Here is a 144179-nt window from a genome sequence, read left to right on the forward strand (position 1 = left end):
GAAAGAAAAGAACCATGATTCAAAAACTGGGATTTAGAATTATCATTATCATGTGGAGTTCTCAATGATCCTATTGCCAATTTCAAGCTGTCGATTCTTCCATCATTAAATGTTAACACCAGTAATGGAATTATTTCTGATCTTGTTTGAAATAACATGAATGACCTGCTTAACATTAAATATAAAAATATACACAGTGCCATGTACATGTATGCACGATGGTGCGTGTCTTTAATGTCAGCACTCAGGGCAGTGGCAGGTGGATCTCTATGAATTTGAGGGGATTCACAGTCTGTGTAGTGAATTCCAGGCCAGTGTTACACGGTGAGACCCTGCTTAACTTAAAAAACAAAACAACACAATGAGATATTAGGAGGAATTGTTACTCTCAAAATAACAGACATATAGAATATATTTCCCCCTCCTTCTTTTGAGACAGGTCTCACGAAGTAGCTCTGGGTGTTCTGGAACTCACTATATAGATCAAGTTGGCCTCTTGTGTGCATTGACTACTGTGATTATTTTATTCTTATTTATTTATCATTTATTGCTCATTTTATTCCTAACACCTAAGGACACAGATAGGTGAGTTGATAAAGGGAAAGAATTGATTCTACAAGGGCCTATTTGTTTCCTTATTTGTGAGGCTGGGGCTCCAACATTGGCCTTGCCCGTGCTAGGCATCATTCTCACGATAGCGATTAGATTTAAGTAAGCCAACAATTTGAGTATTGAGGAATACTGCGCCCATATTTACGTGTCACATCTGTCCTAACACAAATGATAAAGTGTGGGTTACATATTAACATAATTCTGACAGCTAATATGAATGAAATGGATTCTGTCCAAGTTCAATGAAATATTATATAAACAATCAATCGCTCACCCCGTCAAAATTTTAAACGGCGGCTAGTAATTCAGGATTAGTTTAATTCTCTTTGGGATCTGTAAAAAAGCATTTATTTTATTTATTTTGTGGGTACGCGTGTTGGTTAGAAAACAACTTGCTGGCTGCAGTCAGTTCTCTCCTTCCTCCATGTGGGTGTGGGGCCTCGGGCTCCCTTGTTGTCAAGCTTTTTTACCTCCTGAGCTATCTCGCGGTCCCTGAAATCAGATTTGAGAGTCTATATTTCCGCAACATTTTGCAACTATAGAAATACAAGATATCATTTGGGCCTGTAATCTAGGATCAGGAGGGTGAGTCAGAAGGAAACTGAGTTGGAGGCTCGCCTGGGAGACACACCAAGGCCCGTCGCAAAACATAGCGGCTCCCTTCCCACCCCCACCCTTTCTTTCTTCAGGGCCTTTCGGCGGTGCAGAGGCTCAGCTAAGCACGTTTGGATGGCTAAGCCTGGCGGCTGGACTTGGAGCAGACTTCCCACCCCACCCCACCCCACCCCCACTCCCACCCCCACCCCCACATTTAGGCCTGCGCATTCTCTCCCGGGTCCTAAAGTGACTTTTGATCCGCAAGAGCACGCTTTCAGATGTGGATTTAGGATGGGACTAAGCGCGCCTAATCTCCAGGCTCTAAACACAGGCCCGAGTGGCGGCGGGCTCCCAGGGAGACCTGTTGTTGAGCAAAACCGCAAGGTAGTTTCTCTGCGGAAGAGCGACGTCCCCCATCCCCGGCCTCCCCCCGCGCCTGCAGAGGCGGGGGCTGCGGGTTTCAGCCACCAACCATTCCAGCCCGCGCGCGTCCCCGCCGCAGCCCTGCCACGCGCAGGCGCGCGCGCCGGCCGAGCTCCTTGTGTCTGGAGTCCCGCCACGCCTGCTCCAACCCAGCCCCCCGCGCCCGAGCCCAGCCACGCGCGCAGCCGCGGAGGGCGCCCCGCCCCTTCCCGCCGCGCGCCCCTGCACCCCCGCGCGTTCTCGGGGTGGGCCTCAGCCGCAAGGCCGCCTCCTGCCCTTCCTCTCCCGCCGCTGCAGCCTGGGAGGGGCGGTGCGTCCAGCGTGAGCTCGGACATGGCAGCCGAAGAGGCGGAGGCGCCGGGGCTCCCGGAGGACGAGGTGCGGGGCGGCTGCGGGCCGCTCGGGGGTCCCCCATCGAGGCGTGGGAGGCCGGTGATCCGGGCCCGGGCTCGACCGCGCGCTCTGGAGCGGGACACGCGGGGAGGGAGAGGTGGGGAGAGGCGCGCACGAGGCGGCTGCGGGGAGCAGGTCCCCGCTGATCAGGGCCGTCGCCCTCCCTGGCGGCCTCCGGGGGCCCTGGCTGCGGCCTGGGCGCGCGCAGCCTTTCGGGGAGGGCGAGGGCTTGGGTGGGGCGACATCCCGGGGCCCAGCATCCCGCTCCAGCCGCAGCGGGAGCCGACGGAATTTAGCGACTTTCCTACCATGGCTTCCCAGAGGCCCGGGTGGGAACGCGGGGAGGTGGGATTCCTTCGACTCCGCGGCAAGTGTCAGATGTGGGGAGTTCACACTTTGTTTCAGGCCTTTGTTAGGGTTTTTTCAAAAAATGAAGGCAAAAGAAGTAGAAATACTTGAAAGAACCCCCCACAGCTGTTGGCTTTGAAAAGCGCAGCCCCAGGATTTGAAGCAGGCAAAGCAGTCTGTTACAGTCGAACGACTTCATCGCGACTTTGCCTCGCGCTTACTAAAAGTGAGGCCCTCTTGGGGAGTGCTTCGATGGAGCTGGCGGTTGTCTCAAATGGGTGGGGCATTAAAGGCTTCGTGTGTTTAACAGTGACCCTTTCAGATTGTACGTGCGTGCGTGTGTATATGTGTGTGTGTGTGTGGCGTATGTGAATCAAATCTGCGAATTCCTGTTACTTAATCTAGCGATCACATGTAGCTTTTATCAAGATTGAACCCAATTAGCTGGAAACCCCCAACCCCCTAATTTCTGTTCCTTTCTCAGGTACCTCCAAACACTATTGTAATGGTCGGCGCCCTCCAATTCCCCCACTTCCCCGAAAGCTTTTTGTTTATAAACAGAGAGCACTTTATTAATGTCTAATAATTATTGCAGGGTATTTTGAGAACCGTTTTTTGTGCTGCAGTTAGAATTTGATTTCTTAGACGATGATTGTATTTTTTTTTAAACATGGGTGGGATGGAAGCCATATTAAGTGAAATAAGCCATCTTAGAGAGATGGATACTTAAGATTTTACTCCCGTGAAATCTAAAAAGTTTCTGTCGTAGAGATTGTGAGTGGAGGGGCTGGAGACATGGCTCAGTGGTTAAGAGCGCTTACAAAGGACCAGAGTTCAGTACTCAGCACTTTCATGGGGCGACTCAGTAATGCCAGCCCCAGAGATCTGATACCTTCTTCCAGTCTCTGTGGCACCTGTGCAAGAGCGCGGACACACACACACACACACACACACACACAAGAATAGTTCTCTATTTTAAACGTGGAGAGTAGATTGGTGATTACCAGAGACCCAGAAGAGCAGTGGGGGAGAGAGGCAGGCAAAGGCAAAATAGTGGGTATTGAGTCATAGTTGGGAACAGTTAGTTCTGCTGGACTGTTAAATGCATGCTGGGTTGAATGTCTGTATTCTTCAGAATGTTCCAGGAAGGGCTGTAGAGATGGCTCAGTGGTTAGGAGCAGTTGCTACTCTTGCAGAGGACCTGGGTTTGGTTCCCAGCACCCACATGGTGGTTTCCAGCCATCTGACCTCTGTGGAAGTCAGGCATGGACACGATGCATGTGGATACACTCAAATAAGTAAACCTTTAGAAGAAAGTTCAATTCTCAGGCGATGGCGGGCGGACGGATGGCTCTAGTTCCACAGTCCCCGAAGCAGTGCTCAGCCTGCTCTCTAGCTAGGTGTGACAGTCTGACTAGTCCCTGTTGTTGTGTCGAAGGAGTTAGAAGGAGATCATGCATTGCTGCCTAACCATCCAGTGTGGAGGACCTCAAGCTGGCATCCCACCCTATCCTTGGGCTTTCTGCTGCTTCCTGGAGGCTGGCTCTCCCAGATTGCTTTTCTCACCTCCTTCCAGCAGAGCCAGCTGATCATAGACTAAATACTGCTTAAGTTATCTTCCGCCATCTCTTTTCTCCCTCTTGGCCCAGTATCTGTATTCCTCATTATCACTTTCATCTGCCCAGCTGAACTAAAGATCGGGGCGGCAGATATAGTTGCTTAGCAGCAACTGGGGCTGGGAACTCCACTTTGCCAGTAAGGACTCTGATAGCCCCACGATGAAGGTCTACATGTGCATCCCATGACTCAGATTTCCTTCCATCTTTTTGTGTCTACTTTGTGCACATTAAGGAAGAGAGTGAGGCAGGAGGATAGAGACGGACACGGTGGTGAGCATCCTCCTTTGCGGTGGTAATTGGGTTATTAATATTTACTCAGCAGACGTTCATTAAGTGTTCTGTGTGCATTGTGCCAAGCACCAGGGAGTCTGAGGGAATAAAAGACTACCAGCCTCCAAGGAGTTTACTGTCTGGTGGAGAAGACAGAAGACGACTTGCTTTCTGGTTGTAATTGGCAGCTCATTGATGTCATTTGGCAGTGATTTTCTGGTTTATCACAAAACTAAATGGGGGCTTGGAACACATACCATACCCCCCTCCCCACCACCACTTTATTTGAGGATGGAAACATGGCAGCTGTGTTACCTTTTGAACTCATAGACAAGTCTGGGAGTAGGCAGCCCTCTGCTGTTGAATAAAAGTGGTTGGGCTGAGGGTGTGGCTTAGTTGGTGGAATGTTTGCTTAGTGTGCCTGAAGCCATGGATATACTGCATATACTAGATGTGGTAGCCCATGCTTTTAATCTCAGGACCAGGGAGACAGAGGCACGAGGAGTTCTGTGAATTTTGAAACCAGTATGGTCTATATAGCAAGGCCCAGGACAGCCTGGGCTTCATAGAGCGACCTTGTCTCGGGGGTGGGGGGGAGTCTAAGGTCATCTAGTGGCCATCATAGCTCACATCTGTAATTGCAGCACTTGGGAAGCTGAGAGCCAATCACCTTACTGTAAGACCAACCAGAGCTATACTGTGAGCCATCTCCAGATGGCTCAGAGTTAAGAGCACGGCTGCTCTTCTAGAAGTCCTGAGTTCAATTCCCAGCAACCACATGGTGGCTCACAAACATCTGTGATAACCTCTTCTGGCCCACATGCATACATGCAATCAGGACATTGTATGCATAATAAATGAATAAATCTTTAAAAAAAAAGGAAATGAATTTGAACCAAGGAGAAAAATGAATAGAAATGGCATGGAATGTAGAGAATTGTAGTTTAATCTTCCACAGCGATTAGGCACTGACTCATGGCCAGTGATTATTAAAGCATACTGAAGTTGGATCCAATTCCTCTTCCACTTTAAGATGAGTTTTAGGTCTTCCATGTATGTCCTGTGGAAAGAGGTCCTATTTGCAGACATTTTACCATTGGAGCATTAGCCTACATGAAGCAGTGTAATGTAATTTGCACGGCTTGCTCGGATGGTCACTTGGAATTAACAGCAGTGGAAAACAACTCCCATCACCCTTTTCGTTTTTGAACAGAGTCTCACTATGTAACCTGGAACTCTTTGTAGACCAGGCTGGCCTTGAATTTAGAGAGCTGCCTGTCCCTGCTTCCCATGAGAATGCTGGGATTAAAGATGCCAGGCAGTTCTCACCAGTCTTTGGTAGGAGAGAAAGGAAGAGGGCTTAGGGATTGTTACCTGATGTCCTTCCAGCCTTCTTCCAGAGGGGCACTGCCAGGTCTTTTGAAGTTGGTAACTGTTTCCTCATTAGTTAGTGTTTGTGAGAAGTAGGTTGTAGGGAAGTTTCTGTACCCCAGCAGCTCCAAGTAACCACTCAGAGACTTATTATTAATTAAAAATGTTCAGCCAATAGCTCAGGCTTGTTTCTAGCTAACTCTTACATTTTTAATTAACCCATATTTCTTATCTATGCTTTGCCATATGGCTTGGTACCTTTTTTCAATATGGCATGTCCATCTTCTCTCTGTGATGGCTGGTGATTCCTCTAACTCCACCCTTCTTCCTCCCAGCATTCCCTCTGTCCCAAAAAATCGTATCGGCCAATCAGCTTTTTATTAAATTTGAGTGACAAATCTTTACAGTGTATAAAAGGATTATTCCACAGCAGTAAGATTTTTAGATGTATTTACTGCAGATATGGATGGAGATGGAGTCAAAAAGGTCACCACTTTGTTTCTTGGCTTTTTCTGCTGACAGGCATCCATGTGTGAGTATTGAATTTTCCTACAAAAGAATTACAGTGTTGAGGGCTGGGGAGAAGGCTCAGCAGTAAGATCCTTGCTGCTCTTGTAGAAGATCTGAGTTTAGTTCCCAGCACTCTCATAGGGCAGCTCACAGTTACCTGTAACTTGAGCTCCAGAGGACCCCCATACCACCCTCTTTTGGCCCTCACAGGGACCCACACACAGACACACACATATAATTAAAAATAATAAAAGTAGACTATAGCAAAAAAGAATGCCAGTGTCTGAGGCTGGAGATAGAGGTTTATTGGCCATGTGCCTGCCTGGTTTATGGGGGTGATGGTGCACGCATGTAGTCTGGGAGTAGCGGCAGGGAGATTAAAGCTCAGGATGTATCGAGCTGTATTCTGCATGTCCGCATGCACTCTACCAGCGTAGCTGTGTCTCCAGCCCTGCTTTTTTCCCACTCAACTTCATAGAAATATTATAAAACTCCCGTAATTTTTTCTGACATTTTAGAAATTAAACTTAACGTGTGTGTGTGTGTGTGTGTGTGTGTGTGTGTGTTCATGTGTCATGGTGCACGCATGGAAGTTAGAAGACAACTTATGGGAGCCAGTTCTCTTCTCCCACAATGTGGGTCCCACCCAGGATGTGAACTCAAGTCAAGAGGCTTGGCAGCAGTACCATGGAGCCATTTTGCCAGCTCTTGTGAACTTTAACGTTTTTTTTTTTCACTTTTAGTCTTAACTGAAATTTTGTTTATTTTCTTTTTTGATTTTTTGAGACAGGGTTTTTCTGTGTAGCCCTGGCTGTCTTGAAATTCACTCTGTAGATCCTGCTCGCATTGAATTCAGAGATCCTCCTGCCTCTGCTTCCTGAGTGCTGGGATCAAAGGTGTGCCACCACTAACCAGTGAATTTTGTTTTTTCCCCTTCCTTCCTTCCTTCCTTCCTTCCTTCCTTCCTTCCTTCCTTCCTTCCTTCCTTCCTTCCTTCCTTCCTTCCTTCCTCCCTCCCTCCCTCCCTCCCTCCCTCCCTCCCTCCCTCCCTCCCTCCCTCCCTCCCCCCCTCCCCCTCCCTCCCTTCTTCCCTCCTACCCTCTCTCTTCCTCTTTCTCTTTTTTTTTTCTTTTCAAGACAGGGTTTCTCAGTGTAACAGTCCTGACTGTCTTGGCACACACTCTGTAGACCAGGCTGACTTTGAACTCAGAACTCAGAGATCTGCCTGTCTCTGCCTCTTTGTTGGGATTAAAAGAATGTTCCACCACTGACCAGCGAATTTTGTTTCTTATGCATGTTGTGTGAGGTAGTGAACAGGTGCCATCTTTAACTTCTTGTTTTCTCTCAAATCATTTGTTAAGACCACAAAAAATTCAAGGTGTTGGGGATTGAAATTGTGTTGGGTTTCTATATTATTTTGGAGAAAATAGACAACTTATTATTAAATACTTGAACCCACAAGCAGAGAGAATATCTCCATTTATTATATCCCTTGTGTCCTTCAACAGTATGTGTAACCTTATTAAAGTCTGTGCATTTTTATTAATTTTATTTCTGTTTCTTTTACAATTTTAATACTTTTGGGGGTGGTGGGGCTAGATTTTACTGGGTAGCCCCAGCTGGCCTTGAACAGAGTTCTGCCTGCTTCTACCTTTTGAGTGCTGGTATTAAAGCCACACTAACACGGGGGAGGCTCTTCATGAGGAATGACCTAGATCAGGTTGGCCTGTGGTCAGGTCTGTAGGGGTTGTCTTGACTGTTAGTTATTGTAAGAAGACCCGGTCCATTGTTGGTGGCTCACATCTCTAATAACTTACTCTCAAACAGCTTATTGTCTTAGTTACTGTCTTATTGCTGTGAAGAGACACTATGACCAAAAGCAAGCTGGGGAGGAAAAGTGTTTATTTGGCTTACGATTCCACATCACAGTCCATCAATGAAGGACGTAGGGCAGGAACATAAACAGGGTAGGGACCTGGAGGCAGGAGCTGTAGAGGTCACTTACTGCCTTTGTTCTTCATGGCTTGCTCAGCCTGCCTTCTTACAGCACCCAGGACCACCTTGTTATAGCAGCCGAGGGTTGGCCCCACGCTCAGTGGGCTGGATCCTCCCACATCAATCACTAATTAAGAAAATGTCTTAAAGGCTTCTCTACAGCCCGATTACCCCCCCCCCCCCCAAGACAGGGTTTCTGTGTTACAGCTCTGGCTGTCCTGTAACTAACTCACTTTGTAGACCAGGCTGGCCTCAAACTCACAGAGACTCACCTGCCTCTGCCTCCCAAGTGCTGGGATTAAAGGTGTGAGCCACCACTGCCTGGCCCTACAGTTCAATCTTAAGGAGGCATTTTCTCTATTGAGGTTCCCTCTCAGATGACTGTATTTTGTGTCAAGTTGACATAAAACTAGCCAGCATACATAGCAAATAAAAAGTTAGATGTGGATGTCTGTGTGTATATAAATAAAAGAGAATGAACACAGTGTTACCAGGCTGTGCACCGAGTTTATGGAAGTATTTCTTATACCAAACTGTCCTGCAGATTCCTTTGGCAGGGGTCCCAAACAGTGTGACAGTGGGAAAGGTGGCTCAGGGCATGCAAGGCCGTGCTTACTCAGACTCTGATCTTGACTGTAGATGTGATGTGTTGAGTAGCTGCTTGAATTCTGCCTTGATTTCCCCTCCACAATGGACTGAGGAATTTGTAAGCCAAGTAAATTCCCTAAGTTGCTTTTGGTTGGGGTATTTTTCCCCAGTAGCCAAAGTGAATCCATATCTACCCTCTTTAATATTTACTTATTTATTTATTCATTCATTCATTCATTTATTTATTTATTATGTATACAATATTCTTTCTGTGTGTATGCCTGAAGGCCAGAAGAGGGCACCAGACCTCATTACAGATGGTTGTGAGCCACCATGTGGTTGCTGGGAATTGAACTCAGGACCTTTGGAAGAGCAGGCAGTGCTCTTAACCGCTGAGCCATCTCTCCAGCCCCTCTACCCTCTTTAGATTTGAACTATTTCTAACCTGTAGGACAGTTACAAGGGGTGTGACACATGCTACTATAGCCATGAACTCAGGCCACAGCATGGTAACATTGTGTTTATTCCTTTTTATTTACACATGGACAGATAGACTCACATCCAACTTTTTATTTGATAAGCCATTTGAGAGTAAGTTACAGAATTTGTGTTGTTTTCTTCCTAAATATTTTGATATGTATCTCTTTAGAAAGTATAATGTTTTTATTGATTGAGAATTTCATGCAATCTTTTTTTTTTTTTTTTTATGGGTATGGGAGTTTTGCCTGGATAAGACAGAAGAGGGTGTCGGATCTCCTGGAAGTGAAGTTACAGACGGTTGTGAGCCACCATGTGGGTGCTGGGAGTTGAATCCAGGTTCTTTGGAAGAGGATCACTTGCTCCTATCCGACGAGCCATATCTCCAGCCCCACAATGTATGTTTTTAAATTTTTATTTATGTGTATGGGTGTTTTGTGTGTATGTATGTCTGTATACTGTCTGTGTTCCTAGTGTTCATAGAGACCAGAAGAGGACTTCATATTCTGGAACTGAAGTTATAGATGGTTGTGAGCCACCATGAAGGTGCTGGGAATTGAATTCAGGTCCTCTGGAAGAGCAGTTAATGCTATTAATTTCTGAGCTTAACTGCTCAGTCATTTCTGCAGCCCCATAGTTTTCTTTTTCTTTCTTCCCTTATTTATAATTTTCGGGATATGATCTCACTGTATAATCCTGGCTAGCCTGATTAGCTGGTCTCAGATTTCAAAGAGATCTGCCTAGTGCTCCCTCCCAGGGCTTAAAGTGGTATACCACCACACCCAGCTATATATTTGTATTATATTTGGATCACATTTACCCCACCAACTTCTCCCCCTAGTTTCCCTCAGATGATATGTCCTTCTTAAGTTGAAGACATTCTCCTATAAGATCTCATTCCACTATGATATACAAAGTAATTGGTATTTGACATATTACAGTGTGTTTACTATGCTATTATTTATACCTATTTGATGAGACTTTAAGAATAATTACCTTTCCTTGGTAGTTATTACAAATGACTGAGCTTTTGATTTTATGTTATGAACACAGCAACAGTGGTAACTTCATTAGTTATTGTTTGTCATTAGATTTTCTTGTAAAAATGTCAAATTCTTACTGAATGTAATAACTAGCTCTTTTGTATGTGATCAACTATAGCTAAAAATAGCAATTTCTATTTTTATTTTCTTTTATGTAGCTTTTAATCAGGTTATCGTTAAAGATTTCTCTAATTTTAATATTATTATTGTATTAGATTATTTTGTATTTGATAACTCATAATTATCTAAAACTAAAACAGAACGTTGTGTATTTTAGGATAACACGCGAGTTGTAAGAGTGAAGGTTATAGCTGGCATAGGCCTGGCCAAGAAGGACATCCTGGGGGCCAGGTAAGTATAGTATATGAGTTGAGATTTTAATTTGACATTTCTTAGTTTTTTTTCTTGAACTTCAATTAAATGAAAATTTGAATGATAATATTAGCACATTTTGATGCACAGTGAAGTTATATTTCTTGGTATCTGAATTACTGAATTTGTCAAATTAAAGAGTGTGATAAATATGGATTTATTATTGAGTTCTGCTTCCAGAAATTTATAAGATTCTGTTTCTCCAAATACTTTAGCCGATAACAACCATAATCTCTGGATACAATATAAAAAGTAGTTCTCTGAGCATAGACTGAACAGAGCAGGGCAATGCTAGTGGGGATCCACACCTGCAGAAAAGAAGTGGAGAGTCCTTCCCCATTGTGGAAATTAGTCTGAGCCGGGCGGTGGTAGCGAACGCCTTTAATTCCAGCACTTGGGAGGCAGAGGCAGGCGGATCTCTGTGAGTTTGAGGCCAGCCTGGTCTACAGAGGGAGTTCCAGGACAGCCCCAGAGCTACACAGAGAAACCCTGTCTGGCAAAAAAAAAAAAAAAAAAAATGACTCTGAAGCTGCATAGAATCACAAACTGGAGCAGTGGTTGTCGTCTTCATAGCCTGGAGATCTGGAGCAGTGGGGCCTGTGGTGGAGAAACGGCAATTTGAAGTAAGCGTGGCAGTGGTGAGGATTCTGCAAGAAAAGAAGCTGGACTCTTAGCTCATGTCAAAAGATCTGAGCAGAGAGGCATTGCCCAACAGAGTTTGTGACCCTTGTCCAAATAAGATAGATAAACAGAGGAAAATCACAGAACCCAGAGTCTCTGTAGCTTCGTTTACAGTGTCCATGGTACAGCGCGTAATCACCTGACTGTAAAGAGCCAGGGAAGTGGAACACACAGAGTCGATAAAGAACATATGAACAGGAGGTGGTGGCGCACGCTTTTGTTCCCAGCAGTTGGGAGACAGAGGCAGGAGATCTCTGAATTTGAGACCTGCCTAGTCTACAGAATGAGTTCCAGGACAGCCAGGGCTACATAGAGAGACACTGTCTCAGGAAAAAAAAAGGAAAAGAAAGAATATATGCTCATTGTTAGTCAAAACATTACAAGTCTCAGGAATAAAATAGAGGCCTAAATAAATAAAATAAAAGGAAAATTCTGAAGCTAAAGTACAGTATTTGAAATTAAAATGCTCGGGGGGTTGTGGTAGCAGAATGTGGAGCAAAGATGAACTGGACTTACATCAAGAGGAGTCTTGCCAATTAGAAGATGATAGATATTAAGGAACAATCTGTCATACTAAAATTCAGAAAGGATGGAGAGCTAAATAATGAAGTAAACATTTTTGAAGAGTAAGTGTTCAAGCCATACAGTGGTGGTGCATGCCTTTAACCCAGCACTTGGGAGGCAGAGGCAGGTGGGTCTCTGAGTTCTAGTCTACAGAGTGAGTTCCAGGATAGCCAGGGCTACTCAGTGAAACACTGTCTGGAAAAACAAACAAAAAGAATAAGTGAAATCAGTGATACACATAATCTTTTATTATCGAAAATATCAGCTGGAGAGATGGCTCAGCAGTTAGGAGCCTGTACTGCTCCTACAGAAGACCATTTCCAGTGTACTGCCTGTGACTAACTCCAGGAGATCTGACGCCCTCATCTGGCCTCCACAGGCACTGCACCCACATGCACATGCACAACTTAATTCTTTCTAAGGAAGAAATGTTAAAACAACTTGTTCCTGGTAAAGAGAATTGATGCCAGATGGAAACTCAGATTCTCAGAAAGGAAAAGAGCATCAAAAACAATAAATATCTAGAACCACACTTTTTAAAAATTTTGATTTATGTGTGTGGATGTTTTGTCTTTGTGTATGTACATGTATGTGCCTGATGTCCACAGAGGTCACCAAGGGTGTTGAATCTCCTGTAACTGCAGTTACAGATGGTTTTGAGCTACCATGTTTGTGCTGGAATCAAATCTGGGTTCCTTGTAAGACCTTATACTGGGCCCATTGGAATCATGGTTCACAATCTTGTCTTACGGATTTGTATTATAGATTAAAGGAATGCTCATGGCAATTACAGCTTATACTACTGGGATGTACACTGGACGTGTGTCTGCTGTGAACCTGTATGGAAGAATGTTGTGATAGAATGCATAGGTAAAGGGAGTCATTAAGGACATATAATAGAAGACATAAACCATCCACAGTAATGCAAAGAATTAAAGGTTTTTCAAAAGCAGAAATTTTGTTTGGTTTTTTATTTTATTTTATTTTTGGTTTCGAGACAGGGCCTCTCTTTGTAGTCCTGGCTGTCCTGGAACTTGCTCTGTAGACCAGGCTGTCCTTAAACTCAGAGATCTGCCTGCCTCTGCTTCCTGAGTGTTGGAGTTAAAGGTGTGCTCTATTGTGCCTGGCTGTAAAAGCAAAAATTTAAAAATAAAATTCTTTTTTTTTAAAATAAAATTCTTGAAAAAATTAAAAAGCCAGTACAAAACAAATCATTTTTTTTTTATAAATATAAAGGAGGCAGGACAAGGAAAGGAAGACATAAGGAGTTGCAGACGTGTATCCAGTCATGCCAATAATTACATGAAACATTAGTGGAAAGAAATAAACTCAAAGTAGAGGTTATTACAATAAATTAGAAAGTAAGACTCATTAGACACCGTGTCCCATTCCTATAATTCCAGCATCAGTGTGATTGTGAGGTCTAAGCAACTTCAAAAATCCAGGGCTGGCATGGTCTGTGTTGGATCCCTGGTAGTGAGGGATGTATGGGGGCAGGGAGTGCAGAAGGGTCCTGCCATAAAGTAGAGGGTGTGTTGGAGAACTTGAGGGGCTGACGAGACGGCTCAGGGTAAGAGTTCTAGAGACTGGAGTTTGGTTCCCAGCGCCTACATCAGCTAACTCAACTATCTATAACTCCAGCTCCAGGAGATGGATCCATTGCCCTCCCTGGCTTCTGCAGGCACTGCATACGCGTACATATAAATAATGAAACAACTCTAAAGAAAGATATACAAACAGTGACACACCTAAGTTGGGGAAAATGGATTCAAAACTGGGATGATAAAGATTAAAGTGAATACATTGAAATCTGATGAAATAAGGCTTCAACATGAAACTGTTTCCAAATATTTCACAATAATAATAAAATTATCAGAAATTTGTAATAGTTAGAAATGGCTATATGCCTTTCAATGGAACTTGGAGATGTAGAGGTCAAAATTTGACAGAATAAAAGGGAAAATAGAAAGTTTATAATAATGGATAACAACACTCGTGCCTTTCAAAATTGTTAAACCAGATACATTAAAAACCAAAATCACAGAAACAGTTTATAGCTTAATAGATCTCAGAGGGAAGAATGAAGTGGACCTCACCTGGGAAGTGATAACAGGGGAGGCCCTCGGAGTATAGAAATGTGTTAGTGTATATAGGTGAGGGCATTGCAGGCTGAAGACTTTGGGACTCAGGGCATATATAACCCACGTTAATTCCTATCATGGAGATTCTACCTGCTGGAGTTTAGAGCAAGCTGCCGTGAGTATCGTGGTGTTGTTCTATCCCTGAGCTGTGTGACGTGTCTGCACATTCCATACTGTGTGTGCGTTCAGTGGGAGCTCATGTATTGACCAACTGCGGGGTGTGGTCCTCAGGAAGTAAATATGTAAATCAGCCACACTGAGGAAAAGGAAGGAAATAGAAGTCCATCTTACTGTATTATTTCTTCTGTGTATATGTAAACATGCACATGCCATGCAATGGCATGTAGATGGAGGCCAGAGGACAGTTCATATGAATCAGTTCTGGGGGAATTGAACTCAAGTTGTCAACCTTGGCAAGGGCTTTTACCCACTGAGCCCTCTCGCTGATCCCAGACTATTACCAGTGTATTATATAAAGACCTAAGAGGTAGGTCAGATGAAATGTTCATACCAGTCACACATCTGACAAGACCTTTAATTTTAACTATCTTTTATGTCATATAACTCAATAGTAATAAAAATTAAAAATTGAATTAAGAATGAGCAGAATCACTGAATGTAACAGACAGTATAAAATATCTAAATGACAGTCTCTGTCGGGGTAGGTTAGAGTTAGATTTCTTTTCTTTTTCTCTTTTGAGATGGTTTCACTATGTAGCCCTGGCTGACCTAGAGCTCCTATGTAGATCAGGCTGGCCTTGAACTCACAGAGATGTGCCTCCTAAGTGCTGGGATTAAAGGTCACCATGCCCGGCAATTTTTATAGTTTTTATTTGACATTATATAGTTAGTTGTAAAAGCTATAGATAAGATTAGAAGGGAAATGTAGAAAACAGGAGGCCGGGGGATATCACCATGAATCTAGCAGATGATAGAAAAGACAGAGGGACTGAGGACGTAGGTCAGCTTGCCGAGAATGCACCAAGTTCTGGGTTTGGTCCCATCAGCACCAAGTGAACTGGATGAGGTGATGCCCGCCTGTAATCCCAGCACTTGAGATGGAGGCAGGAGAGTCGGGTCCTTCTCACTTACATAGAGAGGTTAAGGCCATCTGGGCTACAAATAACCCATCAGGAAGAGAAGAAGAAAAAAGGAATTCATAATGGTGTAAGAACCGAGAGATGAGTGTTTCAGAGCATTTTCAGAACAGATCTGAGGACAGAGACAGAATCTAGACCTTGTGGTTCTAGAGAGCCATGGGCATGAAGGGAGGAAGCGGGAGGTCACTGTTGGTTGAGACTTCTTTTCTGTGGAGCAGGTGCTGTAGTCTCAGCTCCCGGCCATCCCCCTGCCGTGTAGTCTGCACAACTTGGAGAGAAGAATAATAGCTGACTGTGATCCACAAAAGCTGTTTTGAACAGTGTTTGATGCGGAGTAACTGCTGTCTAAGTGTTATTACCAAACATTCTCTTGTAAAGTTTAGCTGAAAAAGGAAGAAAAAACATGTTCCACTTTGTTAGAGGAAGGAGGGGGAGTCAGGAACGGAGGAGTGTCAAAACACATTGATATACCTCGAAAAACTAGGTCAAAGGGAAAACTGGAGGATAAAGGAGTTGGTGGGGGGCGCTGGACAAGTGAATCCGCCCCACACAGGAGGAGGACCGGAAGGAGGTGGGTTCTAATTAGTGCCAGTGTTGGGAGTGGGCTTTGTAAATCAAGATGAGAAGGTTTATGAGGAAGGGGGAGGGGTGGAGAGTAAGTGGTGAGAAGGGCCAGCACTCGCTCTGAGATATTCAGAGAGAAAGGGAGATTTGAGTGTGGCTGCCCAAGATGTCCTCGCTCGGTCTCTGCTCTTCAAAGCCCGTGTGTCACAAGATGTCCTCTTCCCTGTCTTCCTTTAGTTGGGTTCCCGGGACTGGAGAGATGGCTCAGCAGTAAAGAGCATTGCTTCTCTTGCAGAGAACCTGAGTTTGGTTCCCAGTACCTTGTCAGGGAGCTTTGTAACTCTAGCTCCAGGGGACCTACATACATGACACACACACACACACACACACACACACACACACACACACAAAGGTGTATCCCACCATGCTTGGAAAGGTGTAATCATTTTTAATTGCAGTTCATCTTATTTTAATGTAATTAAAGATTTAACTTAGTTTGAAGACTTAAAATTTTAAGATCTATTTATTTTCAGTTATGTGTATTTGTGCATGTTTGTGTGAGCTGATGTGTACCGCGTGTGTGCAGGTCTTTCCTATGTAACAAGGCTTATACTGTGAGAAGGTTTGGAAACAGCTGTGGTCTTGAAAAGCTAGTTTTACAACCCCTCAATTAGCCTAAACCTGCATTCAAAAGGGACAGTAAGGATCAAAGACATTTTTAAAATATCTAAAAAGTTTGTAAGACACCAGAATTGTGGGGAAGAGATCTGCCTTCTAAATTCCTGCCTTGGTATGTAAACTTTTTAACAAAATGTAAGTTTCTGCAAATACTTCGCCTGTGTACAGATCCCTGAATTTTAAGGATACGAAGTGATAGAAGTAATAAAATAGTAGCAACTGTTAACAAGGAGAACTCTGGAAATCTGATCACGCGAACAGTTGGGCCGAGCCGCCGCTAAACGCCTTTGTTTTTAACAGTGACCCTTACGTGAGAGTGACACTGTACGACCCAATGAGTGGAGTCCTCACCAGCGTTCAGACGAAAACCATCAAAAAGGTTAGATTTAGCCAGCTTCCACAAGTTTTTAATAAACTTTGTTTTTTATATTACAAATTATTAAAAAATAAATTACACTATGTTTATTGTCTTTTAGTCTTTGAATCCAAAATGGAATGAAGAAATACTATTCAGAGTAAGTATGCATTTTATTTTATTATAAAAGAAAAATATTTTTTCTCCATATGCTATATTAAATACTCGTTTACAACATTCTAAAATACATCTTGGAATTTGCCTAGACTTTTGAATTTTGTTTTTTATTCATGTGTGTGTGTAATGTATGTGTGAGTGAGGACATGCACTTGACATAGTACACGTGTGGAGGTCAGAAAACAATCCTGAACTTGGCTCTCCTTCCCCCATTTTGTGGGTCCCCAGGATCAAACTCAAGTTCCATGCTTGCATAAAAATTTTTTTTAACCTGCCAAGACATTTCATTGGGCCCAAAATTTTTAAAAGAAAATTTTAAGTTTTTTTTTTTTTTTTTCTGAGACAGGGTCTCCCTCTGAACTGTGGCTGGCCTGAGACTAGCTATATAGACCAGACTGGCTTTGAACTCACAGAGATCTATCTACCTCTGCTCCCTGAGTGCTGGGATTAAAGGTGTGTGTGGCCATGCCCAGATACCCAGCAAAAAAATTTTTTTTTTTTTGATTTTTCGAGACAGGGTTTCTCAGTGTAGGTTTTAGAGCCTGTCTTGGCACTAGACAGGCTGGCCTCGAACTCACAGAAATCTGCCTGCATCTGCCTCCCGAGTGCTGGGATTAAAGGTGTGTGCCACCACCACCCGACCCCAGCAAAAATTTTAAGGAGAGTTAAAATTAGGGGTTGGAGAGATGTCTCAGGGGTCAAGAGCACTTGTTGGTCTTGCAGAAGACCTGGGTTAAATTTCGAGCACCCGTATGGTGGCTCAGAACCAGCTGTCACTCCAGTTCCAGGGGATCCAGTACCCTGTTCTCAGCTCCGAGTATGCCAGGCACCATGTACTTAGACACCTAAAGTAAAACTGAACAGATCTTTTAAAAGAGAGTTAAAATTAGGAACTCTGAAGACATGGTAGGACCACTAATCTTACTTTGAGAAATAAGTGGAGGCGATAGTGATGAGAGATGATCATGAGGCTGGACCGCCCGGTTCTCATCAACTCAAGTGAAGCAGACACGATGCTCTTCCTCCACTCCACAGAGCCGTGGGTGTGGAGACTGCTGTGGGGCCCGTGGCTCAGTAGACGCTGCTCTTGCAGGCCTTTCTTGACCTGCCAGCGTTCCCATTCCACCTCAGATTCCAGCCCCTTTCCCCAGCTCTCAGGAGACTCTGAGGGACCTGTTTCTCAAGTCCTTACCATTCCACGCAAGGTGGAGGTGCATTCCTGTAATCTCTTGCCGGAATCCTTCCTGCTTGTATTTTAATTAAAATAATTTTTCTGCCTCAGTTTCCCCATTGCTTGTGAACTCACATGTGGCCAGTGTTCTTTTATTTATTTATTTGTTTTTTTAAATGGCTTTTCAAGACAGTCTCTCTTGTGTAACATCCCTGGCTCTCCTGGAACTCACTCTGTAGACCAGGCTGGCCTTAAACTCTGCCTCCCAAATGCTGGGATTAAAGCCATGTGCCACTACCGCCCGGCCAGTGTTCTTAAAAAAACCATTTTCCCATTTTATTTCTGCTTCTCCAATGTGCTCTTCACCTGTCTGACCTAGCTCACACCCAGGGTCACCGTGACTCTCATCTGCCAGGCTCCTCTAATCTCTTCCCCTCGGTGCAGTGTTCTTCTGGGTAAATATTTGTTTTGTTTTATTAAAACAAGAAAAAAAGTATGTGGCTGCAGCTGTGGAACACACGGTTCCAGTCAGGGACAAGAAGCCTCCTGTCTGCATCGGACAGGCTGAGGTTTGTGCGGTTTCTTCAGTTCTCATGAAGGGAGACGGAAGGGAAGAACTTGCTGAGGATGGACACAGGACACAAAGTGCTTCTGGTGTCCATGGTGAGAGACAGCTCTCCTTCCCCCACTCAGCATTGCAGGACCAGCATTTGAAACTGGTCTCAGATTTTGGATTCTTGAAGAAGTGGCACAGACTTGGTTAGAGCCATTTGGAGAAAAGTGAAACTAACTTTTGGTTTTCCTCTTTCAGCCAGAAGCTGCCTTGGACAGGTTCCTTGGCATGTGTATGGCTCAGGAATGTTCAAAGTCCTCCCAAGTGGCTCAGTTACTTATTTAAAATTTATTATTACTTTCCTTACTGTATTTTGCTCAGAAGTTTGTGCATTTTTTAATGTACAAAAATTTTCTTTGTACGTTGCTTTTCTCCTTCTTTTTTTGACAGAGGATGTCACTCCGGCTCCGCCCCTAGAGAGCCACCTGCCTCTACCTCCTGAGTGCTGGGATTAGGGGTGTGTGTCACCATGCCTTGCTCTGCCTGTCTGTAGTATTAACTTCTCATTGGCGTCATAATGGCAGTCATTGTTTTGATGAATGCTGATTTGTCTTTTTTGTAGTTTTATTTATTTATTTATTTTGATTTTTAGATACAGTGCTTCTCTGTGTAGATTAAAAGCAATTTCTTTATTTTTGATTCATTTACTTCCATGAAAGCGCTAACATAAAGATGTTACAGAAAGGAATGAACTAAAAACTAAAATTCTTCTGTTCATCTTTATCTCTACTTGTCTTGTGATTATTTGTTATTCTTGCTTTTAAACCATAAGAAAATGTGAAAATTGACTATAAAAATATCCTTGATGATTTCAGAATATAGGACAATCTTTTTTTAAATTAATGTTTTAGGTTAGCATACAAAATAAATCACTCTATAGTGGTATGTTCAAACATGTGTCATCGGCCTTCCGTGGCACCCCCTGCCCACTGCCCGGCTGGCACTCTTTTCCCAGTTACTCTCCCTTTTCCCTTTCTGCTTTCTGAATGCAGGGTTTCTAGTGCCTTTTCCGTTTCCCATTCCCCTTAAGATCTCTTCCTACTTCCTGGCTGGACGAGTTGATTCTTTTGGAGTTTAATTTTCTGGGGCTCCATGTGTGAGTTATTGGTGTCATCTGACATGTGGCTGACACACATTTTACCCACTCCGCAGGATCTCTTCACTCTGGCAATGGTGTTCTTTGCTGTGCAGAAGCTTTTTAACATCATAGAATCCCATTTGTCATTTTTTTTATTATTATTATTTCTTACATACTTAGCATCTTTATCAGCACCAGAAGATCCTGGCCTGTACCTTGAAGTATGTTCCCTGGGCAGTTTTAACACTTCAGGATTTGCATTAGGTCTGAAATGGATTTCTGACTTGATGTTTGCACAAGACAAGAGATAAGGGCCTGTTTCATTGCTCTGCTTTGGAGTCCACCCAGGATTAAAGCAGCTGTTCTCTCCAGAGGATGTTTTCAACTCTAGTCAAACATTGGGTGGCTCTTTGTGTGGGCTTAGTTGTCTGATCCATTCCCTTGGCCTGCATACCTGCTTAGGTGCTGGTACCATGGCGATTTTTTATATGACATTATTCCTTCGGTGTAGGATTGATTTAGCTGTTTGAAGTCTTTTTATTTCCACATGGATTTTAGGATTTTTTTTCTAGTTCTGTGAAGAATTTTATTTGGTGGGCTGGGATTGATTTTTGAAGATTGCTTTTAGTAACAGCCATTTTCACAACATTACGTCTCTTGTCTTTGAATATGGGTGATTTTTTTCCATTTTCTAGTGTCTTCAGTGTCTTGAACGTATCATTGTAGAGGCCTTTTACCTCACAGGTATTTAAATTTTTTTGGTTAGATCTATTTATTTCAATTTATGTGTTCGAGTGTTTTCCTTGCATGTATGCATATAAAGCACACGTGTGCCTGGTGCCCCTAGGTCCAAAGAAGGCACTGGAATCCTCTGGAACTCATTTTGACCCACCATGGAGGTACTGGGAACTGGACCCGGGTTCTGCAAGAGCAACACATGCTCTTAACTGCTGAGTCGGCTCTCTCTAGCTCCACAGGTTTTTTTGGTTTTTTTTTTTCTTTTTATTCATTTAAAAAAAAAATTCTGTTGGTATCTAGAAAATCTACTGGTTTTTGCATGTTGATTTTTGTAGCTGCTGCTTTGCTGAAGTGTTAATCAGGTTTAAGAATTTTCTGATGCACTCTTCAGGGCCTTTTAGATAATGGTTGGTCACCTGCAAGGAGCCACAGTTTGACTTCTTCACTGTTCACCTTTTCTTTCTTCCTCTTACTGATGGGGCTGAGACTTCTAGCTCTAAATAGAGTAAGAGTGCAAAGTGGGCACCCGTGTCTGGCTCGGGATTTTAGAGTCTACGCTATCAGTTTGGCATAATGTCAGCTGCAGTTTTGTTGTGACAGCGTTATTATGTTAGGTTAACTTCTTTCTCCTCGCAGTTTCTTCAGGGAACCTTGCTAAAGGCCTTTCTGCATTGGTTGAAAGGATCACATGATTTCTGCCATTATCTCTGTGTATGTTCGTTGATTGAGATGATTATATGATCTCTACCCTTAGGTCTGCGTGTGTGTTCTGATGAAGCGCATTGATTTGCAAGGTTTGAACTAAGCATGTATCCCCAGAATGAAATCAGCCTGGCCATGCTACACCTTTTTGTCGTATTCTTGAATTTGGTTTATAGAAATTTTAGGGGTGTGTGTGTGTATGTGTGCTGTGTGTCTGCCTGTCTGTCTAAATTCACTGCAGAATTGATCTATAACTTTCTTTGTTTTATCCTTTTCTGGATTTGGTGTTGGGATAGCACTGGCCCTGCAGAATGAGTTTGGTGGTGTTCCCTCCCTGACTACTTTATAGAGCAGGCTGAGGAACACTAATGTTGACTTTCCTTAAAGGTTTGTCTGAATCCATCAGTGGGTCTGTCTTGTTCTGGACTGTCTTGGTGGGTGACTGTTTATTGCCCTTCACTCTTAAGATTACATGGCTTTGAGTATTATTAAATCTTCATGTCTTCATGATTTAATAATAGCAGATCAGATATGCTAGAAATTTATCCATTTTGTACCAAATTTTTGTTGAATTATGAGTTTATTTCAGATCTTTCTGATTTAAAAAATGCTTATCTACTTATTTGTGTGTGTGTGCGCGCGCGTATGCCTTCCACACTGTCGGTGTGCTGTGGCAGTCAGAGGACAACTCGGGAGTCAGTGCTCTCCTGCCATCTGAGATCAAAGCCAGATTGTCAGACCTACATGCAAGCCCTTCTATCTGCTGAGCTGCCCCTCTCACCAGCCTCTTTCTGAGTTTCAAGAAAAGATTTATTTTTATTATTTTAAATTGAGTAGGAAATATGGGAAATTGAATGGTCCAGAGGATTCCCTGGAGCTGGAGTTCCAACCACATGTGAGTCACCTGATGTGGGTGCTAGGAACTGAGCTCGGGTCCTAGAAGAGCAGCAAGTGCTCTTAGTCACTGAGCCAAATGAGACCCCCCCTCGCCCCACTCTTTAATGTAAGCACTCATACCTGTAAACTTTCCTCTTAGACCTGCCCTAGTTGCCCTAGTCCTCTTAGACTTGCCCCAAAGGTTCTAATAAAGTGTGCTTTCAATTTCACTTGACTCCAGAAGCTTTCCGATTTCTTCAATGATACAGTGGTTATTCAAGAGTCTCTCCGAGTGTTTGTGTAATCGCTGTGTGTTTTTGCTGCTGATTTCTAGTTTAATTGCACTATGACTGATAAGATGCAAGAGGTTATATTGATTCTTTTGTATTTGGTAAGTCTGGATTCATGGCCTAGAATGTGATCTGTTTTAGAAATGGCTCTATGGGCTGCTGAGAAGAATGTGTGTCCTGTATCTTTTGGACGGAATATCTGGTAGATATCAGCTAAGTCAATTTGATCAGTGGTAGGGTTTAACTCTGAGCTATCTGTGTTGATTTTTAGTCTGGACAGTGTTTCCAGAGGTGAGGGTTCGGTACTGACCAAATCACCCACTATTACTGTCTGACAGTTTATATCCTTTGTGTTTGTTTTGTAGAATTGGGAACCTTGGTCTTTGCTGTAAATATATTTACAAGTGTTATATCTCCTTGATGAATTGTTCCCTTTTTTAGTATGTAGTCATCTTTGAAAAAAGCTGACTAATTTTTTTTAAAGATTGATTGATTGATTGATTGATTGATTTAGTGGGTATTCTGTTTGCAGCACCAGAAGAGGGCCCCAGATCTTTTTTTGGATTTTTCAAGACAGGGTTTCTCCATAGCTTTTTGGTTTCTGTCCTGGAACTAGCTCTTGTAGACCAGGTTGGCCTCGAACTTGGGAGCCACCGTGTGGTCACTGGGAATTGAACTCAGGCCCTCTTGGAAGACCAGTCAATGCTCTTAACCTCTGAGCCATCTTTCCAGCCCTAGATCTAGTTTTTAAAACCGCTCAGCCAGTCTGTGTCTCATTATTGTTGAATTGAAGCCAGTTACATTTAAGGTCATAATAGAGTGACCTGTACTGAGTCCTGTAATTTTAAGGTTGCTTTTGTGGTTGGTTGGATTTCTGTTTGTTCTTTTCTTTTCCTGTTCGTATCAGATCTCCCTGGTTACCGTGTTAGACATGATGGATTCCTTCCTAGCTTTCCTTTGTTCATCTAGTTCTCTCTTGACAATATTCTTTCCTGTGCTCTTGAGACAGGGTTTCTCTGTCTAGTAGCCCTAACTGCCCTGGAACTAGCTCTGTAGACCAGGCTGGCCTCGAACTTACAGAGATCTATCTGCCTCGGACTCCCAAGTGCTGGGATTATAGGCATGTACCACCACTGCCCAGCTTTTCCTTGTGAGTGACTCTCTTTCCACCTCTTATGGAAGGTGTTCCTTGAAGCATCTTCTGTAACACTGGCTTGATGATTGTGAATTGCTTGTACGGAAATGTCCTTATTTCTTCACCAGTGTAAAAATGGATGATGTGGGATGCGAGCTGGCGGTTCTCTGCCCTACATTTGTTAATTTAGATGAAGTGGGCCAGTTACTTTAAGATACAAACTATCAAAACTTACAGAGAGGTAAGTTGTCCAGATAGTCCTGTATCTCTTAAAGAAACTGAACTTTAGGGGCTGGGGAGATGGCTCAGAGGTTAAGAGCATTGCCTGTTCTTCCAAAGGTCCTGAGTTCAATTCCCAGCAACCACATGGTGGCTCACAACCATCTGTAATGGGGTCTGGTGCCCTCTTCTGGCCTGCAGGCATACACACAGACAGAATATTGTATACATAATAAATAAATAAGTAAATAAATAAATTAAAAAAAAAAAGAAACTGAACTTTAAGTTAAAAGCATTAAACGAAGAGTTCAATCCCAGTAGTTCCACTGTTAACTTCTGTCACACATTCACCCAGTGTCTGGTGAAAAATTGAAGAGGAAGGAACATTCCGCAGTTTGTTCATACATGAGGCCAGCAGTGCTCTGTTACCAAAACCAGATGTGGACGATGAGAGAATAGAACTGAGTATTGTTAGTATTCTAGTTTCATTTCCATTGCTGCGATCAACCATCCTGATCAAAAGTAGTTTAAGGGGGTGGGGGGTAATTTGGCTTACGCCTCGAATAACTGTTCACATAAAATCCATGATCAAGAGCTGAGAGAAATGAAGTAGCCATGCTGTTTGCTTTCATCTAACTTTCTACTGCTTTCTGTAGTTCAGGTACCCAGCCTAGGGAATGGTACTGCCCACAGTGGACTGGTGGTGGTGCTGGTGGGTGTGTGTGTGTTGCTAGGGATTGAATCTTCAGTTTTGAAAATGCTAGGCAAGCACTGTACCACTGAGTTTATGTCCAGTCTTACCACTGAGTTTATGTCCAGTCTTATTGCCAATCTCTCCCAAATGATTTCAGGTCTTTAGTCTGACATCTTCGTGGAGCCACAAAATCAGAAAATGTCACTTAAGTGTGACTTCTCATGTCTCTTATAGATACCAGTACCATCTGGATAGGTAGGAAGGAACTTAATAGATCCCTAGAGCTAATGTCCCTTGGTGGGTCAACAGATTTTGCTTTCCCCCACCACTTTGTGTGTTGGTGTCTAGAGACCAAAGGGCAATCTTGGGTATTGTTTCTTAGGCATCTACCCTTTTTCATTGGGAAAGGGTCTGTCCCTGGCTTACGGTGTACAGTTAGGCTAGGTTAGCTGGTCACAGAGTCCCAGGGATCTGCCTGTTTCCTTTGCCCTGTGCTGGAATTGGAAGCACACCTTACCAGACTGGCTCTTTTACTTCTAGGGATTGAGTCTAGGTCCTCAAGCATTTTACTGACTGAGCTCTTTCTGCAACCCAGAAAACTTTTCCTAAAGGTCCAGGGTATAAAAATGTAGGTTCTTGGGGCTAGGAGAGAAAGTCAAGGCTCTAGTGTACTTATATATACAGGTACAATGTAAGGGTAACCTGGTTTGATGGTGTCAGGTGGAGGAGGAGGAGGTATAAGGTGTAGCCAGTAGGATCAGAAGTTCAAGACCAGCTTGGGCTGGAATGTGATGGTTCACCTACAATCAGCTATTCAGGAGCTAAGGCAGCAGGATCACATGAACCTAGGATTTTGAGGTTAGTCGGTCCAACATAGCAGAGCCACAGTTCAAACATGTAAATAGACACAATAAGACCATTTAAAAAATATAATTATTGCCACGTACATATCCCTGGACATATCCCTGGAACCCCAGTGCTAGGGGCATAAACAGCTTGATAGCTGATCAGTCTGGCTAAAATGGGAAGTTGCAGATTCAGCAAGAGATCCTTTCTCAAAAAGTAAGTGGTTGAAGACGGTACCTGACATCCACTTCTGACCTCCACAGACATGGTATAGGTAAGCACATTTGCATACACACGCACACGTGCATACAGCACACATGCACACGTTATATTTTGCCTAGCCCTTGTTTTTAGATCAGTGAGACTTAATTCCTTTTTTTTGAGACAGGGTTTTTCTCTATAGCATTCACTGTCCTGGAACTTGCTCTGTAGACCAAGCTGGCTTCAATCTCACAGAGATCAGCCTGCCTCTGCCCAAGTGCTGCGATTAAAGGTTTGCACCACCATGGCCAGACTTGTTATTTTTTTCTCCCCCACCCCATACCCCCTTATTTTTTTTTTCTTCTTCAGCTTTTCATTTTCTTCTGTATTTTGAGAGACCACCACAAATTCACCTTAAACCATTTCTATTTGAGTCCAACAGCCCTTGCTTTCTGGAAACTCATTCTGTAGTGTACTGGTTTGCATTTGTTTTATGCTTGTGAGTGTCCTAAGCATCTCTAAGGATGCTGCTTATAGTTTTCTTTTGTTACCTTAGCTACTTCCTTCCCTTTGGGAAGCATCTATGGTTTATTTTTATTACTTTTATTATTTTACTTACGTGTATGTGGGTGAGCCTGTGTACATTCGTGTTTACCATGCAGGAGCATGCAAGACCAGAAGAGGGTGTTGTATCCATGGAACTGGAGTTATGGCAGTTGTAAGTTGCCACGTGTATGCCAGAAAGTGAACTGGAATCCTCTGGCAGAGCATCATGTGCTCTCAACCACTGAACCACTTTCCAGCCCCTAACAGCTATGATTTCTATGATCTAATCATACTTTGCAGTTATAAAATGAAAAACTTCACATTGCTTCTATATATAAATTGCATATACATTCAGAGATTACATTTTACAGTTTTGGTTGCTGTTTATATTTTGTGTATCCTGAGCTGACTACCTTCCTGAAATCAGATACAAAGAGATCTCAAGTCATGGTGTGTGTGTGTGCGTGTGCGCATGTGCGTGTGTATGTGTGTGTGTGCACATGCGTGTATGTGCAGCTGTGTGACCATCTAGAGGTAAGGATATTACATGAAATGCTCTCTCATTTGTAGAAGGGGCCCCCTTCATTTTTAACACTTCGTTCTTTGACTGATGTGATAGTTATCTTTGTCAACTTAATACAACGTAAAGTCTGCTGCACAGTGGTGGCACACACCTTTCTTTAATCCCAGCACTCGGGAGGCAGAGTCAGGAGGATCAACTGAGTTTGAGGCCAGATTGGCCTATGGAGTGAGTTTTAGAATAGCCAAGGATTCACAGAGAAACTCTGTCTCTAAGCAGTCCCCCCCCCCCAATACAATCTAAAGTCACTTGGGAAAGGTGTCTCAATGAGAGATTATATCTAGATTGGGCTGGCTTGTGGGCATGTTTGCGGGAGATTGTCTTGATGATTAATTGATTCAGGAAGATTCATCCCACTGTGAGTGTCATCGTGTCCTATGAAGGGATCTTAGTCTGTGTAAGTATAGTGTCCAGGAGTTCATGCTTGTGTAGCGAGTACTGTATCCACTGAACTCCTTCCTAAATACATTTTTTGTTTACTTTTTGAGACACAGTCTCACTGTGTAGTCCTGGTTGGCCCGGGACTTACCTTGTATACCAGGCCAGCCCATAACTCACAAAGATTTGTGTGCCTCTGCTCCAGAGTATTGGGATTAGAGGCATCATGCCCTGCCTAAATGTATTTTTATATAACATCACCTCTGGTTTATTTAAAAAAATAGTTTTGTTTATGTTTGATGTTAAGTAGATTTTAACTATTAGAATATTTCAGCAAAAATGGAAGACATTAGCTTTGAAAAATTCTACATATTGTTGCAACAGCAAAAGTGTTTGAACTCAGGAGACCATGGGTGACGTGAGTCTGGCCTATCTGTATAATTTAACTGCATAACTGGGTCACCCAGCTGCCACATTTTGAAGATGTTTCTTGGCCTCTGGGGCTCGATGTCCGTGGTGTTAATGAAAGGCTGTTTCTCTCACTTAGGTCCTTCCACAACAGCACCGGCTTCTTTTCGAAGTGTTTGATGAAAATCGATTGGTAAGTCAGGTCACGCCGCATGAGTGTGAAGGATGCAGGAGAGTGGTGGGGGAGGAGGGTTCAGGAGCCTGTGAATGGAGAGACGGAAGGGCTGCTTATGTGGAGGTGCAGTGTTTTTTTTTTTCCTCTTTCCTGGAGTTGATCCTACCATTCCATTCTGTCCCTAAGCTGCTCTCTTGGCTGTCTAGACTGTAAAGTTTCCCTGAAAGCCTGTGTGGCAGAAGACGGAGAAGGGGAAGCCCCTCTTCTGTTTTCCATGCCACGTCCGCCGACTCCTACACTCTCCGCAGTTGTATATATATGCACAGTGTTGTGGTGCTCTGTCCTCCCACCTCCCTGTGTGTGAGTGAGTGTGTGTCCCCACCAGTTTCAGTGGAGGTCAGTCCTTAGGAGCCGCACAACTTTTTTATTTTGAGACAGGTCTTGTTGGCTTGGCTAGCTATACTTCTGAGTGTCTTGGAACTTGCCCAGTTCCACCTCCTATGTTCAAGTGCTGAATTTATAAGTGTGCACCACTACACCCATCCTTTTATACAGGCACTGGGACTAAAACGAAGCTCCGATGGTAGCTTTTCTGGAGTTTACCTGTTGTAAGAAGGCGGCTTGTTGGTTCCCAGCTGCTCAGCAGCTCAGCCCTGAAATAACTACACAGAATCTATATTATTTACAAGATTAGCTCTAACTTCTTTTTTTTTTTTTTAAACCTTTATTTTATGTGCATTGGTGTGGAGGTGTCAGATTCCCTGGAACTGGAATTACAGACAGGTGTGAGCTGCCATGTGGGTGCTGGGAATTGAACCCAGCTCCTCTGGAAAAGCAGTCAGCGCTCTTAACCACTGAGCCATCTCTCCAGCCCCTAGCTCTAACTTCTTATTGGCTAACTCTTACATCTTAATTTAACCCATTTCTAGTAATCTGTGTCTCGCCAGGCTTATTGACTAAAGTTCTGGCGTCTGTGTCGAGTGGGGCTACATGTCTTCACCCTGACTCCACCCTTCTTCCTCCCAGCGTCCAGTTTAGTTTTCCCCGCCTAGCTAAGTTCTGCCCTGCTATAGGTCCAGAGCAGTTTCTTTATTCATTAATGGTAATCACAGCATACAGAGGAGACTCTCATGTCGACCTCTTCTGCAAGCCTGTGCACAGTGAGAGGATGAACACCATTCCCAAAGCAGAGCCAGACCTTACTGCCTTTGTTCTTGTGTTTTTGTTTTTGAGACAGAGTCTCCCTAAGTATCCCTGGCTGGCCTGGAACTCACTCTGTAGATTGGTCTAGCCATGAATTTGCAATGACTCTCCTATTTGTGCCTTCTAAGTGCTGGATTATAGGCCTGAATCTCCGTGCTTAGCCTGGTTTCATTTTTGTAAGATGATCACTCTGCCTCCTGCCTTCCTGAGAAAACATCTGGAAGCTCTGTAACTTTCCTCTTTTTCCCTCTTTAGGAAGCCTTTTCAGACCTTCCCCCGGGTGGCTTACATTTATATTTTATACTTGTAAGGTCTGAACATGTGGATTGTGTTAGTTAGCTTTCCAGCTCATTGACAGAATATCTGAGAAAATCTACCAAAAGGAGGACCGGCTTATTCGGCTCATGCTTTTAGGGGTTTTAGTCCATGGGCTCTTAGGACTGCTTGGGGGCCTTTGATGGGAGGGAGCATCATGGAAGAAACGTCTGCTAGAACAGAACGGCTCGCTTTCGTGGGCGTGAGATGAGGAGTGGGGGCCGGGTTACTTTCCTAATGGAGTCCCTACCTCCGAACCCAGCTGTGAATGTGTAAATGAATCCATTGATAAGGTCAGTGCTCTTGTGATGCCCCCTCACATCCCGGCTCTGAACACTGGTGCGCATGCTCCAGTCACATCCCAGGTCTGAACACTGGAGCAGATGCTCTGGTCACATCCCGGCTCTGAACACTGGTGCGGATGCTCCAGTCACATCCCGGCTCTGAACACTGGTGCGCATGCTCCAGTCACATCCCGGCTCTGAACACTGGAGCGGAGCTCGGGTCACATCCCGGCTCTGAACATTGATGTGCATGCTCCGGTCACATTCCAGGTCTGAACACTGGTGTGGATGCTCCAGTCACATCCCGGCTCTGAACAATGGTGCAGATGCTCCGGTCACATTCCAGGTCTGAACACTGGAGCGGAGCTCGGGTCACATCCCGGCTCTGAACACTGGTGCAGAAGATCCATCTTTTGCACATGAGTTTTCGACACACTTCAGATACGAACCTTAACACACATAAAAGTAGGGTCAAGTAGTCAGTCTGTTTTGGTTATTATATAAACACCAAAAGAGGAATTAAATAATCTGACTCACTTTTTTAACTAACAAAGGACGTGAGAAATGGCATAGTGTTAAAAGAGCGGGCTGTAGAGTCATGAGAGCCAGAGTGTGAATCTCAGTACCAGGATAGCAGACCAGGGTCCTGCAGATGCCAGGAGGAGGCCAGTACCCTACTCAGAGGGGAGTGGAGACAGGACGATTGCTGCCGATGGCTGACTTCCAGTCTGCCAGCAAAGCCATGAGACCTGGACTAGGGAGGAGACTCTCCTTACAGGAATAAGTGGAGGATGCTAGAGGACATCACTCTTCTGTGTGTATCTGCATATACATGTATCATTAACTCACATAGACACACATGTATACAAATAAATAATTTTTAAATGAAACTGCTTTTTAAAAAATAAGCTATTGTTATATGGCGTAACATTTTTTTTCTTTTCAAGAAATGATAATTGAGTCTTGTTTCGAATTGCTTTCCTTGTTACTGATTGATAGGCGTTCTTGGTGTCTTCTTGCGCTCAGATCTGAGTGAGTCTCTAGGTTGGGGATTTGGGAGCTGAATTTCTGGTTACTTTGACATCATTGTTCCTTTCTCTGCTGGTGTTCATGCTGAAGTGTCTCTGCCTGGTCCTTGGGTATGTACTACTTTATACTTTAAGTTATTTGGATGTTGTCCATAAGGAAGAACCGCTCCTGCTTTCCCCTTTGCCTGGTTGTCTAGTCCTTCCTTCCAGGGACTGTCCCAGGGTGTGACTGTTTCTTCACTCCCAGCATCACTGTTTGTCAAACACTTTGTGTTTGGTGCTCTACTGTGTGCCGTGCAGAGCTGGGAGGAGAAACTGCCTTTGGTATTAGTGATTAAACACTTCTAGGTGATAAATGTGGCACTTAAAACTTTAGCACTTTAAAAAATGTTTTTATTCTTTTAATTATGTGCGTTTGTACAGCTGTGTGCAGTGCCCTCGGAGGGCAGAAGAGGGCATTAGATCCCCTGAGGCAGGAGGTACAGTCAGTTGTGAGCTGCCCAGCATGGGTGCTGGGAACTGCAAAAGCAGTGTACAGTCTTAGCATTATCTTTCCAGGCAGCTCCAAATAATTAATAAATTTAAAGTAAGGGGCCGGAGAGTTGGCTCAGAGGTTAAGAGCACTGGCTGTTCTTCCAGAGGTCCTGAATTCAATTCCCAGCAACCATATGGTGGCTCACAACCATCTGTAATGAGATTTGGTGCCCTCTTGTGGGCTGAACACTGTACACATAATACATACATAGTATACATGATAAATCTTTTAAAAATTGAAGGTAAAACCAAAGCCATGTATTAATGAGGATGAAATGGATCCACTCCAAGAACTCTGGAGTACCATTAGAGTCTTGGCTCTGATTGGCACATTAGTGGTAACCCCAGACATATCAGAAAGTGTTCCCTTTGGAAAATTAAGATCCAGAAACAGGATATGGAAGTGCATGCCTGTCATCCCAACCTTTGGGAAGCAGAGTCAGGAGGATATAAATTTCAAGATTATCCTCAGCTACATAAGGAGCCATGGAGCGAGCTTGGGCCCATAGGAGATCCTGCCTCCAAAAAACCCAAAATTTCAGAATTATTTAAAATAAAAATGCAGATGTCATATTTGCCCTGCCTGTCTCACATAAGATAATGGCTCTAAAAACACTCAGAAAAATCTCCTTTTCTTCCTAGACAAGATCTCACTATATAGCTCTCGCTGTCTTGGAACTCATTATGTAAGCCAGACTAGCCTCGAACTCACAGACATCTGCCTGTCTCTGCCTCCACAACAAGTGTTGGGATTAAAGACATGTATTAATAGTCCCAGCTGTTGCAGTTTAATTTAATTTACTTACTGAGGCAGGGTTTCATGTATCTATCCCAGGCTGACTTCAGACTCCTTTGGGATCTGAGGATGATCTTAAACTTCTGTTCCTCCAGTCTCCACCTTCCCAGCGCTGGGATTACAGGTAGCATTTGTGGAGTTACAGATCAAATTCTGGGCTTCTTGCATGTTACGCAAGCAATCCACCAGCTGAGTCTCATCCCCAGCCTCAGAAATTTCTTCATGATAGTACAGATTTAAAATGTCATTTAACATTTAGCATGGTACGCTTTTGTGTTGTGTATCTGTGGTGTCGATCCTCACGTGTGCTGGAAATAGATATTTCTCGAGAAGTGAATGTGAGCATCTATCAGGGCCAGAAAAAAAACTAGAGTTGTGCTGAGCACCACCCCCTCCTCAGCACACAACTGAAGCTCAGACGTCACCTACAGTGTGGTGAGAGCCATAACCACCAGGCTGGGCATCCAGCAATGGACCTCCACCATTGTAAACGTCAGTCATACATGACACTTCCTTTTGAGAAAAAAAATAGAGCTACATTCATATATATATAGCTGGTTTTAAGGCTTGAGGTGATGGTGGTCATGGCAGTTCATGTTCTTAGAGATATCTGGAGGGGTGGTATGCCTTCAGGATGATGTGCCTGAAGACAACGCAAGAAACAAAAATAAGAGAGTGCACAGGAACCCGTGTGTCAGCAGTCTCAAAAGCACACCTGTGCTGAGACCTTAGTGGTTATTCTCACCGAGGTCTGAGAGGGGGAGATTTTGAGGGACTAGTTTACAGGCTTGTACAAACTGACAAGGGGAGCTGAATGTAGATAGAATTTTTCTATTGAAGGCAGAAGTAGATCCTCTTGGAGGCTGGAGAAATGGCTTAATGGTTCGGAGTAGATGCAGAGAGGATCTGAGTTCAGCTCTTAGCACCCATGTCAGGCAACACACAACTGCCTGTCCCTCCAGCTCCAGGGGACTCTTAGGCCTCTGAGGATACTACACTTACATTCATATGCACAAACACGCACACACATGCCGAATTTAAAATATTAAAAATAAGTCTTTAAGCTGGGCGGTGGTGGCGCACGCCTTTAATCCCAGCACTCGGGAGGCAGAGACAGGCGGATCTCTGGGAGTTCGAGGCCAGCCTGGTCTACAAGAGCTAGTTCCGGGATGGGCACCAAAGCTACAGAGAAACCCTGTCTCAAAAAAACCAATAAATAAATAAATAATATAAAATAAAAAAAATAAGTCTTTAAAAACCCAAACAAGCTAGCTAGTGCTGGCACAAGCCTTTAATTCAGCACTCGGAAGGCAGAGGCTGGTGGATCTGTGAGTTCAAGGCCAGCCTGGTCTAGAGAGTGAATTTCAGGGACAGCCAGGGCTACACAGAGAAACCCTGTCTCCATAAACAAAAACAAAACAAAAAGATTAAAAACAAACAAACAAAATTGCCTCTTTGAGAAACCTGCCTTCTATATTGAGGCCTTCAGCTGATGGATAAGGCTTGCTCACACTGGAAGGCCATCTGCTTTACTAAAAGGCTGCTGGTCTTCAACCTCACATCTTCAGCAGTGTGTAGACTGGAATTTAACCAAACAGCCAAGTGTCAGAATGTGGTCAAATTGATAGGTACAGTTACTTGCCACAGTAGATCCCAGTCCTCAAGGTTCATCTACAGTTAGCGTCACCTCACTAGTGCCCGTCCACATAGCGTACATGATAACTTTATTCTATGTGGAAATAATCAGTGACCAAACAGCTCAGAGGCAGGGCCAGCCTCGGCGCTCCCCACCTGTCAGTGACCAAAGAGCTCCAAGTGAGGATCCAAGCTCCAGTCCTCAGGCACCATCCATTTCTTTCCAGACTGGATTTTGACAGGACAAGCTCAGGGTCCTCCCAGATGAGGCTGTTCCCTGGCTTGAGGTCAGAGTTGACACTGGCCCTGCTAACTGTGCTGTGTGGCTCCCTCTGCTTTAGACCTGAGCTCACGGTGCAGGCTATTCAGCATTTTGGGATTTCAACACATGATTGTCTCCCCGACTCTTCTTTGGCTAACTTCTCTGAATTCGTCACGTGTCATTCATTCATTGCTTCTCATCTGCCTGTAGAGCTTTTAAATAGTGCTTTAGAAGTTGCAGCTGGGTTGTCTTTTTGTTGTTGAGACAACATCTCATGTAGCCCAGGTTGTCCTCAAACTAACCATGTACTGGAGGATGATGAACTTCTCATCCTTCTGTCTCCACTTCCTGAGTGCTGCGATTACTTTGCCACCATACCAGGTTTATAGGGCACTAGGAATCGCATCTAGGGCTTCACGCATGTTAGACAAGCACTCTACCAACTGAGGCTTGGATCAACATAAACAAACAAAAACCCACCAAAGTAAAAGAAAAAAAAAGAGGTATTCAAGGTGACTACCGTGACAGTATCTACCCATCACCCTCCACCCCAGCTGGAGTAACTTGGTGCCTGTTTTATGCTCAATAGGATCAGAAGGGGCAGGGGGAGCCTGGTTATGGTGCTTACAGTCTAGAAGCTCAAGATCTCATTGCTAAGCTGTTTGTCAAGGAGAAAACCTCTGGAATTGTTTTATATTAATAATCAGACTTTTCTCGATAACTGTCCTGAGGCCTGTGTACTTCGATCGTACTGATTATCCAATTACAAGTGACCCATTTGAGATGGCAAACTCCTAATTTAATCCAAAAAGAAAGTTAGAAGGAAGAAGCAAGGGTAGGACTTTTCCTTTATTAGAGAAGGAGTAATAATAAAGGAGTATTTACTGAAGTCTGTAAAGGCATAATGGCTTGTGTTAGACTACAGCATAATTATCGTATTATTAAACAATTATGCACTTTCTAAGGTGTGGTGTGTTATTCCAGTCAAATAAAATTTAACAAATTCTAGTTTGTTATGTCTTAACTAGTTAGAAAAATTTGGATTAAAAACAGATCTAACTTAAGCAGTTTTCTTTTTCAAACAAAGTATGAGTATATGTTTTACATATTTGCTTTTTACTTAGGAAAAAAAAACTTACTTAGAAAAATACAACTTGGGTGTAGTACCATGTGGTGTAAACAACTGAACCATTTTCTTTTTACTTTTACTATGAATGGGCCAGTATATATTTATTGCTGGAATTCTTGCTATAAAATTCAGGTAAGGGGTTTAAATATACCCTAGAGTATTATTTAAAAATAAATTTGTTTCTTTCAAATAGAATACCAACCTTGGTCTCTGACATTTGGGAGAGAGATTAAAATATTCAGCTTTTATTGCCGAGTAAGCTGAAAATACAGTAAAGGTTATGTAAACACAAATCAGAAATATATATCTGTATATACACAGAATCACAACCTCTGGAGGACAGACCATCTACTGTTCGCTGCTGTGAGAGTTTTATCAGCACTTGTAATTCTACCTCAAAGGCAGTGCTAGCAGCAAGCAAAAATGTAAACAAGTGCCCGCTTTGTTTATGTAATGAAATATGTGGCATGGTTTGTATTTCTTTATAGGTATCTAACAGCTGCATGGCTTGTTTCAAAGTACCGGTAGGGGCCAGCAGAGAACTCCTTCAGAACAGAATTGGCATTGAGATATGTTTGTTTGACGGGTTAAATCCTCTTTAGACTTCTTTACCACAACACTCTCTAAGTGAATGAATTGCACACAGAGGAATAAAATATCCAATGTGTTCAAACTATATTGGGGTATAGCTTTTCTGTCTAATCTGCATATATTTTTAATGGAATGTTTGCCTAGGCCATTTCTTGGCAGGATTTTAATAGTCAAAATATAAACGGCATCTTTTAAAGACTGTACTACTTGGCTGCAAAAAGCCTTAAAATTACAGGACAAAATGGTTGGTGACAGCTTCTCTTTGGCCTTTTTTTAAAATTCTCCCTTGAAGAGGTTGTTCAGTGTTTACGGCAGTGTTACGAGGCTCATTTTGTAGTTTAGCCTGTCAACTTTCACTTTCATAATTGTGTTTTGCTAAAATATTTATCTGTTTAATTTAACACTAAGGTTCCTCCCCCCAAAGTTTTCATATTTCCAAATGTATTTAACTGTTTGCACTTACTCTTTAAAAAAAAATTACAGTCCATATTCCCAGCATTAACTAACCTGACTAAATCCCTTAGTATGGCTACTATTTGGAAATTCAATCTTCAATTTGATACTCAATCACACGGGTTTTATTCCTACCCACTTCCTGTAATCCTATACCTTTGGGTGAAAATATTAGTGGTCAGGATGGCTGGGGAAAGCACAGGCACTGAGATTTCTGGAGTTAAATGTTCGTTTTGTAGGGCTGGGGTGAAAAACACGGTTTCGAGTTGAAATGCAAGAAGCTTGTTGTTCTTGCGTTACTCATTCATGCAAATTGGCGAAGGTATAATTGAAACAAGGTTGGCTGTGTTTGAGTCAGGGCTGCAGCTGAGCTCAGCTTAAAGGTCGCTGGAAATCAAGTGCTTTGTCAGTGAAGGCGTTCTGACTACGGGCGATTCTAGACACTTGGGAAATGTCAGTCCCCGGCATGGGTCGTCCTTTTCTATGAAATCGGGTATCTCACGTTGTCCTAAGGTTCAAGACGCCTCCTGACCAGCTTTTCTCACGCCACCGATGGTTTTTCCTCTGGGTGCAGCACAGCTGCTGCTAACACATCTACAGACAGAGATCTTTGTTTTGACTCTCAGCCCTGACCATGCTTGGAAATGAGAACAAATGGCACAGAGTTTACGATTGCACTTCGCAGCCAGGAGAAGCAAGACTTACCCTCTGTCGGAGCCCTCCGGAGATGACCTGGAGAGACCGCCCCGAATCTCAGTGGCCAGCGTCGTTCAAATGAGGCTGACCCCCAGACAGACACCACTGGCTCCGTGGATAGAGCAAAGATCCTCTGAAAGCAGTGGCAAAAAAAGCAGCTGCCTGCAGATCTCGCTACAGCCCAGGTACGGAGGGGATCTTCCATCCAACACTGCCGTGGCTGACAGGGATGACGCTTCCTTTACCTGCGTTTTGAAGGATGGTATTTGCAGCAGCCTCGGGGTTGATGGGGAACTGCCCAGTGCCAGTGATGGCAGCCTCTTAGGTGCTTCTGCTGTGTGCAGCGGCAGCATCAGTCACTTCTCAGCCAGCGACAGTGGGTCTTACAGCAGCAGTGGCAGTGACTATGGGTCGTGTACAAGCATCACAAGTGGAGGCTCCTACACCAGCAGTGTTGTCAGCGACAGTAGCGGTTATGAGACCTTTTCTAGTGGAAATTTACCTTCCGACAGCACCTCCAACAGCAGTGTGCCGGTCAGCTCTATTCCCCGTGAAGTTCTGTGCAGAAGTCCCAGTGGGCTTCCCTTCACCCAGGAGGACCTGGATCATAGAGCAGAGATTATGAAACTGCCAGTGAACAGGAATCCAAAAGTCCCACTGAAACGCTGCACGTCCTTGGTCATTTTCCCCAGGAGTCCTTCAAACACCCCGCCAGCATCCCCGACAAACAGGGGTGCCTACCAGACCTCACACCAGTTGGTTGTATCTCCTACTGAAACTGCACATCATGAAGATGGCACTGGCACCAAAGGCTTTCTGTCGACAGCTGTCAATGGGGTTCGATTATCTAAAATGGTCTGTACTCCTGGAGAAGCCAGAGATGTACGGCCACTCCACATCAAGAGCTCACTGCAAAATCAAATTGTTGTTTCGAATAATAGGCCCAAACAGACTGTGTGTGAGAAGCTGCCTGAGGGATTTTCCTGTGTATCGGTGCACTGGACCCAACAAAAACCAGCCGTGTCAGGCTGTGAAAACTCACGTGGTGGCTGCATATCCGAGAGGCCAGAGCTCCAGCTCCAGCCCGATCCGGACCATGCCATACTCTCGCAGAGAGCATCCCCTTGCTCCGCAGCCACACCAGACGTGGATTACCATAGAAATGTCCGTGGAGAGTTGGAAAGACCAAATGCACAGATAAGCAAAAGCCATACTGCTTTACAAAGAAGTGTTTCACTGGGAGGGACATACCCGAATGTTTCCTGTCTGTCCAGCCTGAAGCACAATTGTTCCAAGGGGGGACCATCTCAGTTACTCATAAAGTTTGCGTCTGGGAATGACGGTAAAGTTGATAGTTTGTGGAGAGAGAGACACTCGGCAAACGAGCTGTCTGGCAAGGTAAGTGTCTTTCGGTCTTGCTAAACACCAATTTCGTTCAAGTGAATTACTGAAACTGTTGGTTATAACGGTATCTGTTCCCTACCTTCTGGCCCTTAGCGTGGGAGTATTTGGAAAGTATCAACTTTCTGTTTGTAAATCTGAAGAACTCTCCGTCGTTTTCCACTCTGTTTTTTTTTTTTTTTTTTTACCAGTGGATAAACCACTAAAAAAATACCTTTCCTTGCTGATTTAAATCATAAAATTCTTCTAGAACTGGCTGGGTCTTATAACACTCGATTCTGGTGTGGTTTTTTTTTTTCATGCACGGCCCCATGTGCTCTTCCAACCTTAAGAAATGGCCATTTCCTTCTCTCCCTCCATAATCATTGTGAAATAAAGCCACGATAGAGTTCCTTCAAAAAAATGTAAGCCCCAAACACAAAAATGTGACTGCCTGCTTATACATGAACGCAGAAGAAATAAATGCCTTTAAAATGTATATATTTGTAAGATCGATGATAAAAAGTCTGTTATACTGCATGTTTTAAGAAGAGGAAAAATAAATGGGTTTTGCGTTTATATATACCCTAACCACAGGAACGTTGTTCCACCCTGTTTTTTTGAGTTCCCGGTTAGTGCCGCCTCCCAAATGTAACTCACTTTTTCAACACTATTGATTCCTAAGTTTTATGAGTTTGAATTGGTTTAAACTTACTAGGTCATTCCTATAATTTCCTATTTACTACACTAGTTTGTTGTTTTGACAGTGTTGCTTTATTTTATTAGTAATTTAACAGATCAGAGCCAGATTGGCTCTCTATGTAACTTGGCCTTTCCAAAGCATTTAAAGTGTTTTGAACTAAAGTTGCCTTTAAAATTTCTGTATTTGGAAGATCTTGCTAAATTCCAGGAAATTTAATTGTTTTTTCTGACTACATTAACTCTAGATTGACAGACAGCACATAGTTTTTTTTTTAATTCTTTTTTATTTATTTGTTTTTTTTGAAGGTGGGGAACAACATCTTATCTGTTTTCCTAATATCCAGTATCTATATTAAATGTTAGGAGGGAATTCAGATAACTACTAGACAAATGGAGTTAGAGAATTAGGTAATTGGTTTTTCTCTTTGGAAATCCGTTAAGTCCAATCACTGTTCCCAAGGTTAATCTCTGCAGCTACTTTACTGTGGTAAAGAGGGGTTACATTCCAAATTCTGACCTGTGTTACAGATTCTTCTAAAGCAGTTTTTAGGGCATTATAATCAGTTTAATTCCCCACCACCACACCAAAAAAGAGAAGGAGAACTGGAGGCTTGAAGCGACATTATAATCTGTTGACTCAATCAGTGTTACAAACTTATTTAAAAGCAACCTGAAGAAGTCATGAACCTGGAAAAAATTATAGAACTAACCCTAAGACAGTTGTCCTTATGGAAACGTTACCGCTTGTTAAGGACGCTTTCCAGAGGGCACTTTAAATGTAGCCATTGAAGCATTAAGTGCTGTTGCATTGCTAAGAGTGTATGTTTTCATGGACCTTTAAACTTTCTAGCAAACAAATACTGCTTCGTGACAACCTTATGCCTAGCTTTGCCCAAACTCTGTTGGTTGTGAGAGTCCAGAAAGTATCATGTGTCTGAGAACTTTAAATTGTTCTTCAACATACACTGAACAATTTCCTTATAAAAATCCTAAAAGCAATATAACAGTTATACTTATTGTCTACTGTGTCTAATTTGATCTCATTGATAAATGGCAAATTGAGGGCTTATACTAATCCCTTTTCTAAACATGGAAGTAATACTGTGTTTATCAATAATGATATATTAATCTAATTATAGTGGTTTATTGTAACTCGCTTATAAATAAACAGCTCCCAAAATATTTCTCATGTCTCCACTTAGTCTGGGTTCATGTTCAGAGATGCTGAGTCTGCATTCACATTTAACAAGTTGATATTGGAGTCGCTCTTGGTAATGTCAGCTCTCCGTCCTGAGCAGCAGTGAAATCAAATAACTGCTCTGGTCAGAGACCCTGGTGTCTGAGGTAGAGAGGCCTCCAGTTTCTCTTCTCGTGTGTTCAGCTACCAGTTTCCAGCAGCCTAGTGTTGAGTTTATAGGTCTCTTAGAATCCCAGCTCGTAAATGACTAATGTTTACTGTCCAGGGAAGACTTGTAACCTGTGTCTAAGCACAGGCTATCCTTTGTCCTTACAGCTAATACTAGAGATGGGCTCTTGAAACCTCATCATGGTGTCTCTTGTGTTTTCTGAGTGCATTTGAAATGCAATCTTAGGTAGGTAAACGTAGTTATGATGGCCCGTGACCCACCAAGAGAGGTTTGGTGTTTCATTGATGACTATAGTAGTCTGTCAGCTTAATCAGGAAATAGATTGAGGAGCTAAAGGAGAGTTCTGAACTTAGTTTTGATTCTAAAATCTGGAGTTAGTTTGTTTTTAGTTCCCTTTCCCTGTGTGTTATGTTCTGAATTTCTGTTGCTGTGTTGTTAGGATGCCCAAAGGCTCCATTGCCCTGTTTAGTGAACCTCGAACTCAACCCTGGCTTGGATGTGCCTTCCATTGTCTGTCTGTGTTCAAGTTTCTGTTAGAAACTTTATTGTTTTTCTTTTTTTTTTTTTAAATAAAGGTTTTCTGTTTGTTGTCTAGTACTTAAGTACCCTAGATAAATATATCGCTTAAGCCTAAAGGAGTAGATCTTAAAATATTTTTATGTCTTAATTTTCATCATTATTAATCTCAAGATGATAAAATTCAGTAATTTCTTTAACAATTACTCTTAAGATCAATGTTTTAAAGATTTGCATATTTTAGCATCCATTATTTTTTGCAGTATTTTATATTTTACATAATTTCATGGACATGAAGTCTAGCTTAAAAAACACTTAATCTTTCCTATAAAATGACATAGCCTGGAGTTGGTGGTGCACACCTTTAATTCCAGCACTCAGGAGATAGAGGCAGGCAGATTTCTGTGAGTTCGAGACCAGCCCAGTTTACAAGAGCTAGTTTCCAGGACAAGCTCCAAAGCTACAGAGAAACTCTGGTGGGGGGGGGGTGTATAAATACATATCAATGCTGGAACTATGATGCAACAAAGGAATTTGGTCAAAAAGAATGTTTCTTAGAACTGAAGAGTTATAATAATGACTTCAGAGGTATTTGGGCCTGGAGTATTTGCTTGGAGATACTATGTATTCTCTGCAGATAGATCATTTCACATTCATCTAGTACACATTTAAATATTGGGCATTGACAATAAAAGGTGAATAAAGTATGATCTTTGTTTAAGGGGACAGCAACATTATAGTAACAGAGACAAACAGTAAAATATAACTATGTCACTAATGAATGTGTGACATGCTGAGATAGAGGGTTTGTGACAAGGAAGCATGGCATTGAAGGGAGCTGTTAGGGTCTGCACAGAGGAGGTGGGTAACACAAGAGCTGGGTCTTGACAAGTGAGCTGAAGTTTACCAGGAAAGCCCAGACTGATATTCCAGGGCGGGGACTCTCATCTCAGTCCTGGTTATGTGTGGGGCCAGATCATCCTCTTGTTGGAAGTGGGGCTATCTTGTGTACTGTAGTGGGCCAGTCACTGGCTGAAAATGTCTCAGGCATTGCCACAGGTTCTTCAGGGCAGAAATGCCTTCTAGTAAGAAATGGTGCTTTAGGCAGAAGCCTCGGTGCATGAAGGCCAGAGATGTGCATGTTGCTCAGTAGGACTCAAATGAGAGGCACAGAGGGCATGGAAGGAGGTGATGCTTGGGTTGGCACAGGAGTTGAGAATCCTTTGTATTCTGTTAACAGAGCGTTGTCAGTAGACATCTTTGTTTTATTTAAATAATTATGTGTGTGTGTGTGTGTCTGTCTGTCTGTCTTGTCTGTCTGTATGGATATGTGTATGTGAGTGCCTGTGTCCTGAGAGACCAGTGATCTCAAATCCCCTGGAGCTGGAGTTAGAGGTGAATGTAAGCCACCTGATGTGGGTGCTGAGAACCCAACTCAGATCTTCTGTAAGAGCAGTTTGTTTCTTGACTACTGAGCCATCTCTCCAGCCACATCAATAGGCATCTTTATTCGAAAGTGTTCACTCTTGTATTTTTAAAAGATAATTATTCATGGCACCATGGATTTTAAGTGAATCTTAACTTTTCTTACCATGTGTGTTTGGGTAAACACTGGTATGAACTGTCAGGTGATAGGGAGTTCAGGAGCTGGAGGACCAGACTGGACATGAGAGGACGTGTTGCCGGTACACAGAGACAGTCCTGCTGTCGGCTAGGACTCCTGGAGTAACAGGAGCTGATCCTGGAGAGGAGCCGGCAACCTAGATTGATAGGTAGGAGTGTGCTCAGAGAGCCTCAGGTAAGGATCAGCTCAGCTAGGCCATGCATCATGTGAGACAAGATGGGATCCTGGGGACTGCTGATTTTGAGGAGAAGGTGAAAGAAGGTAAAAGGGGGACTCAGTGAGCCGGTAGACAGGCCAGGAGAAGTTGGTGACATAGAATCAAGGGAAGGGCCAGAAGATGGCATGCACTTCCAACAGAGAAGCCAACTGTCCATTCCATGGAGTCGTTAGGAGCAAGAGTCAGGGAGGAAAACCCCAGGGTTAAAGCCCAAGGTGAAATAATAAAAGAGCTAAGAACAGCAAGCGTAGGAGCCGATGAATGCTGAAGGCTGAGGGTGATGTAATATAGACGGGGTGTGGGCTACTGTTTGTTACCTAGAAGACTCGGTTTGGGGTGATTTTAAAATTAAATAAGACAAGCTCCATCTCTACAAAGAAAGTGCTCTCTCTCTTCCAGGAATAGGAGGGCTCTCTGTTCTTTCACCTTGGAATTAGATAAGAGAGTGTGGCTGGGAAAATCCAGACTGGATGCCTTAGCAATGTGTGAGGGAACAGAAAACTTTAGGTGGGAGCTCAAGGCTGCTGCGCATAGCCACAATCAATCTTTAAGAATATAGTATTTTATTACTATTTTGAAATTATCATGTATTCATGCAATGTACTCTGATCATATTCATCCCTTGCTACTTCCTCTAAATCCTCCCAGACCCACCCTTACCCTTCCCATTTATAACTTTGTGTCTTTTTTATTTTTTAATAACCCACTGATGGCAATGGGTGTGGGCCGACAGCATTGTCCTGCCGTTCTCAGCCTCTTGCCTGTCATCAAGACGGCCCAGCAGGTAAAGTCACTTGTTGCTAAGCCTGATGACCTGAAGTTAATCCCTGGGACCCACATGGTGGAAGAAGAGAATCAACTCCCTCAAGTGTCCTCTGACCTCCACATATGGACTGTGGCACACACGTGTGTGCACAATCATGCACATAGATAAATATAATAAGACATTTGTGGAAAATAGGACAAAGTAGAGCCTCCATGTAGAAAGTGAGCCAAGGTTTTTAAGGCTACTTCCTAGAAACTGTGTGGAGAATAGGCAGCTGCATCAGTTTCTTGTAAGATAGGGAGCCTGCTTGAGCTAGCTGTTGTAAACCCTTCTGGATCAGGAGGGGTGACAAGACAAGATTAGATCTGGAGAGGCCAGGCCTGGGAGCATGGCCAAGCAGAGGCTTGGCAGAGTTGCTGGGTGTGGCCAGGCCACGTGCTCAAGTTGGAAAGGCGATTAGCGGAAGGGAAGACTGGGAGAAGGGGAAGCAGGTGTCTTAGCATATCCCCAGAATATCCGAAGCATTGCTGGTGTCTGCTTCAGGCTCTGGTGTCAGCCCTTGTGGGAGCCTGGAAGGCTGGAATCAGAAGATGATAGCGGCTTAGAGATCAAAGAAAAATGTCCAGAACGGCAGAGGAGCGGATCTGTGACCCATCTGGTTGGGGAGGGGGTCGGTCAGTGCAGGGGCGGTTGTTGACAACAGTCTCACCGTTGCTAAGATGTAAAAACTCGCTGGGACGTAACCCCAGCAGCAGGTTTGAACGTGAAAAGAAAGGTGCTTGTGTGGCATTGAATCCTGTAGCTCAGTTCACCAGCTACAGAGAACACCTTGACCAAGTGAACCCACGACATTTCTACATTGGGTATTGGACGTCTGTGGGAGGAAGAAAGGACCAGGCCTTGGGACTTAGGGATACTGCAAAGCCATGAACCATGGTGCTTTCTAGAAAAAAAAAATCTTGCAAAGACTATTAGTGGCCAATGAAAATGAGGACATGGCCCTACCTAGGTATAGTTGAGGAGAAGGGGGAGAGCGCAGCCAGAGGCAACTGAAAGGGTCCAGACTGAACTGGGCCAGTACAGGAAGGGAGGAGGCGGAGCGAAAGAGGACCAAGAAAGAGCCAAACTCAGAATGTGTAAATTAGGGAAGCTGAGGGAAGGGAAGCCCAGCCGCTGGCCTGGAAAAGTTTAGGGTAGGGGTGAGGTGGGAAGAGCTGGAAGGAGCCAGGCTTGGCAGATGGTACCATGCACATCTCTTAGTATGGAAGAGAGCATTCCCTTGAAAAAGATGTTCCTCAAGGCCAGGTGTGATGAGACATACCTTTTTTTTCTAATAGAAATGAGTTTTATTTATTTTTATTGTTTTTATTGAACTATATATTTTTCTCTGCTCCCCTTCAACCCTCTCCCATGGTTCTCATGCTCCCAATTTACTCAGGAGATTTTGTCTTTTTCTACTTCCCATGTAGATTAGATCCATGTGTGTCTCTCTGCTCTTTGTTGTCTAGGGTCTCTGGGATTGTGAACTGTAGGCTGGTTTTTCTTTGCTTTATGTCTAAAAGCCACTTATGAATGAGTACATATTATATTTGTTTTTGTAGGTCTGGGTTACCTCACTCAATATGATGTTTTCTAAATTCCATCCATTTACCTGCAAATTTCAAGATGTCATTATCTCCCCCCCCCCCAATAGTGCTCCATTGTGTAAATGTACCACATTTTCCTTATCCATTCTTCGGCCAAGGGGCATTTAAACTGTTTCTAGGTTCTGAACAACTTAAATGCCTCTTGACCGAAGAATAGATGAGATATACCTTTAATTATCACTCTTGAGGCGGAAGCTGGTGGACAGCTAGGGCTATAGAGAGAGACCCCATCTCAAAAAAACAAAACAAAAAGATATCTCTTAGCGCTTAACTTCTGCTTCGGCTCACCAGGATGGAGTGAATCTACTGTTTCTGTCAACATATAGTACTGGCTACATTACAGATGTTAGGATGTGGGAGGCTGGAATTCATTATCGAACACAAAACAGTTTCACAGAAGAGAGAAAATAGATTTAAAGAATGGATTATTACTGTTCAAATCTGTTAAGACATAGGAGTCAATGGTGATTCCAGAGCTGGAATTTGAAAGGAAATGGAACCTTTGTAACTTTGTGAATCTTATTATTTCCTGTGGGAAATAAGACATGGTTTAGATTGGTTTCCTGATACTATGTGTAAAATAATTGACACCTAGTTTATACCTAGATGTTTAGACCCTGAGTTCAATCATGAGAAGTGGACACACAACAGAGAGGCTGCCTTTGTGTTTAGTATGCTATGCATCTTAATGGAAATAATGGCATTCAAACTTTATACATTCCTAGGTGGTGATGTGAGTTCTTACCAAATGCTGTTGAACAGTATTATACACACAGCTTTGCTTCATGGAAATAATTTGTCATTAACCAAAATCTGCCATTCAGAAACATTGGTGTTATTTTATTTTTAAAATATTTGTTTTTATTTTATATGTATGAGTGATTTGCCTACGTGTATACAAGTGCACCTTGTCCATGCCTGGTGTCCACTGAACCACCTCTATTTGTATTACTTTAAATGGTTCTTATGTTAAATTTACCCACACAGCTGTCATCTGTTGTCCTTACCTCTTCTGGCAACTCTCAAATCCTCAGAACATACTCTTCTGGTATGCCAGTTACACTATTGAGACTGTTGGACTCTTCACCTGCACAGTGTAATTAATTGAGACATTATGTGCTGTGACTTCTTTTGCTACCTTAAAGGAGAAAGTTTGAAAGTCATTTTTCTATACCTTTGTTGACTGAGTTTTCTGCCCTGCCCGGTTCCCACATTCGTTAAGATTTCCCAAAGAAATCACACAGAGGTCTACATTAACTATAAACTGATTGGTCCATTAGCTCAGGCTTCTTATTAACTCTTATAACTTATATTAGCCCATTATTCTTGTCTATGTTAGCCACGTGGCTTGGTACCTTTTTTCATGAGGCAGTTACATCTTGCTTGCTCTGTGGCCGGGTCAGGACTGCAAAAAGCAGAATCCTCTTCCCAGAATTCTCCTGTTCTTGTCTCCCTGCCTCTACTTCCTGCCTAGTTGTCCTGCCTATACTTTCTGTCTGGCTACTGGCCAATCAGCATTTATTTAAAATATAATTGACAGAATACAGGCCATTGTCCCGCATCATACCTTCATAGTGCTTCCAAAAGCTGTATATTACTTTTCAAGTATAAATCGACATTTTTTTAAAAAAAAAAAAATCTTAGGATTTTTTTCCTTTGTGCAGCTTAAGTAACTTTATCCAGGGCTTGGAGAGGTGGGTTAAGAGTGCTTGCTGCCCTTGCAGAGGACACATTTGGTCCAACACCAGGCAGCTCACAACAGGTAGTTCGCAATTGACTTTAATGAATAAAGTCGTGGCCCCTTTGGGATGAGGTAGAGAGGATCTTGCTGGCTGAGGGTGACCTGACCGCCTGGCAGGGGCAGATAACCAAACTAGGCTATTTGTGATGACTGAACGGTCCTCCTAAATGAATATCTCGTCCCGGGGTGAGTGCCAGTGGAATATTGTGATCCTGACTCAAGGATTCGTTTCCACAGTAGACTGTGATTCATAGCCTACACATCCCACTGGTACCCTAGTGCTCTGTGTCTGAGCAAAAGGCACAGATCAAGTTCTCTGCAAGGAAAACTGAATGGAGAAAGACTTTAAAGGGCATTGCATACGATCATCATGCTAGCCTACAGTTAACATTGTTTAATAGCATGAGTTCCTCCTGAGCCTGAAGTTGGGATCCTCCTAATTTTGACTGGGGCTTCGAGTGACTGTTTTAGCTAAGAATGGCCTGTCCTCATGACCAAGGCTCAGCCCTCTTACAGGGTCATGGAGCTTAGTGGACATTCAAGTCCATGGCAAATGAATTTAACTAAAATATTTACCAGAAACAGAATATGAGCCTGACGTAAGTAGCAAAAACAATTCTAGGGTTTGAAGAGCTTTTAATTGAGAGTTGGGAGGACAACAAAATTTACAGAAAACCACCAGAAGGGGGGAAATGCTATAATATAGAGTAAACTCCAAATGCCTAATTCAAACAGCTGACCGTGTGAGGGCCCATAGACTAAGTTTTTATCACATTACAACATGCTTAATTGAAAAGTTAAATGTTACTTCTTTAAGAATTTTCTGTTGTGTTTCTAGAATTCCTCCTGACTGAAATTGGCACTTTTTAGATTGATCATATAATTGACTTTCCTCTCATTTTTTTTAAAATTTATTTATTTCTTATTCTGTTTTCCAGAAAATTTCCCAAGTTTTCCTTTTAATTCCAAAAATTTCATGGTTTCATTTTTATTATTTTTAATTATTAAAGTTTCAGAGGGGGTTGGTGTTTCTTCTTGTTTTGAGACAGGGTCTCGTATTCAAAGCTGGCCTGCATGACATTGTGTAGCCAGGAATGACGTTGAGCTGGATTCTGCTGCCTCCACCTCTTGAGCGTTGGTTTTAACCAGACGTGTACCAGCACACCTGTTTCTGCTGTGCTGCTGGTCAAATTTAGGCCCCCTGCTCACTAGTCAGACACTGTACCAACTGAGCTACATCCTCCTTCCCAGTTCTACTTTTAGAAACAGAGCCTCACTTTCTAGCCCAGGCTGGCTTAGAATTCACTATGTACACAAAGCTAGCTGCAAACTTAGAGCGGTCCTCTTGCCTCTGCCTCTCAAGGCTGGGGGTGCAGGTTTGAGGCACCATGTTTGTCTTTCTTATTTTCTGATACTTCACTTACTGCTTGTACAACCGCTTCTATCCCTGAGAATCTTTCAGTTCAAGAATCTTTGTTTGGTTTTGCTTGGGGAGCTACATTGTTTCTTTACGCTCACTGCAGTTAGTTCTTTATTGGGCACTGCTCACCATGTGCCTGTTGTTCTTTGTTTATTTGTTTGTTCCTTTATGTAGCCCTGGCTGTCCTGGAATGCACTGTGTGTAGACCGCTGGACTCGAACTAACAGAGTTCTGCCTGCCTGTGGCACTTGAGTGCTGGATGAAAAACCTGTGTTACCAGGACAGGCTATTATTTACTTTTGAAAGAGAATCAGTGTGAAGTTGCTTTTAGGTTCTGTAATGTGGTGTTTTTCAGATTGGGGAGAGGGGAGCGCTTCTTCAGGAAGTAATCTCTGCAGATCTGCCTCTTGTCGCTCTGGTCACTTTCTTTCTTCAGAGAAGAGACCTCGTATTGTTATCCCGTGTTATACACACAATGATAGACACAGAGAGGTGCCTTCTTTCTGGGAGATTATAACTATTAACTCAGGGTAAACAGAATCTTAAAAGTGATATTTGCTTAATCTGATTCTCAAGGTGTTGGTGGGATTTATTTGCAATAAATAAGATTGCCTGGCCTTCACATTTATTGTCTGATATACCTAGGCACATTCTGGAAGCATATCTGCTCCTGCAGCAACTAATTCAAACATATATCATAATATAAAATGTTATTTCCTTGACACATGCAGTGACCTTTTAACATTCTGGGGGGGGTTGAGATTAGAGTTTCTCTGTTTAGCGCTGGCTCCTAGGACTTAAGTGTGCACACTCTTGTCAATGCACTGACTCTAAGCATGCATTCCTGTCTCTCACAGACATAGAACCATCCTATTCAAAATGCATTAGAGCTGGGCAGTGGTGGCACACACCTTTAATTCTAGCACTTGGGAGGCAGAGGCAGGCAGGTTTCTGTGTTCCAGGACAGCCTGGTCTGCAAAGAGTTCCAGGACAGCCAGGACTACACAGAGAAACCCTGTATCAGGAGGAAAGGGTATGCGTTTAAGAGAGGAGTAACATGGCTCAGTCAGTAAAATACTTGTTGAGCAGGCATGAGGACCTGAGTTCGACTCCCAGCACCCATGTAATATGCTGGCCATGGTGGCTCATGATGGATGGGAGGCAGAGACAGACAGGTCAGCTACCCTAGTCGAATGGTGGCCCCGGATTGCCATGAGAGATACTGCCTGCAGAGAAAAGAAAAACCGAAGATGGGTAGTGCCTGAGGAATGACACCGATGCTGTCCGATGGTCTCTGCATAGTTGCACACATGCAACATGCACCACACGCTTGTGCATACATGTGCATCCCCCAGAGTGTGCTCAAGAGGAGGGCTAGGTGGAGAGGATAGCACAATGGCCTCCTGGTGGAATTTGGTGTGGGATGCTCGTCGTCATGTCTAAAAAAGCCTCAACTGGGACTTTTAACTTGAAGGAAAGCTTAGTGTGTTCTTCCACAGAGAGTTAATCAGTGAATAGATTTCATATGCCATAAAAACCGGCCAGATGCTTCCGCATGAGAAAGAAGGACTGAAGCTCAGCACCGTTGTGTTCTAACGTGCCCTTGCTCTACCACAGGCTGACAGGACTTTCACCCTGCAGTAGGAAACCCAACTGGGGAAAGCTGCTTAGAAAAGGTTATTTTGGTAAAAATCACACCAGAAGGAAAAAACAAGTGTCTGGAGGGAAATTCCATCAGGATGACTACAGCCTGATGAATAATGTTCCCGGCCGAGTAGCGTCCGTTCGTACTGCCGTTGTTGAGTGACAGCTAAGGCTGGAGAGTATTACCTGGCATTCCTGGAGAGTTGGTTTCCCTCTTACCTGCCTCTTTCCCCAACTTGTAGTCAAAGGTGTGGAATTTCTTTGTTTTCTCTTGATTACTTTTTCTGTGGGTGCACATGCTTGTGAGGGCTGAGGTTGGTGTCAGGGATCATCCTCAGTGGTTCCCCACTCTACTCTTGGAGATGGGGGTTCCTCAGTCAAGCCTGGAGTTTGCTGGCATGACTAGTTTTACATGCCATTTTGGGTGGGGGGAGTGTTGGAGGAGGCCTCTGCCTCTTTCTCAAGGTGGAACTCCAGGTGGGTTCTGGAGACTGGAACTATGGGTTCACAATTGCAGGCCAGAGTTCCAGCCACTGAGCCGCCTTCCCAGCCCTCCGATTACCTTATTGGCCTTGTAATCCACCCAGTGTGATTCACCTCCTATAACACCAGTTATTAATTTCATCCTCATGCCCCTTAGTGCCTCATAAAAGCTGCCTGTGACATTAAAAACCATTTTCCACCACTATGTAAAACCTTTTATTTTGGAATTTTTCAGACATACACAAAAAAAGCAGAGGGGATAATGCAATGAGTGGCTGCCTCTCAGTTTCAGACACTGTTAACATCTTCAGTCATTTTGTCCCATCTTATGTCTTCCTTTCTTATTTTATTAATTTTGTTTTACAGCTCCCCCGTATCCTTCTATTTGTTGGTGGTTAGGGAAAACCTTACCAAATCCAAACAAACAAATTGTGCTTTTTAATATATTTGTTATAGAATACTTTGATAGGACAGCCTGCATTAAGAAAAAAAAGGCATCTTGTTTGGTTTTTTAAGATTTATTATTTTAAACGTATGGTTGCTTAGTTGTGTGCGCGCACACGTGTGTGTGTGTGTGTATGTGTGTATTCATTCTTGGTTTGCTGACTTGTAGTGTTTAATATATATTAATATTGTATATATATATTAAACACAATATTAGCAAATCAAGGAAGGTTGAGTTGAAGAAAATTCCTTCATTTCCTTCATGAAACTGTAGATTGGCAGGACATGGTCACTTGTGCCTGTAACCTCAGCCCTCAGAAGGCTGAACCAGGCCACATAGCAAGCTCTTAAATTAACAGCATCGTGTAGATTGCTAGTGTGAACTGTAACGCAGTGGTTTATGGATTTCAGATTTGTTTTCCTGTAAACTGCTCATGAAAATGTAGTTAGCTCCACAGTTAAACAATGAGGTCATACCATGTACAGTGCAGAGAGGCTGACAGGTTGTTTCTTTGTTTTACTTTTTGTATGTGCAGTGTTCACAAGTGAGCTCCTGTTTGTAGGGTGCATATGCATTTGGAGGCCACAGGGCCATGTCGAATGTCTTCTTCTATTGCTCGCATTGGACCTGGGGTTCACCTATCGGGCTAGATTGAATGGCCAGTGGCCTTCAGCGACCCTCCTGTCTCTAAGTTTCTAGTGCTAGGATTATGGGTTCACATCCAGCTCTTTTCCTTTTAAGGTTTTTTTTTTTTTATGTGTATGGGTGTTTGGCTTGCATGTCTGTGTACCATGTGTGTACAGTGCCTATGGAGACTGAAGACAGGCACCATAACCCTGGATCTTGAGTTACAGCAGTTGTGGGCTACCATGTAGCTTCTGAGAACCCAACCTGGGTCTAGCCATCTTGCTGCTCCAACCTGCCCCTGTTTTTATGTCAGCTCCGGGGGTCCAAATTCAGAGTTTCATGCAAACACTCTACCAACTCAGCTATCTCTCAAGTCTAAATAATTGTTTCAACCTTTTTGAAAAATATGATTTAAGTCTTGTAAGATCTCTTGAGCTGTAGATTTTACCTGTCCGTGATGTACTTTTTAGTTGGAGGTCTTATCAGTAGGAGGTCAAGGTTATAATTTCAGCATACTTGATATTCAGTGTATTATACATCAACTTTATGTATAATTTCACGTATAACCTTCTAATCTGTCCAGCTTTACCAACAATATGCAGATTCCGTATGGTGGATTCTATGTGTTAAGTATAGAAGCGTGGCTCACGGTCACTAGCAGAAACAGATGGGTATGTCTAGGAAACACATGAACCACTTTATAAAGATGGAACCCAGTTCGGACCCTGAAGTGCGAAAACCAGAAAATGATCCCAAAGCATAACCCATTGTCAGGCAGTGTGAGGAGCATGGCCAGGCTTGGTAAGCTACTCTGATCATCTTAGGTCCTCGTTCATGTCCAGAATAAAGCAGGCCTTGTGAGGCTCAATGATCCAGCCCTACTGAACATTCTGACACTTTGGACTGGGCCAGTAGGGCTTAGGCAGAAAGCACCTAAGACCTCAGGGAGACCCAGTGCCACCTGTCTGCCTGGTCTCACTTGCTGTCATAAGTGCTGATTTGACTTTACAATCTCAAATCACTGGTTCCTTGTTGGTGCCTTCTGTCCATAATGAAAAATGCCTCATTTGGGACAAAGTAGCTAGTTTTAGCAAAGGAGGGACTACCTTGAGACAGATTTTATTAAGTGTCACACCCTTTAAGTTTGTAAAACTTAAACCAGGCATGGTACCCTTAATCCTAGCTCTAGGGAGGTGAAGGCAGCTGAATTTCTGTGATTTTCAGGCTAGCCATTGGAGGAGTACACAGTAAGATCCTGTCTCAAAAAAAAAAACAAAACTAAGCCAGGCAGTGGTGGCCCACGCCTTTAATCCCAGCACTTGGGAGGCAGAGGCAGGCGGATCTCTGAGCTTGAGGTCATCCTGATCTACAAGAGCTAGTTCCAGGATAGCAAGGACTACACAGAAAAACACTGTCTCAAAAAAGCAAAATTACTTGATAGTTTGTTGTTTATCTCTAAGAATTGAGTATAAAGGAAAGGCAAAAGAATAAGTTTGTTTTCCTTGATTTTATTGTTTTTGGACTGTGTCGTGTCGTCATCCATTTGTCGTCATGTCCCGTGCCCTCACGAGCACATCATCTGGTCCCCAGCTGGTGGCCTTGGTTAGGGGACTATAGAACCGTAAGAAGTGGAGCCTAGTTAGAGGAAGTGAGTCACTGGGGTCAGACTTTGAGGTTTATAGCCAGGCCCTGCGTGGGGCCTCTCTCTTTCTGTTCTGCCACACCGTAAAGGATGTATGGAGTCCCAGCCATCTTCCTCCTTTTCTTCTTTGCCATAATGGACCGTGTCCTGTCAAACCATGAGACTAAAGAAGCCCTTCTTCCTCTAAATTGCTTTAAAAAACCATTTTTTTTAAATTTACGTATATAAATGTGTCCCTGCTTATCTGTATGTATACCACATGTGTGTAGTGCCCACAGAGGCCAGAAGATGGCGTTTAGAATCCCTGAATTGGAGTTACAGGTGGTTGGTTGTGAGCACCATGTGGGTTCTGGGAACTAAACCCAGTTCCTCTGTGAGAGCAGCCAGTTCTCCTAACTGCTGAACCATCCATCTGTGTTCTTGTTACTTGTGTTTTGAATTTTCTTTTTAAAATTTTTGATTTATAAAGTACTGACATTTGAAAACCCAACATACTATCCTATCTTTAACTTTTACCAGTTATTGCAACAAAGTTATTGTCTTCTCAGGAGGCACAGGGAGTGTTGCTGGACTTGTGAAAACTGATTACTCCCATGCTCCCATAAGCCTCCACTGTGTAGAGTTCATTTAGTGCAGAAAGTTATGAGTAACTGAGATTTATTGGAAAGTTTTTTTCTGTCCTGAAATTCAAACCCAGAGTTGTGTGTGCTAGGCCAGCGCTACAATGCTGAGCTAGGCTTCTAGCCCTTGAGTTTTGAGATTATCTCACTGTGTGCCTTGGACTGATTTTGAACTTGCCGTGTTTTTGAACTAGGCTAAGATCTAGTTCATAATTCTTACACTCTGTCTCCCAAGAACAGGGACTCCAGGCCTGTGCTCCCACACCTGCCTACAGGTTCTTCAAGTGAAATTTTCCTCAAAACTGTGACACTTCAACTGAACAACTTTTAAAATTATGATTTTTTTTTTAATTATACTGGATACTCTTGAAACAAGAGCATTCACCTGTTCATTTCACCACAGTTAGCCTAGGTCCAGCAAGAAACCTCCTCAAAGGAATAAGGTGGAGAGTGTTTTATACATATAGCAAAATGCCACAGACACACATAAACTATGTACACATATACCACAGTTACACAGAAAGAGAAAAGCATTTATAATTATAATAGAAACTTGTTTTTAAAAATGAATTTGGATTTCTCCCCTTTTTATGTCCAAAAAAGTATTTTTGGGAACATGAAATTGGAATCATCTTTGAGTGTTATTTGGTGACCAGACTGTGCCCACTACCAACGACACTCTTCAGGGTCACCTGTGTCCTGGATTCTTGCTCATATTTTCAGGTCTTCCCAAATTATACATTTGCCCAAGTGTGGGCTTGCTCCTGAAGCAAGCTGCTTGCCCCTCAAATGTTGGAAATGACTGCTACAGAGACATACTTGATACTCAGGGTGTGGAACAATTGTTTGGCCAGGGACACGGTAATAAAGATCACAGATGCATTGGCCCTCATAGGAACAGTTATTTTTCCTTTGTAAATGGAAAAAACACCTTGGATTGCCCTGTATTTATAGCAGCCATGTGCCTGTACTTTCCAGGGGAGGCCTCTGGTTCATATCCTCCTTCTCAGACCACCAAACAGATCATTAGTTTCGGGAAATTGTTCATTCTTCTGGTATTGGAAGTGCAGTTCTTTGCAACTATTTTATTTTATATAGAAGTTCAGAAACTGTTCAGAGGCCATAGAGATGGCTCGGGTTAAAGACGCTTGCGGCATAAGCTGGGAAACCCCGATTCAGTCTCTAGAACCCACTCCACAGAGTTGTTCTCCACGCTGTGTGTGGTGGTGTGCGTGTACCCGCATGTGCTCATTCCATTCCAGTCATATACATACATATACATACGTGCAATAATAGTTTTAAAAACTTAAGACCTCAATTCAGGCTGGGCAAACGGCTCAGTCGTGAAAGCACTTGCTATAAAGTCATGGAGTTCTGAGTTTGGTCCTCAGAACCCCAGCGAAAAACCGGCACAGGTTTACAGCCCTAACACAGGGGAGCTGGAGACAGGTGGGTTCCTTAGGCGTGTGAGCCAGGGAGCTCCTGACCTACCAATGAAAGACTGGCTGAAAAAGGAGGCAGACAGCTCTGGAGAAACTTGAGTACTCACGCACGCATGCGCACACAAAGGAAACTCAGTCCAGATTGTTTGTTTTAAAGAAGGAGGATCATGGGGCTGGGGAGATGGCTCCGTCAGTAAAGTGCCTGCCTGGGGTACTAGCAGGAGGACCTGAGTTGGAAACCCAGAGCCCACATAAAAAGGTGGGTGTGTCAGCGTGCACCTGTCATCCCCGCACTGAGAGGTCAGAGACAGGAAGAGCCCCAGAACGTGTTGGCCCCAGGTTCAGGGAGAAACCCTGTCTCAAAACACAAGGTAGAGAAGACAGCTGGCAGCAGCCCCAGCCTCCACATGCACTCACTCACACAAGTGCACGCCCAGCACACTTCAAGTGGATAAATTTTGTGTGGGCTGTATGTCAAAGCTTTTTTAAAAATTATTTTTATAGTTTTCAATCATACGTATATAGGGGCAGGGGTGGAGAGTGTCAGATTCCCTAGAGATGGGGTTCCTGATGACTGTTAGTGGGCCCACTGGCTGCTGGGAGCCTGATTCGGGGCCTCTGCAAAAGCAGCACTCCTTTTATATATATATATATATATATATATATATATATATATATATATATATATATATATATTTAGCTTATTTGTAAGAGTGTTTTGTTTGCACATATGTCTGTGCCCCCACATGTTTGTCTGGTGCCCAAGGAGACCAGAAGAGGCATAGGATCCTCTGGAACACGAGTTTTAGATATTTGTGAGCCACCATGTAGGTGCTGGGATCAAGCCTCAGGTGCTCTTAACTGCTGGGCCATCTCTTTTTCTTTTCTTTTTTCTCTTCTCCTCTGCACTCCTTTCCTCTCCTCTCCTCCTCTCCCCTCCCAAGACATGGCTTCACTGTGGAACAGCCTTGACTGCCCTGGAATGACACCCGCCTCACCTCGGCCACCACCACCTCCCAGCTTATGACTCCATTTTTTTATGTTAGTTCTGGGATTTGAGCTCATGTGCTTGAGCTTACAGAGCAAATGCTTTGACCCACTCAGCCACCACCCAGCTCCACAGCTAGTGTTTTCGATGTTCTTCCTTCCTCTCTTTGCACCTGACGTCTCTCCTCTGGTGTCTGTTACCACGTGAGTGCTGCCTCCCACTTATGCCAGCCTGCTGAGGGCAAGCTTCTCTCCCTTCATCTGCCACAAGCCTTTTTGTCTTCCTTCCTTTTAGTTTTGAGAGATATTTTTCTCTAGATAAAAATTCTAAGTACTTTGAGCCCTTAATTGGCGGCGTTCTTTTGTCTCCGTGATTTCCAGTATTCTTAGTGGGTAGCCTGCCATCATTTATATTTTTTATATTTTATATTTTTAAAATTATGTATATGGGGGCTGGAGAGATGGTTCAAATGGTTAAGAGCACTGTTTGCTCCTCCTGAGGATTCAGATTTGGTTCCTATGACCCTCATGGCAACTAACAACTGTCTGCAACTCCAGTTCCAAGAGAGTAGACGCCCTCTTCTGGTCTCCCCAGGCACTGCATGCATATAGTGCACTACATACATGCTAGCTAAACAGCCATATGCTTAAAATGAAATAATTTTTTAAAATTGTGTGTGTGTGTGTGTGTGTGTGTAGGGAAGTATATACTGTAAGTGCAGGTGGCCATGCAGACCAGAAGAAGGCATCAGATATCGTGGAACTAGAGTTATAGGCAGTTGTAAGCCACCCAGTATAGGAGCTGGGAACCAAACTTAGGTCCTCTGGAGAAGTAGCAAGCACTCTTAACCACCAAGCACCTCTTCAGCCCCACCATGTATGTTTTCATTCCCTGTGTACAGTGTTTTTTGTTTTATTTTAGCAACTTTCAAGATTTTTCCCCATTTCTCCAGGCATTTAATAAAGATGTGCATTTTCATCCCATCTTCATACTTATCAGGTGTAGGTTTGCAGAGTTTATTGAAACTTAAGCTTCTGTTCTCCCAAACATGGAGAAACTTTGCCTTCTTTTAGTTTTACAAATGATTTCCTGCCTTATTCCTCCCCTTTGTTTCACGCCTGGTAAACTTCACTGCTTATGATTGTTAATGGAGAGAGTGCATTGTGCTCACTCTCACACTAGCAGTCGAACCCAGCTGGATTACGAATGTTGCCTCTGCTCAGACGAGCATTGCCTGCTCCCTGTGCCTTTAGTTGCGGCAGTCCAGGGATCAGCGAGGGTCGGGTAGACTTTCTGTAGAGATTTGGAGAGTCATTGTCTTTTTCTGAGACGTCCTTACTCACTTTGCAGTAACATTGGTAGCTCTACACTTGGGTTTCCCAGCTCTCAATGCCAGAACGTTGCAGATGTGCGCTTTAGGACTAAACAGTTCCATGTGGTCTGTGTAGTTGTGTGACTGTGGCCCCTCCTGCTGCCGTTGCCATTCTGTTCTGCATTTGCATGTGTCGTGTCTAAGTAGGTAGTCCTTCTCTGCAGAAGGGCTGCTTTGTTGCTGCTGCCCCGTCATCACCAGACGCTGCGCCACATTATTTGAATTTTTTCATTGACTTTCTCTCGATGCTGCAGTGGATTAAACATCTTACTTTTGTGTAGGGGGGATGATGAGTTTCTCTTCAAAGCATAATAATGAAATTGAATGTTCTGTAATGCTGTTTTTCCTTCCTTTTACAGACAAGAGATGATTTCCTTGGTCAAGTGGATGTCCCACTCTATCCCTTACCGGTTAGTATAGGTGTTTATAATCTTGGGTTTTGTGTTTATAATTTTTAATTATAATGACCAACATGAGTCTTAAATACATGAGCTCTTTCCAGAAATTCATCTCAGTTTTCTATTCACTTGTCTATAAGATTTCCTTACATGAGCTCCAACAAGAAACAGAACTGCTGGGATTGGTTAGCAATATGGAAACAGGGTTTAAAGGGGGCGGGGGGGTTGGAATTACCTTACTAAATAGAGCGGCAAGCGCCTAGGCTCCCGGAAGGGAAGCAAGAGACTGCACCACAGTGCAAATGTGGAACCCTAAGAACCGAGTTGGAAGTACAGCCGGAGGCAGGGCTTAGGAAGCCTTTCAGAATCAGACGTCTCTGGGGCGCTGGAGAGGTGGCTCAGTAGTTGAGAGGACTGTTACAGAAGACCTGAGTTCAGTTCCTAGCACGCCTCTGGTACAGCCAGAAACCACAGGTCCATGGGATCCAGTGCCCTCGTCTGGCTTCTGATGGATCCTCACATGTGTGGTGCACATTTAAAGTTGGAGGAATGAACATTTAAAGAGGCAGTTAGTAGCAGTACACAAGTAAATTGTGTAGGGAAAGAAATAGGCAGGGTTCTGTTCTCACCGTCCAAATAAGCAAAGTAAAGAACCAGATGGAAAGCCTTAGTCAGCATGGGTGGATCAAAGGTAAGTCAGAAGGTAGGGGTACAGAACCAAAGAAAAGAAATAGTTTCATATTATGTGTAGTAGACCATCCTTGTAATTGTGACATTTGAGAGGCTGAGGCAGGAGGATTACAACTGAGTTCATAGTGAGAACTTTCCTATAAATAAGATTCAAGGCATAGAGAGTAGTTAATGCAAAGAAGCAGAGACATAATAAAAAGCAAAGGACTGCTGAACTTTAAAGTAAGAGAAGGGAGACTTATAGCTCTGCGCAGTGTTTAGTGCTCGTAAGCATTCGTGACTACATTTGACCTACTCTGACTTTCTGGGCTGGCATTCTGCATATCACATGTTTCTCTGATGCCAGGGCTCTGCCCACACTGCCCTGTTGCTCTCCTAACTCCTGCCCCACATCCACCTGCTCTGCTGGGTCCCCACCTAGTTCTGCTGTTGCTGCAGTTCTTGTGCAGGAAGCAAAACCATGTGGTTACCAGCTAACCCTCCTAACAAGTTCAAACTGCCTTTTCTCACTCTTCAGTTATGTCTTTCATTATGGCTCATAAATATTCTTGAAAAGTACCTGACTCCCTTTTCTCATTTTAGACAGAGAACCCAAGAATGGAGAGACCATATACATTTAAGGATTTCGTTCTTCATCCAAGAAGGTCAGTAAATACATAATTATAGCATATTAAGCATAATATTTTTGAGATTTTATTTATTTTTATTTTATGTATATGCATGTCTACCTGAATGTGTACTACATGTGTGCAGTGCCCAAGGAGGCCAGAACAGGGTGTTGTAGCCCTTGGGGCTGGAATTACAGACTGTTGTGAGCTGCCATGTGGCTGCTGGGAATTGAACCAATGAGTCTCAAGGAATCTGATTCCCTCCTCTGGTGTTTGTGGTCACACATACACACATACATACAAAGCACACACCTACACAGATATGTGCATCTAAATAAAAAGAAAATAATTCTTTACAAAATGTAAAGTACTTGGTTCACATTGCAAATAAAATTCTAAAATAGAGGGGCTGGAGAGATGGCTCAGCGGTTAAAAGCACTGACTGCTCTTCCAGAGGTCCTCAGGTCAATTCCCAGCAACCACATGGTGGCTCACAACCACCTATAATGAGATCTGGTGCCCTCTTCTGGCCTACAGGCAGGATACTTGACTGACTGACTGACTGACTGACTGACTGACTGACTGACTGAATACATAAATAAACAAACAAATAAATAAATAAATCTTTAAAAAAAATCTAAAATAGATATAGAAAGTAGGATGGAAAAGCCCCCCCATCTTTATCACATAGATAACTGTAATTTCTGTAAAACAAATATCCAACTTGATATGCACAAATGCAAATTAAGGAAAAATCTAACTACATTGTGCAAATATTAGTTAAAAATATTTTAGAAGACTCATATTCAGAGAAAACAGCATGAAGAGAGCATAGATTTTAAAACCCAAATAACATAATAATAATTCCATTTTTTTCTGAACTGGACTACATGGTTTACATGGTTTCTTTATTATTTTTTTTAACAAAAATTTAATCTTTTTGTTGTTGATTTTCAAGACAGGGTTTTTCTGTAGCTTTGGGGCCTGTCCTGGAACTTGCTCTATAGACCAGGCTGGCCTCGAACTCACAAAGATCCACCCACCTCTGCCTCCCAAGTGCTGGGATTAAAGGAGCACGCCACCACTCCCACCTGGTCAAGTGTAATATTTTTAAAAGATTTACTTGTGTGTGTGTGCCCCACATCCATACAGTGCTCAGGCAGGCCAGAAAAGGGCGTCAGATCCCCTGAGACTAAGTTACAGCCAGCTGTGAGCTGCCATGTGGGTGCTGGGAACTGAACCTGGTTTCTCTGCAAGAACAGAAAGTGCTCTTAACCACTGAGCTGTCTCTCCAGTCTTCCAAAATCTAAATTTTAGGTTGTAAATGAAATTCTTTTTGGTCTTTTGTGCCACATAGCCCAAGTAAAATCGATTTAGAATGTGTGATTTACCATCATGAGTCCAAATAGCAGATTGAGGACATCTGGGAAAACCATAGCATTTGCTTTATTTTTGTTTCAAAATAAGAAATGCATTTGAGCATTGTGTTATGGGCACTTGAAAAAAAATTTTCATTTAAAATGACTGCTTAAACTTATTATTTATAATACACATATTAAAACAAAATAAAGGAGCCCTTGCTTTATGGTTGTGTTGCTGTTTATTCTCTTTGAGAACAGTCCTGTATGTAATTCCTGTAGAAGTCTTGGGCCTCAATCTCTTTTCTTCCTTTAATTTTGTACTGATTGCAATGTTTGCATACCTGGAATAGCTCAGGAGATATTTTCCTCCGTGTTTGCTTGCACTGATAGCTGGCCTTTCAACTGCTAGAAACTCTTTATACTACTTTTTTCTTAAAAAACAAAACAACAACAAAAATTCTGTCTTGACTATGCTGCAAAGCCCCCTGGGCTTCCTCTCTGTCTCTGGTCACGGATCATGTCATCTTACCTCCCAACCCCTACAGCTTAGAGCCCAACTGAAGGTCGTGGATTGTCTCTGATCCTACCTCTAACCATCCCGAGCCCCTTACCTGTAATATAGTGGCCTCCCTTCCTCCTCCTTCTCTCTTCCCCTCCTTCCCACCCCACCCCTTTCCTTTCTCTACCCCTGTTCTCTTTGATGAATACTCTCTTCACAGAAACTTGAGCCCCCACTAGTAGATCCCCAAACAAATACTTTCTTCTTGGTATTCAAGTTTTATGAATAATTATTTCTTTTCCACAGCCACAAATCAAGAGTTAAAGGGTATCTGAGACTGAAGATGACTTATTTACCTAAATCCAACGGCTCAGAAGATGACAATGCAGATCAGGCTGAGGAACTAGAGGTGAGAGTCCCAGAGATGTTTGCTTACGCTGCCAAAGGAGATGTCTGCTGTCTTTCTACATACTTTGTAGAAAAATAAAGTTGTTCAAAGAAACTAACACATGCAGTAAAAATCACTGGGATGTTGATTTAACCAAATGTTCCTTAAGCAGTTTTCCCGCTGAAGATATTTCTGCAGAGTGGCTGTTGTTGGTCTTAAAGGTTAGAAATAAGAAATGCAATAGTTAACAATGTAAGTGTTTATTATAATTATATCATTAACTATTTTTAGTTTTTCAAAACCATATTCTAGTCTCCTTAAGAATAAGAAAATAATTTAGTATTCGTAAAGCTAAATATGTAGACATATTACTATATAAAAATTGCTATAATATGCTATTATTGAATTGTCATATTATAAAAGAAATCTTGGGATATGTAATTCTTGTTGCTTTTCTTGTATTTATTTGAAATAAGTATAAGTTCATGATTTTCATGGATGGCAGGAATAACAGAAAGTCCAAGCCTGTATAGAGCTCCACACCCTTGGGTGTGTGGAGGAAGAGAGTATTGGGGTAAAGTGGGCTTTGACCACTGAGCCCCAGGAGCGAGCTGTGACCTGTGAACCTGAGGCACTGACCTCTGGATCTGTTGGGTTGCTTTTCTGTGGGGAAGCGGGGCTGCACTGGCTCAGCCGTAGGGCTTCTTCCCTAGGTTTGAAAAGACAAAGTACCACCTTCCTGGGGTCCCCTAGCAGTCAGAGCTCATCTAAAGGGAGCACCATCTATTCAGCCACACGTAGTGTGTGTGTGTGTTGCCCAACTGTTCTAGAAGGTTCTTGGTTGTGTGTGCTTTCTTCCTCAGTCGTGTCTTTGTTGGCTGAGAGTCTGCTCTGAATGCCACAAGAGCAATGAAACCAGGACCTCCCTGAGGCCTGGACTCCAGCTCATGTGCCTGGATGCCTTGTGAAGAACGTTCTGGAGCAGGGAGTGAATTAGCAAAGCTTTTACCAAATGCAATAATGAAATTTTGTTTTGTGGGGGGCTGTCTGAAAATAAAAAGCTGTTTTTTCTAGTCACAAAATATAGGTGACCCCTAAGTTGGTAACTGAACCTTGTTACGTACCCTCTCTGAAATATGCATCCACCTGTTTGATTAACCTTGCTTCTCATCTGTTTGTCTCTTTTTTCCTTATAATAATTTTTTAGATGTACACTTTTTTAATATTTTGTTTGTTGTGTTTATTATGTGTAATTGTTTGGCTTGCTATATGCCTGGTGCTCATGAGGTCAGAGGTGTTTGAGATCCCTTGGGACTGGAGCTACAGGTAACTGTGAGCTGCCATGTGGGTGCTGGGAATTAAACCCGGGGTCTCTGGAAGAATAGCCAGTGCCTTAACTGCTGAGCCATCTTTCGAGCCCCTGTTCATTCATTTTCCTTCCCTCCCTCTCTCCCTTACTCCCTCCGTGTGTGTGTGTGTGTGTGTTCGTGTTCCATGGTATACTAGTAGAAGTCAGAGGACAGCTGACAGGAGTCCATTCTCTCTCCTCCCCTGTGAAGGTCCCGGGGACTGAACTTAGACATAAACTTGACAGCTAGATTCTTTATCTCTGGAACCACCTCACTGGCCCAGATTTTAAGCTCTCAAGAGATTGGGGGTGGGGTATCTAAGTCTGTATGTGGCATAATAGTGCAGAGGGTGTCTTGCATTGTATAATTCTGTTTGAAAGGAAGGGTGTCTGCTATGAAGACAGAAAAGACTTTCCTAGAGACTTGAAACATTTCGCAGCTTTCATTCCTGGGGAACCTGCACACGGTCACAGGCAGCTCATGCACGGTTCGCTCCTGTGGTGTAGACTGGCTCTGCTTCATGCTGTGGCCTCCCATCGCAATGTTTGGATTCCTTCAGAGTCCACCTTATAATTTCAGGAGATGGGAGCGTGTCGTTTGTTTACGGAAAGGCCAAGGAATTCAGACACACAAATGTGCTTGTTTATCTTCTGGGCAGCCAAAGACCAGAGAAGTCTTGCCTGCTTCTTTGACATCTAGTCTGTGACTAAATATTTAAAATTCTGCATTTGAAGAAAACAGTTGTAGTGCTGGAGGGAGACACTTTCTGGGCAGAGTGGCTCTGAGGAGCAGTTATGTAACGCATTTCCTTTGTGCTCTTTGTGCCTTACGGAGAGCTAGCTTGTATGGGTTTTACAAGATTAGGGTAAAATGTTTGTCTCAGCACTCTTGTGCTTGCTTTCTGGCCCCTCTGACTGCATTAAATTGTAGGTATTTGCATATTGGCTTTCAGACTAGTAATTAGGATTCCTTGACTTGTAGAAAATTATTTTATGAGAAAAATAGATAATCCATGTTTCTTAGGAATTCTACCCAAAAACTGAAAACATTATCTTTCCCAGTAGTATTTGGGATACAATTGTACTTTCTCAAACTTGAAACCATTTCATTTTTTAAAGCCCTAAATTAAGTTACATTTTTTTCATTATTCATATTGAATTTACGTGGACAACACTAAAGCAGATCTTTAAGAAGAGAAATATACATTTTCAAGGAAATATTCTGGGGCCAGGGAGATGGCCCAGTGGGTAGAAGCACTGGCTGTGAAGCTTGGTGACCCGAATTGAAGCTCCATCCTCAGAATACACACGCTAGTGTTTCTACAGCAAGATGGGAAAAATGGAGACTAGCCTGGAAGCCCCAGGGCCAGCCAGCCAGTGTGTGCATCTCCGTGGCAGAACTAGCAAGAAAGACCCTGCACAGTGAGGTAGAAGGAGAGAACCAACTCCAAAACCATGCCTTCTGATCTCCACATGCATGGCATGCAAGCGCTCCCCCGCACTCATGAACTAAAGAGAAAAATTGGTATTATTTCCTACCTCTAAATAGTTTTTTTTAAATATTTATTTATTTATTATGTATACAATATTCTGTCTTGTGTGTATGCCTGAAGGCCAGAAGAGGGCACCAGACCCCATTACAGATGGTTGTGAGCCATCATGTGGTTGCTGGGAATTGAACTCAGGACCTTTGGAAGAGCAGGCAATGCTCTTAACCTCTGAGCTATCTCTTCAGCCCCTCTAAATAGTTTTGTAATCCTTTTTCAAAGATTTATATTCGTGTGTATATGTATGTTGTATGTCCCTGCTTGAGTTACGTGCACTGTGTACGTGCAGGTCCCTATGCAGGCCAGAGATCTCCTGGAACTGGGCTGAGGGGCACTTTGAGTCACCTGATATGGGTGCTGGAAATCAAAGAACAAGCTGTCTTAACCACTGAGCCATCTCTCCAGCTTGTGATAGTCACTTTCAGTGGCGTGTGGTGAAGGAGGCTGACCCCTTTTTAAATACCCTATCTTGTTCATATGTCTTAGTCACAGAAGTCTGCTTTCGCTGGGACATAGACCTGCCTGCACATAATGTGTCTTGGTCAGAGTCACTGCCCGTCTTCCTTCAAGACCCTCCTCTTCCCCCATCACCTTCCTTCAGCTCTCCCTCCCCACTACCTCCTTTTTTCCTATAGTCCTCCTTAGTGTCTTTTTCTTATATCCCCCATAGTAATTTTTTTATTGATAAATTTTATCAATCCAAGAGCAAAGTAGCCATTGATCACATTCACTAAAGCTTTCTCAGGACTAGAGATGGCCCCGTGCTTAAGAGCACTGACTGCTTCTAGAGTACTCAGGTTCAATTCCCAGCACCCATTGGGTGACTCAACCACCTGTAACTACAGGTCCTGGAGACTCAGTGTCCTCTTCTGGTGTCCGTGGGCGCTCTGTGCATACATACAGGCATACATACAGGCAGAACACCCAAACACATAAAAATAAGTAAAAGAGTGAAAAATTGAAAAGGGAAATCTCAAGCTAATCTGTCTACCAGAAGAATGTAACAGAAGTTCAGGTCACTGCTTCTGAGACTAAGGCTTGGGAGATGCAGTTTAACTGTATGTACACAAAATGAAATTTTCTTTCTTTTTTTTTTAAAAAAAAATATTTACTTATTTTTATTATGTTCTGCTTGTATATATTTCTGCATGTCAGAAGAGGACACCAGATCTCATTATAGATGGTTATAAGCCATCATGTGGGTGCTGGGAATTGAACTCAGAACCTTTGGAAGAGCAGTCAGTGCTCTTAACCCCTGAGCCATCTCTCCAGCTCCAAGATTTTCTTTATAAGGCTCAATGTTATGATCACATACAGAAAGGAAACAGGAAAAATGAAGATGAAGTGAGAGAGGAAAAGAAGAGAATGGAATTTGAGCAACAGGGGAAAAATGAGGCATCAGCTTCCATAGAAGTAAAAAGAAAAACAGAGAGGAGTGAGCTAGAAAGGACTTACTTTAGCTTTCCAGGTAAAGTCCTCCACTAAGTGATTCTGTCTCCTTCCCCCCGACCCTCCTCCCCTCTTCCTTTTCAGCCCCTACCTCCCACATCTTTCCTTGACCCCCTTTCGTCCAGTGCAGTCTTCCAACAGTGCCGGTGCTGTGTCCCTTTCCCAGCCTGCATCTGCCTGCACATGCGTGCCCCCAGAGTCTTTAGGACCCAGAATAAAGGCCTAGTGTCTGTTAAAGTATTTATCTGTCATAGTACCAAAGACTTTTCCAGTATCTCTTGCTTTGTTTTGGTTTAGTAGGACATGGACACGTATATGTTTATTGTTATATTTATGGTTTTTAAGTCAAATGTATAATTCTCTTTTGTGCTTTCTGGATTTGCTGTCATATTTTCTGCTCTTGGAATATATTGCTTTAAATTTCTCCAATTTTGTTCAGCTACCCTTTGGGTTTACTTCTTTAGCATTTGAATATTACTTGGTCTGTAGTGTATCCTGGGGATCCAAATTAATTTTTTTTCCCAACAAGTACCCATTATCTAAATAACCTTCCTATTTCCCCAGCGATTGAAAATGTGCTTGTTATGTGCTGAATTCCTCTGAGGTTTGTTCTTTCTCAGTTTCCTAGTCTGTTGCTCTGAGCTGTCTACCACTTCTCTCGGCGCTAGCGACCACACCCTAGAGTGTTTTCTCTTACAGACTCATCTCCACGCCTCTCTCCTTCCTTAGACTGATACTGGTTATGTCTTATATGTATTTCTGTTTGAACTTGAGAATTGACTTTCACTATTTTTAGGGTTTTTTTTTTTTTTTTTTTCAAGACAGGGTTTCTCTGTGGTTTTGGAGCCTGTCCTGGAACTAGCTCTTGTTGACCAGGCTGGTCTCGAACTCACAGAGATCCGCCTGCCTCTGCCTGACTTTCACTATTTTTAAAAATCTAAAACATACAATAATTTTTTATCAGAATTTTGACAAATTTGGCCAGGGGAGATGTTCCATCATACTTGATATATGTGGTGTTAGGGATGGAATCCAGGGCCTCATGTGTGATAGACACGGGTTTGCTAACTGAGGTATATGCCCCAGCTCCTATTGAGGATTGGGTTTTTTGTTTGTTTGGTTGGTTTTTGTTTTTGTTTTGTTTTTATTTGATTTTTTGAGACAGGGTTTCTCTGTAGCTTTGGAGCCTATCCTGGAACTAGTTCTTGTAGACAGAGGCTAACCTCAAACTCATAGAGATCCACTTGCCTCTGCCTCTTGAATGCTGGGATTAAAGGTGTGCACCACCACCAACTAGCAAGAGAAATTTTGCAATTTTATTTTTATCATTAGGGGTGTGTGTCAGTGTGTTGGTATAAGTACTTGAGGTCACATGCATACGGAGCCCCAAGGTATTAGAACTGGAGTTACAGGCAGTTGTTAACAACCTGATTGGGATTCTGGGAAACAAATTCAGGCCTGCATCAAGGTATGTTCCTAATCACTGAGCAACCTCTCTAGACTCTGTTACCAGGTTTTTAGTACAAAGTATGCCATTAATACTTAATATTTTCACTTAATTCTTTACTTTAACTACCCTAGGGATGTATGCATTTTGCCTCTTTTTAGTCGTAACCAAATCTCTGTGCATTTCTTTTTTAAAATCCCTTATTTGACCGTTTTACAACATGACCACAATGCCTGTACTGGGCCCAGGGGAGAAATAGAAAATGCAGACATGCATATCAGAGCGCTGTGTCTGTCACCACACACCCCTGTGTGGTGAGTGTTTCTCAGTGACTGTCTCGTCTCTGTTGGGCCTCTCAGGATCTGACCTCAGTAGACAGCTCTTTTCATGTCTGTGGTGTTTGCTGATTTCCACCATGAGCAAGGCACGCTCTCTGTGGGAGAGGTGATGGCCAGCAAGGCCCCTTCTCTGCCTTGTTCAGTTGCTTGTGCCTTAGAGAGCGGCCAGGGTCGACCTGGTTTCAGTCGTGTCTCATTTCCTCGATGCCTTCCAACGTCACCGTCCTTGTTCAGTGATTTAAAAGGTTTGGGGTTTGTTTTTGTTATTGGTTCGTTTTTTGTTTGTTTGTTTGTTTGTTTGTTTTTTCCAGGATGGGGGTTGTTATTGTTTTGTTCTTTTTATTTCTGTTTTGTATTTTAAACCTTTTGACAAGTTTTAAAGCATCCTCAATTTAAATGCTTATCATTTTGCAGGAAAGCCTTGGTTACAAAATATTCAGATTCTGGCCACGAGAGTTGAGCATGTACTACTTCTGTTTATGCATAATTTCTGGAATTGAACATGTGAAATCTTTCTTTTGTTTCCTTTATTTATAATTTATAAAGCTTTTAAAAAATGTCAAGTGTAACTTAATTGCTTCCATTCTGTTTTTCAGCCTGGCTGGGTTGTTTTGGACCAACCAGATGCTGCTAGCCACTTGCAGCGTCCACCAGAACCTTCTCCCCTACCTCCAGGATGGGAAGAGAGGCAGGATATCCTTGGAAGGACCTACTATGTAAACCATGAGTCTAGAAGAACACAGTGGAAGAGACCAAGCCCTGAGTATGTGCCCATCTGGATATATTTTGCCACCACTTTGCATGTTGATGCCATATCTTGAGGTTCATAGTGGCACAGGGATCCCTAAGCTGTAAGATAACTGTCCCTGAAAAACTGCTATCTTGGCTGAGGTTTTTATTTTTTTAAAAAAAATGATAGTATTTAAAATTATCTGAGGGCAAGCAAGCCTGACAGCCCACATAGTGGAAAGAGGGAATCAAATTCCAAAAGCTGTCTTCTGACCGCCGCAAATCTACCACACCAGGCTTTCGCCTATAGACACACACAAAAGTTACTTGAGGGTTCAGCTGTGGCTCAGTTGATAGAATACTTGCCTGCCATACAGGAGGCCCTGAGTTCCACCCCCAGCACCACATAAAATGGAGTATGGTGGTGCACACCTGTACCCTCAGCACTTGAGGGGTGGATGCAGGAGGATTAGGAGTTCTTAACTACAGCAAGGTTGAGACCAGCCTGGGCGTAGGTATTTTATGTGTATGGGTGTTTTGCCTGCAACTGTATGTCTGTGCAACAAGTTTATGCACCTATCATAGAAATTTTTGTGGTGGGCTATTAAAATATACGATTTGTATTCTCTGCAATGTTTTTGTGCTGCTAGAGATTGAGCAAGTACCTCGGTCGGTCATGCTAAGCAAGCTTTCTACCACTGAACTATAACCCCAGTACTTCATTTTTAAAATATAAATTATTTTTAAGTCCTAGAGGAACCACTAATAAGGATCCCATGTTAAAGACCCTTCTCTGATTTGGTCATGCGGAGAGCAAGGATGGAATGGTACAAAATTGGGCAACGATTTCATTTGGGGTTAAGGGTTTAGCTCACTAATAAAGTGCTTGACTAGAAAGCTCAGGGTCCTAGGTTCAATCCCAGCACTGAAACAAATGAGCAAACCAACAAAAACTGTGCATATATTTTCAGACTTTTCAATATCAGATGCCCTTCTTTCTTTTCATGTGGCCTCCCATAGCTGTTTCCGGTCTTTGGATGTTTGACACACACTCACAGTTTCTCTTACCACTCCATTAACTTCCTGACACTGAGTATCTGACACTTACTGAGAACTTTGGTCCTGTCTAGTCTCAAGTCCCTCCAAAGTAGACCAGTGGTCACACTGTCCGGCATAGAGGCATCAGGATCTGCGTGATCTCATTCTGACCACAAAGTAGGAGATTCTGTAAAACCACCCTCTTGTCTTTGACAGACAGACCTGCCAAGCAGAATTGTCTTTCACTGTGGCTAGTGTCAAAATCGGGTGACAATATTTAGGTGGGAAAAAATGTCTTAAACATTCCCTTAGAACCAGAAGTCACAGTTAATGTTTTTACCAGCCACAGCAGAGTAAGAAATGATCATCTAGTGGCTGAGCAGGTTAGGGAGGCAACGACTGTGGGTAGAGGGACAGCTAGGCACAGTGACTGTGCTCTGTGGACCAGTAAGGTGGCTGTGGTTGAAATGACTGTATTGAATATTGAAGCTCCCCCATGTTCAGGCCAACCAGAAGAGACGGGCGAATGAGTTGATAACACACCAAGCTCTCTGCTCTGCTCATTACGCGGTCATGTACTGTGTTCACCCGTGAATCACACAGTACCCCAAACTGCCCACTGTTGTTTTCTTCCTAATTTTTATTTTACTTTGTGCATGTGGCTGTTTTGCCTACATGTGTGACTATGAGATTTCCTGTGACTGGCATTATAGATAGCTGTGAGCACTCTGTGGGTGCTGGGAACTGAACCTGGGCCCTCTGAAAGAGAAGCAGTGCTCTTAACCACTGAATTGTCTCTCCAGCCCCAGGATAGGCATTTTTTTATGTGTCAACTAAAATAATTATATTTAGAAGTCAGGCGTAGTAGCACATGCCTTTAATCGCAGCACTTGAGAGGCAGAGGCAGGTGGATCTCTGAATTCGAGCCCACAGTGAATTCCAGGACAGCCAGGGCTACATAGTCAGACCCTGTCTCGAAAAAAAACCTAATAATAATAATAATTTTATTTATTTACTTATTTTGGTTTTTTGAGACAGGCTTTCCCCCTTTCCTCCCTGAGTTACCTTTGGTCACAGCACAGGAAGCTTACTAGGACACTATCCTAGGCACAGTGATGTAGTAAATATCAGCCGTTAGTTACACATTTCCAAGAGACTTTCTCCCCCTGTCCCGGTTCCTAACAATATGGTCAGCGTATTGAATAGCTTTTAACCAAAGCCAGTAAATTCAATCCAAGTATGTACTAACCGCAGACTCTTTGATTATGCTTCTAACTGTGATGAGGCAGGAGTGATACCCTCTTATACTTCTCCCTAGGGATGACCTCTCAGATGCTGAGAACGGTAATATTCAGCTGCAGGCGCAGCGAGCATTCACCACCAGGCGGCAGATTTCGGAAGAGGTGGACAGTGCTGACAACCGGGAGTCCCCTGAGGTATGAACCCTTCTTTTGTTCCTGTTTCCAGCACATCCTAAAGCAGTGGACGAGTATACTTGTGGCTCACGTGGATTCTGTTCTTTTTAGAATTGGGAAATTGTACGAGATGAAGAAAACACTGTGTATAGCGGTCAGGCCTTCCAGTCACCTTCGTCGGGTCATGTAGATTCGCAGGCTCACCTGGCAGAAGAGTTAGATACCAGACTTGCTGTATATGGAAATCCGGCCACCGGCCAGCCAGTCACCAGCTCAGTAAGATGTCTTAGATTTTGTCATGGTTTTGTGATTTCATATCATAAATATGCATTATGTCAACTTTTGTCTTAATTCACATGTAATGACAATATTTTGGGTCTTTATTGTGTGGCCGTTTTTTTTTTTAAACTTACATCCCACTAACAGTATGGAGCAACATATGGATAACCCCAGTGTTGGCTGTAGTCACAGGGTCCCTTACTATCCTGGCAAACCCGCCAGAAACATGAAAGCCAGAAGCTGAGTTTCTTAAACATTTCAGCAAGAGAAAACACGCATGGTCGGTGAGAGGGTGTCAGGACAGTGGATTTGGGCTCCTTGTTGGGTAACTGTTAAGGAGGGTCCGGGGAGATAGGACTTCAGTCTGGATGCTGTCAGGAAGAGGAGAGAACTGTGTGGCTGGGTATCTCATCTCATCTGGAGTGACACTAACTCAGTGAGCAGCGGAGAAGAGCAGTTACTTACTTGCCAGGATATGGCAGCTGCTTGTCGTTTTGTGGCTTAGCTAGTGTTATTTTATTTTGCCTGGTTCAGGTACAAATTAGAAGGCATCTTGAGTTTGCCATGACCTTACCTATGTGTGCCAGGCCGGTTCTTGGGTGACAGAGGCTACTTGTCTTTCTTGATTATATGAGGGATTTTGTTTTGTTTTGTTTTGTTTTCTAATTTATTTTTATGTGTATGAGTGTTTTGACTGCATGTGTGTGTACCACGTACATGCCTGGCATCTTCAGAAACCAGAAGTAAGTAACAGAGCCCCAAGAGTTGGAGTTAGATACAGTTGAGATATACCATATGGGAGTTGGGAACTGAGCTCAGGTCCTTTGGAAGAGCAAAAAGAGCGTTTAGCCCCTGAGCCATTTCTCCATCCCCTCTATGAGGTTTTACCCTTACATCACAGCTGTTGCAGTACATGTGTCAATAAGAGCCATGTTAAAGAGAGGCGATGATTTCTCTTGCTGTCTGCAGCAGGGTTCAAGAGCAAAGCATCCCAGCGTACGCCACCCTTGTAAGAACTCTGCCTGACTTTTTCTAACCTGTACCATGAGGCAGGTTCAGCAGAAGGCAGTTTACTCTCCGTGGCTGTTCTAGTCAGTCTCTGCTTTATTCAGTAAGTGACTGTTTCCTGTGGGCTCACCAAAAGAAGGCACCATAACTAATCACTCACCGGGAGTCCCTCTGTAATAAAGCAACAGAACCCCTTGCTTTCACAAGATTTCCATTCTAGTGCAGGGGTCATCGCTGCACCCTGTGGGCCAAATCTGCAGCTGCCTGTTGCCATAAATAAGGTGTCATTGGAATGCGGCCATTCCTACTTGTCCGTAGCCACGTTCACACCAGATCTCAGAGTCGAGCGGTTAGAGGGACTGGCTTCAGTGTTGGCCCTCAGTGGACAGTTTTGGAGACTTCCAGCACCTTATTCTAGACGCTTCGCCCCACAGTTAGATGTACCTGCCGCCTCCTTCCCTTTCCTTCTTCCAGCAGCCTGTTCTGTTTCCTGCTGATTTAATTAATTAACTAGTCAAGGATTCATCAGGTTTACAGACTAGGTATGGGGAGATGAGTCAGTGAAGTGTTTGCCGTGCAAATAGGAGTCCCTGAGTACGATGCTCAGAACCAATGTAAAATAAAAAACCCGGTGTGATGACATACACGAGTCATGCTTAGGCCATGTATAGGTGTCACCAGTTAAGAGTATTCTCATCTTGTGTTTAAACCTGAGACAATACTGAGACCTACAGAACAATAAATTATGTTTCCTCCGTGACTGTTACTGGCTCAGGATATAATGTCCTAAACATTTTATATATATTCATAAACATAAATGTATACACATATATACTTTTAAGATTTTTATAGATTTGTTCTTAATAATGTATATGTGTATACGTCTATATGTATCTGTATACGTGTTTGTGCACATGGGTGTCATTCCCATGGAGGCCAGAAGAGAGCATTAGATCCCTTGAAACTGTAGTTACAGGTCGTTGTGAACCGCCGGATGGGTGCTGAATCCCAAAATCTGGTCCTCTAGATGTAACTGTAAATGGTTTATTTGTATGTGTGTTTCTCTTTTGTGTTGATGTGTTAGTTGGTTTGGGGTGTGAGAGTCAAACTCAGTCTTCTGCATACAGAGCATGTGTCTGACTTGGAGCCACATTCTTGTCTCCTTCCTATCATCTTATATATTCCTTTTGGTAACTTTTTTTCACTTGCTAATTGGACTGTTTCCATGAATACCAATGTACTTCTTTCAAAGTCACCAAAGCCAGTCTTCAGCTTTTGGCATGGCTTACGTGCAAGTTGTCTTGAAGGTATCCACCGTTTTCCTGTTGTGATGAACTTAGATTGTTTGGCCATCATTGTTACCATAAACAATACAATTTGGGATATTCTGATTTTGTGTATGTGTGTTTATAAGTTTTGATGTCATTTAATAACAAAAACAAGATATTTCAGTTAGTGGTAAGAACTTGTATATCAAGAGAAAGGGGAAGAGAGACTATGGGATTTCCAGGAAATAAGTCACTGAAGTGGAATGCCCAGTGGTGGACTGTGAGGCCGGAAGTGACTGGAGCTGAGGAAGAGGCGGGCCCAGGGCGGAAGCACTATGTTTGGTGCTGTACGTCAGAGTGGTAGCTGGTTCTGCTGAAGGCTTCAGCCAGAGAACCAGGGGACTCCATCTAGCCCTCTGGCTGTGGTAGGAAGCCCTTGTCACTGCTGGAGTAATTAAGGTGGCAAATGGTGAGAATTTGATTTAGGGAGAACAAGAGCCACACGCTAACCATCAGGAAAGGTGAATGTATTGAGCATTAGTTAGAAAGACCAACTAGGATGAAGGATGAGTTAGCATGGATGTACACAGAGAGAACCCAAGCCCATCTGTGGACAGCCAGGGATCAGAGAACATGCACACAGAACTGGCCCTTTTGGGGGTAGGTGGAGGGAGGAGAGAGGAGGCATCCCCCATGGGTCTTCCCTTGTTTCTTAGCAGCCTCACCCTCACCCTGCTCCTTGTCTGCACCCTGAGGGGAGACCTAAAAGCCTTACTGTTTCCTCCCCTCAAGAATCATTCCAACCGGAGAGGCAGCTCGCAAGCCTGTATCTTTGAGGAACAGCCTGCACTTCCTGTGGTGAGTTTTCTCCTCTCCCCTTAGCCAAGAATGAAAGATAGAAAACTCAGTTGTTTCTTGATTATTGCATATCACAACCCTGAGTGTGAGTGACTGCCCAGCAGGGAACTGAGGAGACGTGGGGTACAGCCTGAGAGAACTGCCTCTCATGGAAAGCGGGCCCTACTGATGATGGTGGGTGGAATTTGGCTTCTCTGTGCTGCTGGGAGGTGCTGGGCCCCTGCTGCTGCACACATGATCCACAGCACCAGCTGTGTCCCTACCTGGCACCCAACAGCCAGACCTGCCTGTGTGTGTTGTCCCATGAGGAACGTCATCCCTCAGTCCAGTGTGTGTACCAGTGGTGAGGTTAGAGGTTCATCTCCCGGCGCCTCCTTTCCCATTGGTCTCAGTCCACACTCAGCAGAGACCTGTGCTGATGAACAGTGATCTCTCACTGCATCTTCTTTCTGGCTCCTCTTTCATTGTGCCAAGTTCTCACTGCCTTGCGTAGTCACTTTTGTTTTGTTTGTGACAGGATCTCATGTGTCCTCCTGCCTCCACCTCCCACGTGCTAGAACTACAGGCACCGAGTGCTTGCTAGATCAGCACTCTACAGGGAGCTGTATCCCCAGCCTCACTTGTCTTTTCAAATACAATTAAACTCTGAGGTGCCTGCCTTTTCAGCCCTCCCTTCCCCTTGCCTGCCACCTGCTACCTTGGCTCCTGTCTGCCTTCTTCCAAACACCTGGCTATTCTCAAAACCCTAATTCTCTTCCTCTCTCATCTGTGAGCTTGTTCCATTTCTCCTCTTGGGAGGACCTCGCTTTCCCACCAGTCATCCCACCTTTGAATGTCAGTCTATGTATCAGTTACGAGGAACAAGGTTAGTGCGTTCATGGGATGACATCATGGGGATGCTGAGTCTGTATATCAGTTAGGAGAAAAGAGCTTTGTGCCTTCGTGGGAGGATGACATCGTGGGGATGCTGAGGCTCAAGAGTTGCCTAGGGAACTGGCTTGTCTGTCTTAAAAAGATGGTTCCCTACTGAAAAAAATTCCTGTAGTCAGACTTTCTTTTGGGACCACCAGCACACAAATGACATGAAGACTTATTATTAATTATGAAAGTTTGGCTTTTACCTTAGGCTTGTTCCTTTTATAACATAAATTAACCCATTTCTGTTCATCTATGTAACCTGTTTCTCTTAATCTGTCTTCTGCCACATGGCTTTTACCTTTCTCCCATTCTGTATATGCAACTTATTCCATGTCTCACTGGCATCTCCCACGTGCTTGGATACTTCCTAAGTTCCTCTCTCTCCCCAGAAGTTCCTGCCTAGCTATTGGCTATTTAGCTCTTTTTTAAACCAATAAAAGGCGCCTTAGTCAGAGACATATCTTTACGATAGATTCCTTCCATCCTATGCCGAGGATAAGGGCCCACTGGCCTGGTTCCATGACACCAAATTATAGAGAGCACGGGGGACTACCCTGTTACCCTGTTTTGGGATCCACGTCCTCTCTTGTCTGATTATGCCAGAGCTTATGTTAGCAGAGACGAGGTCTCACTGTGGAGCCCCTGGCTTGCCTGGAACTCTCTTGGTAGGTCAGACTGGCCTCAGACTCACCGAGATCCCAGCCTCTGTAGTGTGCTTCAGTTCAGACATCAGCTGCTTCTCTTAGGAGCCATTTCCAAAGTCTCACTTTACCATCTGCAGAGTGGCCAGCGTTAACAATAATCTCCTCAGTTTGTGTGTGTGTGCATGCGTGTGTCCCTAAGCATATGGCTTCTGATGTTGACATGTCTTGCTCATTGTGTCTTTTCTTTCTTTCCAAATGAATTACTGTTTTGTATATATTTTAAAAGATGATTTAAAATGAAGTTCATTGTTCTAAATTTACAATGTATCATCGGCCCATTTTCTGTTGTAATGAGTGGGTTTTAGTTCAAAATACATTACGGGTCATTGTAGAGCACTGGCAGTGAAGAAAGGCCCTGAGCTTCCGTCAGGAGCTCTCCCCCGTTAACACGGAGTTTTTCTGTTATGCGTTAGCTTTTGCCTACTTCATCTGGATTGCCGCCAGGTTGGGAAGAAAAACAAGATGAAAGAGGACGGTCATACTATGTAGACCACAATTCTAGAACAACCACGTGGGCCAAGCCCACCATGCAGGTACTCTGCACTGTTAGCTTGTCTTCTTACAGCTTCCCGGGTGAGCTCGGACTGCACACTTGGTGTCTTGTGTTTGTTCTGCCGTCTCCTGTGGACTCCAGTGTGTGTTATTACATGAAGCAAATCTAACCGGGGCTAGGAGAACAAAATCATAATCTAGTCCATTGGATGATTACTACTTTCGATCGATGACTGCTGTTTCATTTGGTGTGCATGCATGCGTGTGGTGTGTGTGTGCACATGCGTGCGTGTGGTGTGTGTGTGTGTGCATGCATGCGTGTGGTGTGTGTGTGTGTGTGTGTGTGTGAATTTGAGAGTGCATGCGTGTGTGGAAGACTAAAGGATACCATGTCTGTTCCTCAGTTGCTCTCCCTTTTATTTACTGAGTCAGGCTCTTTTACTGAATTTGGAGTTTTTTCTGGGATCTGGTCTCCATCTCTCAGACACTGGGATTGTAAGCTGGCCACCATGTCTTCTAGGCTTTTTTGTCTGCTGTGGATCTGAGCTCTGGTCTGCACAGCCATGGCAAGCACTTTATCCACAGAGCTGTCTCCCTGAGCCCTTGTTCAGATAGTTTGTTAATGCGTGGTCTTGGTGATGGGTGTCTGTGAATTTGTAATTATGGACTGTGGAATTGGCTCCGTGGTTCAGAGCACTGGCTGCTCTTGCAGAGGACCCAGGTTCGGTACTCAGCACCTACATGGAAGCTCACAACCATCCGTAACTCTAGTTCTAAGGACTCGATGCCTTCTTTCCACCTCCGTGGACACTACATGCACTTGGTGCATAGCCATACATGCAAGCAAAACCCACATATAAACTAAAATAAACTTTTAAAAGAAGTTTATAATTGTGACCTCTTCCATGTAGCAGACTGATAATATGTTTATTCTACCTTATTGCCATTTCTTTCACTGAATTTTTTTCTTTTTTTATGGAAGGTGGACACCACAGGGTGTGTGTGTGTGTGTGTGTACAACTTAAAGGACTTGATCATCTTCTGCCATGTGGGTTCTGGGGAATCGAACTCAGGTCCTCAGGCTTGGCAGCAAGCACCTTTACCCACGCAGCTTTCTCGCTGGCCCTTTAGTCGCTCCTGCGCTGGGGGATGTTCCCACTGAGTCTTCGCGGGCAGTGCTTGCTGTCTGCTCTGTGTCCTCCTTGCCCCGTAGCTCCTAGGGCAGTCATTTTACTGTGTTAATTAGCTGAGAAAATTATTATAAATTAGTTGGCTGAATTATTATAAGAAACAGTTTTATAGAAAAGTTTATTTAAAATTCAGGGAAAAAAATTAAAATGTTGGTGATTTGGGCCTGGAGAGATGGCTCAGTGATTTCAGAGCATTTGCTGCTCTTCCAGAGGACTCAAGTTCACTTCCAGCATTCACATCAGGGCCTTGCCACCGTCTGTAACTCCAGCAAGAGAATCCGATACCTCTAGCCTCTCTTCAGGTCCCTGCACTCATACACACACACCCTCCACATAATAGAAACAAGTCTTTAAGGGTTAGTCTCATATGTTTAGGACTGGTTTGCAAGTGTGCCTTCTCTTCACAGGTTAAACTAGCGATTTTAATTATATTCTTTATTTGTGAGGTCTCTATAGTTTTACAGTATGACTTAATTAATGTGCCAGGCCACAGTGGAGACCAGTCAGCTGCCGTCGAGCCAGAGTTCGGCAGGCCTTCTGCCACAGCTCCCCACCAGTGACCCAGCTCAGCAGGCGAGTTCACGGTCTGACACTGGGCAAGGATTCCTTCCTAAAGGTTGGGAAGTCCGGCATGCACCAAACGGGAGGCCTTTCTTTATTGACCACAACACCAAAACCACCACCTGGGTAACTTCCACGCGCCTCAGTTTACATTACAGCAAGAGCTGCTTCTGCATCTGTCACATGTGTTAGTGTAGTGTGCTTCCTAATAGTCCGTGAGTTACGTGTAAAAGTCTCGGTGGGTTTGTTTTTCTGTTTGAGGTAGGGTTGTATGTAGTCCAGGCTGCCCTAGAACTTGCACTCCTCATCTCCCTGCCTTCACCTCCGAAGCCCCACACACCAGGCTCTGTGGGAATGGAAGCCAGGGCTTTGTGCACGTAGGTGAGTGCTCTCCAACTGAGCCACTCCCCCAGCTCCAGGGAGCCTTAATAATATTATTTGTGCTCAACGTACATTTATGCTTCCTTTTGAGATTATATTGGATTTTATGAAGGTGTTCATATTTATTTTCTGTTTCTAGTTTCTGGCTCACTAGTCACAAAGGCTTAGAAAGATTTTTAGTAATAGGTTTTTATCTTTATATTTTCTATTTTCAAAGCACTTTCAAGTTTCTATCTCATTTATTAATATTATCAGAAAGACTCCATGAAGGACAGATATTTTATTGTTGTCGTTGGTAGAATTTAGTTACATTCTTTTATGTATGACTGCCTACATATATGCTATGCACCCATGGAGGCCAGAAGAGTGTCAGATTCCCTGGTATCTGAGTTAGAGATGGTTGTGGGCCACCACATGGGTGCTGGGAGCCAAACCCTGGTCCTCTGAAGGAACAGCCAGTGCTTTAATTTGGAGCCCTGATCAGTTTAGTTTAAGCCTTAAAATTGTTTGGTATTTAGCTCATCACCAACGAAAAGTTCTCCAAACATAACACTTGAGACTTAGTAACTATTTCAAAAGGTCAACAAAGCTTAAACAAATTTAAAAGAGCTTGACTAATATAATAATATTGAAGTAATTATACATTAATTAATCCAAGTAAATTGAACTTTGTTCTCTTCAAGATGTGAGCTGATCTTAGTTACTTTTTTTTAAGCTACCCTCTGATCTTTCAAAAAAAAAAAATAATAACCAGTACCCAAACAGATAACACAACATGTGGTCCTATTTACTTATTCATTTCTTTGTTTGATTATACCCATGCACTTCTCTATCCTGTATGTGCACATGTGTGTGTGGAGGTCAGAGGGTAACTTGCAGAGGTATTGAACACAGTTGTCAGGCCCGCTGAGTTATCTCACTGGCCCAGATGTGGTTCAGTGGGGTAAAGTGGTCTCAGTGCAAGACATCAGTGCTGATCCCCTGGGAAGTGACCTTATCTACCTCTCAATAGGACGACCGCACTGCGTTATCTGCTAGGAGAAGTAAGTCACAGGCGAAGGAATTAAGGCTAAGTGGGTGAGATAGCATGTGCCTTAATCCTAGCACTCTGAGACTGAGGTAGGAGGGTCAGGGCTCCAGGGCCAGTCTGGGCTGTTTGAGTTCTGCCTCAAAAAGCCAAAAACACGCCGGGCGGTGGTGGCGCACGCCTTTAATCCCAGCACTCGGGAGGCAGAGGCAGGAGGATCTCTGTGAGTTCGAGACCAGCCTGGTCTACAAGAGCTAGTTCCAGGACAGGCTCCAAAAACCACAGAGAAACCTTGTCTCGAAAAAAACCAAAAAAAAAAAAAAAAAAAAAAAAAAAGCCAAAAACATATAATACTTAATTTCATTATTTTTCTATTTTCATGTATACGTGTGTGTGCATGTTTTGTGTGTGTGTGCATCCACACATGTACTTGCTGCCTATGTGCATGTATGTGTGAGAAAGAGTGTGTGTGTGTGTTTGTGTGTGCATGCGGAGGCCTGACCGATGCCAGAGATCCTCCTGCATTGTTCTTCTAATAACTAGGTGAGGCAGGCTCTCTCTCAAGCCCTTAGCTCGTCTGTGCCACTGGTCTGCCTAGCAAGCTTGCCATGGGGATCCCGTCTCCATCCAAGGCTAGAATTACAACAGGCCATGGTGCCGTCCTGGCATCTATGTGGGTTCAGGGGATCCAGACTCCGTTCCTCACTCTTTCTTGGCAAATGCTTTACCCACTGAGCTGTCTCTATCACTCCAAAGAGAGTATTTTAAATATCTGTCAACTTTACAAAGCAATTACAGCACAATGGCTGTCATTATTTTAAAGTATGTGTGTTGTTTTATTTGTGACTTAACCAAACAAAGGATGACCCAAGATCGAAAATCCCTGCTCATCTGAAAGCAAAGACTCCAGTCGACTCATCTAATGACCTGGGACCTTTACCTGTAAGTTCTATTGCTGAGCTAACCTGATACCTTCAAATACAGGAGTTATTTAACTGTAACTAACATTGTTATTAAACTATTGATTCTTTCTGCTAAAAATATGTGAAAGTTAAGCATATAACTAATGCTATTTTGGGGCGATGTTTTTGTTTGTTTGTATTGGGGGGTTAGTTCTTTTCTGGTTCTCTTTTTTTTGTTTGTTTTTTTTCTGTTGTTTTTTAATAGTCATCTAAGCTCTGATGCTAAAGTAAAATAATTGAAACAAATGTTTCAATTACAGCCAGGATGGGAAGAGAGAACCCACACAGACGGACGAGTCTTCTATATAAACCACAGTACGTGCCTGGTGACTTCTCTATTGCAGTTCTCATAGTGCTCGGTTGTAGACATGAGGAAGAGGAACATCTTTTCTCTTTTCCCTCCTAGACACAAAGAAGACACAGTGGGAAGATCCTCGGACCCAGAACGCGGCAACAACTGGACCAGTAAGTCCCCGCACCCCGGTGCTCTAGGTCAAGGCGGAGCTCAAAGGAACAGCCTCTGCAGGCCTCCCCCCTCCTCACTGTGCCTGCTCTCTGCCGTGTTACTGCACACCACAAGCTTGGGCAGTGAGATACAATCAGAATCTGGGGCAGTAAAGCCGCTCAGCCTGGGCTGACACCTGCCCATCTAAAACAGTGCAAACCACAGAAGGGCCAGCCAGAGTCAGGATGAATGGTGTTTAGTCATTGCAAAGAGCCACTATTTAAGCCTTACTCATATTTTATAGAAATATTGCACTGTACCATAGTTACACTGCCCTTGAATCGGGTTAACTATAAAAAAATGACTTCTCTTCTACAGCTGCTTTTTCCATTTTTGTCCTTCAGACTTTGTTAATTCACAGAATTAATAAAAATGAACGTAAGGGTTTTTAGATTAGTGTCCAGTATCTCTGCATGTAGTCTTTTAAAATAATGAGGAAGAAAGGGAACGCCTGGAAGTCAAAGGGAAAACGCATTTTCCAATTGGTTCCTTTAATGCAGAAAGCACTTTCAAAGCCTTTTCAGAAGTAGAAAATTTTGTTTCTAAATTATCTCTACCTGAAAGACTTACTTTGCCTTTGGCATGTCACATTTTAAGAATATTGTATGAGCTGGAAATGGTGGCACATGCCTTTAATCTCAACACTTGGGAGGCAGAGGCAGGTAGATCTCTGAGCCCAGGCAACCTGGTCTACATAGAGTTTGAGGCCAGCCATTGATACATAGAGTGACTCTTTAAAAAAAAATGCATGAAGAAAATTGCCACAGTGACTGCTGACTGCAATTTTATCTTAAAGAGAATTTAAAATAATAATAAACCTTCTGTTTGCTTTTCTTCAAATGAAACTTTTAATTTCCAAATAATTTTTTCTTTGTATATATTCATAAGTTATCCAGAGGGAGCTAATAACACTGTTCCAGAATAAAACCAATCTAAACTTTGTTTTTCCAAATGTTTCAACTAAAGGCAGTGCCCTACTCCAGGGATTACAAAAGGAAGTACGAGTTCTTCCGAAGAAAGCTGAAGAAGCAGGTTAGTGACATTGTAACTGCCACTCAACTGGGGGTGTTCTGGGGGAGGAGAGGGAGCCACCTTCTGGGGGCCCTTCTCTAAGGAGTGAGGGGTAAGGGGAGAAGTATGGTATGCAGTCACAGATACAGTTGCTGTTCTCTAAAGGGGTGAGAGGGGGTTGAAAGGCAGATACAGGTGCTGTTCTCTAAGGGGGGTGAGAGGGGGTTGGGGGGCAGATACAGTTGCTGTTCTCTGGGGGGGAGAGGAGAAGGGGGCAGATACAGTTGCTGTTCTCTGGGGAGAGAGGAGGGGGGGCAGATACAGTTGCTGTTCTCTAAGGGGGGAGAGGAGGAGGGGGCAGTATGGTGCACAGTCACAGATACAGTTGCTATGGTTGAGGACTGAGTGGTCACTTTCTCATAGGGAAAGGGAGTGTATGTGTTTTAAAGACGTTTTAAATTATTTTTTTTGAAGATTGATTTATTCTGTGTCTGTGAGTGTTTTGCCTATATACATTCATACACACCACATATGTGCCTGATCTGGTGCCTATTTCCTTTTTTTTTTTTTCTAAATTTATGTGCATTGGTGTTTTCCTTGCTTGTATGTCTATATGAGGGTATCAGATCTTGGAGTTGTAGACAGTTGTGAGCTGCTGTGTAGGTGCTGGGAATTGAACCTGAGTCCTCTGGAAGAACAGTGAGTGAGTGCTCTTAACCTCTGAGCCATCTCTCCAGTCATAGTCTCATGATTTCCAAAGATTATTATTTTAAAGACTGGATATGGTGATGCAAAGTCTTTAATCTTAGCATCCAGGAAACAGAGGCAGGCAGATCTCTGAAGTCAAGGCCAGCCTGGTCTATAGAGAGAGTTCCAGAGCAGCTAAGTGTACATAGTGAGACTTTGTCTCAACAAAACAAAACAAAAAAAATTAAGTTTTTAATTGTGGGGGGTCCTGAGGTGGCCTGAGACATCAGATCCCCCAGGATGGATAAAACTTAACAGTGAACAGGGGCTGGAGAGATGGCTCAGTGGTTAAGAGCATTGCCTGCTCTTCCAAAGGTCCTGAGTTCAATTCCCAGCAACCACATGGTGGCTCACAACCATCTGTAAAGAGGTCTGGCACCCTCTTCTGGCCTTCAGGCATACACACAGACAGAATATTCTATACATAATAAATAAATAAATATTTTTTTAAAAAAAAACAAAACTTAACAGTGAACAGAGGTGAAAATGGTGGTATTGCTACTTATTTTCTTATGTTTGTCAGATGCGTTCATTACACTTTTTTTCTATTATCAGACTTCAATTTTGTTTACAATTTAACCCATCTGGTGTAACATTTTAAATCCCTTCCTCATGTGTTGGTCCCTTCTTCCTTTCCCTGCAGTTCAGGAGCATGGCCACTAGGTGGCAATGTTGTGTTGTACTTTCTAGGGTTCCAAGCTGGTGACCTCAAGTGATTCAAAATGGTGGGTTGGATACCAGAGTTTTTCACAAATTTAACAAAAATTTTTAGTGTAAATATTATGTTTTCCAGTAGAATTTTTAAAATAGAAAAGGACTTTTAAATTCTCCAGAACTTTGGTGATATACTTAAACAATAGCTTTGTGTTAATTTGTGTTTAATTATTTTATTCTTTTTTTTTTTTTTAAGATTTATTTATTTGTTAAGCATACAATGTACTGCTGGCAAGGAAAGCACTAGGTCTCATTACAGATGGCTGTGAGTCACCATGTGGTTGCTGGGAATTGAACTCCGGAACTCTGGAAGAGCAGCCAGTGCTCTAACCCTCTGAGCCATCTCTCCAGCCCCGTGTTTAATTATTTTAAAAATCGTTTTGTACTTTAGGTGTTCTCACTTTAAAGCATTTGACAGGAAAGATGGGTATATAGTCCAGTTATTAAAGTGCTTGCTAGGCACTCAGGAGGCAGTGGCAGGTGTATCTCTTGAGTTCAAGACTAGCCTGGTCTACATAGAGAGTTCCAAGATAGTTAGAACTATACAGAGAATCTGTATCTCAAAAAAAAAAAAAAAAAAAAAAAAAAAAACCCCAAGGGCTGGAGAGATGGCTCAGTGGTTAAGAGTACCACCTCCTCTTCTAAAGGTCCTGAGTTTAATTCTCAGCAACCACATGGTGGCTCACAACCATCTGTATTGAGATCTGGTGCCCTCGTCTGGCCTGCAGGGAGAGCACTGAGAATACTGTATACATAATAAATAAATAAATCTTAAGAAAAAAAAACCCAGAATATCATTAAAAGGTGGGAACTTGGGCCTGGTGGTGCACGTCTTTAATCCTAGGACCTAGGAGGCAGAAACAGGCAGATCTCTGTGATTTTGAAGCCAACCTGGTCTAGCTAGAGAATTCCAGGCCAATCAGGGCCAAATAGTAAGACTATGTCTCAAAAAGAAAAACACAAACAATAAATAAGGTGGAGCGCAATGAGGAAGGCATTGAATACTGACTTCAGCTGCACATGCACCCACAGTACTACACAGTCCTTGAGGAAGTACATCTGACACCCCAATTTTAGTTCTTGTTTCCCATCCCTAGCCCAACTATGGAGCCTGTCCCAGAACAGGGTACTTACTTGCACCAGTTCCCTGGTAATCAGTCTTTTTTTTAACTAATTTTTATTTTTATTTAATGTGCATTGATGTTTTGCCTGTATGTATGTCTGTGTGAGGGTGTTAGATCCTGGAGTTGCACACAGGTGTGAACTGCCATGTGGGTGCTGGGAATTGAACCCAGGTCCTGGATGAGCAGCCAGTGCTCTTAACCACTAAGCCATCTCTCCAGGCCCCTGGTAATTAGTCTTTAAAAACCACTTTTCTCCAGTCCTAACACTGTTTAACTTGCACAGGCAGCAGGAGAGACCGGTATGGTGCCTATGTGGCTTCTGTGAGCTGTTTATATTGTTTCTTTCTGTTTTCCCTAAATACACTAGCAAGGTGATGTATTCTCCTAAGCACTTGTCTGTCTTTCTCTGAGTTCACAGAGTATTAAGAATGTACCCACTTGACAGTTGTGCACTCAGGGATAAAACACTCAGATACACTATAGTATTTATAGTGGGAGTGAGACATAGTTACCTGCACGTATCTCTGAAGCACAGGATGTACGAGAGATGAAGGAGCCAAGTGTTCCCACAGGAAGAGCAGAGGCTGAAAAGCTAGACTTTCCTCTTCTGTTGTCTGCAGTTTCTTCCTGTTAAAGCGGAGATGGTAGTCTATCGTAGTGTTGTTGTGAAGAGTGGATGATTGAACCCATCACATGTAGAGGACAGAGCCTAGGACAGTAGTAAGGACTGGGAGGTGGAGGAGCTGGCAGTAGGCGGGTGGCCGGCAGTAGGTGGGGTGTTGATGGCAGTATGGTCAAACCTATAACAACATGGAATGCACTACTAGCAAAATACTTTCTTGGGTTTATTCTCACTGGCTGTAGCTTCTGTAGACATAAAAATCAGAAGTAATTCGGGGAGAAAGCCTACATTCTGCCCCTGTAGAAAAATGTTAAGACCATACACCCAGGCTACATGTGAGAGTGCACACCTTTAAGTTCAGGAGGAGGGTGCTGTTAAGTCAATCTCGAGTTCTAGGCTAGCCTGAACAAGTGCAGGACTAACCTGGGTGATAGGAATGGACCCTGTTTCTTGAGCAGGGAGGGTGGGGCTTTTTCCTGACGGTTTTACTAAAGGAAAGGGCTGTGGGCACAGAGCCTAGTGTGCTGAGCACACTGGGCTGACTTAAACCGTGTGTCTCTTCCTGGCTCTGCAGAATGACATTCCAAACAAATTTGAGATGAAACTTCGCCGCGCGAATGTTCTGGAGGATTCTTACCGGAGAATTATGGGTGTGAAGAGAGCCGATGTCCTCAAGGCTCGACTCTGGATTGAGTTCGATGGTGAAAAGGGACTTGATTATGGAGGAGTTGCTCGGGAATGGTTCTTCCTCATTTCAAAGGAAATGTTTAACCCTTATTACGGGCTGTTCGAGTATTCTGCTACGTAAGTTCCTTATTATCAAGTCTCATTGTGTTGCCCAGGCTAGCCTTGAATTCGTGACCTTAGGCAATCAGCCTGCCTCACCTCCTGATTAGCTAATCCTATAGCCATGTGCCACCACACCTGGCATAAATACTCTAAATAACTCTGTAGAGAAGATGGGGGGAAATCACAATCTCCAAAATCAGGTTGATGTTAGAAAGCATGGGCTAAGTGATTGGTGTCACAGATGGACTCTAACTGGTTGTCAGAGATGACTTTTTACAATTGTGTATAAATATATATAACATTAAAATTACCATGTTAACTTTGTGTGTGCGTGTGTACACTGATTTGCACATGACTGGCAGGCCCTCCACAGAGCTCCCACCCCAACCCTCTGTAAGCATGCACGTGGCTACTTGGCTGGCATTTCAGGTACACTCTGAATCAATGAACTCTGTACCTTCCCAGTCTCCTGAAATAAGTCTCCACCCATTAAACACCTGCCGTTCCACCTCCTGGCAGCCACCAGTCTGCTCTCTGTGAGTCTGACTACTATCCTTACATTAGAAACAGGGGACCATCAGATGCAGCATTTGGCCTCATTATGCAATATTTCACTTAGCATATGTTAAGTGACATTTCCTTGGGAAGCATGAGCAAACTCTGTTCACCCCAGATAGGGGGCCAAGAACAAACAAAGTTAGGATTCTGCCAAAGCCCAGCTTGGAAAACCAATGAAATTATTTGGATTACTCTCAGAAGCAGGTGGGGAGTCTCCTAGCAGCAGGGTTGACTCAAAGGCAGCTGGGTAACAGAAGGCCACCCTAGCATGGGTGAAGACCCACAAAGGCTATGCCTCTGGAGCTCCCTGCATGACTTCAGGCAGCCCAGTTAGTCGGTCTTATCCCCACAGTTGTTGCTGCTTTATCTAACCCAGGAGAGGGCTTTGTGGATCTTGTAAGTTTTGATAACTTCCTGGGCCTTTCTTTGTTTTTCATTTCATTTAATGTGTATAGGTTTTTGCCTGCATCTGTGACTATGCACCAGTGCATGCAGTACCCTCACAGGCCAGAAGAGGGCGTCAGATCCCTAGAACTGGAGTTATAGATGGTTGTGAGCTATCATGTGGGTCCTACTCTTCATTGCTGAGCCATCTCCACAGCCCCAGTTGCTGAGTCTTATGAGCCCTGCCCTCCTTCCAGAGGGAATTTTTAATTCAATTGAGAGGAAATTGTTGTGCAACAGCCTGTCTTCAGAGCCAGCCGTGTTAATACCAAGCCATGTCATTTGAACATACAAATAGATACATTTTGCCTATTCATTTGCCTGTCCTTTGGGGTTATTTCCATCTTTTGACAAAAGTGGAGATTTTTAAGACCATTATTAGATCTATTATTAGAGAAAAATAACAAAAGGGGAAATTTTCATAATCACTTGCCTAGGTAAATTATTTTTCTATGAAATAGCAAGAGGATCACAAATGTGGTTTGTCTTCACAGGGATAATTACACCCTCCAGATAAATCCAAACTCGGGCTTGTGTAACGAAGATCACCTCTCGTACTTCAAGTTCATCGGTCGTGTGGCTGGGATGGCAGTTTACCATGGCAAGCTGCTGGATGGTTAGCATCGAGTAGCAAACTTTTCTGATGTGGGTTTTGTTGATTTTTAATTGATATCCATCTTACGTATATTTTGTTTCTCACAAGGCTTTTTCATCCGCCCCTTTTACAAGATGATGCTTCAGAAACTGATAACGCTGCACGACATGGAGTCCGTGGTAGGTCTCTCGCTCGCACGGCAAGATGTACGGCTTAATAGGCTTGGAGGACTGGGGCTTGGGGTGGTGGCTGTTCCAGCGCTGGGGCGAACTCGAGGCCATGCTGAGTTATTGCTGTTCCACTAAGCTGCTCACACAGCCCAGATACATTGTTTTTAAAACAGAAATGGGGACTGGGGAGACGGCCCAGTGGGTAAGAGGCTTTGCTTACGTCTTCTCTCCATATGGAAAGCTGAGCGTGGCTGTGTGTGTGACCTCAGCACTGTGGCAGATGGAGGTTGGAGGGTTTCTGAGATTTGCTGCCCACGAGCTCAGTTCCAGGGTCGGCCAGAGTTCTGTCATTGGGATAAAGTGGAGAATGGCAGAGCAGGACACTGGACACGTGTGCTCAGTGCATGCCTGCTCCATGCACACACATACACCGTCATTTACACACAGAAATGTACAAATGAACGTTTCCCAGCGTGCAGTCCAGTGCGAAGGCCTCTGTAGTGAGTGCTTGTGTATCGACTGCACCTTTTCTGTGATAACCCTTTTCCTAGCTCAGACCTGTGTCTGCACACACTGACTTTAATTCCTGTGCCTGTGCCCATCAGTACATCTTAGATTTCTCACGCATTGCAAATATTAGTTACACCTTCTGCTGAATTATTTCATATTTATCTCTCACATCTACATGTTTTTAGTTTATGTGTGTGTTTAGGCACCCACATATAAATAGTCAGTTCTGTGCTTCCATCATGCGGATTCTAGGGATTGAACTCTGTTCATCAGGTTTACCTAATAATCCATCTCCGTAGCCGGCTTGCTGCTAAATTTTTTAATTTATGTGTATTTTTATTACATTTATTTATTTGGGGGAGGGGAGCATTGCTTGTACCATGAGATACCTGTTCTGTTGTGGGCCCCCGCTTGGGGACAGTCATCTGTGCCCACCGGGGCGTCCTGCCAGACCTCCACTAGTTCTTTACGCCGTACAATAGTTGTTTATTTTTTACATCAGATTTTGAGTTATAATTATTTGTGATGAATGGCAAATGTTTAAAGCAGGCACTCCAAAGACAGGGTGTTGTGGTGGGCTCCTTTAAAAAACAGAAGCCAAAGAATCAAGTTTGTCTCTGCTGCTGGTGGCCCTGTGCATTGTGGGTACACATGGGCTCCAATGTCAGCGTGTTAGCACTATGTCCATTGTTGCTCCTTCTTGATATATATATGGTTTTTTAAATATGTATTTATTTTATGCATATGAGTGTTTTACCTGCTTGTGTGTATGTGTGCTATGTACATGCCTGGTGACCTCAGTGGCCAGAAAAGGATGTTGGGTCCCATGAAACTGGAGTAACAGATGGTTGTGAGATGCAGTGTAGATGCAGGACGTCAAACCTCAGGCCTCTGCAAACGTAGCCAGAGCTCTTAGCCACTGAACCACCTCTCCAGGTCCCAGCTGATTCTTTGTTGTGTTTTTTGTTGTTTGAGACGGTGCTTCATGGAGCATAGGCTGGCCTCACTCCATATGTACCCAGCCAGGGGTGACTTCTGAGGCTCCCGCCTCTGTCTTCTGGGTGCTGGGATCACGGTGTGTGCCACCACACCTGATGGAGGAGGGTCATCTTTCTATCTGTTGTTTTCATTGGTTAATTAATAAAGAAACTGCCTGGGCCCATTTGATAGGCCAACCCTTAGGTGGGTGGAGCAAACAGAATGCTGGGAGAAAGAAGCCAGGTCAGTGAGTCGCCATGATTCTCCCACTCCAGACAGACACAGGTTAAGATCTTTCCTGGTAAGTTAGCTCATGGTGCTACACAGAATATTAGAAATGGGTTAGATCAATATGTAAGAGCTAGCCAATAAGAGGCTGGAACTAACGGGCCAGGCAGTGTTTAAAAGAATACAGTTTCCGTGTAATTATTTCGAGTAAAGCTAACCAGGTGGCGGGACGCAGCTCGCTGCTCCGATTACTATACACACCTGGTTTGTGCTTTTCTAGGGATCAAACTCAGGATCAACTTTGCACATGCTAGGAAGTACTCCACCCCCTAAGCCCCAGGCCCAGCCCCAGCATGATTCAATTCAAAACTTTGTTTAGTGTGAGCCAACAGTGAACTCGGACATTTCAAATACAGTCTCACAGTCCTAGGAGGGAGGTGCCTGGAAATCTAGGAAAATTAGATTTCTTTGGAAGATGTTTTACTTAGCCCTGTGATTAGACAATAAAATCTCTGCAAGCACTGCTTGCACACAGAGAAGTGGGCACCATGTTAGCAGCTGGCATTGTTTTCTCTTGTGCAGCTTAGCTCCATCCGTCCCTTGAAATGTGCTTAGATGTGAGTGGAAAAGATGTGCAAGTAGCACTTTATCTTTTCCCCAACTCACTAGATCCTTGGTGCAGTGTGTGCATGTCTGTGTGCTCACTGGCTCGCGTGCGTGCGTGCGTGTGTGTGTTTGCATGTGGTGTGCACTTCTTGAGGGCAGAGGCCGATGTCAGTGTCTCTTTCCATTTTTCTCCACCTTATTTGTTTAGAGAGGGGCACTCACTGAACCTGGAGCTCACTGATTGGCCAGGCCAGCTGACCATTGAGCTCCTTAGGCTGGGATCTGCCTCCTTAGGCTGGGATCTCAGGTCTATGCCCTGTGCCCAGCTTTTCATATGGGTGCCAGGGACCCAAACTCAGGTAGGTCCTCGAGCCTGTGAAGCAAGCACTTTACTGACTGCCATGTTCAGGTAACTCTGTATACAGATTTTTTTTTTTCAAAGTGCAACTTTTACATGTAGCTCTGTGGTAGAGCACTTGCCTGGCAAGTACAAGGTTCTGAGTTCAATTCTCAGCACTGCAAAATTAGTTAATTAAAATATCATTTCCCTTCTAGGACAGTGAATATTACAGTTCACTGCGATGGATTCTTGAAAATGACCCGACAGAGCTGGACCTCAGGTTCATCATAGATGAGGAGCTTTTTGGACAGGTCTGTGGACTCTCAGCCAACACATCATTTGCAAAGTCGGCGTTGTCCCCTAAGTGTAGGCGCCATTGTGCACAGAGACTTCTGCACTCTGCTTTCTGTTTACTCTGGAAGCAAAGGCTGCTCAGCCGGCATCTGTGCTTGCTTTGACATTTGACTCATTCCGTGTTTATTTTAGTAGGACTAATATTTAAGTTTTCCTAGTTTTTACCTTTTGAATAGATTTAAATTAAAATGCCAGGCTTCTGGTATAACTCACATATACTTTTTTTTTTTCATTTTCCTCACTAAAACAACATATTCCTGTTTAATTTAGACACATCAACATGAACTGAAAACTGGTGGAACAGAGATCGTTGTCACCAATAAGAACAAGAAGGAGTACATCTAGTGAGTACTTCATTTATTTCCTAGAAACAGTTCTGTTCGTCTTTGTTTTTGTTTTGTTTGTTTGTTTTGAGATTTTCCTTAATTCCTTGTTCCCCGTGGCCAGAATCTCAATATTCTTAGAAAAAGTATACCTCAGCCCTCTGTTTCTCTTCAGCTTTTGCCATAGTCCCAGCTAGTCTGTCTGTTCCTAACTGAAATAAACATGTCTTAAAATCGTTTCTTGGTTTGTGTGTGGAGAAAAAAATGTTTTATTTGTTCTCTTTTAGCCTTGTAATACAATGGCGATTTGTGAACCGAATCCAGAAGCAAATGGCTGCTTTTAAAGAGGTACGCGTGGTCTTCCACTTGCCTGCCCATAACTTTCAAGCCTTGGGCCTCCTTGTGTCTGAGACAGATAAGATGATGTGGTGGGTGCTGTAAAGCCATTCTCAGTATGTTTATACAGTTATGTGTTAGTTTAATTTTATGTTTTTAAAATGATGTGCACGTGCATGCCTGTGGAGACCAGTAAAGGATCCCCTGGAGCTAGAGTTACCGGCAGCTGTGAGATGCCCGACGTGATGCTAGGAGCCAAACTCAAGGTTCTCTGCGAGAAGAGTGTGTATTCTAACCACTGAGCCCCCTTAAGCATATATTTAAATTAACAAAATATTGCTGGGGTAGATAAGTGGTTAAAATGTAATCATTCTGAGCAACAAACACCGAGAAGACTGGGGAATGCCAAGCCATGGAACACTGAGGAGGCTGGGGAGGTGCCGAGCCATCAAAAGTGCCTGACATTCAAGTACGAGGGCCACAGTTCTGATGCCAGAACCCATGTAAACACTGAGTGTGTGTGGCAGCCCACCTGTAATTCCAGCCTTATTAGGTAGAAACAGGGGCCACCCCTCAAGACCCCCTGTTATGTTTTTAAAATAGTGTGCACATACATTTATGTACACATGCGCACACAATTGTAATATTTTAGAAGCAGACAAAATCAGACAGGAGAGAAATACCAAGTGTTTATTAAACTGCTGCAAAACTGATCTTGTTCAGTCCGCAGCCGTGCAGATGGCAGTATAGTGGAGGGCCAGTGGGGTACGAACTTGACATACTGTATGTACTTGGCTGTGAAAGGAAGAAGAGAGAGGTGGGGGTTTTTGTTTTGTTTTTTGTTTGTTTGGTGGTGGTGGTGGTGGTGGTGGTGGTGGTGGTGGTGGTGGTGGTGGTGGTAGTGGTGGTGGTGGTTTTTCGAGACATGGTTTCTCTGTAGCTTTGTAGCCTGTCCTGGAACTCACTCTGTAGACCAGGCTGGCCTTGAACTCAAAGAGATCCGCCTGCCTCTGCCTCCCAAGTGCTGGGATTAAAGGCGTGCATGCATCACCACTATAGGCTGAGAGAGGGGTGTTTTTGAGGCCAGTGTGGCTTGGACAGACTTTGGTGGGTGGAGGATAGTTAGGAGGAAGGAGCTGAGAAAGCAGCCAAAGGTGTTGAGGTCCTCAGAGGAATCCTCCCTCCCTTTTCTGCAGTGGGCATGACCAGGATGGGGGTTGGGCTTTGTGTGTCTCAGTCTTCCTTCTCAGTACTGTGAAGAATGAATGATGAGGGCTTAGGAAGTAATAGAATGTTTTAATGCAGCCACTTTGAGAAATACAGAGAGCAGACTAGGGCCGTACATTTTCTCACATTGGGACCACAGTGAAACGCTCATGAGTGTGTAGTGGCATCTGTAGACCTGAGAGTGCGCCCATGCTTCAAGATGCTCAGGCGCAGGAGCCAAGCCTGCTAACCTGCTCGACACTTTCCTTTCCTTCCAGGGATTTTTTGAGCTGATACCACAGGATCTCATCAAGATATTCGATGAAAATGAACTGGAGGTAAGAAATATTTGTGTGTGGCTGAGAATGTGGTTCATTGGCAAGAACTCCAGGCCCTGAGTTCAGTCCTCAGCACCACAGGGTGGGGGTGGGGATGAGAAAGAAGGCAGAGGAGTAGAAAGGGAAGGGGAGGCCAGCATACAGCTCAGTTGGTGGCGTGGTAGAGTTTATGGAGAGGAGGTGGGGAGGAGGAAGAGTGCTGCTGAGCATGCCTGACGCCCTGGGTCCGCCCTCAGCACAGCCTAAGCCAGGTGTGGTGATGCACACCTATTAGCCAGCTCTTGAGAGGTGGAATCAAGATCAATAGTTCATTATTTTTCTCAGCTACGTTATAAGTTCAAAGCTAACCTGGGACTACAGGCGACCCTGTCTTTAAAAAGAGAACTGAAGGGCCAACAAGATGGCTCAGTGGGAAAAGCATTTACTGCCAAGCCTGACAGCCTAAGTAATCCCTGAGGGAGACCGACGCCTGCCAGCTCTCCTCTGACTCTCACGCATGACATGGCACACACATGCCACACCCATATAACCAGCTAAATAAACAGATGGAATAAAAAGATTAGCAAAGAGAAATATTTTATGTTAAAATAGAGTTTTGGCTGGAAGTAGTGGTGCACACCTTCAGTCCCAGCGCTTGGGAGGAGGCAGGCGGATCTCTGTGAGTTTGAGGCCAGTCTGATCTATGTAATGAGTTCCAGAACAGCCAGAGCTACATAATGTGTGATACCCTGTCTCAGAAAAACAAAAAACAAAACAAAAAAAAACCCAAAAAAAAAACCCCAGAGCTTTGTACCCGGTTTTTCCTGCTCGAAGTTCTGACTGCACGTCTTTTCTGCAGCTTCTCATGTGTGGTCTGGGAGATGTGGATGTGAGCGACTGGAAGGAACACACAAAGTACAAAAATGGCTACAGTGTCAACCACCAGGTCATCCAGTGGTTCTGGAAGGTAATGTGAAACCTCCTTTTCGGTAGATTCAATTATACCTCTAGAACAACTTTCGGAGTGCATGGCATGGGGTAACCCAGAAAAGCACACCAGCGATGTTGTGTGATGTGCCTTTGAGTGTGGTTCCACCCTCCCAGATACTCAGAGGTGAGTAGGGAAAGCATTCAGTAAAGGAGCCAAAATAGGAACATTAGCTTTCCACCACCATAGTAATTGTAATATTGTAAGAACTTGTAGTAACCCTCAACGTGGCTCCTTAAATTCTCTTACATGTCCTTGGCCACCCCTTCTCTTCAGACCCCTCTCTCTTGGTCTTCTTTCTCCTCCTCCTCTGGTGGCCCAGTTCAGTCTACTGGCCTTGTTTCGTCTACTACTCTCTCTCCCTGCTCTGGACTCTTCCAGATGTCTCTGGCTGTGCTCTTCCTCATGTCTACAATAAAATCCTCCTCAACCACCAAAAAAACAAAACTCATATACATATGCCATTCAGTAATACCAGTAAATGTAATTGTTAAAGGGGTGTGTGTGTGCGTGCATCACATGTATGCGGTGCCTACAGAAGTCAGAAGGCATCAGATTCCCCTGAACTTCAGTTACAGACAGTTGTGAGCCAACATGTGGGTGCTGGGAACTGATTCCAGGTTGTGTACAAAAGCAGTAAGCATTTTTAACTACTAAGCCATCTCTCCAGCTCTAAGAGAAAAGTTTTGGAAACAAGTTTTTTGAGAATAAGAAAAACAAAACCTTAGTGATTATTGATTTTCTGCATTCTAGTCGCTTTTTTTCCGGGATAATTGTCTGTTATTTCTACTCTAAGAGAAGTCTTCTGTTTTTCAGGCCGTTTTAATGATGGATTCAGAAAAAAGAATCCGTTTGCTTCAGTTTGTTACTGGCACCTCCCGCGTGCCTATGAATGGATTTGCTGAACTCTATGGTAAGGATTCTGCATAGTTCTCTCAGAAATGCAGATACTGACTGTCGTTTCCGTGGGTGGTAGGGTCTTCAAGCTTCTGCCATTTTCAAGGTGTTTTGCTTAATTTAAAAAAATTTTAAGTTGAGGACTTGGAAAACAACTTGGTTGGTAAAGTGCATATCTGACAAGCACTTGAGTCTGTCCCAGAACTAATGTTAAAAAGTAGGGCTTGGAGGCACACAGTTGTGATCCCAGTCCTGGGGCAGAGGCAGTGGTCCCTGGAGTCCACTGGCTGGCCAGCTCAGACTCCTTGGCAAGATGCTAGTGGATAAGAGACCGGGACCCAGAAGGAAGAAGTGGATGGCGCAGAGCAGCCCCTGGGGCTGTCCTCCAGTGCACACGTGCAAATATTCACACACAGAGAATTGAGTGAAGGAGATACGGGGAACTGGTTGAGTTACCTTCCGTTCTCATGCACTGAGCTCTCTTCTCTCTGTGGTCCCAGAAACAGTAGTGCCTCTAGGGCCGTGGTTTTTGACTCTTAACGATGGGACCTCTTATTATAGTTCCTCGTGTTTTGGTGACCCTTGCATTGTTATTTCATAACTATAGTGTTGTTAGTGTTAGGAATTGTAAACATCTGTGTTTTCTGATGGTCTTGGGTGACCCCTGTGAAAGGGGAGTTTGATCCCCAAGAGTCTTGACCCACAGGTTGAGAACCGCTGCTCTAGGGTAAGACAGAGTGTTAGCCTACATCTAAGACAGAGTGTTAGCCTACATCTAAGACAAGAGTGTTAGCCTGCATCTAAGACAGAGTGTTAGCCTGCATCTAAGACAGAGTGTTAGCCTACATCTAAGACAAGAGTGTTAGCCTGCATCTAAGACAGAGTGTTAGCCTGCATCTAAGACAGAGTGTTAGCCTGCATCTAAGACAGAGTGTTAGCCTGCATCTAAGACAGAGTGTTAGCCTGCATCTAAGACAGAGTGTTAGCCTGCATCTAAGACAGAGTGTTAGCCTGCATCTAAGACAGAGTGTTAGCCTGCATCTAAGCAATGAATAGTGGCCTCAGAGGATAAGAAAGTTAAATTATCCCTCTTGTCCAAGGATTAACTTCCTGCTATTTCAGCCACAGCCATCACTTCAAAAATAAGATATTTCCATCAAGAGCTGAGGGGACAGCAAGGAGGTGGTAGCACACACATTTAATCCCAGCATTCGGGAGGCAAGAGGCAGGCAGAGTTCTGTGAGTTTGAGGCCAGGTTTACAGAGCAAGTTCCAGGATAGCCAGGGCTATACACAGAGAAACCCTGTCTCAAATAACAACAACAGCGATGGAAAAAGCAGTGATAGCAGTCTCAGGCCTTTGGTTACCCTAGTTTGTTACATTGTTCTCTTTGTTCGTTGTTACTACTTTGTTATTTGTTAATGGGAGATGTGTATATCTATGGAACAATTATGGGGTTCAGTAGTACCCACTATTCCAGGCATCCACAAACTTGAAGCATTCTCTCTACAGATAAAGAGGTTTGCAACTTGTTTTAAAAAGAGGTGGGGGGCAGGTTTTCCAAAGCTTTCTTAATCTTGGAATCTTATTTTTCCTTGTGTGGTTTGATGCGAGCTGTGGGGTAGAGGCTCTCAATAGGTTTTTCATCTTGTGGGACATGGCAGGGCCCCAGAGAACCACACACAACTCCCTCTCTTTTAATTTTTCATGTTTTTATGTGTAATGGTGTGTTCCCTTCATGTATGTCTGCGCATCACATGTTTGCCCGGTGTCCATGGAGGCCAGAAGGGAGTGTCAGATCCCCCAGAGTTAGAGCTACCCAGTGTGGGTGCTGGGAACCAAATTCGGGTCCTCTGCAAGAGCAGTGTGGGCTCTTTACAGCTGAGCTCTCCCCGGCCCTGGTACTGAAACGTTAAGCTGTGAATCTTGTTGTGGTGGGTGAAATCTGGAGTTATGAAACTTACTCTGAGAATATTAAATATTCTCTCCCTGCTCCTGCAGCCGCACACACATTTGGAAGTGATTATGCGCTGTGAGGAGAAGAATGGAAAGTCACAGATCAGGATGTGAGCCTCATTAGCTGGCGGTTGGGGTATTGAGGACTGGAGAGAGCTAAGTGGAAACTCTGAAAGAAAAAGAAAGGCAGTTTCTAAAATGACCATAACGAGAACAATTGTAGATCATGTAACAGGATCATATGTACATAAAATGCTCGATGCCAGCGGTTCTCAACCTGTGGGTTTGATTCCTTTGGGGATGGAATATCAGATATCCTGAATATCAGATATTTACATTATGATCATAACAGTAGCAAAATTACAATTATGAAGAAGCAACAAAATAATTTTATGGCTGGGGGTCACCACAGTATTAGGAACTGTATTAAAGGGTTGCAACAGTAGGAAGGTTGAGAACCACGGCTCTATACGAGTGTGCACACACTCAGAAAGATTCCTAAATTGGGTATGTGGGCTCACACTTGTAATCCAGTACTTGGGAATCTGAAGCACCAGGGTTGACAGACATTTAAAGCCGACCTCAGCTATATTATGTGTCCAAGCCCAGCCTGGACTAAGAGTGAGACCAACAGACAAACAAAGAATCAGGGCCCCTGAAATTGCAATCAAAGCACTGGCCACCAAGCTTAGATGGCCTCAGTTCAACCCCAGAATCACCAGGGGTAAAGAGAGAATTCCCACCATTCTTCCCTGACCTCCATATGCACACCTTACTTAACACATGTACACTAAGATATACCAGAAAATGATGAATAAATCTAAAGTGTTTTAAAGCTCAAGACTGAGACTGTGGCTAAGTAGTCAAGTGCTTTTATGGCATGTGTGAGACCTAAGTTCAATACTGGAAAACAACAAAAGAAAATAAACCACCCAGACGGGTGGTGGCGCACGCCTTTAATCCCAGCACCCAGGAGGCAGAGGCAGGAAGATGTCTGTGAGTTCAAGACCAGCCTGGTCTACAAGACTTAATTCCAGGACAAGGTCCAAAGTTACACAGAAACCCTGTCTCAAAAAACAAAAAAAAAAAACACCCAAAAAGCCCTCTTCAGACTTATGAGCTAGGATATGAATGATTTATATTCTTCAGATACGTTTTATTCTGTTATTTTCAAGTTTTACAGTGATGTTATGTAATCAGAAAAGGGAAAAGAAAAAAAACTTTTCCACAGGAATCAGAAGCAGAGAGTCCTCACTTCCTCTGTGTACCTGTGAAGAAAATCCTAATTGGAGATGCATCTGGGTCAGGGTTAGCAGATGGCCAGGTGTGCCACCAGGTGTGCTATGGTAGGACAGAGGGGCATGGCACTCACAGGTCAGGTGACAGGCAGTGAATCCAGGCACAGGGCAGGCTTCTGTGTGTGCAAGCTCTGCATATAGGAAAAGTGTTTTTGCAGTGTTTAGGCTCTTGTGGGTAAATACATTAAACCACAGAAACTCGTGTTTCCCGTAGGCTCGAATGGACCACAGTCCTTCACGGTCGAACAGTGGGGCACCCCTGATAAGCTGCCAAGAGCGCATACCTGGTGAGTAGCTGTTTTATCCTTGATGGGCGGGGTTCCCTTCCCTGTTGGCCTAGCAACAGGCCCTGCCAGGCCCTCTTGGGATGGGTGTGTGCCAGCCTTAGAAGAGAGGAAGAGACAAACACAGACCCAGAAACCCATGCTGCTTGAACTCAAGATCCAGGTAGCTAAGGACAGAGACACCCAACTGAACTGTTGCTCCCTTTGCATGGGTGATGGCCTCTACCCCAAAACATGCTAGAACATTGCATCTTGCTAACACAGTCAGGGAACCCACTTACCTGGAGGGGTGGGGTGTGAGGATAAGACTGCACAGGAAGTCCGGTGAGCTCCCTGCCTGTTGTGACCTCTGGTAACAATGATGGAACGTATTCCTGACAAGTAGCAATGGTACGTCTTCTGCATCACTGTTAGTCCTAACCTGATCCTCTGTCCTTTCAGCTTTAATCGCCTGGACCTGCCACCCTATGAGTCATTTGAAGAACTCTGGGATAAACTTCAGATGGCGATTGAAAACACTCAGGGCTTTGATGGGGTCGATTAGATTACTAGGAACAAGCTGTGGCGTCTTAAACACCACAGCTTTTAAGCAAAAACAAAATTGCATCTTAACATTTTCCAGAGTACTTCTAAAAGATAGTCACTGGCTCTTCCCAGGGAGACCAGAGGGCGGTTTATCCATGGTTTCAGCCACCACCATCCTGAAGTGTTCATTTGTCCCGTTACTTCGTCCTGTCGTTGGGGTTGGGGTTCACACGACAGGGCGTTTGAGTCCTGAGTGCCTGAATGCTGACCGTATCTCATCTTGCTAGACACATCTTTCTGAAACTACTGAGATTCCAACTGTGAAATATCTGTAATGAGTATCTGGTGGGGAAAATTTGATGCTTTTTTGAGATGAAATTTGGACAAAGAAAGTCTTTACTATTGAGTAAACCGCGACAGTCTAGCCCTGCTTGTCGCTACGTATTCTGTAGAACTTGCCTAGTGTACCTTCTTTCCTAGATCTTTGGAACAACTTTGGAAAATGTGTCACCTATGTTTTTAGTCACTTGAGTCACTTGCAAAAGAAAAAAAAAAGAAAAAAGAAAAAAAAAGTTCCTCTTCACTTGGGATGTATCTCACGTTTGTTAGCATGCCGCTTGAGCCCAGCGATTCAGAAGACGAGTGGAGCGAGCTTTTCTTTGCAATATGTAGAGTGTTAGGCCTCCCTCTCGCCTGTGCATCCTCACGGCTTATCACAGGCTACAGTTACTTTGTGTTAGTGTGTGTAGAATTCCTTCAGACAAAACAAGCTCCACAAAGCAGTGTTTCTAAGCATGCCGTGAAGAACCAAGTTATGTGTATGACTTGCCCTTACCAGCCTCTCTTCACGCTTGCAGTCACGTAGTACATACGTGTTTACGGAGTTCATTATGTTTACAGATTAAGCGAATTTCTGTAGTTGCATTTTTATATTTTTAGTACCACATTAGTATAAAAGAATTTGTTTAAAATAACCAAAGAGTAGTTCAATGCATAATTTGTATAAATTTGTTACCAGGTTTCTTATGCTTTCTAAAAAATACTGTTTACTATGAAAGTTATGTTTTATTAAAAGTCAAAACTCCTTGAGGCCGATGCTACAGGTGGAATCCCACCGAAACCACATGGAAGTCAGTCTAGGAAGAGAGCCATGCGTGAATCGGCACACGCAGACAGCGCCAGCTATGTACCAGTTCTTGGGGTACAATTGTCAGCAGTGAGATCCAGTTCTGTCTTCATCCTCGAGGAACCTAGAGCTAGTAAACAGTGGAAAGGAATGGTGAGCAGACCAAGGCAGGAGGAAAGGGAAGCGAGGTCCCACTCCACCTGCAGAGAGGATGTGTGCCCAAGACTCCTTTTATTCATCCTGACATTGGTGTGATTATACAGAAAATGCCCATTATATATACATACCTACCTATGGAAAAAAACTAAGCCTGCTTTTCAGTGTGATATGTATAAATTAATGTGAGCATATGTTATAAACTTTCTGAGATACATATAAATGCCCTGTGGGAGCTGTCAGAAGTGTGTGGGGCCATTGGCTTTAGCTTGTTGGCTCTGACAAGACAAGTGCCTGTCAGCCGGTGGAACAGATTTCGGTGAGAGTAGCAAAAGCAGTTCCATAAGACACATCATCACTTGAGTCAGGGAAAGTAACCCCAGGCCAGAGCATGCTTCCCAAGTGTCTTTCCTGAGTCAGCCGGGCATGAGCGCCTGTGCAGTCCTGATTTTATTATTGGCCATCTGTGAACTGCACTGCCAGGCTCCAGTCTCTTCATCTGTCAGGTATGAATAGCTGTGCCCACCCTTTTGTCTTTTGAGGCTATAGTAAGTTCTGAAATGCGGAGAGATCAGGCTTTCCTGCCAACCACCAGGGTCTGAGTCAGGCACCCAAGCTGCTCTCCTCCCAGTGAGTATGCTCACCCTAAAATAGAGCGATTTAGAGTAGGGGAGGATGAAGAACCCTGCTGATCCCCAGTGTGCTGGCGTAGATACAGATTCAAGCATGGACTGTAGCATCCGAGTTCGCTTCCTCTGCAGTACAAAGTAACACTAATATGGGCTGGTGTCTTACCTGGAATGTCCCCACTGTATGGAACTAAGGGCGAAGCTTCATGTGAAATAGAATTGTGCGTGGTCATTCGGGACCACCTCTGAGAAGTCATCCACAGCAGGGCTTAGAAAACACAAGCTGCCCTTTCGTCAAGCCACTGTCCTTGGGGGTGGTCCAGTGACTTCACGAGAGTCTGGTGGCCCAGTGGTCTGGGGAGAGCACCACAGCCCTTAGGCCAGTTCGCATGAAAATGTCTGTGACATTCTGCTGCCTGGGGGCTGTGGAGTCACTTTCACCACGAGGCGAAGGCTTTGTGCTTTTCTAGAAAAGCATTTTAGCCTTCATTTTTCTCTCCCCCCAACAAATGAAACACAAAATTGCATTACAGATGCAAACCCAATGATAATTGTTTTAGCTTTTTATTTATAACGCCCAAGTTAAACACAATTGGTTTTGATGATAAGCTATTTGACATTGTTTTTAAATTCTTTCTTATATGGTAAATGTATATCCAGATTAATGTATCAAAATTTATTGCATAAACTATAAAATCATTTTCAAAATCTCAATTCCACAAATAAAGTTCTATTCTAATTTTAAAGACAAAGCTGTGGCTCGTTTTTTAGCTGGGAATGTCTTCAAACTAGTTTGCTTAGGGGTGGCTTCAGGTTCTCAAGACAGACCTGACGTGTGAACACCTCCTGCAGTTGTTGACCCTCTGATAAACAGCCTATCTCTGCTGTCCAGAGCTGCCCTCTGACCGCCAGGCAGCCCAAGCATGGAGGCGGTTTAGTTTAGGGCTCCCCATTTGGTTTAGGGGTATACACAGCCGCCTTTAATAATGAGCTCGGCAGCCTAGTTCTTTCTGCATGTACTGTGTGCAAACCACTCTGCAGACGATGCCCCCAGCTACCCAAGGACCCCCTTGGAGCCTCACCTGCACCGGGCTGCACACTGAGTTCTCCCTCTGAACGAAAGGGTAAGCTGTTCCCGGTAACAGTCAAATTAGTCCATATCCAAACGTACACCCAACATGCTAAAGCGCAACGATTAGAAGGGCTAGCCCAGCTTGGGCTGGTTTGGGGGTGCACATGCAGTAAGGAAGGCAAAACTGTCTTCTAGTAAACTTTGGGGAGAATGTCCTATTTACCTTCTCTGCCTATATATATATTGGGTGTGCATATGATATGACTAAAGTCAGATGCATTATGGGATGGGATACCACAGTGAGAAAAGGAATATATGACCTAATCTGTCAATCAAAATAGGGACCCACCCAAACTACAGCTTTTAGTAGCCAGCCCCTCCTTTCTTTAGATCCAATAAAAAGAAAAAAAAAAAAGACCTCAGACTAAAGCCTGGGCCCTTGAATGCTCTGGCTCATATGGCCCCCTGTCAGTCTTCACAGTACTGTCTTTGCTCATAAGAAAAAAAAAAAAAAAACCACTGAAAATTATATCAGACCTCACTTGGGCACGCTCCACCCCAATCACAGAAGCTCCTCAGTGCTTGGATTTCCTGGAACACTTACCTTCTATTTTTTTCCATCACTTCTTTGAGCTCAGTGAGCTCGGCGTTGGTATACACTGGCACCAGTAACCCAATTAACATTTATTTACATAATTTTTACTAACATTTGGCCCGGTTAGGGACAAAGAAGGCTTTCATGCATCTTTTTCTAAAAAAAAAAAAGATTTGTTTTTATTTATGTAGAACACACCTGAGAGCAAGTGCCTCAGAGACCAGAAGGGGCCATCAAATCCCCTGGCCCCAGAGTTAGAGACAGTTGGGAACTGCCAGGTGTGAGTGCTGAAAACTCAATCCAGGTCCTCTGCAAAAACAAGTGTTCCTGATAGTTACTGCTGGGGATGAGGTGGTGTAGGCATGGATATGTTGACCATGCTCCAGGAAATAACCTCCCAAAAAAAAAAAATCTCTAAAAAAAGCTACTCTGTTGAAGTCAATAGTTTTTTTAAAAATTTTAAATGTATATTTTATTTTTAAAAGGAAAACCATGGCTAGGTTTTAGTCTATATTATTTTAGTTGTACTAGTTTTTTATTTTATTTAAATAACACTTTTTTCATTTATTTTACATAAAACCGCAGTTTCCCCTCCCTCCTCTCCTTCCACTCTTCCTCTGTCTCCGCTCAGAAAGGGGCAGGACTCCCATGGGCTTGAGCAAAGCATGGGGCATCAAGTTCAGGCTGAACCGAACTCCTCCCCCTGTCTGGGCAAGGTAATCCAGCATGGGGAACAGGTTCCCAAAATTCCACTAAACGCCTGGGACAGGTCCTGACCTCGCTGCTAGGAGCCTTAACAGAGACCAAGCTACACAACTGTCTCACACATGCCTAGGTTGGTACCAGGGAGGATCCCTAACTGTTGATCTAGAATCCATGAGTTCCCTCAAGCTCAGGTCAGCTGTTCCGAAATGCAGTTGGAGTTACAGATGGTTGTGAGTTACTGTTTAGGTGCTGGGAAGCAAACTCAGGTCCTCTGGGAAAGCAGGCAGTGCTCTTAACCACTGAGCCATCTTTCCATTCCCTAATTCTTTTTTTTTTTTTTTTTTTTTTTGAGACAGGGTTTCTCTGTGGTTTTGGAGCCTGTCCTGGAACTAGCTCTTGTAGACCAGGCTGGTCTCGAACTCACAGATATCTGCCTGTCTCTGCCTCCCGAGTGCTGGGATTAAAGGTGTGCGCCACCACCGCCCGGCCATTCCCTAATTCTTTCAGATAATATTGATAAGTGATAGTTGAAATCTTTTTTTCACAACCTGTTGCATTTTTGTTTTCCCAAGAAGCAGCAGGAATTTTTTCCTGTCAGCTGTACCTGGTGAAGAAACTGGCATTGATGATTAAATAACACATTACCATTGGTAATTAAATAACTGCATTTGTGAGGAAACCCTAACACAAAGTAGTGAATGGAAGAAAAGAGGTGTGCTGCGCTTCTTTTACACAAGCTGCTGCAAACTTAGCATCAAAAACCAGACCTGCCCTGATCACAGCTCTGTCGTTCAGAAGTCTCCATGGATTCTGCTGGCATCAAAACCCAGGTGTTAGGTAACCAGGCTTTTCCTTCTCCAGGATCCCTCTGGGGGCTTTGGGTCTAGATTCCCTCTTTTGTGGTCACAGCGGAGGGGAGGGACTCTCACCTGCGTAGCTCATCACTGGTCCGGCTCTTCGAGAAGAGGCTGCATCTCAAACTTCTAGTCTCTGCTTTGTTCTCTGCCACAAATGTGGAAAGTCCCCTCCCTCAGGGCTTGACCAGATGTGGCCCACCTGGCTGGGCACTCTCCAATTACAGATTAGCGAAGCCATCTGCATAGCACGGTCGGAAGTAAGACCCTTCATCGCAAACCATGGGTATGCTGACTGCGACACTTTTCTAGACTGTTCTTAGGAAAATCTGCCTCCCCACAATTTAAAAAAAAAAAAAAAAAAAAAAAAGGAAGGAAAGGATTGAAGATTTTCCTTTAGAAATACAGAGATCAGACTGGAAAGATGATGGGTCATCCATTAGCTAGGCTCACAATTCAAAATATAAAAATGCTAAGCTGTCTAATTCTGAAGTATGCAGTGTGCTGGCTAGTTTTATGTCAACTTGACACAAGCTGGAGTCATTGGAGAGGAGGGAGCCTCAACTGAGAAAATGCCTCTATAAGATCCAGCTGTAAACCAGGTGGTGGCGCACGCCTTTAATCCCAGCACTCGGAAGCAGAGGCAGGTGGATCTCTGAATTCAAGAACAGCCTGATCTACAGACTGAGTTCCAAGACAAGCTCTAAAGCTATAGAGAAACCCTGTCTTGAAAAAACCAAAACCAAACTAAACAAACAAAAAAATCAGGCTGTAGACAAGTCGGTAGAGCATTTTCTTAATTAGTGAGTAATGGGTGCAGGCCCCATCCATTATAGGTGGGGAAACCCTTGACTTGTGGTCCTGGGGTCTATAAGAAAGTAAACTGACTGAGCAAGCCAGTAAACAGCACCCGTCCATCAGCCCCACCCCCAGGTCCCTACCCTGCTTCAGTTCCTGCCCTGACTTCCTCTGATGATGAACAGTGATGAGAAAGAGTGAGCCAGATCAACCCTTTCTCTCCAAGTTACCTTTGATTATAGTGTTTTGTCCCAGCAAAAGAAACCCTAACCAGGGCATCCCATCCGCTGTCAACTCAAGGCCACGTAAACTGACTCGAACAGCAATAAGTGGGACTCAACACTGCATGCTCAATTCACTCCTCCCAAGGAAGCCCCTGACGCTTGCTCTCAGTACCATGGAGGCTAAGTTGACCTGAGGTTCAACTTAACTCTCGTGTGCTTCCTTGTTATATAGAGAAAGGAAAGGCTAGAGATGTCCCTTTTTTATATGGAGATTGGTATTCTGTGCAGGATTGGTTGGTGGGTCCCAGTCAAAACAAGAGTCCAGAAGGGAGGAAAGCGTGAGGGAGAAGGGCAGTGGTGGACTTCCATCCCTGGCATGGCTGGACCATCCATGCAGCCAAGTGGCTCTGGAGCAGACATCTTCCTCCTAGTCCAGTTAGCCAGAGGCTAAATGCATGGCTGTAGGTACAATAGCACCATCCAGTCCCTTAAGTTCAGTGAAAAATAATTATCAAGGTAAGTCATCTGTGTTCCTGGATCAAGAATATTTTTAAACGTGTGTGTGTCTCTAGAGTCTGTGTATGTGCACCATCTGTGTGCAGTGCCCACAGAGGCCAGAAGAGGGCATCAGATCTGGAACTGAAGTTACAGGTGGCTATGAGCTGCATTATATGGGTTCTGAGAGTCAAACCTGGGTCCTCTGCAAGAGCAGTCAGTGCTCTTAACTGCTGAGCCATCCCTCCAGTCCCCAAACATGGTACATTTTACACAGGAGAAAGTCAAGAATAACCACTCAAACTACTAAGGGCAGTAAGCACAGCAAACCACAGCTAATCTCCATTTAAACAAACAGGGTTTTCACTGATGCTAGACTTGAAAGCACAGCCCAGATGAAGGACTTTGTTAATACTCTGTCCCTGGGCACCAGTCCAAGAGCAGCATAAATATTCTTCCTGGCTGATGACAGTGTGATATCTTATGTTTAGCCTCTGATGGGATAACCACATTCTTGGTGATGAATGGCTAACCACCCGCTGCATTTGCTTCCTTAGTGTTGCTGTTGCTTGAAGTGCTTGCGATTTGGTGTTGCTGATATGTGGTTTTTAGAGCCAGGAGGATTCAGAGACATTGTCACCTCATCTGCCTCTTCAAAAGAATTGTGAGAAGAGAAAAAAAGAAAATTCTAGGAAGACAGTCACTACCAGGATTCTAGGATCGTCTATTGTTACCCAGGAGCTCTGTTTGCTTGCTTGTTGCATTGCTCTCTGGGGACAGTGTTGAAAGGAACGTGGGAGTTAGTGTCAAAACCTCTAGTCAGAAAGCAGGCATGAGGGTGCACATATGTAATCCCAGCACTGGGGAGGTAGATGCTGGAAGATCAGGAGTTCAAGCTCATCTTTAACTGATAAGGAGTTCTAGGGCAGCCTGAACTACATAAGACCCTGTCTCAAAACCAATAGAAGAAGACTTGTGATTAGTCATGTAGGCATTGCCAAGGTAGGGGACCTTAGGGAGAAAAGAGAAACAACACAGGCTTGGAAAGCTTTACTGAGACCTGTGTGAGGGTCCCAAACTGCCGCCCTAATCAATGGGCGTATTTGCGATGTGTAATTTTAAATTTCCTAATAGCCACATTCAAACAAGTGAAAAATAGAATGGGAAGTCATTTGCAATGTTTATTGAAGCCACTGTATGCTGTACATCTCAATATGTAATCCATATGCAGTTGGTAATGAGCTAGCTGGTTTTTCACCTTGAGGTACTAGGTCTTCAAAATTCAGTATGGCCTCACACCATTCCACATCTCAGTTTAGACTGGCCACGTTCCAAATAGCCACGTGTGCCCAGTGCTGTGGATCAAACGGCCCTGGCGCTGATGAGGAAGGCTGGAGCTGTGTAAGGGAGAGAACGAGAAGCTGATATACTGGATCCACTTTCTCCCTTAGGCTCCGGGAAAACCAAATGCTGAGAACTAAGCCAAGCTCAACCGACTGTCACTTTCTGCAGTTTCAACATTTACACTTAGAGGGCTCAGAATGGCTATCTGGTTAGAAGCGGTTTGTGTTTCCCCAGAAGCAGGTTCCTCTTCACTGATACGTGTGTTTACAAATGGCAACTTGGGTGAGAGACTAATCGGAGTCTGAGGGCCTCTCAGTCACTGTTCCGTGGCTGTGAAGAGACACCATGACCACAGACATTTAATTGGGGGCTTGCTTATGGTTTCAGGGGCTTAGTCCATTATCGTCATGGCAGCAGACAGGTATGGCTCTGGAGAGGTAGCTGAGAGCCTACAACCTGATCTGTGAGCAGAGAGGGAGGCCGAGAGGAAGAGACCAAGAGTGGGCCTGGCATGGGCTTTTGAGTCCTCAAAGCCCACCCCAGCCGGGCGGTGGTGGCGCACGCCTTTAATCCCAGCACTCGGGAGGCAGAGGCAGGCGGATCTCTGTGAGTTCGAGACCAGCCTGGTCTACAAGAGCTAGTTCCAGGACAGGCTCCAAAACCACAGAGAAACCCTGTCTCGAAAAACCAAAAAAAAAAAAAAAAAAAAAAAAGCCCACCCCAGTGATACAGTTCCTCCAACAGGGCCACACCTCCTAGTCTTTCTATTCTTCCCGAATGATTCCAATCCCTGGTAACTAAGCCTCCAAATATATGAGCCCGTAGGGGCCATTCTTACTCAAACCACCACAGTGGGAAGAGAGTCTGAACCCTCAGCTCATGCCGACATCTGCCGGAGTGCATGCTGGAGAGGAATATGGGTGTGGGGAGAAACCCTTCCAGGGCTGAGGGTGCGGCTCAGTTGATGGGGTGCTTACCTATCATGCAGGGAAGTCTGGGTTTGCTCCTCAGTGCCTACTGGGTGTGGTGGGCACCGCTACCGCCATCCTGACACTGGAGAGGCAGACACAGGAGCATCCAAAGTTGAAGATCATCCCTGGCTATATAGCAAGTATGTCCTGGGATACACGTGATTCAGAGAGAGAGATGCTGAGCTGTGGCTGTCCTCAGGAGCCATGCTTAGGGCAGTGGGCATGGTGGGTAGAAACGGGCCTCAGGGAAAGAGGTGACAAGGAATGAGATAGTTTGTCTGTAGGAGCAAGAGACAGAGGGCAGTGACGGAAAGCCTGGTGAAAGCAACTGTTTGAGGCCTGAGCTCCTGGAGACTGGGGTGGCAGGGGTCACCCGGGAGCAAACCTCTGACATGCAGGGGAAGGCAGAGGCTGTGGGAGAGACATCTGTTTGTTTTTTTGGGTCTGAGGATAATAACAAGATGCGACCAGCCCAGGAGGGCTAATGGGGTGCAGATGGAGCGCTGCCTGGGAGCTGGGTCCAGCTGGAGGCTTTGAACTGGAACCGCTCAGTCATTTTCAGCGGCGCGTGTGGCCTGTGAAGTAAGACGAGGGGCTCCTCCCAGCGGGGGAAGAGCAGAGATTGTCTTGGGGAGGAAAAATAGAAACAGACGATTATGGAAACAGCCAATCTGTGTCCCATGAGCAAGTATGTAGGCAATTTGTTCACCTCTTAGGTGACTCTGCCTTTACCTAAGGACAGCAGGTACGAAGTCAGAATTTCCCGCTAGGCCGGAAAGATGTCCTCTGCGCACACACCTTAACACCTGGGCAGCCTGATGTCCACTGACTGCCAGTGTTCATAGTCTCCTGTGCTCCTTCACCCCCTCTAAGGGTGTCTGAGCCCCCTACCCAGACCTGAGACTCCCCACCCCCGCCCTGTCACCCCCCAACCTCTGGGCCTGAGCATCCCAGATAAAGCCAGTCTTGTTTAGCGTCTAAGGCTAGGAGGTCGCTGCTGTGGGGAGCCCAGCCTGTACCTGCAGAGGACTTAGGGAGGGTCCGTGGACATGGATACAGCACCTGCACAAGACTTATGGAGGGTCTGTGGACATGGCATCTGCAGAGGACTTGGGGAGGGTCTGTGGACACGGCACCTGCAGAGGACTTGGAGAGGGTCGTGTGGACACGGCACCTGCAGAGGACTTGGGGAGGGTCTGTGGACACGGCACCTGCAGAGGACTTGAAGAAGGCACACAGACACAGCCATGTTACCTCCATGAGGTGACTGGGCAGATAGAGAAATCAACCAGGCCAGGTGGCCCAGGCAGGAAGAACAATGAGATGCTCTCGGAGCCTTTAGGAAATCTTGCAGAAGAGAAGTCGAGCCCGGAAATGAGTTATGGTAACCGTACAAACACAAAGACCTCCGAAGGGTGAGATCTGAGAGCTAGGGTATACACTCCCACCTATTTACTGCTAGCTGACCTGAACAGAAAAGGTCTTTCAATCCACACTGAAATTACACGCCAGGGCTGACTGAGGATGCGGCTCAGCTGGTAGGGAGCCCACCTAGAATGCACCAGGCCCTCCCAGGCTTTCATCCCCAGCACTACGTAAACTGGGCGTCGCAATATGCACCTCTTACTACGGCATTCTGGTGGGGGGGAGGGGGTCAGGTCGTCTTTGGCTGCCTGTTGAATTCATATCCGTTTGGACTACGTGAGACCCTGTCAGAGAGCAAAAGGAAAGAAATTAGAAGCCAGAGGAAAACAGATTTCCTGGCCCCAAAAGTACCCATAGTCAACCATTGTTCCAGAGTTGGTTACTTAGAAAAGAGACTCTTGCCCAAGTTGGAAAAGAGTCCCCAAGGCCTGTGGCAGCCATACTCAACCCCAGCCACCCTGTCTTGGCTCCTGAAGCCAACCTTGGGCCGGGAGGGACAGCCAGGACAGAGGTTCGGGTGAGCAGTGTATTCTCCATACAGCACAGGCCCCCGAACTGTGCCATCTGCCTGAGCTCTCCCTAGGGCTTCTGAGTGGGAGAAGTATTTCACAATTCAACACCACAAAACGATCCTGAATATTGAATTACCCCAAAGATGCTTAGTGTTCGCGGCACGGGTGCAGAGAGCAAATGCGCCGGCACCGTAACGGGCAGCCGCAAATGTGAGGTTCGAAACGATGTTGGTTTCCTAATTGAATATAAGAAATGTTGTCTCTTCGAGGCTATAGAATCCCTGCCAGGGTGACAATAACCATTTTCCTTTGACTCAGCTTCGGTGTGCCCTGCCAGCTGTGTGGGGCAGCCTCATTCGGAAGCCTGTTTGCCAAGTTATGGGGCTTGGAAGTGTTTTCGACTGGTGGGATCCAGGTCTGTTCGCACTTTAAATTGGCCGCGTGCATGCGCACAATGACCCGTCTATGTACTTGGATTGAAAGGGTGACTCGGCCCCCAAGAGAGTGGATAGCTTCAAACCCTGGGACAATCATTTGTGGGAGCCCCAACTGTGGGCCCTTCTTCCTGGAGAGCGGCACCGAAGAGCGCTAGCATGCAGCGCAGCCATTTAGATGGTGCTTTTAACTCTCTTTAACACGTTTCGCCTTTTATTGTCTCATTCCACTGAATGCCAAGGAAGTTGGTAAAAGCGCACACCCTCATTCTCATCTGGGAGTTAGAAAGGTAAGCTAGGCGCCGTCAGGGCTCGCCGTTGCTCACCCACTGAGTAAATGAGAAGCAGGTCTAGAAGTGAGGTCAGTCTCTTTGGGTGGTCTCCGGACTCCGGCTTTCGACAGATTCCACCTCTGTGGAGGCCTAATGCGTGCACCTTAATCTCCCATGCTTGACCTGTAGGTGAGGCTGGAGACCACCTTTCAATCTGGAGTCTCAGTCAGGGCCGCTTCCTCTCCTCCACATGGGAAGGGCACAGAAAAACTAAGGACAGCTAGACCTTACTGGATTTGCATTTTATATAGTCTTAGTGAGTCCTAAAACTATGACATACATCATAAGGAAACATGATTCATCAGAAACCTAGTGTGTTGGGGTACTGTGGCCTCGGATCCCCAAATGTGATTCACAATTTGCTAATGATTCTCTAATGCAGACTGCTGAGGAAGGGACCTCACTCTGTCCCCTTGGTTCTTTATTCTCTGTGCACAGATCAATTTTTTTCTGCCATATCTCTCCTTCAGTCCGTGTGTGTGTGTGTGCATTCATGTGTGAGCACGTTTGTCCATGCACTTTATATAGTACACATGTATGTGCATGTTTGCATATATATGTGTGTGTACACTATGTGTATGCATAGGTATATATATTGTGTCTGTACACACATATATATGTGTGTGTATATACACATGTGTGCATGTGTTCTGTATGTTCACACACATATGTGCACATCTATCCACAGTTCTCTGCAGCACAGCTTGTGCCTGGTTATTACAAATCATGGCCAGGCCACTCATCCCTACACTCTTTCCCCCTGCACTCTATCCTGAAAGGGTCTGTCTCAGATAATTGGCTGTGGGTTACATCAGCCTTCTCTCCTCAAGAAGAGAGAAGCTGTTTATGTTTCTCAAGAAATTTTATGGTGTAGGTGGTAAGATCTGGCTTCCTGCAGAGCACCGAGAGGCAGACCCAAGAAAGAAAGCAATCCTGTGTCCCTGGCATTTCCTGGTTGCCCACGGCCTCCCTCCCGCAGCTGACATTGATAAAAAAGCTCATCAAAGGAATCGGCCAGCCTCACTGTGGGCTTTGAAAACATCACTTAGTGTGTGAGGCAGAATCCTATTTAAGATGCAGATCTTTTTTCTACAGAGAATACAATGTATGTTGTCTCCATCTTGTTGGCTATCACATTCCTAAAACCTCACTCAACACAGCCTCGAAATGAGTTGAAAACAAGTATATTTTGAAATGTAATGTGACACTCCTGGAGAACTCAGGAGTACTCGAACAAATGGAAGATGCCCCATTCTTGCAGGGAATGATTCAACATTACAAAAAAATCATTGTAGCTCCAGATCCAGGGGATCTGACACCCTCTTCTGACCTCCATGTGCACCTGCACTCACTTGTGCAGATGCACAACACAAATTTAAAAATTAATAAATATTTTTAAAAATCTAGTGTGATGGGGCTGAGAGATGGCTCAGAGGTTAAGAGCATTGCCTGCTCTTCCAAAGGTCCTGAGTTCAATTCCCAGCAACCACATGGTGACTCACAACCATCTGTAATGAGATCTGGTGCCCTCTTCTGGCCTGCAGGGCATACACGCAGACAGAATACTGTATACTTACTTAATAAATAAATAAATATTTAAAAAAAAATCTAGTGTGATACTAGCAACCTTTAAAAAGACAAATTGATATTAACGTTCACATATAAGAAGCAGAAATTTGGAGAAAGCTTGGGAAAAAAAACTACTAGATGTGACTAGGCCAATCCCACATCAAAATGCAGTGCTAATCTATTATTAAAGGCATGGTGGTGTAAAACCCAAACACTAGTGAAAAGCAAAGGAAGGTCAGGAAATGACTGAATAATAGGGGAAAAAAATTCATCAATTTTTAAAAGTGATGTCTCAAATTGTAGAGCAAAGACTGGCCCTTTAAGGAATGCCGATACTGAGATTGAAGAAATGGATAAAAGTGCATACTGTTTCTGGTCGGTGGTGGCGCACATCTTTAATCCCAGCACTCAGGAGGCAGAGGCAGGTGGATCTCTAAGTTCGAGGCCAGCCTGGCCTACAGAGCAAATCCATGACAGCTAGGGCTACACAGAGAAACCCTGTCACAGAAAACAAAACAAAAGCATGTACTATTTCTACAGAGGACTGAAGTTCCCATCCCAGCACCACAGCCTCAGGGGACCCACAGTCATCTATAACTACAGTTCTGGGGTCTGAGGCCCTCTTCTGACCCTAGCAGGCACTGCATGCACATGGTACACTACAGACAAGCAGGCTAACACACACACACACACACTCTCTCACACACACACACACACAGTTGAAAATGTTTAAATAATACTTTCATCTCTCCCCTGCCACATGCTGTGGGTGGCATTCCTTTTATTAAATTTTTAGCAAACCTCATATTTTATCTTCCAGCTGGTTCCCGCTTCTCTTCCTAACTGTTCATCTAACTTTTCCTTCTATATTTTCAAGATTTAAGGTGCTAACATTTGGGTTCCAAAACAAAATGTGGTTTTACTTACATTGCTTGCTGACTAAATCCAGTCCCTGGAGATCAGTATTATGATGGTCAGCAAGATGGTTCAGTGGGTAAAGCCCCCTGCCACCCATTCCCATGGATGAATTCAACCCTTGGAACACACATAGCAGAAGGAGAGAACTAAATGCCTGAGGATTGTTCTCTGACCTCCACGTTCACACCAGCACATGCTCACACCTGCTTCTGCAGAGAGCTCACACTCCCAGCGCTCATACCCTCTGGTGGCTCAGGGCCATCGGTAACATCAGGTACAAGACATTTGATATAAGCACAAAATAAATACATTTGAAAAATGCATGATTTACTTCCGCCTCAAATCATGTGGAAGTCAGAGGACAGCTTCCCGGAGTCAGTCTCTCCTTCCACCACAGGACCCGAAAATCAAACTCAGTCGCCAGGTTTGGGGGACCTGCATGTTCACTGCTGAGAATCTCTCTCTAAGCCTTCTCCTGGAATCCTTAATAGCTTTCTTGTGTATTTAATCCACAATGGTCTTTACCACGTTTTCATTTATTTTCAAACTCTTTGTAACTACATGTCCATTGAAATGATTATGTTCCCTGTAGATCTGTCTCCCAGCCCCGCTGCGTCCCGAGACTCTTCTTCACTGGGCTCAGTCATGGGTCCTTTTGCAATTTGCTTCCTTGGTTTTCATTCTTTTTCTTTTCTTTTTTTTAAAAAAGGTTTGTTTATGCTCTATTTGCATGTGCGCCAGCTTGACAGAAGAGGGAATCAGATCCCCTTGTAGATTGGTTGTGAGCCACTATGTGGTTGCTGGGAACTGAGCTCAGGTCCTTGGGATGAACATCTGTCCAGTCTGCTTCTGACACGTCTCAGGGTAAATTCCTAAAACACAGACTGCATATAGTTTATTAAGTCTTGAGAGAATCTTACCTTTGTCCTAATGTTCAGATGATCGTTGCATTGAGTACAGACTTCTAGTTAACAATCATTTATTGTCATAGTCTTTGGTGTCGCGGCCCCCCTCGTCCAGCAAGGATGACGCGACCACCGGAGCTCTTCTCACTGCAGTTTTATTTCAGGACCTTTTGACAATTGTAAAATTTCTTTCTCTCTCTCTCTCTCTCTCTCTCTCTCTCTCTCTCTCTCTCTCTCTCTCTCTCTCCCTGGGCAAACCTCTCCCAGTCCTTAAGTAGGCCTGGGCCGCCAACCTCAGATTGCCAGGTGGGCACTGCTCATAGGTCCACGCATATGCAAGCAGCTGACAATCATTGCGTGATAATAGCATAAGTCAGGCTTTAGCCATAGGAGTTGATTATCACAGAGAGCACTCGCTTTCGGGATCGCGGAGGGCGGGAGCCAGCACCATCAGGTGCGACTCCACGCAGCTCTCTACATTGCCATCAGGTGTGGCTTCACGCAGCTCGCTACACTTTGGCATTTGTCCCATTGTATTCTGCCATTGATGGCTGTGACCAGCACCCGAAAGCACATCATTTATTCTCCCTTTAACCACTTACGACCTTCACATTTAGTTTCCGGAGGATTCATTATGTATGTATGTATGAATCTACTCATTTAGAGGTAGGTTCTTACTATGTAGCCCTGGCTGACCCTGGCTGACCTGGAACTCACTATGTAGAGACTGGCTGGCTTCAGACTCACAGAGATCTACCGGTTTTGCCTCCTGAGTGCTGCGATTGAAGGCATGCCTACCACACCTGGTGCATTTTCTAGATTTATTGTGCAAGGCATTCTGTGTGCAAGTGTGAATTGCTGGGGATTGACTCTGGAGCATCTCGAAAGCGAGGCAAGGAAATGACACCTTTAGCACTAGTGGGTCCTGGGAACTGTTATGTCATTTGTTACCATAATGCGATTCAACTTTAGAATTGTTTTTCCTTTCATAGTTTTCTCTCCTGCTATTTGTGGCTCTTTCTGGAACTCAACATTCTAACCTTGGGCTTAATTCGTCCCCTATCTCTCCATTATTGTGTTTTGTTTATGTATTTTACTTTGGAGTTTTTGAGACAGGGTTTTCGTCCTGGCTGTCTTGGAACTTGTTATATAGACCAAACTGGCTTCAAACTCACAAAGATCCTCTGCCTGCCCCGAAGAATGTTGAGATTAAAGGTGTGCACCACCATTCCCAGGTTCCGTGTGTCTTAATTTTACCATCTGGGAGTTTTCCTTTTTCTTTGATTGAATTTCCCTTTCAGCAATCTTTATTGCTGTTTTTTTGTTTTGTTTTGTTTTGTTTTCCCAGACACGGATTCTCTGTGTAGCCTTGGCTCTCCTGGAACTCACTCTGTAGACTAGGTTGGCCTCGAACTCACAGAGATCTGCCTGCATCTGCCTCCTGAGGGCTGGAATTAAAGGTGTGTGCCATCACCACTCAGCTTTTTTTTTTGTTCTTATTTTTATTTTTATGTTCTCACAAAGATTTATTCATGTTGTGTGTATGTTTGCGGGCACATACATGCACTCACATGTACAGCCCAAGGCATCCCCGTGAAGATCAGAGGAACACCTGTGGGATTTGGTTTTCTCTCTCTGCTTTGTGGATCCCAGGGATTAAAGCCAGGTTGTCAGGGGTGGTGAGAAACCCCTTTACCTAACTGAGCCATCTGGACAACTCTATTTTATAGTATCCTGTCTTGTTTTATGGACACGATACCCTCTGACGATATTTATGGACTCTCATTTTAAGTCTCCCATTCCCTGATTTAATTTTATTTCCCCCTGGGATGAGTTCATTCACTCTAGCTAGTCTGTGGGTGCTGCTTAGATTACTGTCTGTGTTTATAGGACGAGCTATAGCGAGGTAGTGCACACTTGTAACCCGAGCACCGAGTCAGGAAGACAGGCAAGGGCTGTGAGACCTGCCTGCTCTCCATAGTGAGTCCCAGGCTAGCCAGGGCTGCAGGGTGAGACCCTGTCTCCGAACAGCAGAAGGAAAGGGGAAGGAGGGAAAGGATGGAGAGGGGAAGGGGGAGGGGGAAAGAAGCAGGGGATGGTGGGGAGACAGGTGTGTGGGGCTGCTGCTAGGCACAGTCATCCCAGGCAATACTGGTTCAACAGAGGGTTAATTTTGGTAGGAAAAAAACTACAAAAAAAAATATTAAGTGCTTAAATTTTTCCAATGGTGTAGACACTAGCTTCCAAGCATTTGTGGGTGAGAAAGGAGAAAGGGTGGCAGACCAGCAGCTTCCTTCCTCACAGCCGAGCTGAGGGAGACTCTGGCCTGTCCTCCAACCTCAGCCTCGGGGGCACTGTGTGTGGGACAGTCGTCCCACAACCGAGGCCTCCTCCAACCCGAGCTTCTGCTGCCTGCTGACTTCAGCTCGGGCACAGCCGGCTGCAGTGGCCGCTCTGTTCCAGCAGCTCTGAGCCTTGCGCCTGTGGGGCCGGTGCTATAAATAGCCCTGATTACAGATTTGCCTCTTGTTAACTGCTGGCACTTTATGGCTCTCCATTCAAAATAGGCCTGGCCAGTGTTTAGTCTCTCTGGGGAGCAGCTGTAAAGGCCACCTCGCTTCACAGCTAAGGAGAGTTACGAGGCAATTAAAATATTTTTGTCTCTTCTCTCTTATGATGATTATTCCCCTGTGGTGGCCACGGCAAAGCTCTTGCTGTCCCTACTACCTAGCAGGGACCGAGGACTCCAGGGACAGGGTCCGGCCACACCAGCCTAGACTCCAAGTTGGAGTCACAGCTTCTCTGCTTTACAGGCTGAGAAGAAAGGTCAGGAAAAGTGTGGTCTGAGCGCACAGCAGGCGGCCGTTACTGACTTCGCTGGGGAATACTTCCCGTCAGGAAGATAAATGCTTCTTGTGGGGAAAGAATTTTATGCTCGAAAATTCTGTGCATCCCACCTGGCGATAAAGGAAGTGTTTGCCCAAATAATGTGTGTTCTGGCCCCCTGGGGGTGTTCAGAGAAGAGCAGTGTCTCCCACAGTCTAGCTCTGGGTTGTACTGAGCAATAATACGTTAATGTTGGTCACAGAAGTAATCATGATACGGGAAGAGGGGCGGTTGTCATCTTGACATTGGTCCGGATGTGGACAGCATCCTCTTCAGTGTAAGACCCTCACTGACTGGTCTTGACCTGAGTGCAATCCCCAGAACCCACACAAAAAGCACTCCCTGTGTGATGACACGCACTTGTAAACCAGAGATGGATGGATACTGGGGCCTCACTGGCCACACAGTCCAGCCTGTTTGCAAGTTCCAGAAGTCTTATCTCAAAGATGGCGGTCGCCTGAGAAACAGCAACTGAGGTTCCCATGCTCCCATGCCATCCTCAACACTCAAAAGCACACCTGCACACACATGTAAGTGAAGCCCCTGTTGTGACATGTCGGAGCTGTCATAGTGCAGGCCAGGCATGTGCATCACTACCACAAACGACCACACAGAGCCTAAAGGAGTCCCCAGGCCGCACTGAGAGCCCTGAGGAAAGCCAAGGGGGGAGGGGAGATACAGAAACGATTCTTCAACTCAGGCAGAAAAGATTCTGCCAAGTAGTAATCTGTAGCCATTATGAAATTTCTAGGAAGGAAAAGATTGGCATGCAGATGAGGCACAGATGTGCCTTAAACATGCTTTCGTTCTCCCCGGAGAGGGCAGCGTAGGTGCTCAGAACCATTGTGGTGTGGCCAAGAGGGCTTGCATCAGAGACACTGAAATGAACACTGAAGTAAAATAGTCCCTCGTTTTATGAATGTTGGATAGCAGGGCACAGTCAACAAAGAGTTACCCAAGAATGGCAGACATTACAGTATTCCCTGAAGAATAGGTAAAACCGGGCCCCTGGGCCCATTAGAAGCAGTCTGGTATAAGCCCTGGTCAGGTACAAGACCTCTTTGCAGGTCTGCTGTCTGGTGGAGGCAGGGCTGAGCCTGGCAGGGCCTAGCCGTGAAAGAGAACGCCCTCCCTAGCTGACCTGCTCAGCCGGTGCACCTGGGACCAGGGACAGGAGCTGCATGGTGGGAAGAGAAGCCCCAGGAAGGACTGTGGAAGAAACCAAAGCAAGTTAAGGGGAAGAGCATAGAAAGACATGGCCACCTCACTGTAGAAAACAGACCTTAAGAAGTAGCCGTTAGGACCGGGGACTGCAGCTGTCTGAACAACTGAGCCAACAAAGGTATAACTATAATTATAGGAACATTTTAAGGATAGGCAGTCTCGGAGACAAGCGAGATTTCTCGAGCTAGTCCAACTGAATTAGGAACTGGGGAGATAATGTATGCGGGGGTGGGGCGTGTGTGTGTATGTGTGTGTGTGAGCAAGAGGGCAATGGGTGTGGAAACGATGCCCACATCCCCCTTTGTGGATAATTTGATATGTTATGTGTGTATGTATTCTATTCATTTCTCTCTGTGTGTGCACATACGCAAGCGTGTGCCATGCGTGTATGTATTCTATTCATTTCTCTGTGAGTGTGCACACACACAAGCGTGTGCCATGCGTGTGTGTAGGAGTTGGAGGACAGCTTTGAGAAGTCTGTTCTCTCATGCGGTTCACAGGAATCGACTTCAGGTCACCATTCTTGGAGCCAAGCGCCCTTACCCGCTGAGCTGTCTCGCTAGCCTAATCTATTATAGTCAATGTGTCTCCTGAGTTCCCACTGTGCATACAACATAGGAACTAATTTTTCCTAACAAGACACTGGTCTGGCAGAGTGATGGTGGCACACACCTTTAATTCCAACACGTGGAAGGCAGAAGCAGGTAGATCTCTGTGAGTTCAAGGCCAGACTGGTCTACAGAGCAAGTTTCAGAACAGCTAGGGCTATACAGAGAAACCCTGTCTTGAAAAACCAAAAAATAAGAAAATAAAAAAGACACGTCGGGCGTTTGTGAAGTCTCACAAAGAGCAAGGTGTCTGGTGAGTGTCATTTACTGACTGACTTCTCAGGAGCCCCTTGCCTTCTTAGGACGTCACATCACTGCTTCCCGGAGGCCCCTCCACTCCTCTAGCCAAAGATGGGGGGCCTGTGTCCTCTCAGGAGCTCTGGAGGCTAGCAGAGTAGAGCAGCAACATTTTCCCAGACACTCTGGAGCCTAGGTTGAGTTTCTGTTGCACGTGACATTGTGTGTATGAAAAGCCACTGGGACATGCAATCAGCCATCTCTAAGCCACTCCCATCTCACTTTTCACATGGAGGGTGTGAGGATATACTTGTGCCTTGCTCAGCCCTAAGGAAAAAGTCAACCGGTAGAAATCCGCTCATGGAGTTCCTCATCTCCACTCTACCGTGATTCCTGTCAACCCCCTGCTCCAGGCTCCCATCCGCTTCCCGTGAAATGAGAAGAGTGGAGCAGATCAAAAACCAGTCCTGTGATTTCTCCCAGCTCAGAATCTTCTAGAGCCCCCAACAAAATGTGTTTTCCTCAGTTTCGCTTGAGGTCATTTCTGCCAGAAGGTGGCGCCACTGACCCACGTTTCCAGCAGAACTGTGGGCAGCCGGTTCATGAAGCCCCTCTGCTTTCAAAGGCCGCAGGAGTCTCACCTACTCACCAGCTGCCAACAGATTAATCTTCAAAACAATGGTGCTCATGCTTCCAGGGTGCGGCCGCACTGTCTGTTCTCTTGCTTACTTCAAGTACATCAACGTGGTCTTCCTTTGGACGGTCATCTGGCTTCTGGAGAGCGCTAAGGACGAGCTGGGGCTTATGCATGTGCTATTGAGTGCACCCGCTCTCAGCCATTTGCAGGCTGTTCAGAAGGTACAAATGGCCCCTGAGCTTGGCAATTGCCTAATTGCTGCCGGGGGAGCACAGATACAATTTTGCGACTTCAGATCTCTGACAGCAGCTAAGCCAGAGAGGCCCAGAAAATGTGGTTTTCTTGTTGGCTCAGGTTACTGTGAGCGGGGTCAGTATTGTGAGGAGGGATAAGGACAGAAAAAAAAAAAAAAAAAAAAGGTGTTAGGCCAGCAGGGCCAAGTCCTTGCTGCTACCGGAAAATATAAAGTGAATTTAAAGTAAAAATTCCCCAACAGTATCCTAAGCTTTGATTTTTTTTTCTCTTACGTGTTAAAGAAACAGAAGAATGGGGAGGGGGAAGAGAGGGGAGAAAGCATGGAAGGCGGTTCTTAGAAGTGTGTGGCAGGGGTGGGGTGTGTAACGGCTGGAGGACAGCTGAGTGAGTGAGGGGCCCGAGTTCAATCCCCAGCCGGACATGGTGGCTCTCCTGATCATACTGCTGGGGAGGTAGGGACAGAGGGATCCCTGTCTCCAACACAAGATGGACGGCTCCTGGGAAACAATCCTAAGGCTGTCTTCTGGTCTCTATAGACCAGCCTACCCAAGTGACCCCTCTCGTAAGCACAGGAAAGAGAAGGGGAGGTGGGGGTGAGAAGGCGGAGGTGGAAGAGAAGAAAGAACGAGATCAAGGCATGAAATGTGGACTCGTGAAATTGTTCCGATTCAGATACATCATCTGGCTTTTCTTTCATAAAAAGCAAATAACTTTAAGATTCAAACAGAAAATACAAAGGTGTCATTTGACCTTTGCTTCAAGAGTACTACCGTGGTGTGTGCAAGCGCGGGCACTTCCTGGTTGTCAGGCTGGGAAATCAGATTATCCTGTGGACAGATTGTGACCTTGTGGATGCTTGGTAGTCAAAACTTTGTTCTCTGGGAGCGGCCTCGGCAAAACCTTTACGGTGTATCTGTTTGGGGACTGGTATGACTCAGCGGATAGAGTGCCTCCTGGTGGCCAGGAGGACCTGCGTTCAAAGCGCCCCAGCACCCATGGCTACACTGGGCTGGGAGGTAGAGACAAGAAGATCCTGGGGGCTTCCTGACGGGTTAGCGTGGGGTTTAGTGGCCACTTAGTGTAGTCCAAACAGCTGCTTCCAGGTTTAGTGAGAGACCCTGTCTCAAAAAACAAGGTAAAGAGCAATAGAGAAAGATACCAGCCTCTACATGTGTTTGTGTGAGTGCACTTGTACACACACACACACAGACACACACACATACACACTATATTAGTTTTTGAGAGAAAAAGTTTCTTTTTAAAGATTTATTTATTTATTTTATGTATATGAGTGCTCTATCTGCATGTACGACTTTATGCCAGAAGGGGGCATCAGATCCCAGTCTAGATAGTTGTGAGCCACCATGTGGTTGCTGGAACTTGAACTCAGGACCTCTGGAAGAATAGTCAGTGCTCTTGATGACTGAGTCATCTCTCCAGCTCGTTGCAAGTTTTTTAAATCACCTGAAAAAAAGTCAGAGAAAGGCTTGTTGGGGAAGGAAGTAGAGTAGACAAAGAGGTTCCTCCCTAGTCCTATGGGTCAGAGGTGGCCCTGTTATTCCAGGTTGCTGGAGAAACTCCATCTGACGCTGTACAGTTGTGTCATGTAGCTATCAGTTAGTAAAATGATGTAAAGTGATTCTTACTTGTTGGGTCTCTGAACAGGTGGAAGGGGATGTTTAAGACTTCCCAACAGAGTTGGAGGAGGAGCCAAGAGGCTAATCCTGAGACCGGGGAGCGAGAACTGTTTCATTGACATATATCTGAGGGAGTTGGACAGTGCCCAGAATTCAATTCTTAGCGCCACCTCTGGCGGCTCACAACTGTCTGTAATTCCAAGCAGCTGCACACATGTGGCATATGCACAGATAAAAATAAAAACGCTGGCTTCCCGCTGTGCACTGTGCTAAGTCCAGAAGGCCCCGTCTTGGGTGGTGAAGAGAGAGTACTGCTCCATCTAGATGGAGCTGGGAAAACAGGCATTGGAAGTGGGCCGGGGAAGCAACAGAATTATCACAGGTGAACCGCCTTGGGTCCATGGTGAGGAAGCATCTAGCAGGGTTGGTCCCTCAGATCTGCACCAGAGCATTGCTGCCAATGGACTCAGGGCATCTCTGGGGAAGATGGGTGCCCTCCTGAACGGTACGGCACTACCCGATACCAACTCTGACAGGTTGTGGGTGTCATCCGGCCACGTCCCCTTCACACAGTGTAGTGCTCAAGAGTGTAGCTTCCATTTCAGGTTCACGCATCACATCCGTTTCTTCCTAGTTGCCGTGGGACCTTGTTTCTCTGTGTCCTCATCACTAACAAGAACTGTTGTATCCAAGTTTTGTAAAGAGTGTGTGACATTGTTGAAAAGGTGTGTCTAGCCCACGGCTGGTGTGGCTTGGGCAGTCTACATGTTTTCTTTGGATTTTACACCTTTTAAAAAAGAATTTATTTTATTTATTATGCACACAGAGTTCTGTCTTCATGATGCCAGAAGAAGGCATCAGATCTCATTATAGATGGTTGTGCACTATGTGGTTGCTGGGAATTGAACTCAAGACCACTGGAAGGGCAGCCAGGGCTCTTAACACTGAGCCATCTCTCCTGCCCCCGGATTGACTTGTTCTCCCTGACATTTTAAAAAATCCATTTACTATTTTGTGTGTGATGTATATGTGTGTGTATCTGCATGAGTTTGTGTGTGTTGTGTACATGTATATCCAGGTACCCACAGAGGTCAGAAAAGGGCATTGGGTCCTTTGGAGATAGAGTTATGTTTGGTTGTAAGCTGCCAATTGAGGGAGCTCGGTCATCTGCAAGAGCAGCAAGTGATCTTTGTTGTTGTTGTTGTTGATCAGGATTTCTCTGTGTAGCTTTGGCTGTTCTAGAACTCTCTCTGTAGACCAGGCTGGCCTTGAACTCACAGAGATCCTCCTGCCTCTGCCTCCTGAGCACCAGGATTAACCGTGTGTACCACCACACCTGGCAAATGCTCTTAACTGCTGAGCCTACTCCCCAGCCCCAGTCCCCTGCCATTTTTTAAGCCCTCCCTCCCTCTACCCCCCAGTCCCTTTTATCTTGCATTCGGTTTGAATCTGAAATGCCCTAAAGGGGATCACGCTGACTGCTTAGCTGGTGGTGCTGCTGTGAAACCGTGGCCTCTTTAGAAGATGGGGCTCAGTGATGGGGGTGGGGCATTATAGATGGACTTTTGTCTATTATACCTTCCTCTCCCTTCCCCTTCTGGTCAGCCATGAAGTCAGGAGTCTAGCACAGGATGGACCACTCTCTCTGAAACCATGAGCCAAAGTAAGCCTTCCCTCCCTCAAGATGCTCCTTCAGTTCTCATAGCAACGCAGAGGTCACTAAGGCATATCATATTAAAAAAAAAAACAATGAAAATCATGTGATCAAACTGATGTATCCCTTCATGATAAAAAAACTTTGAAGAAAGTAGGAATAGGAGGAGCAAACTCGAGTGCTCAACTGTGGATCACTTGAGTCAACCTGCCCCCACCCACGCGTGGCTCAGGGAACACTGTGGGAAAGGAGGCAGAGAGAATGTAAGAGCTGGCAGGTGGAAAAGGGCATGCTGTGAACTGTTGATTTCTGGATGTGGTGTGGCTGTCGCACACATGAACTCATAACAGCTGTGGTTACCTGCACAAGTTGCCAGTTAGAAATTCCAGTGTGGAAGCCAGGCACGGTGGTGCATGCCTTTAATCCCAGCACTCAGGAGGCAGAGGCAGGCGGATCTCTGTGTGTTGGAGGCTGGCCTAAATGGAGTTCCAGGATAGCCAGGACTGTTTCACAGAGAAACCCCCGTCTCAAAAGACAAAAAACAAAACAAACAAACAAACAAAAACTTCTAACATGGAGTGGGGAGGGATTCCTGAGACCCTGACCCTAGCTGAGTAAGTACTGGCAGTTAAGGGCTGCTAAGGGAGGGAGACTCACTCTCTGGAGATGGAGCCCCTGCTGGGTGCCTGTGCCCCAGTGAATGGCTCATTAATGACAGAAGAGGCCAGGAAGCTGGGAGCGGGATAGGTTGGGGCTCTGGGGCATGTTGAAGGAAGGTAGTGGCAGATGGATATGATCAAACATATATAGATGTATGAAGTTTTCAAAGAATAAAAATATTTTTAAAACAGAGGAGCATATCTCAACATGCTAATAATTACATATGACAAACTTACAGCCAATATTTTTGTAGAAAATGATGCATCTTTGAAAGCATCTTCTCTAAAATCAGGATCAAGACAAGATGTCCGCTCCATTCTTTTTTTTTTTTTGGTTTTTTTTTTGTTGTTGTTGTTTTTTGTTTTTCGAGACAGGGTTTCTCTGTGGCTTTGGAGCCTGTCCTGGAACTAGCTCTGTAGACCAGGCTGGTCTCGAACTCACAGAGATCCGCCTGCCTCTGCCTCCCGAGTGCTGGGATTAAAGGCGTGCGCCACCATCGCCCGGCCGCCCGCTCCATTCTTTTTCATCTTTGTTATTCTGATCCACACTAACTATAGTGTTTGAAGCAACAAAGGGGATACACACAGGAAAGGAAAAGATCAAATGATCTAGATGTATAGGTGACATGGTTCTTAAACTCCACCAGAAATCTCACAGACCTGATCAATACATTCAGCAAAGCAGTGGGGACCAAACCAACATATGAAAACAGGTAGATTTCCTATGTGTCAGTAGCAAACTTGTTGAGAAAAAAATCAGGAAGCCAGGTGCACACCTTTAATCTCAGCATTCAGGAGGCAGAGGCAATTGGCCAGCCTGGTCTCTATAGTGAATCCCAGGCCACTCATGGGTGCATAGTGAGACCATGCCTCAGACAAACAAAATAAACCATTCACAATACCGCAAACAAAAAAATGAATACGTAAGAAATAAAACAGCTGGTTGGTGGGGGCTCACACCTTAGATCCCAGGCCTTGGAAAGCAGAGGCAGGTGGATCTTTGGGAGTTCCAGGCCAGCCTGCTCTGAAGACTGAGTTCCAGGACAGCCAGGGCTGTTACACAGAGAAACCCTGCCTTGAAAAACAAGAACAAAAACAAACAGGAAGAAAGAAAACTAACCAAGGAGCTGAAAGACCCCTACAGTAAAAATCTGAAAACAATGAAGAAAGGAATTGAAGAGACCCAAGATGGAAAGACCTCCCATGCTCAGGGGTTGGCAGAATTCATAGTGCCAAAGTGACCACCTTATCAGCAGTATGTGTGTGTGCACACACACACACACGGAGAGACAGAGAGAGAGACAGAGACAGACAGAGAGAGTCACACAGAGACACACACACAGAGGGACAGGCAGACAGAGTCACACAGATAGACACACACACAGAGACAGAGACAGGCAGACAGAGACAGATAGACACACACACAGAGACAGAGACAGAGACAGGCAGACAGAGAGAGTCACACAGAGAGACACACACAGAGACAGAGACAGGCAGACAGAGTCACACAGAGACACACACACACACAGAGGGAGCGAGAGAACGAGACCCTATTCCCTTCACACAGTCAGTGCTGAAGTAGTCCAAGGAACACAGACAGCGAGGGACTCTCCAGTCTCTGTTATCTGCTCAGTTCCAGGGTCCTTTGAAGTGTTGGGAGGTCACTCCTCCTCGGTGGGGGTGAGTAGCAGAAGACAGAGAGTGTCCCGGAGGCCTGCCTAGTCTCAGCAGCTGGAAGTAATCCTCCTCCTCTGATGTGTTTGCTAGTCTTGTCTCTGATTCTCCAAGGGAGCGACTTCTTCCTATTTTGAGTTAGGATAATTTATACCCGTGTCTGTGCTACTGACCACCCTCTGAGGGCAAAAGCCAGGCTTTCTTTGCTCATCCGCCTGTCGGCCCTCAGGCTCTAGCACATAGTGGACCAGCTGCAAGAACTAATGCTGGAAGAGGGGGTGGCCTGGGTAACCATGGAGACCCTGCTATTGAGAGTTTTAGGACAGGCTCTTTCATTCCCGGTATGCTTAGAGAAGCCCTACAGTGTGCCAGCCTGGGTTCTGCAGGGAGGTTAGGACAGTGGGTAACCCTAATTACAGAGACCTTGCTTACAATCTTTCTGGGACAGTCAGATACACATGCATAAGCATTGGTCATTCAAAGACAGAAGAAAAAAACAATTCAGAAATAAAACCACCACATGCAACATACAGAGAACAAACACCAAGTGAAATAGTAACTCATTGAATAGCAGCTGTGTATTCTAGAACTGTGAGGGGCCGAGGACAAATCCCGAGGTTGCAGTGATGAGAGGTGGCTTTAAGGAAGCTTTAGGAGAGGCTGGAAAGATGGCTTTGCAGGTAAGAGCACTAACCCCTTATTTGTGGGACCAGAGTTTAAACCCCAGCACCAACATGGCCACTTGCAACCATTTGTAACTCCAGTCCTAGGGGATATGATGCCCTCTTCTGGCCTGTGTGTTTACTGCATGCATGTGGCGTACAACTATGCATGCAGGGAAAACACCCATTCATATAAAATAAAGATTTTTTTTTTAAAAAAGAAACAGTTAATAGCAGGGCATGATTGCGTACACCTGTAATCTTAGCATGTTGGAGGCTGAGGCAGGACTGTCTGAGGTCAGTCTGGGTTATACAGTCAGACCTTGTTAGCATAAAAAGGAAGGTAAGAAGGGCAGGAGGGAGAACAGGAGACAGGGGAAGGGAAGAAGACCTTCTGGGTTGTTGGGATGTATCTCTCTAGTTGCAGCATTACCTGCAGACGCAGCCTAGCATCTAGTCTACACGTTGCAAACTGTGGATGCTGCCCTCTTTAAAATCTAGGTGGGGACCAAGCAGGTATGACTAAGAATAGACGCTCGCCACATCAACAAGACCTGGGTTTTGAGTCCTGACTGTCTCTGACTGTGACAAGTTCCTCTAAACCTAAATCTCAGCACTACTGAAGAGAAATCATGAATCAATTTCTTGGCCACTGTGCAGCATCTGTCTGCAGGAGCCTGTCATGTGTGAGGGACACCCAGCAGAGACATAAGCAGTAGCGCTCATCACCCACCTGCAGCCTGAAGAACAAGAAATCCAGCGCTCGGCCCAGCAATGGTTTCTGAACCTGGCACTGAAGTCCTCCAAGAAGCTGATGCCACTGTGGTCTTGTTGTTCCGGCCCAGTCCACTTTCTCTGTGTGCTGATCCAGTCTGTCACCTCAGTGACTTGTGTCTCCACATGTGAGACACCTCTTTTCTGCAGCCATAGTCGATTCCCGAACCAGCCACCGTGTGGTTTTGTCCCACCTAACTTGACTGGGCCTGTGGGCGGCCAGGGAGCAGGGTGCTTACTCCCAGCATTTAGCAAGGGGGTCCTGGCACAATTAGACACCAAGATTCATTTCTACAAACCCAAATACCAGGTGTCTACAAAGCCAGGACTCAATCACCCCAGCTTTTCTCTCTCTCTCTCTCTCTCTCTCTCTCTCTCTCTCTCTCTCTCTCTCTCTCTCTCTCTCTGTCTCTCTCTCTCTCTCTGTCTCTCTCTCACACACACACACACAAAAGACATCATGGGGATGGAGAGAAGGCTCTAAGTACTGTTCTTGAAGATGATCTGAGTTCAGTTCTCAGCACCCATCTTGGGTAACTCACAACCACCTGTTACTGAAGCTCCAGAGGGCTTTATGCCTTCTTCTGGACTACATAGTGAGTTCTAGGCCAGCCTGGGCTCACAGGAGACCCTGTTTCAAACCCAAAGACCAAAACGAGATGTGGGAGGTACTGAGGATGGTTCTGGCGTACAGCCAGCATGCTGAGTGTTGCTTTCGTTCTTCCGTTTTCTATCAGACCAGTACCTTACGACCGTCCCATGTTGGGGCTGGGGTGATGGCTCAGTGGGTAAATTGCTAGCCCTGCAAGTGTGAAGACCTGAGTTCAGATCTCCAGAAATGGAGTAAAGCCAGATCCAGCAGGACATAGCTGTAATCCCAGCACGGAGACAGAGAGGGGAGAATCCATGGAGGTTGGCCGGACAGCTAGCCTGCTGTGTGCGGCAGCAAACGAGAACCTGTCTGAAACAAGATGGAGTTGAGGGGGTTGTCCTCTGACCTCCATATATGCACCATGACACTCACTTGTGTGCACATATGTCTGTCTACACGCATGCACACACACAAAAGGTTCTTTTTTTTAAAAGACCTCTCGGTATCTCCCATCTAATGTTAACTGAAGAGGATGAAAGCATTCTAGAATATTGAATAACACAGGATGCTCGGGAGAGAGCTCCAGGGAGTGGTCCATCCTTCATTATATCATTTATTTATCATGATTATTTACTCTGCATCCCTGGTGGGAACCAAACAGTTCAGACACCACATCACCTGCACCTCAAGAGTCTTAAGGTCAGAGGGAGACAAGGATACAGACAAATCACGGAAGAAAATGGGGGGGGGGGCCGGCAGGGAGCCTGAGGAATCCCAGCTGAGGCTGGGGCATGAGGACCACGGGAGTCAAAGCGCTGGAGGAAGGCAGCAAGGGGTGTGAGTGCACTTCCCCCTCCTCTAACTTTTGAAGAGGGGTGAAGTTCACACCTCTTCTCCCTTGCTGGGGCTCACTTGGAAATCAGTCCCTTTCTAGAGGGCTCAAGAAAGCGGATGAGAGCCCTCCCGGGCGGGCGAGCAGGGAGGACTAACCCTTCTTTGCCTTCTTTAGCATTATCGGGTTTGCTCTAAAACCAGGGATCAGAAGCTGCCCTCTCCCTGGCCTCTCCTTCCTTCGGCCTGTGCTAGGGAAGAAGCAAGCCCTTCCTTGACCTCCTGGGCCCTCCCACCCCTTACCCCCACCTCCACCCCCACCCCAGCCCCGCCGGCCTGAGATTGTTGGCGCCAGAAGAGAACCCACAGAGCCCGGGAGGTTTTTCTAGAGCAGAAGCATGGAGACACCAGGGAATCCATCAGGGGCCCTGGCAAGGGAGCCCGGTCTGAAAGGCATCAAGCAGCCTTTGTCACCTGCCGCCAGGGGGATTATCAACCCAACTGGCTATTTTGAGGTTTAAAATTGAAAATCAGTTTAAAATTCCTACCTGGCCTGAAGGCTGGGTTCTGCGCGGCATCAGCCCCCTCCTGGCGTGAGATTTGTTTACAGGGACCCTCATTTTGCAAAGCCAAATCGAGGCTTCACGTCACACTAGTGGGAAACTGTCGTTATCCTAAAACAGCATCAATTCTGTCCTGAGAAAGAAGAGGTTTTGAGGTCAGGGCCACCTCACACAACTGTGTCTGCGTTGTACAGAGCAGTTGGAATCCTTTAAGCCCCTTCCGGGTCATCACTCTCTACAGGCACCAGAACCACCTCTGGATCACAGGAGCAAATAAATCCAGAAGATGCCCCTCTGTGAGCGAGATCGAGGATGGAGGGCCCCATGCAAGAGCCTGGAATCAGATATTCCCAGGGATGTTTGGCAAGAAGAGTATGTGTCTGTGGGTGTCTGTGTCTGTGTGCACGAGTGTTTTTCAAAGGAGATGTATGTGTGTGTCTGGGTAGGTCTGTGTATTTCTGTCTGTGTCTCTGAGTGTGCGTAGGTTTGTGTCTGTGTGTGAGTGTATGTGTGTGTTTGTGTGCATGTTTGTGTCTATGTTTTTATGTGTGTGTGTGCCTGCAGATGTGGTGGTGGCAGATTCAGACTTCTGTGGCCATTGGATCCCCAGAGATTGGCCGTGTGCTCTCCGTGTTAGCTCCCCGATTGTGGAGTCGTCTTGTCTTGGTGTGTCCCCTTAAGATGCTGCTTCGTGGGCTGGAGAGATGGCTCAGTGGTTAAGAGCATTGCCTCCTCTTCCAAAGGTCCTGAGTTCAATTCCCAGCAACCACATGGTGGCTCTCAACCATCTGTAATGGGGTCTGATGCCCTCTTCTGGCCTGCAGACATACACACAGACAGAATATTGTATGCATAATAAATAAATAAATAAAATTTTTTTTTTTTTTTGGTTTTTCGAGACAGGGTTTCTCTGTGGCTTTGGAGCCTATCCTGGAACTAGCTCTGTAGACCAGGCTGGTCTCGAACTCACAGAGATCCACCTGCCTCTGCCTCCCGAGTGCTGGGATTAAAGGCGTGCGCCACCATCGCCCGGCAATAAATATTTTTTTTAAAAAAGATGCTGCTTTGTATTCATTGCTTCAGGAGTGCTGGAATGCCAGTTATATGGCGCCCGAGAGGAAATCCCTCTGCAGGATTATCATATTTAATGCAGGGAGGGTCCTTCCAGAGCAGGAGTGGATGGGTGGCACTGGGAACAAGCCCTGCAGACAGGAGAAGCCTGTTTATCTTCACACTCCAGAGAGGCCGTCAGTCTCCCGTGACAGCCGCACGTAGGGAGCACATTCCAGGAGGGAGATAGGGTCCCCTGGCCAAGTGGCCTTCTCCTGATGAGCAGAGGGTCTAGTGAGATAAAATGGGAGAGAGCAGCGGGAAGCCGCTTCCATCGGTCCCCCCCAGTCTTCAGAAGAAGCTGATCAAAGGGGAACGGGTATTTGTGAAGAGCTGAGAGAACTTGAGAGAAAATCACAGTGGGCCTGGTTATTTGTTTATATTTGTCGGGTTCCTGAGGCAGTCTGCCTTTTCTCCAGTCCTGTGACCACCTCCCGAGTGTGTAGCTTCTCTAAATCCCAAGGAATATGTGTGTGTGCTCAAGTATGCATGCCTGTGTGTGCACGTGTGCATGTGCGTGTGAAGACTATATTAACGAATCTACATGTATATGTGTATAAATGTATATACAAAATTCTGGATTATGATTCGGGAACTTATCCAGTATACTTTTGTGAACCGAGGAAAGAGCTGAGATGATTCTATACGATTTCACCATTTTGATTATCTATAAAAGCAAAACTTCTTAACAGTGTTCTTGTCTTTGTCTCTTAGGCCTCAAAAAGGAAGGCTCATACTAGGGAGAAACCAAATGTGTGTGTGTGTGTGTGTGTGTGTGTGTGTGTGTTGAGGAGCATTTTTTTTTTTAGATCAAAGAGTTTCATTTGGTGTCTGTCCTTCCCTCCTCTTCCTCCCCAACCCCCATCCCAGATCTGTTTGCAAAGAGCTCAGATCTTTTTTTCCCACACACAGACTGAGCTGATAGTGGAGGAATGAGTGGGGGAGGGGTTCACTCTGGGATGAGATGCTGCGCTTTCTGCACCAGGGGTCTCTGATGAAAATTCTAATAGGGAGAGACTGCACACTCACCACATGGACAGGAGGCTGAGAAATCAGACAAGGCTCCAGGTCTACTTTAAGGACACGACAGTAGATGCATCATCCTCACAGCCGCACCCTCCTAAAGTAGTGTACTGAGCATTTGAGTGTGCCCGGCATTGGGCTGGGTTAGTTTCCCCCCACTGGCAATAGGCTGCAGTAGGCACTGCCCCTCCCATCCTGAATTCTGATGAGGAAAGTAAAGTTACAGCATCTTAACTGGTCAGAGGTTTCCACTTGGTCCTTCTGCCTTCAAATCTGAGCTTAGTCCCTGGGAAATCAATGTTGCCATGTGGTAGGATGCATTTAAATGTAGCTAGGGGCTTCTCGCACAAGTGTCGGGCAATACACTGTCCAAGACAATGCAAACAGAATTAGTAACATATGTTGACAAACACGGAGGTCTTGCTAGAGAGACTCTGGCTGAGCTGACAGATGGAGACGTTGTATTCATCACTAACCACCGCACATCTGGAAACAGAGGCTAGCCCTGAAATCCGATGTATTCCAGACAGGCACCGCTCTCCCACCTCCCCTTCCCTTGGAAAAACCTTTGCTGGGTCCTGCTGTGCCCTCCAGCTACCATCCTGTGCTCTCTTCCTTTGCCCTTGCCAAACTTTCTGAATGAAAAATGGAGCCACTCACTCTCCCATTTCCTCAGCCCCGCCCCCTGCCCTCCCTCCCCCGCCCCCAACGCCTGTTTCCTCCTCTGCTCTCTTGAAACCTTTAAGAGGTTACAGACAGACTGGACCACTCATTTCCAGGCAGTGGCATTATTTCTCCATCTTCATTCTTCTTGACATTACTGAAGCATTTGACCTGCCCATGGCCCTCTCCATCCTTCTAATTCCGTGATCCTGCCCAGTGTGGACTTAAGTGTTTGCACTGTGACTCTTCTCCCTGAGGGACCTTCGCCGCTTCCTTCCCTCCCTGGATTCTCTTGGTTTCTCTTGGACGCTCTTGGAATCTCATTGATTTCTCACTGCTCCAGGTGATCCTTGAGAAACACCTGAGTGTTCAGAGGGTGGAGAATGGACCAGCATATTAGACATTGCTCCCTGTGCCAGCTGAAGGTTCTAGAGAATTGACTTAGTTTTCCAAGCCTCGCTTTCATGGTCAGTAATCTAAGGATGGCAGTGGATACTGAACAGGGCCAAGCTAACCCTCAAGCAGCATAAAACACTTAAGTATCCTGCAGAAATGAAAGTATACTATAAAAGTGTCCTTATTGTTACCACCATTGTTTATTTAATTTAAATTGTTTTTATTGAGACAGGGTTTCTCTGTATAGCCCTGGGTGTACTGAAACTCTGTAGACCAAACTGGCCTCAAACTCACAGAGATTTGCCTGCCTCTGCCTCCCAAGTGCTGGAACTAAAGGTGTGTGCCACCATTGCCTGGCTAATTTTAAAAATTTTAATTCATGTATGGTATGTGTGTGGTTTCATGTATGAATGTATGTGCATGTGTCTGTGTGTGCCCATATGTATGTGAAGGTCAGAGGTCAATGCCAGGTGTTTCCTCTGTCATTTCAATATTTTTCTTTCATTCTTTCTTCGACAGGGTGATGTGAGATTCCCCTATGTATGCTATAAATATGTTTTATTACCATTGATTAATAAAGAAGCTGCTTTGGACTATGGCAGGGCAGAGTATAGCCAGGCTGGAAGAGATATAGAGATAGAGAAGGCGGAATCAAGGAGATGTCATGTAACCACAGGAACCTTACCAGTAGGCCACAGCCTCGTGGTGATACATAGATTAATAGAAATAGGTTAATTTAAAATGTAAGAGTTAGCTAATAAGAAGCCTGAGCTAATAGGTCAAATAGTGTGGTGTGGAACAATGGTCTGTATTCTGTCAATTATATTTTAAATAAACATTGATTGGCCAGTAGCCAGGCAGGAAGTATAGGCATGACAACCAGACAAGAAGTAGAGGTGGGTCAATGAGAACAGGAAGAAAGAAGGAAGTCCTAGTAGGCAGTCCTGACCCAGCCACAGAAGAAGTAAGATGCGACTGCCTCTTTGAATAAGGTACTGAGCCACATGGCTAAAATAGACAAGAATAATGGGCTAATATAAGCTATAAGAATTAATAAGAAGCCGGGTGGTGGTGGCGCATGCCTTTAATCCCAGCACTCGGGAGGCAGAGGCAGGTGGATCTCTGGGAGTTCGAGGCCAGCCTGGTCTACAAGAGCTAGTTCCGGGATGGGCACCAAAAACTACAGAGAAACCCTGTCTCGAAAAACCAAAAAAAAAAAAAAAAAGAATTAATAAGAAGCCTAAGCTAATGGGCCAATTAGTTTATAACTAATGTAGACCTCTGTGTAATTTCTTTGGGACTTAATGACTGTGGGAACTGGGCAGGACAGAAATTCAGACAACAGTGTTGTAATTAATATAGTCTCTGTGTCATTATTTGTGTCTGAGCAGCCAGGAAACAAATGAGCAGTCTCTGTTTACAACAGGGTTTTACTGTGTAACCTGGATGGTTTAGATCCTAGGTCTAGGTCTACATCAGGCTGACCTCAAACTCAGTCTTTGTCTCCATGTACTGGGATAAAAGGTATATACCACCATACCCAAACCACCACTGCACACACCACCATGCTGACCTCAAACTCACAGTCTTTGTCTCCACATACTGGGATTAAAGGTATATGCCACCATACCCAAACCACCACCGTACACACCACCATGCCCAACCCACTACCTTATTGCTTGAGACAGTTTCTCTTACTGAACCTGGAACTCAATGATTCGACTGCCTGGCCAGTAAGCTCTTGGGAATCCCCCTGTTGCTACTTCTCCAATGCTACCATGACTGACATGCACACACCACCATCCCTGGCTTCCACATGGGTGCTGTGGATCTATTTACCAACCAAACGATCTTTCCAGCTGATAAAAAAATATTTTTTAGTAACAGCAACAACAAAAAGTCCCCAAATAATTATTCTGAGAGGTAATTACATGTTCCAAGCAACAGATATTAACAATTTTCAACACATGCAATTTGCAGAAGTAACACATAGCTCTGAATTGACTTTATAGAGAACATTTCCAGAGGCTGGAGAGATGACTCGGTGGTTAAGAGCACTTGTTGCTCTTTAAGGACTTGAGTTCAGTTCCCAAAACTCACATGGTGGCTCAGAACCATCTATAACTCCAGCTTCAGGGGATCAATGACCTCTTCTGGCCTCTGGGCATGTCTATACACACATAAGCTTAGACAAACATGTGTTTATGCATACTCACACACACAGAGGAAGAGGAATAAAAATTATATATATGTATGTATATTTTATATATTACATATAATGTATGTAATATACATACAGTGATATGCATCCATTTGTGCAGAATCAACAAGGATTTTCTTGAGATTTCTTTTTTCTTTTCTTTTTGGCTTGTTTGTTTGTTTTGAGACAGGGTTTTTCTGTATAGCCCTGGTTGTCCTGTGGACCAGACTGGCCTTGCACAGAGATTCACCTGCCTCTGATTCTCAAGTGCTGGGATTAAAGGTACCACTACCATCCTGGTTATTTTCCTTTTATTTAATTAATTTTTAATTTTTTTTTTTTTGAGGCAGAGTGTTACTGTAGCTTTGGAGCCTATCCTGGAACTAGCTCTTATAGACTGGTTTGACCTGGAACTCACAGAGATCCACCTACCTCTGTCTCTTGAGTGCTGGGATTAAAGGCGTGTGCCATCACTACCAAGCTTTAAAACTTTTTAGAGATTTATTTTTTTATGTATATGAATACTCTGTCTTCATGTACACCAACATGCCATAACAAGGCATCAGATCCCACTAGAGATGGTTGTGAGCCACCATGTGATTGCTGGGAGTTGAACTCAGGACCTCTGCAAGAGCAGCCAGTGCTCTTAACTGCTGAGCCATCTAGCGCTTAACATTTTAATTTGATTTTATTTTTATGTATATCAATGTTTTGCTGTACATATTTCAGTGTGCCACAAAGGTGCCTGGTATCTTTGAAGTCCTGAAAAAGGCACTGGGTCCCTAGAGTTACAGATCGTTGTGAGTCATCACGTGGGTGCTGAGAATCAAACCCAGGTCCTCTAGAAGAGCAGTCAACACTCTTAACCACTGAGCCATCAGTCTGGCCCTTATTTTTCCGTGTGTGTGTGTGTGTGTGTGTGTGTGGTGTGGTGTGTGATTACAGAAACAAGAATAGGCTATTGAATCCTTTGGAAGTAGGGCTGCAGGTGGTTGTGAGCTTGCTAGCAAGGGTGCAGGGAACCAAACTGGGATGATCTGATGGCCTCTTTTGATCTCTGTGATCCCTGAACTTACACACACACACACACACACACACACACACACACACACGCAGAGTTTAAAAAGAATGGAATACATAATTTTTTTTCTTAATATAGGGAACAAAGACTAATCTTAAATCCTCTGCTCACTTGGATTCTATCACAAAGGATCAGCAGTCAACAGAGAAAGAGAAAGGGGCAACTGTTGAAGGGATTCAGGACTGGCTTTCTGATTACAGAGATGGCAGCCTGAGGGTGTGGCTGAGGCTGACAAGAAGAAGGAAGGGAGGCGAGGCGGAGCCCTCTGCAAGAGAAACACGTGCTCTTAACCCTTAGGATTCCTCTCTGGCCTTCGCAGAAGGGTTTTGAGTGTGACCACTTGCTCCAGAGACTTGTTAATTTGGTCTCAGTGCTCAGCGCCTTGCTGGTGACCTCTCCTGAGCGCTCCCTCCTCCCCATTTGCTCTGCACCAGCCTTCAGATCACAGAGAAGAAAGCTTCTTGGTCTTGAGGTCAGAGAGTCCCAGATTCAAACAGAATGACATCAGGCAATTCATCTGTCCTCTCTGATTCTTGGTCTGTTCCTGTATAAAGTGGGAGCTGCTGTATCTTGACTTGTGTCCTCTCAATAGGAAATGCAATGACACCAGGGTGTGAAGGGAACACAGAGGATGCACCCATGTCCTGCAAGTGACCCCAGTGATCTTGCTGGTTTACTACACTAACAGAAGATAGTATGAAACTCCAGACCCCAGGAACTCAGATGTGCCCCTCTTTGGGATCACTGTGGTATAATTCACAAATATGAGGTTGTACTAGAGTATCGTGACTCCTTATTGTCTTCATGAGAAGGCCAGGTAAAGACACAGGGAAACACCCTACACAGATGAAGGCAAAGACCTGAAGGGCCAAAGATAGGCACGGGCAGGTCCTCTTCCACAGCCTCAGAAGGAACCAAACTGATGTACCCACTTGAGATGCAGGAAAATGCCATACAACAAAAGTCAGGTTAAAAGTCATTTATTTGCCAGTGGTCCAGAGCAGTCAGTCTCATGCCAGAAAGAACTCTTGACCCCAGAGAAAGGAAGGGCAGGGTTTATGAAGCCAAAACCCACAATTACATCATACCAGAGGCAGGCCAGGGGCAGAAGTTTCAAAAGTTTCAGTTAGGTTGATTAAAACAGTTTGTTTTATGTTGTAAAACAATGAACCTCCCAAAGTAAGCTGCGTGAGAAGGCTCTGCTCAGCAGGATGTGGTTGGCTGAGGCTGGGGAGCAGCTGGGGTGAAATAGGAGCTGGTTAGCCAAAGCTAAGACAAGATGGAGTCACTCCAGGTAGTTCAAAAGACCAGGTGTGGGGGCTGGAGAGATGGCTCAGTGGTTAGGAACTCTTCCAGAGGTCCTGAGTTCAATTCCCAGCAACCACATGGTGGCTCACAGCCATCTGTAATGAGATCTGGTGCCATCATCTGGCCAGCAGGCATACACACAGACAGAATACTGTATACATAATAAATAAATAAACCTTAAAAAAAAAAAACAAACCAAATCAAAATAAATTAAACAAAAACCAACCACCAAAACAAAGAAACAAACAGCAACAACAAAAAAAACTGAACAAAAAACAACCAGCTAACTAACTAACCAACTACCCAAACAAACAAACACATAAACAACAACAACAACAAAAAAAACACTGAACAAACCAAAAGTCAATAACTCCATGTGGAGCCATCAGGGGACAAACTTACAAGGCAAACTGCTCTTGTGTGATTTTCCCTGGAGAGTCTGTTTCTACCCACACCAGTGAGAGGGGCAATCACAGATGGCACAAAGGACCCCACTCAAGCCTGGCTTAGAGAACCAATTAGTTTATTTGGGGTTATACATGAACACAAGAAAGGGGTTAGGCAGTCTATGAGCAGCTATAACCCCTAAAGTTCTCCTCCCAACCCTAACTGTTTATATTTCCTTGAGGAAAGAGGGGGTTCATGAGTCTCCAACAACCCCAAGAAGGAATGTCAGTAGGCCCCATTTCATGAGAGCCCTCATGCTAACGATCACAGGTACTCAACTTAAGAGGACCTTAATCAGGACTAGAGCGATAGCTCAGCAGTTCAGAGTGCTTGCCACTGTTTCAGAGGCTCTGAGTTCGGTTCCCAGTACCCACTTGTGACTTCGGTTCCCAGAGATCTTATACTCTCTTCTGGCATCCATGAGCTCCTGCACACGTGTGCACATACCCACATATAGACACATAGTTAGAAATAAACCTTAAAAAATTTAATATAGGGCTGGAGAGATGGCTCAGTGGGTAAGAGCAGTGGCTGCTCTTCCAGAGGTCCTGAGTTCAATTCCCAGCAACCACATAGTGGCTCACAACCATCTGTAATGAGTTCTGGTGCCCTCCTCTGGCGTGCGGGCATACATGGAGGCAGAATGTTGTATACATAATAAATAAATAAATCTTTAAAAAAAATCTAATATAGCCGGGCGGTGGTGGCGCACGCCTTTAATCCCAGCACTCGGGAGGCAGAGGCAGGTGGATCTCTGTGAGTTCGAGACCAGCCTGGTCTACAAGAGCTAGTTCCAGGACAGGCTCCAAAACCACAGAGAAACCCTGTCTCAAAAAACAAAACAAAACAAAAAAAAAATCTAATATAATGCACATCACATGAATTGCATTATTTAAAAAACAAACATCAACAACAAAAAAAGAGGCAAAGGAAATGCCACATAACACTCTTCCTTCTTTGGGCTTTTACATTCTTCCTGTCCCCATGTTCTCTAAGCTTAGAGTGGGTGACATAGCTGTCGGATATTTCTTCAGTTTAGGGCTGAGTGCCGTGCCATGTGCCACAGCATTTATTCCCAGGAGTTTGACTGGTGATGAGTCTCCATAGCAACCACCATTCACCTCAAAGTTTCCCTGACCAACGCGGACAGTAGCAGTAATATATTGGCTTTTTTGTTTTGTTTTGGATTTTTTGGGGGGAGGGGTTTTTGTTTGTTTTGTTTTGTTTTCTACAGGCACATAAATCCATTCCCCACCAGAACCTCTGGCCATAGGTTTTTGCTTCCACTTACATACAAAACACAGGTACTCTCCTGTGGATCAGGCATTAAGGAGTTATCTGTGCCCATAATAACTGAGCCCTATTGCATCCATGTGCATAGCTCACCTGCACGCTGCTAGTCTCAATACACAGGCTCACAGCTTGGTAGGACCAATGAAAGCAATTCTGCAGCAGCTGTATCGTGCCCTCTAGCACTAGGAATGACAGCCAGTGGGTGGGGGCTTCTAACTCCACCCAGCCTAATTTCTCACAGTTCTCCAACCAAAGGATACAGTGCCTTCAGCAACAGGGACTTAACCACCCGCTGCAGCATGCAATTGGCAGCCTGCATGGGGAGGGGGAGGGGACTCCCTGACCAACAACTCACAGGTAGGCCCACCCTGGCACTGGAATTTTTATCCATCACCTACAGAGATAGAGATAGAGATAGAGATGAGAGAGAGAGAGAGGACAGAGAGAGAGAGAGAGAGAGAGAGAGAGAGATCCTGTGATGTTCTTTAAATGTGATCTATTTTTCTTTATCTTTTTTTTTTTTTCTTTTTAGACAAGGTGTCTCACTGGCTTGCATCTTTGCCCCTCAGCAACTATCCGAGACTGGCTGGATCCACCTGTTTCTGAGTTTCTGATGGTCCTGTGCTGGAATATTAGCAAGCACATGACACAGCAGTTGGTCTTTTGTAGGTAGTTGCTGAGGATCAACCTCAAATCCTTGTGCTTCCAAACAAAGTGCTTTCCCAATTGAGTCATTATTCTAGCCCAGGATTTGAACTGCGGCCACGATGGTTTTATTTCAGTCTCTGCCTCCAGACGCCTGCCCCCTTCCGAGCCCCGAGCTCCCTCCTCCATCTGTACACCCCATCTTGTCAGAAGTTTTCCAAGGGGAGAATCATGAGTCTTGACTCTAGGAATCGAGACACCTTCCCAAGGCGCAGTCGTTAGTTAATTGTTGCTGAGGCAGGAAAGGAAGCCCCCCCCACACACACACACTTCATTCAGTCTACAGACACGCACTGCGTGTCTCCCATGCACCTAAGCCTAAGTGTGTTGTGGGGTGGGTTCAGCTCCTGCCCTCAGTGGTTCACAGATCAGCAGTGGCTGCTGTAGTACAGGCTGGGAGAAGGAGCCGCCACAGCGCTGCAGCTGCTGCAGCCGGCAGGAAGCTTTCCACAGACATTTGATCTTCTTTAAGGATGACTTTGTCAGCTGAGGTTAAAGAAGGGGGAGAGCCTTGCAGGCATGTTGCCTGAGGGAAGAAGCCAGCAAAGGCTTAGCATTAAGGAGCACGTATGCAGTCTAGGAAGGCTGTGGTGAGGACAGGGCTGCAGAGGGAGCCTGGGAGCAGCCTGCAAAAGGCTCTTAAACCTAATTGCAAACTTCCTGTCTATTCCCTAGGGGGAATTAGCACAATGCTTAATTAAAAAATTTTACTGGATTGATTTTTTTCGCCTCCCCTTTGACATGTGTGGAGACAAAGAATATTCTCATGACTCAAACCCCACATTTATTTGATGCCCGAATTTATATTCCAGTTCTCTTTTTTTGTACCAAAAGGTCCACTTTACCAAGTGCCTATCGCAACTGAAATAATGAAGACTCTGCTCACCCCAGAGTCTCCTTTCCCCACCTTCCCTGTCCACTCTTCCACTGAGGGACAAAGGACGTTCCAAGTCTTCAAATGGGGGAAGCACAGTGTCTTAATTCCTGTTGCTGGGGTAAAATACCCTGACAGAAGGAACTTAGGGGGGAAGGGTTTACTTGGCTCTCTAGTAGAGTTCATCATTGTGAGAAAGCCAGGTGGCAGGAGCTTGAAGGAACAATCACATCTACTACAGTAGAGAGCAGAGCAGGGAACCAATGTGTGTGTGCTAGTGCCCAGGGAACCAATGTGTGTGTGCTAGTGCCCAGGGGACCAATGTGCACACGCTAGTGCCCAGGGAATCAATATACACATATGCTACTGCTTACGGAATCAATGTGCACATGCTAGTGCCCAGGGAATCAATGTGCACACGCTAGTGCCCAGGGAATCAATGTACACGTGCTAGTGCTCAGAGACTCAATGTGCATGTGCTAGTGCTCAGGGAATTGATGTGCACATGCTAGTGATCAGGGAATCGATATGCATGTACTCGTGCTCAGGGAGTTGATGTGCACGTGCTATTGCCCAGGGAATCAATGTGCACGTGCCCAAATATGTGAGCCTATTTCCACCTTGACCAAGAGTCAGAGAGTTGGAACTTATGTCTATTCCTGCAAGGCTACTGTGTTTCTATCTCAAACAAAGGTCCCACCTAGATTCAGATCAGAGAGTTCTGCTCTCTCAAGGTTATTTCAACAGGTAAGGCTAATACCTTGTAATTGAGGAATAGAGAAGTAGATATGTTTCTACCTCAAAGAAAAGTCTAAGGATCCAACTAAGGTTCCAGTTCTCTTAAGGAGATAACATTGGATCCCACCCAGGGAGTGGTTTGCCTACAGAACGTTTTGGTTTATGGTGTGAGAATAACTTGTTTTGTCCTAGAAACAGAATGTTTACCTATGGATGTAGCCTGCAACTTTCTGCTTATCTGTTCATTTCTTTGTATTACGTTAATGCAGATTTTTATCTTACTCCTACCTCTTAGGGTCGGTGTATTTTAAGGAATTGGAAATCAAACGTAGGCGATTCCAGTATTCATTGGAATGCCCTCCTGGTACTAGTCTATGTTTTTCTGTTTTATTACTTTTTATGTCTTTGTATTCTTTACTAATAATTCTAAATATCCACGCCCCTACCCTGGGAAGAGGTGTTTTTGTCAAGGCTGGTCCCTGACAGGTGGGAAACGACAGGAAACAGAGGAGACCCCAGAGACACAGTGCAGAGTGGGGACAACTATATAAGCATTTGAGCCTCAGGGCACACATAGCACCAGGGCACTGGAATGAGACTTGAAACTGAGGAGCTCAGAGACCCCACAAGGAACAAGAAACAGTTCAGCTGGGTGGGTTGAAGCTAGAGTACCAGGCATTGACGGAAGAGCCCTCTGGTCCTTGCATGTCACAGAGGAAAGGAAAAAAAAAAACAACAAAACACTAAAAACCATTTTCTCTCACCTTCACAGAAAAGAATAGAGATTAAATTATATCACACGCCCCTAACTTCAGTGGTAAGGGTGGTGGGACTGAAGCGACCTGAGCTACAAGACAAAGCTCTCTCTCAAAGAAAGAAAGAAAAGGAAGGACGAGAGAAAAAGGGAGAAAGAGATTTTTTTTTAAATATCTAGGTTTGGGGGCTACTCCTTCAACACCTACATTTAAAATGTAAGTGGTAGTGTACACCTTTAATCACAGCACTCCAAAGGCAAAAATGGACAGCCTGCTCCAAATATCAAGTTCCAGACAGGCCAGAGCTATAGAGTGAGACCTTGTCTCAAGAAAACAAAAACAAAAACAGATACAACAAAACAAAACAAAAAGCAGGGGAGGGTGGGGGAGGTGTAGAAATGGCTCAACAGTTAAGAGCATTGACTGCTCTTGCAGAGGACTTGGGTTCAATTCCCAGCATCTGCATTGTGGCTCACGATCATCTGTAACTACACTTCCAGGGGATTCTATGGCCTCTTTTGGGCTCCCTAGGCACTGATACACATGGTATGCACACATACATGCAGATAAAACATCCAAATACATAAATTAGCAATTTTTTTTTACAGATGTAAGTATAGCAGCCTTTGAAACTCAATATTGCCATATCCCATTATTATTTCTTGGAAGCGTATAAGTGTAAGACACCCAGAAGAGTGCAATGGGTGAGACAGTCCCACAGATACATGCATGCTCAGAATTCTGAACACACAGAACACTTGTTCATTCTGACAATGGGAAGAACATGTCTTAGGAAGGTGGCATCCGGCCTGGGCTTGGAGAGATGGGTAGGAATAGAAGTTGTAGACAGAAGTTTCTGTCCTGCGTGGTCTAGCAGTCATTCAGTCCCAAATAAACACACAGAGGCTTATATTAATTGTAAATTATTTGGCCTATAGCTCAGGCTTATTACTAACCAACTCTTACAACTTAAATTAACCCATAATTCTTATCTATGTTTAGCCACGTGGCTTGGTACCTTTTCTCAGTAAGGCATTCTGATCTTTCTTCCTCTGCGTCTGGTTGGTGACTGCATCTCTGCCTTTCCTCTCCCCACAACTCTCCTAGTCTGGTCACCCCACCTATACTTCCTGCCTGGCTACTGCCCAATCAGCATTTTATTAAATCAATATGAGTGACAAATCTTTACAGGGTACAAGAGCATTATCCCACAGCAAGATGGTGGCTTCTAGCTATTAAGGAAGTTGGCTGGTTTAGAATATATGGCTGGAGGGCAAGGTCTGATGGGGCCAGAGGATCCCACATCACAGTCTGACTTTATGTTCTAGTGCCTCCAATCTCCAATCCAGGACTCAAACCTTGTTGATTCTGGGTGCGAAAAGAAACAAACAGGAAAAGGAAACGTGACCACTCCTAGGTACGATGGAGGGGAGGTTTATTGTAGACGCGTGGGAAAACATAGCCATAGGTGGGAGAATTCTGGGTGAGTCCAGAAGGGACATGACCAGACTGAGCTGTGCCATGTGAGTAGAGGGGGAGGGAAGAGAGAGGAAAGAGAGGGAACGCAGGTGAGGCAGCCAGGAGACCCAGAGGGACAAAGAGAGTCAGTAACCAAACTGGACTGGAGAGTCAGGGTAGGGGGCAGGGCATGAGCCTTGACTCTAGGAATCAAGACACTTTCCCAAGTCACAGTTGTTCTTTAAGTTGCTAAGGTAGGAATATGAATTTCATTCACTCCTAGTCAGGAGGCCCTGTAACTGGTAGGGACTCAGGGGTGCAGGGAGAACCTTGTGGCCAGGGTTTGCTTTGATATGTTAAGTAGGCGCCTCAGCCATTTGTCCCAGGATTGAAACCTAAAAGGTTCCCGCCACCTCATTTCATAGCCAAGCACTTTCCAATCCTTGCTTTTTTTGGACTTTAATTTCATATAACTAGAAAAATTGCAATAAATATCAATGTAAATTTTAAAATAATACTAACAGCAACCAGCCAAGAGCTGGCAGACTCTTAAGCCTTTCAGCTCAAGAGTTCCTTTATCCTTAGTGATCCAGCACACAGAACTGTTATATATAGGCTGGAGAATGACTCAGGAGAGGGCTTACCTCAGCAGCATGCAGATTTGCTTCGGATGAACCAATTAAAATGCCAGGCGTGGTGGGTGTGTTTACAATGCCAGTGTTAGGAAGACCAAAACAGGGACATCCCTAGGGCTTGCTAGTTAGTCAGTCAGTCTGGCCTAATTGGTGAGCTCTAGACCAATGAGGGGCCTTGACTTAAAGGAGGTGGATGAACAATAGAAACAGAAGGGACATTGCCAAACTCTTTTGATGAGACTACCCTGATACCCAAACCACATAAAGACATATAAAATGCTGGCAAATCAAATCCAAGAACACATCAGAACCATAATCCACCATAATGAAGTCGGCTTCATCCCAGTGATACAGGGATGGTTAAACATATGAAAATCTATAAATGTAATCCACCATATAAACAAACTGAAAAAAAAAAAACCCACATGATCATCTCATTAGATGCCGAAAAAGCATTTGACAAAATACAACATCCCTTCATAATAAAGGTCTTGGAGAGAACAGGGATACAAGCAACATACCTAAACATAATTAAGGCAATATACAGCAAGCCAACAGCCAACATCAAACTAAATGGAGAAGCCGGGCGGTGGTGGGGCACGCCTTTAATCCCAGCACTCGGGAGGCAGAGGCAGGCGGATCTCTGTGAGTTCGAGACCAGCCTGGTCTACAAGAGCTAGTTCCAGGATAGGCTCCAAAACCACAGAGAAATCCTGTCTCGAAAAACCAAAAAAAAAAAAAAAAAAAAAAAAACTAAATGGAGAGAAACTCCCAGCGATCCCACTGAAATCAGGAACAAGACAAGGTTTTTCACTCTCTTCATATCTATTCAATATAGTTCTTTTTTTTTTTTTTTTTTGGTTTTTTTTTTTTTTTTTGGTTTTTCGAGACAGGGTTTCTCTGTGGTTTTGGAGCCTGTCCTGGAACTAACTCTTATAGACCAGGCTGGTCTCGAACTCACAGAGATCCACCTGCCTCTGCCTCCCGAGTGCTGGGATTAAAGGCGTGCGCCACCATCGCCCGGCTTTCAATATAGTTCTTAAGGTACTAGCTAGAGCAATAAGACAACAAAAAGGAGATCAAGGGGATATAAATCGGAAAATAAGAAGTCA

General features: G+C 44.5%; 1 protein-coding gene across 3 annotated transcripts; it reads left to right on the forward strand.

Annotated features, from left to right (window-relative positions):
- Positions 1–1846: 1846 nt before the first annotated feature.
- On the forward strand, positions 1847–101076 carry Nedd4 (NEDD4 E3 ubiquitin protein ligase). Of its 3 annotated transcripts, XM_057768499.1 has the most exons (30): positions 1847–2009; positions 9436–9601; positions 10524–10597; positions 16647–16725; positions 16823–16861; positions 27493–27546; positions 57456–57506; positions 58767–58828; positions 60959–61061; positions 67766–67932; positions 70255–70372; positions 70463–70627; positions 73699–73764; positions 75800–75919; positions 77555–77755; positions 79899–79979; positions 80260–80314; positions 80406–80464; positions 81471–81536; positions 85297–85526; positions 87008–87129; positions 87217–87287; positions 90156–90251; positions 90565–90638; positions 90905–90965; positions 92438–92497; positions 93336–93443; positions 94281–94377; positions 97830–97902; positions 98341–101076. In XM_057768499.1, the coding sequence occupies exons 1-30, from the start codon at positions 1966–1968 to the stop codon at positions 98441–98443; spliced, it is 2865 nt and encodes a 954-aa protein (XP_057624482.1). In that variant the 5' UTR covers positions 1847–1965; the 3' UTR covers positions 98444–101076. The 3 variants fall into 3 exon arrangements, with proteins under 3 accessions (XP_057624482.1, XP_057624481.1, XP_057624480.1); XM_057768498.1 differs by lacking the exon at positions 77555–77755 and having other exon boundaries at positions 1848–2009; XM_057768497.1 differs by lacking the exons at positions 1847–2009; positions 9436–9601; positions 10524–10597; ... (2 more) ...; positions 27493–27546; positions 77555–77755 and adding an exon at positions 36378–37852.
- The last annotated feature ends 43103 nt before the right edge of the window (positions 101077–144179 follow it).

The sequence above is a fragment of the Chionomys nivalis genome, chromosome 4 (genome assembly GCF_950005125.1).
Source record: "Chionomys nivalis chromosome 4, mChiNiv1.1, whole genome shotgun sequence".
Classification (NCBI taxonomy): domain Eukaryota; kingdom Metazoa; phylum Chordata; class Mammalia; order Rodentia; family Cricetidae; genus Chionomys; species Chionomys nivalis.

Excerpts from the sequence above, each read along its gene's own strand:
- Nedd4 (XM_057768497.1), top strand. The coding sequence starts at position 36,413 with ATGGCACAGAGTTTACGATTGCACTTCGCAGCCAGGAGAAGCAAGACT. Across the intron at positions 57,507-58,766 it reads TCCCACTCTATCCCTTACCG|ACAGAGAACCCAAGAATGGA; the intron begins GTTAGTATAGGT and ends TTCTCATTTTAG. Across the intron at positions 70,373-70,462 it reads ACAACCGGGAGTCCCCTGAG|AATTGGGAAATTGTACGAGA; the intron begins GTATGAACCCTT and ends TGTTCTTTTTAG.